This window comes from Cavia porcellus, unplaced genomic scaffold (genome assembly GCF_034190915.1).
Source record: "Cavia porcellus strain 051 isolate PalLab524CR breed Dunkin Hartley unplaced genomic scaffold, mCavPor4.1 scaffold_26, whole genome shotgun sequence".
NCBI lineage: Eukaryota > Metazoa > Chordata > Mammalia > Rodentia > Caviidae > Cavia > Cavia porcellus.
The window spans coordinates 15,360,969-15,467,522 of record NW_026947509.1 but is presented as its reverse complement, the minus strand read 5'-3'; the positions used below and the strand labels follow the sequence as shown (position 1 = coordinate 15,467,522).

General features: G+C 38.4%; 1 protein-coding gene across 1 annotated transcript; it reads right to left on the bottom strand.

Annotated features, from left to right (window-relative positions):
- Positions 1 to 1,915: 1,915 nt before the first annotated feature.
- Catspere (catsper channel auxiliary subunit epsilon) lies at positions 1,916 to 94,829 on the bottom strand. Its single transcript, XM_013157281.2, has 15 exons — positions 94,722 to 94,829; positions 85,962 to 86,454; positions 83,208 to 83,685; positions 70,984 to 71,426; positions 62,756 to 62,814; positions 59,939 to 60,014; positions 54,189 to 54,241; positions 47,229 to 47,279; positions 45,757 to 45,790; positions 45,596 to 45,675; positions 34,003 to 34,102; positions 30,922 to 31,008; positions 23,335 to 23,492; positions 11,146 to 11,199; positions 1,916 to 2,581 (listed from the first exon to the last, which is right to left on the bottom strand). Exons 1-15 carry the CDS (start codon positions 94,793 to 94,795, stop codon positions 2,428 to 2,430), a joined length of 2,394 nt encoding a protein of 797 aa, XP_013012735.2. The 5' UTR covers positions 94,796 to 94,829; the 3' UTR covers positions 1,916 to 2,427.
- Positions 94,830 to 106,554: the final 11,725 nt, after the last annotated feature.

Sequence of the window (106,554 nt, the reverse complement as noted above, 5' to 3'; positions counted from 1 at the left end):
CTTTAAAGAACATTAAAGGAGAGATTGAGAGTAATCTTGGATTGCTGCATGAAGAAGGGCTATGTGATGAGTTTTAAAATTAGATCTGAATAAAGGAAAGCTCTGCAAGTATCAGAAGGACAAATGTTCTGATCAAAGAGAAATGCAAAGAGCTGAGGCATGAAGGATTTTTGGTATTCAAGGAAACAAAAAGACTACTATGACTTGAAATGTACTTTCCAGCTGGACCCTCTCCCCTTGGAGATTTTAGAAATCCTATGACCACATCATACAAGTTTGCATTAGTCATGAATGACAGGGCATACGTCGTCAAGTCTTCACCTATATCCCACTGACATCCAACCAACTGTGAAACGTGAAGGTCCCTAGACTGTCCTGCTCTAGCCATGCCCGGCCATCCAGATGAACCACCCAACCAACCCACAGAACGTGATAAACTCTGTTTTAAATCACAAAGTTTTGTGGTTGTCAAGAACTGTTCCGGAACTAAGTGCTAGAAGGCGGCTTAGATTCTGATAGTGGTGGAGACTAATCAAGTTGGAATTGAAATATTTTGGAGGCAGAGTTGATAGCGCTTGCATTTAGGTTGAATGTTGAATTTGATAGAGGAGATTTAATAATAACTTCTAGATTTTTGATGTGGGCCTCTGGCTGGATAGTGGTGCCATTTAACATTAAACATGGTGGGGAGAGGGAAATCGGGAGGAATGGTTTGATGATTTTATGTTAGAGATGCCTTGTATGCATCCATGACATGTAGACATTTGAATAAACAAACTCTAGTCATAGCTATTAAATAGGCTAAAATAGATATTAATAAAAATAGACTTAAGCTTTGGAACTGGTTGGATGACCTAAGAAAATGTGTAATTAAAAAGAAAAGAGGCCAAGGACAAAGTTCTAGTGTCTTTCACCCTTTAGTGGTCAAAGATGAAAGAGGAATGATAGAGTTAGGAGGGAAATGAGAATATGGTAACACAAAAGTCACAAGACTGTTGGATTCAGTGGTATAGAGATTACCGGTCATCTGATTGAGCAGTCTCGTGGAGGAGTGGTTTTTAAAGAGCTGCTAGGGAGAAGCTGCTAGGGAGAAGGAAATTAAGATGAAGAAATGGAAATAACTTCTAAGTTTGGGGCAACAGCTGGGTAGGGTAGTGTAGTCCAGGGAGAGCATTTTAAAGCTTGGAGATATTTGTGCATAATGGTATGCAGAGAGAGAAATTGATTACATATGGAACAAAGGGGAGATTTTCAAAGTCAAAGGAAGAGGAGGGCTCCAGTGTACAGGCCTTGGGTTTGAGGGATGCTTCATCAATAATGACAGCATAATAGGGACATGCAGGTGCATAGTGATGACACAGAAGGCAAGAGAGACAGAGATAGCAATTCAGGAGCGCTAGAGCGTGGGAAATGGGGGTTTTCTTTTCTAATTTTCTTGAGTATTCCTAATGAATCGTTAGACAAGATAAGAGTGAGAAGTGAGGAAAGTGGTATGAGTTTAAATAGGACTGAGCTATAATAACAGAGATCATCCATTGTTCAATCATTGAACTAGTATTAAATGAGTAATTTTTATGTGTCACTCACTGTGTATCACTAGTTCAACCCTCAAAAATGGACAGGGTATCTGTTCTCAAGAAGCTGACAACCCAGCAAAAGGCAGAATATATATATATATATATATATATATATATATATATATATATATGAAATCAATTTATAATTTAAATCAGACAACAGTAATAGAGCCTACCAGGAAGATTTATTTGAGGTGGTTGTCAGGAGAGAGATTAACTTAGAATTAAAACCTACAGCACCAGATGCCTCATTTTTAATATAACTTTTACATTTCATATACAAATCTTCCGCTAGAAAAACTTCAGAAATCTGCTTCAGACAAGTTATTTAAGTCCACGTACTTTTTATTAGATCCTTTATATGCACAGTAACTATAGCCATATATAATGTTTCATATAAACGGTTTTATACAGAATAGTGTTTGACATCTATATGTTTTCAATTTTTTTTTTTTTGTCTTTTGTTTTTTGAGATGGGGTCTCGCTGTGCAGTTCAGGCTGGCCTTGAGCTCACTTTGTAGCCCTGACTGGTCTTGAACTCACAACGATCCTCCCACCTCAGCCTCCTGAGTGCTGGGATTACAGGCATGAGCCACCACGCCCGGCTTGTTTTCAAGTTTTTTAGGGAGGATTAAAATAACCAAACTTAGTTTATTCTTTAAAATGTTATATGAGCACATAGAATATCTATCTTTAAAATGAACATACAAACACATTAGGGATCAATTTAACAGCAATAATGAAACTGTTTCTATTTGGAAGCAATTTAAGAATGCTTTTGAAATCTTGGATTTGATAATAGTATGAGCTTATAATTAGCATTCATACTCAATATGACATACATATATGCCTAATATTTCTTTTGTTTTCTTTTAATTGTATGATATGGTTTATAAATATTTTTCTTATACAGCTTCATATACTGGAAGTAGCTCAAAACCAGAATGCTGATGAACAGCAGCAGCATGACGAAGACGATAGCAGAGACCAGGTAGCTGCTTGGTCTGAAACAAGAACATCGAAAGTCATCAGCAGTTATTATTCTCACTTTGGTTCTTAATTTCTTTAGCCAAACAATTTTTGAACAACTGGTTACTATATCTTTGGCACCAATCAGAGACTAATAAGGCACGATGTCTATGGTAAGGTCTCTGAGGCTGACCAGGGTGAGAAGGAAGCGTGCTCTGGGAGCTGTGCATCACAGGGGGTGCCATGCCACACAGAGGACACTGAGTGTGGACAGCAGTTAGATAAAAATGTCCGGGACTAGAGGAAGCAGCTAAGGCAGAACAGTGTTGTAGGCAGCTGCAAGGCAATAGAAGCCCAGAGATGTTTAAAAATCTCTCCTGGATGTTCTGGAACTCAAACTAGTTCATCTGACTAGGACACCAGTACCAGCCAGGCAGAGTGATTAGAGATGAGGAGTGATTCGGTGGGCAGAGAAGCTCAGGGTGCTGTTCAGTGGGAGAGCTCCTGCCTAGCATCGGTGAGGCCCTGGGCTGGATCTCCAGCACCGCCACAAACAAGCAAGCATAAGGCTAAGTGGACAGGGGCCAGTCTGCACCAAGCTAGAGCACGGATTTTACCAAAAAACCAGGGCGTTTCAGATATGTAATGTAGGACTGACATTTTGGATGATTCCAGTGGTAATGTAAACAGTCAATAAAAGGAAAGCTTGAATATGAAGGCTGAAAACCCAGCTGTAAGGTACTTGTAAGAATCTAGGTAAATGATGACTAAATCAGTGGCTGAAGAAGTGGAGAGAAATGGATACATCTAAGATATGTTCAGCAGTTAGGTTGGATTGGCTTTGGCGATGGTTGAGATGTGGGATTTGAGAAATAAGGAGGAATGACAGCTGTTACCTAGGTTTTGGAGATAGGTCACTGGGACACCAATATCATCATTTACCACTGATGGAGGAAATTCAGAGGGGAGAATACTCCTCTGCTGCCTTCTTCTCTTCCTCCCCACCCCAGAGATGGGATCTCTGTTGCTCAGACTGGCCTTGAACTCCTGGCTTGGACTTCAGGTATATGGTACCACACCTGGTTTGGAGCAGTATTTGTGCGTGCGTGTGCGTGCGTGTGTGTGTGTGTGTGTGTGTGTGTACAGCACTTAGATGGCACTCTCAGCTGAGTGTCAGACATCCACCTCTTCATTCAGGACTCTACATGGGTGCCTCCCCTGGGAGACAGTTTTATTCCTGGGCCGGCCACTGTGCTGCTGTTGTTTGTTTATTGTCCTAGTATTGGATGTTAATTTCAATTCTCCTTTGGACTCTAATTATTTGTTGAAATACTACAGTTTTTCAAGTCACATTAGCCTGATTTTTCTCTCCTATTGCCACAAACATGATCCAGCTTCAGTGCATGGCTTCCTTCTTTTGAACTTAAATAGCATAACTGTCTAATATCTGTTAAACACAGCACAAGGTGCAAGCAATAAAATGATGAATAAAAACAGGTACATCCTTAAGAAGTTTATATTTCAGTGGGGATATAATAAACAAATGATGATAAAATAAACCTAAACCTGTACATTTCGATAAGAAGGAGAGCTATGCAATGCAACAAAAACATTATAGCAGGATTTAACCTGCTGAATGGGAACAAGAAATGCTTTCATGAGGAAAAGATAATTATTCTAATAGCTGAACAATAAACAGAAGTAAAGTTGGTAAAGTTAAGTATTAAAGAGAAAAACAATCTAGGTAAATAAGTCGCATGTAGAAATATCCTGCTGCGGGACAGAGTATATACCTGACTGGGGACTGAAGAAGGTTGGTGGGTCTGGAGCTGAGGAAGTTGTGGGAGACATGACCCCAGATGAGAAGTAGGTAGATGCTAGATCTAAGGCCTTCTAGGCCACGTTAAGGAATTTTACTTTTATGGAAAGAAACTTACAATTAGGGTATGGAAAATACTACTCTGGCCCTTGGGAGGAGAATGAAGTAGAAAAAAGTAGGCGTGGAAGCAGGGAGTTCAGCTAGAAGTGTAGGGAGTGGCTGAAGCTGGAGATTGATCACACACGTGGGACCAAAGCAAGGCCTGCCCTGAGAACACAGAGAGCCCCAAACAAGTCACCTAAACAAGCTGTTAAAGCTCCAGGAAGGCCAGGGACCCAGGCCAGCCAGGCAAACAAGTTGCTGGGCAGTGAGCTTGAAATTGACATCATCTTCCAGAGTGTATAAATAAAAATGCTACAGTGGTTGAGCGATCCCTTTTCTCCCATCAGGAGAGAGGGCTTCACCTGACCTCAGCTTTCCCCTTTTCTCTATTTTCCCATCCTCTTACTGTCCTTCTCCCCGTGGGAACATCTAGAACTGTGCGGGTCATGGCAAATGGTGGCTGAACAGGGACCAGGATAAGAAGAAATAGTGGGTGAGAGTACATGTTTTGTTGTGTGTGCAGAAAGGGAGAAGTGCTTAGGTAATGGTCAGTATTCATCACCAGAGTGAATTGATATTGACACCATTAGGTATTGTATTTGGGGCAAAAAACAGGTTCACTGGGCCAAAAAATGGGCTCACTAAGGCCAAAGAGAGACTTAGGCTTAAAAGAAGCCAAATGAAGAAATAGAGTTAGAGGAAATCAAAAGACAAGAAACAAAAGGGAAAAAACAGAGTTACATGTTTCAGCTTCAGGGATGGGGAGCATTTTGCCAAAAGTTGCTCTGCTGCACCTGTAGGAATAACACAGCCACTGTCTGTCCCTTCAACAAAACCTTCAACTATCTGTCTAAAGTATAGACATCACTATCATTGGGCCATTAAGTATAGATTCAAACTGATGCGGAACGCCTTCGTGTTCCAGAAAAAGTTCCAGTGGGGCCTGCAACAGCCCTGCCAAAGAGAAGAGTGCTACAGCTTAGACAGCTTCCCTGAGATGGCCTGGCCCTGCTTGACACGACAGGCTCCTCGTGGTTGGAGGTAGTGTGATCCTGATTTGAGGTTTGCTAGTTTTTGTTTATAAAATACTATCACAAAAGACAATTGCAAATAAACAATACAACAGTAACTAATATGTAAGACTTGTAAAAACTCATCATTTGGCTTTCACAAGCTGGTAATAGGCTGGCCCCAGCACATCACTGGTCTCACCATGGCTTTGTAGTAAGTCTTGATAGCTGGTAAATTCTCAAACTCTGTTGTTTTTCAAAATTGTTTACTTCAGGGGTACTTGTTTCAAATTCATGATCAATGTAACTCCACGTTTACTTACATCTTATTTTTGCTTTTTTATGTCAATTTTTAGTTTCCAATACACGTCCATTACATAGCTTGCTAAATTTCTTGAGTTTGTTTGTTTCCAGAAGAAGGAATTACAAATTTACATACTTGGAGGAAATGGGAAAGCAGCTTGGAGCAAGTGGAATAAAATAATCCAGCACAAATCTATCTGGACCTCTGTAGACTTTAAAAGAATTATTTAACAGGTAGAAACTGCTGCTTTTGCTCCTTTGGCCACATCTCACAGCCCCTCCCCACCAGGGGCAGAACCGAAGAGTTCCGCCAGCCTGGAGTTTAGCCCAGACAAAAAAAGATGGAGAAATAATGTTGCTTTTTTCAGATGCAAGGGCAAAATGTTATGTTCTAATGTAATATAATGTTGATAGACATAATGCTGATTCTTCAGTATTGTTAAATGTGTTAAAATGTTCAAGTTGTGAAATGTTAAGAATCAGCATGTCTTTATAGTTGGAAACAATGTGTCTGGGGCTTGGGATTTAGCTCAATGGCATAAGCACCTACCTGGCAAGTGCAAGGTCCTGAGTTTGACTCCCTGTAGAAGAAAATAAAGCAGTGTGTCTGGTTGCCAAGTTGACAGTGGTGGATTGGAATGGTTGATACATTGTGTCAACTTGAAGTTTAGAAGCTGGCTTGAGTGACATGGTGGGCCAGGCCAGGTTCCTCACTTTGTAAACATCCTTATACTGAGCAGGAGGAGGGTACAGAAATGGTGTGCATGCTGTACTCACCCTGGGGGGTAGCCTGCTTATGATGTAGGGAAAAAAGGAGGCTTATACTTCCCCTCCTTCGCTCTTGCTATCTTTGCTGTCTTCCAGTGCCATGAACTGTTGTTACTCCCTCAGACACTGTTAACAGGCTTCTGCTTCCCATCCACCAAAATGCTTCTGCCTTATGCAAACAGTTCCATTTAACCCAAAAGCAGGCTCAACAAATTGTTAACAGTGTTCCTCATACGTGATAAAGGCTAAAAACTGCTAAACTTGCTCTGAATTTAATTACATAAAAAAAGGGGAATTTTACCTACAAAATTTGTACCCACAAAAGACTTCACTTGGCAGTATGTACCATTAAGTTTGTAAATTCTACGAAGGATGGAACTACAGCAGCAGTGAGACAATTCAATCTGGTAAAAGGAGGAAGTGAGGAAGGGCCCTTCAGAGAGATCTTCATCATAGACAATGGAAGGGCCCCAGCCCAGTGCTAATTTGGGCCACGGGTATGCTTGAGTCTTTCCAGAGAATGCTGAATGACCTATATGGGTGCTAGAGTGTGCTGTCCTAATGTATTACCGAGTCAGTCCCAGAGAGAAAGAGATGATGCCACCTCTCAAGAAGCAGATGCTCAGTCCTATGCCAGTGATGCTCTGAAGACTGCTCTACAACTGATAAATAAGGATGAGTCTAGACCAGACCTGGAGCTAAGTGGAGGAAATTGATCCAGAATGCCCAAGAGAAGGTAACCAAAATCAAAAATCAAGGATCTGAATAGGTGATTCGATTTGGCTAAAAATGTATCTGCTTGCACTCTGATTTTGTAAGATGTTTGTAAGTCCACCTGTGTATCTGTCTGTCTGTTGGTTCAGTCTGTTGCTGGGACCTGCTGAGCTAGTGACTGTTCACACATGTAAAAAGCACAAGTGCCTGCACAGGAGTGCCCCAAGGAAACTGGGTACCCGAGAAATGCCCTGAGGGCATGGAGTGCTGGAGGTGAACAGATGTTCCAGCCCTGAGCACATAGCGGCATAAGAAACGAGTTAGTTAAGGGGCATGAAATAGCCCCCAGGAGCTCAGAGAGCTGTTGTGGACACCAACAAGCTGTGTGCTTGTTTGTCCATTTATCCAATAAGGTAACAGCTGTCTTTATTTGAGCTAAACAATTTTTTCTCTTTTCCTTTTGTGTTTTTAGACCATTTGTTCATAATTAACTTTGGGTTATACATTTAAAAAGCATGCTTCCACCTGGGTTGCCAGCTGGTCAAAATGATGCTAAAATTGGTTGTGTAAATGCAACGTATATTGTTGTTTGTCATAATTTGAGAGTCTCTCATTGTTCAAAAATAATGTGTCACATGTTGTGATTGGGTTTTATAAGTCAGAAACAAAACTGTCAAGATATTAAACAAAAATCCCTTAGGGTGGTGGGGAGGTTGTTGGACAGGACTCCAGCTGATGGGGCACTGCCTGAAATAACTTTAACCAACTCTTGTTTGTTAATGGGAGGCCCCAGTGATCCCTATAGCTTTGTGAGAAATATACCAGTCATTGTTACTAAAAGTATATTATAGTGAGATGTTTACATGGGCCATCATCCAAAGGATGCTTTGATACAAAGGTTTTCATAATAGGATGTACACCCCACTAAAGGTCAGCAAGTTAGGTAAAAACTTCTTATGTATTAGATAGGGATGATTGATTAAAAGGGATATTTATGTCAAAATGAAAATTCAAAGCCAGGTGTGGTGGTACACGCCTGTAATGCCAGCACTCAGGAGCCTGAGGCAGGAGGATCCTTGCAAGTTTGAGACCAGCCTGGACTACAAAGTGGGCTCAACATCATCCTTACCTGCATAACAAGATCCTGTCTCACAAAAACAAGAAAGAAAAAAAAAAAAGGAAAAGAAAAAAGAAAATTCAAGTGTGTTACAAAATGTCATCATGATTGTCATACTATGTTTTGATTTCTAATTTTCTGTGGATAATGTGTAACTGTTTGTTACTATACTACATGTATTCAAATGTTAAAATATCCATGGTTATTAAACAATAATGGTTCTGTTTTGTACTCTAAGGTCCTTAATATCTATATAAGACAGTAATATTTGGCTTACTGTTGTTACTGTACTGTACTGTTATAAATCTTTTCTTCTGGATGCTCAACAACTGAAGTTTTGAGACCAAAAACCAAAAAGATAGAGGGGCTAAAGGGATAACCAATATTTTGGCCCCAACTCTTCAAGGTCGGTGAGGATCCAGGACATAAGAGAACCTCTGCTGTGGCATCCCATAACTCAGTGAGTCCCTGATCTTCTGACTCAGGAGATTGTGGGACCACAGAGGGAAGTGATCAAAGGTATGTGGTGTGCCTAAGGAGAGTCACCAAGAGAGAAAAAAATCTCCCAAGCTTTAATAGGAAGCAACTTGGTCAAGCAATGGCTATAACTCATCCAGATGGCTGACACTGATGTAAGTGCTAAAAGGTGCTGTGCATGATTCCAAGGCAATTCCTGAGCAGATTTAACTGACTTCGATAGATAGCAAGAGCTTAAGTATAATTATTATAGGTCTCACTTTAACTTGGTCTGGGGCATCAAAAGAAAGTCACAACCACAAAATGTGTAAAACAATGCTATAGTAATATGTTAGGCACACAAAACTCATATCATTAACACCTTCTTACAGCTACACTGATAGCTGTCTACTGTTATGGATTATACAGGGTTACATATCAGAATTCAGGAACTTAAAATCCTTGGACTGCACTTAAAATGAAAAAGATTCAAGAATGAAAAGACCTTCTACAGAGTTCTTCAGATACAACTCCTCCAACTGACCACCCATCACTTGCAACTACAAAACAAAAAAAAAAGGAGAGATACAGGGAGCAGCTGAAACTGGAGAGTGATCACACACAAGACCAAAGCAAGGCCTGCCCTGAGAACACAGAGAGCCCCAAACAAGCCACCTAAACAAGCTTCTCCAACTCCAAGAAGGCAAGGGGCCCAGGCCAGCCAGGCAAACCAGTTGCTAGACAGCGAGCTTGAAATCGACGTCATCTTCCAGAGTGTATAAATAAAAGTGCTACAGTGGTTGAGGGGTCTTTTTTCTCCCATCAAGAGAGAGGGCTCCACCTGACCTCAGCTTTCATCTCTTGTCTCTGCTTCCCCATCCTGTTACATTCTTCCCCCTGGGAACATGTAGAGCTGCATGGGTCTTGGCATAGGACTCTAAGACAGTGGTAGTTTGGCTAAGAGCAATGGTGATGGAGTTAATGAGAAGTGGACCCATTCAAGGGAGAGTGGACCCGTTCTCTCACAGGACAGGAAATTCAGGAGAGCCGTAGTGGTTGGGTTAGAGGTCATGGGTCTCCAGTCCCTGCTCGCGAAAGGGGCTCTCTTACTGGAAGACACCCACCACCAGCTAACACGCCTGGCTCTGGGATGGCCTGTGGGATGAGCGGAGGCCAATCTTTGGCCTCTAACCTAGTGGACCATTCCCTCTCAGGCACTCTGCATGTGCCCTGGCTGATGGCTCGAGCTACTGATGAGGACCTCCTCACTCAGTCTTTCTCCTCTCCTTCCTCCTCACCTGGGTGGATACCACTGTCTGTACTCGCATTAACCATGCCAACGCAATAAAGAAGAAAAGTTCCTGCAGTACATTAAACATGATTCCTGAAGTAACCTTAGAAACAACTCTTTGCTTATTTCACTTGCAGATTGTTTGTACCATTAATTTTCCATTAGCATAAAAAATCAAGCCATTAGTAATATTTAAAGCGGGTCATGAATAACTTGTCTTCTACTTTATTTTTTGGTTCTGGCATTGAACTCAGAGACACACATACTAAGCATGTGCTCTACCACTGAGCTACACCTCTAGCCCATATTTTCTACTTTCATTTTCATTTAACATTTTACAAAAAAAAAAAAAAAAGCAGAGCAAATAAGAAACACCCCCAAGTATCAGGCCCAGGACAGGGAAGCAAAATCATTTGAGGTCCTAACTATAGTCTTTTTGTCATTGTTAATAGAGACATGAGAAGGATTGATTAGAGGGAGTTATAAGACGCACTCAAGAATGGAGTGCAGGAGCTCAGAGAAATGAGGTGCCCCTATTTTTGGTCTTCAGACCTTTAGTGTGTTCTCCAAGGTAATAAGAAGTGAGTCCAAGGAAAGATCTATACTGTTGTTCCTAGTCAAATCAGAATGATTTCATAGAAAGCAAGAAACAAATCTATATATAGGCTTTCATAAAAGTCACTGAATTTGCAACAAACACTTCATGTGAATTTTATTTTTTATTTTTGGGACTGGGTATCGAACTCATGACCACATGCTTACAAGGCAGGTGCTTTTGCCGCTGAGCTAAATCCCCTTCATGTGAGTTTTAAATCTAGCTTTGTTTTGTTCTGAGGGTTCATTTAAATTCCATGTCGTATAGTAATATTTTATATAACAGGATTTTTACATCGGGAATCTCACAAAGCAACTGTAAAGTCTTTGTTTTTGGAAGACCCTGGGGTGTGTTTCCTGTTTAGCTGCTGTTCATATCTTTTAAAAATTCTCTCATTAATGCCCCATTAGGTATTTCTCATTACCTGGGAATCACTCCAGAGATCTCTATAGCAAATATAGCTGTTAGGTTACAGAAACTGCAAATTAGAAAAAATAATATTAAAGGTTAAAGTAAATATATTTAAAACATCTTCCACATTGCTATGGTAACAATCAGATACAATATAATCTCAGGGTGTCATTTTATTGACAAGAGATAGAATACATGCATTTATTTATTATCATTTATGTATAGAAGATTTTTCTATACATAAATTTTAGGCTCCTGTGAGATACCTTATAGATGAGGGTAACAGTGTAATCACACTGTCCTCACAGTAACTTGTTTTTTTTCTAAATTTTAAAAAAATTTTAGAAGTTTTTTTGTCTTTTTGAGACAGGATTTCACTAGGTAGTTCAGGCTGGCCTTAAACTCGCCCAGGCTGGCCTTGAACTTGCATCAATCCTCCTGCCTCAGTTTCCTGAGTGCTGGGATTATAGGTGTGTATCACCACACCAGGCCTGGCACAATTACTTTAGTTTATTTGTGGTTCCAAAGGCAACAGCAATAGTGATATATAGATATCACTAGTTTATATATATGTATAAAATTATCACTAGTATATATATATATAAAATTGGGAGCAATAATAAGTTTTGACAAAAGTAAAAAGGTTTATGTTTATTGGGCACTAATATTTAGTGAAGATGAACGCTAACTGAGCATTTACGATGTACTGGGCAATATGCCAAATTCTTTTTTTTTTTTTTTTTTGGTACCGGGAATCGAACTCATGACCTTGCACTTGCAAGTCAGGTGCTTGTGTCGCTGAGCTAAATCCCCATCCCCAATATGCCAAATTCTTATGTGCATTACTTTAGTCAATCCTTTAAGATGAGGAAACTGAGGCACGTTAAAGAACTCGCAGAAGTTACCACAGTTATTTGAATAGCAGAGCTGGCATTCAAATTCAGGTTTTTCTTGTCCTAGACACCATGAGGTTCACCTGAAGCACAGTGATTCCTTTGGGGAGTTGAGAGTGCCCAGGGCTCGATACGAGGAATGGTACTATCATGTCTAAAATGACTGAGTCTCTCACAGCTGAGTGTACTGTTTGGAATGAGACAGGAGATGGCAGAGTAGACTCAGTGAGATTTTACTTACCATCATGTGGGAGAAGGCAAAAGAAAATAGTTTACTTCTATGAGTATTTACTATGTACTCAGCAAGTGCTTCATTTATTTTTCAGAGTACTGTAAGATAGGGACTGCCGACCCATTTGACAGGTAAAGAAATAGCCATACAGAGGCCTAGAAATTTGCTTAATTCTGAATTTAACTTTGATCAGAACAAGGAAGGGATGTTATGCACTGGTAAAGGAGATGTAATCATTCTAAATGTATATTCGCCTTAAGGAAAATTCATGTCACAAAAACTGGTAGAATGAAAAGGGGAAGTAGGTAAATCCCTAATTATAGTTGAAGACATCAGCATTCCTTTCTCAGAAATTGTTAGGAAAAGTAGACAGAGGATTGGTACTACACTGAATAAAAATGGAGATGTCAGAAATCCCTTTGTGTATGGTAGAGCTAAAGCCTTAGGGAAGAAAAATGTTGAAGTGGATCCATCAGCTGTGAGTTACTCATCCCCAGTAGGGGAGGGTCCAGAAGATCTTCCGTGTACAAGGGCAGCCGGCACTACATCAGTGTCAGAAACACCAGCATTTAAAAAGAACAAGTGTGTTATGACTCTTTTCTGCCACTGAAAAGGGTTCTTTAATTTCAGTAAAGATGAAGGGATTCTCTATGGCAGACTAAATAATTAGAAACAAAGGAGACATAATTATTCTTAGTGAAAATGGGCCTTTAGTACTTGTGATTGTCAGTTTTTGTTGTCAATTTTATTGGATAGAAAGATCCTAGGAAAGGACTAAAACACATTTCTGGGTGTGTCTGCAAGGGTGTTGTCAGAGATGATTGGCATTTTGGGGCAGCAAACCAATGCTAGAGACCTGCCCTAAATGTGAGCAGCCATCCAACTAGGCGAGTGCCCAGTTAGAGCAAAAGAGGACAGGAGGAAGCCCACCACACATACGCTTTCATTCTCTTTTCTTTATTTCTGCCATGGAGTGAGCCACTTTGCTGTACTGCATGTTCTTTTACCAAGTTTCATCCAAGTTCCAAAACAATAGAGCTAAGTAACCATGGACTGAAACTCCCAAACTCATAAGCCAAAATAAACCCACTCCTCTGTTAAATTGTGCATTGTTATGGTTTATGTCAGGTGTCCCCCTAAAGCCTCAGGGGATCATAGGCAGGACTTTTGGAAGGCCATTGGATTATTGATACATTATAGCCAATTTGCAGTTAGAAGGTGGATCCTGGTTGAAAGGTCACTGTGGGTGTGAAGGTTATACATTCTTTCTGGGCTCTCTTCTTGATTCTGTCTGCTTCCTGCCCACCATGCTGTAAGCTGCCCTCTCTGACATGCCCTTCTGTCATGTCACCCTGTCTTGGAACCAGAAGACTAGGACCTGAAAACTCTGAAAACTGTGAGCGAAAATAAACATCTCCTTTAAGTTGCATGTGTCAGGTACTGTGTTTCAGAGACAAGCAAAATGACTAAGATATGTACATCAGGAATTTTGTCACAGCAATGAAAAGCTGATAGACCCAGTCCTATTCAAAATGAGTAGACATAAATGAATCCTTGAATTTGGGTAGTTTATTTTGGATAAAGACAGATGAGCAGCTCTCTAAGATTTATTTGACTTCTACGAAAAAAGCCAATCAGTGAGAGGCCTCAGATAAGCCGTTATAATAGAGAGTAAATAACTTTACCTAATTCCTGTACCTAAGTCTGATGAGGTAGCTGGAACGGGTTATTTTATGAGAATTCTCGAGAAAGAAAACCATGACAACAACCTGTATATCTTGTCTAAAATCTTTCACCTAGTTTTCCTCTGAGACAAATTTCATGAATTGTGGGTTGCATGATAGAGTTTTGAGAATGAAAGACAAGCTGCTCCTCCTCTGTACTCCCTACCACAGAAAAGGACTATGTTTTTTGTCCTCCTTGTTGCTCAGATGATATACAACACATTTGGATATGCTTCTCCAAATATTCAGAAGGAACTGAAAAGCACCTAGAATGGGACCCAGGGCAAAGAGAGTTTTCCCAGATGGTCCGTATAATGAAAATAGTGATGGGTCTAGGTTCCCACATTCTAAGAGATCTAAAGGTGCTTGAGTTGTTTCTGGAAGATTAGGAGCGGTACGACTGTGGAAGTTGTGACAGAGAATACCAGCAGACTACTGTACAGTTTTGAAGCAAATGCAGGCATTCTCTGCTAGGTAACTGTTCTAACAAACAGCTTATGGTGAGGGGTACGGTAGGAAATGAACAGCTGACTACGTAAGGCCTGATGACTATGAAACCTGGGATGCCAGTTATCAACACCATCTCTATTATCTCTAACACCATCAAGGCAGCAGTGCTCAGCTGAATGCAATCATTGATTTGCAGCTCCACCATTGCCTAGACATGGAGATTTCTTTACGACTTCCCTGATCATAAAAACAAATGTATATAAGATTTACAGATTTCTCTGAATCCAGCTATGGATGGCTGTGGCATTGTATCTCCATTCAGGAACAATAGATAGAAAAATCTTGAACAATAGATAAGAAAAAACTTCCTAGTATAACGTTGAATAGGATATATACATATATATTATATATCCTATTTATATAAATATATATCATATATAAAAATATATATATATATATTTTAAAGTAGGATTTCAATATTTCAGTTCTTCCCAAGAGGAGAGATGACCTGCAGTTTAATCATGTTTAGGGACTAAATGTTTGGCCCTATGGCTAGGACTCAGAATAAGAACTGATGAGAAGAAACTTTAGAAAGAAAGGTATATAAATGAACTTCTTGGAATCACATTAGAGTGTAGGAATATTTGTTTCTCCCATGAATGTTTACTAGAGAGAAGGTTTTCAATTTGTCACCTGACAACTGTATGGGTAGCCTCTTTCCTTAGCTACCCAAATGATGGCTCACTGGGTTCATAAATAATATGGCCTGGCGCCTTCACCAGCCTGGATTTTCCTCACCGAGGCAGGGTACTAGCACTGTGAAAGTGCAACAGCAAACTGACCTCTTTCCTTAGAAATATTAACCTAATAAATCTGATACTGACAGCATTTGTGGATTGGTTTCATTGCTTGTTATTTTTGCTAACTGTTGTTCATAGTTTTTTTTCATGTGTTGCATTCATTGTAATTTTTCCCAAGGAATTCTTTGAGGTTTGCATTTAAAGTACATTTCTCCAAAGGGACATATATTTGTTTCTGCTGAGCATATCAAAGGTACCCAGAAGTGAAGACTAGTTTAAAACATGGTCTGGATTATTATTCTTGACTACTCAGCTTGTCAAGAAACCCAGCCTCAAAACAATTGAGTTTTTAGATTTATAGCTAAAATTCTTAGGAAAAAGTTTTTTTTTTCACCTGAAGACAAGACTCATTCAGGCACATAGCCTCATCTTCTCCTAAGTGCTTTATTCTTCAAAGCTGCAGATTTTTTGATTTAATCTGTCTTATTGTAAGCTTGGTTCACCCCAAGCTTGCGATCCTGCCTCCCGAAGGCACTAAATGGTATCTTCAGATACACTAACTGGAGCTCACGGTTTTTCACTTTTCACAGATATTTAGACTGCAGGGAATTCATTTCCTTTCTCTCCAACTTGGTCATGTGTTTTAAAACATATATGCACTTTAAATTTTGTCCAGTATTGTTGGTATACTGCATAGAAAAAGTTTTCTCTGATAATCAAATCTGTCATAGTGCAGAAAACAGAAGTCTATTCTTACTTTTTTAGTTTCTATCCTGAATTGTGCCCTATAAAACTATGTTTCTTATTTATCAATTTTTTGCCTACTAAAAGATCATTTTGAGGGTCTTTTTTTTGGTACCAGGGATCAAACTCATGACTGTGCACTTACAAGGCAGGTGCTTATGCTGCTGAGCTAAATCCCCAGCTAAAAGATCATTTTTTTTTTATTTAAGGAGAAAAGAAAAAAAAAAGTGAAAGGGTACAAGTTATACAGATTTACAGAAGAAAAAAAATGAACAGTAGGAAATCACTAGTTAATGGATTACATATTGCCATCTTAAAAATAATTGTTCAAGTCACAAAATTAAAGCTTGTAGAGTGGACATTCCAACAATGATACTGCAAACAGTTCTGTTCAATGATCCAATAAAACTCTGTGATATCATTTTCTATCTTATACACTTAAATATACATGCAGTTATATAGTTTAGAGCACTTTCTTTTCCTCTCTAAAGATCATTTTGAATTATAATTTTTCTCTAGGATGTTGCTGACTTAGAACTTTATTCTACTGTATCATTATCTCTTTGAACAAATTCTTTGTAGAACTGTTCTTTTCTGCTCCTGGGCAAAATGTTGGACAGATTTCAGGTTTAGATACGAATGACTGTTCTAAATTTCCAGATAATAAAATAATTTCCAGATAATAAAAGTCTCTGTCTACTTTAGATATCGAAAAGCTTCTTTCTTCCCTAAGCTTGGGCCTGACAGTACAATGCGGAGGTATGATCACTCATTTTCTTTTTTGTGCAGAACTCTACTTTGTCACATTTTCACACTTCGATGCTGTAGTGCTCTCTAAAACTCTCTTACTTTCCTTTCTTTACCTCTTCCTGTTGTCTAATAATCTCTCTTCCCGTTTCACGTCATCTTTTCTCCTCCATCTCTCTCAAGTCCACTTACAAGGGCAAACATGTGATTCTTGTCTTTTTTAGTCTGGCTTATTTTGCTTAACGTGACGATCTCCAGTTCTATCCATTTTTTTGTGTGTCATTTTTTTTGTGTCATTTTTTGTGAATGACATGATTTTGTTCTTTTATTTTAGGCAGAGTAATACTTCATTGTGTATATATACATTTCCTTAATCCAGTCATCCACTGATGGGCACTTAGGCTGATTCTATAACTTGGTGTTGTGAACTGTGCTGTGGGAACCATGGGAATGCTGATATCTTTACAGCATGTTAATTTTAATTCCTTCAGGTATGAGCCAAGGAGTGGTATAGCCAGGTCACATAGTAGTTCCATGTTTAGTTTTTTGAGGAACTTCCATACTGATTTCCATAGTGTCTGAACCAATTTACACTTTTACTAATAGTGTACAGGGTTCCTGACCCCACTACCCCTTACTAGGTTTTTGTTTTGTTTGTTTTATTTTGTATCTTTTTTTTGGTCTTTTTCCTTTTTTATCGGTACCGGGGATTGAACTCACGACTGCCTGCTTGCAAGGCAGGTGCTTATGCCGCTGAGCTAAACCTCCAGCCCCTTTATTTTGTATCTTTGTGGATAGCCATTCTGACTGCGGAATCTCAATGCAGTTTTTTTTTTTTTTTTTTTTTTTTTTTTTTTGGTCTTTTTCTTTTTTATCGGTACCAGGGATCGAACTCACGACTGCCAGCTTGCAAGGCAGGTGCTTATGCCACTGAGCTAAATCCTCAGCCCCCTCAATGTAGTTTTGATTTACATTTCTCTGATGCCTAAAGATGTTGAGGATTTATCAATATAACTATTGGCCTTTTTTTTTAAGTTCTTCTGAAAAGTGTTCATACAGTTTGTTTTCTCACTTATTGAGTGGATTACTTTGCTGATGTTTTTAGGTTGGGTTATTTATATATTTCGGATATTACTTCTGTCAGATAATAGTTGGCACACAGTTTCTCACACTCTGTTGACAGTTTGTTCACTGTATTTTCTTTCACTGTGCATAAGTGTTTTAATTTGATGTAATCTCATTCATCAATTTTTGTTTTTGCTACCTGGGCTATTAATGTCCTGTCCAGGAAACCATTGCCTGTGCCACTATCTTGCAGTGTTTTTCCTGCTTTCTTTTAGGAGTTTCAAGGTTTCAGACCTTACCTTTATGTATTCAACCATTTTGAGCTGATTTTTGTACACAGTGAGAGATAGGGATCTAGTTTCAGTCTTTGGCATGTGGAGATCCAGTTTTCCAAGCACCACTTGTTTAAAAAGCTGTCTTTTCACCAACATGTTTTTGGCATCTTTGTTGAGAATCAGGTGGCTGTGGCTGCATGGGTTTGTATCTGTGTTCTCTATTTTATTCCGTTGGCATATATTTCTGGTTTTATGCCAGTACTGAAAGGTTCTTTTTTTTTTTTTTTTTTTTTTTTTTTTGTCTTTTCCCTTTTTATCGGTACCAAGGATTGAACTCACGACAGCCTGCTTGCAAGGCAGGTGCTTATGCCGCTGAGCTAAATCCCCAGCCCCAAGGTTCTTGGGACTATATTCTCATAGTATATTTTGAAATTGTGTATCACGACACCTTCAGCATTGCTCTTTTTGCTTAGAATTGCTTGGGCTATTTGGGGTCTTTTGTGCTTCTCATGAATTTAGGTTTATTTTTTCTAGTTCCATGAAGGTTATTGGGACTTTGAGGGGGACTGCATTGAATCAGCTGCTTATCTTTGGTAACATGGCCATCTTTACAATATTGATTCTGATGTTACATTTATGGGAGTTCTATTTTCTAGAGTCTTCTTCAATTTCTTTCTTAGTGTCTTACAATTTTATCTGTAGAGGTCTTTCATCTCATTGACTAAGTTTATTCCCGTGTATTTTATTTAATATTTTTAAGCTATTGCAAATGAAATTGCTTTCTTGATTTCTTTCTCAGAAGATTGGTTATTGGTATATAGAAGAGCTATTAATTTTTATACATCAATTTTGTATCCTGTATATAATCATATAATCTTCACAAAGGACTAACTTGATTTCTTCCTTTTCTGTGTGTGTCACACTTATTTTTTTTCTCTTGCTTAATTGCTTTAGCTAAAATTTCAAGGACTATGTTTAACAGGAGTAAACAGACTTGAAGGAAGTGCTTTCATTTTTTCTTATTCAATATGATGTTGGCTGAGTTTGCCATACACAGCCTTTATTGTGTTGAGGCAAGATCTTTCTATATCTGGTTTTGTCAGGGGCTTTCATCATGACTTGACTCTTCCAATCAGGCTCTGCCTCTGATACATGAGATTTGGGGGACACATTTTAAATCTAAATCCTAACAGTTGTGTTTTCTTTTTCATGTGATTCTAGGAATTTTAAAATTTACCTCCTGGTTTCTTAAATGACCCACTGATGGTTCAAAAATGTATTTTTCAATTAGTCAGTGTTTGAATGGTTTTAGTAGTCTTTCTTTAGTTGATTTCTGGTATCATTCTATTAAGATCTGATAAAATGTGGGAAATTATTTCAACCTTTTTTGTTGTTTTTGTAAGGCTTACTTTATGGTCCAAAATATCTCTTTTGGAGATATTTCAAGTTCCATGAGCTGAAAGGAGGACTTTTTCTGCAGTTGTTGGGTGGACTGCTCTATGGATGTGCACTTGATCTATGGTGTAGTTTAACCCTGATAGCTAGGTGAGCTATCTGTTGTCAGGAATGGATTATTAAACTCACCTGCTATCATTGTATTAGGACCTTTGTGTTTCTTTATGTTGAATAGTGCTTGTTTCATGAAATTGGGTACACTGATGTTTGGTGCATATATATTTATAATTATTATATTTTCATAATGAATTTTTCCCTTTAACAATATGAAATGACTTCTTTGAATTTGTATCTTTGAATTTTTTTTTGTCTTTTTCTTTTTTTATCGGTACCGGGGATCGAACTCATGACTGCCTGCTTTCAAGGCAGGCGCTTGAATTTTGTCTTGAAGCATTTTTTATTGGTTATGAATATTGCTACTCCTGCTGGTTTTGTATTCCATTTGCATGAAATATCATTTTCTATCTTCTCACTTTTGGTCTGTATATGACATTGCATAATCAACTCAATTTTCCATTGTGACTTTTAATTATAGAATTAAGGCCATTTATGTTTGGGGTTATTATTGAAAGTAATTTATTAATTCCTATCATTTTAATGTTTTACTAATGTTTGAGTTTTTGCTAATTCTCAATAAGTCTCAATAATTTATTTACTCTTCCTCTTTTAGTGTGTAGGATTCCTTTAGCCATGTTCTGTGATGCTGGCTTGTGCTTTATGCTCATCTTAAAAGATCCTTATTTCTCCTTTATTTCTGAAGGTTAGCTTTGTTAGACATAGCAATTTAGATTGGCAGTTATTTTCTCTCGGGTTTGAAATACATCACTTATGCTCTCCTGGCATTTAGGGTTCCTGCTAAATACTCAATAATAAAACAGACTAAACTAAAAGTTTAAAAGTTAATAAAAGTAAAGATAACACTGTGATTTTAGAGTATGGTAGAAATTGTCTTTGAGGCTTCTGCTCAAACAGTAAGAGTAAATCAGTTGGGGCTGGGGATTTAGCTCAGCGGCATAAGTGCCTGCCTTGCAAGTGTGTGGTCGTGAGTTCGATCCGTGGTACCCATAAAAAAAAAAAAAAAGAAAAAGAAAAAGAGTAAATGAGTTGCATTAAATACTCTGTTTTACTGTGCTTTCCTATTAACTTTCTATTTTCTCTCCTCTTTTTGTATTTGAAGCACTTACTGCTCTGTCCCTTTTCTCATCACTCTTAGTTTCTGAACTGTGATATCTATCTCCCCAGCCTCTTCTCCTTTTGATCAGTTAACTTACGTATGCTCTTGAAATCACTGTGAAAAATACCCACCCCCCCTTTTATTCCCAGCTCTTTCCTTCAATTTCAGGCTCAAATTAGAACTTTTACCTATGTATAGAATATCTTCACATATTTTAACTATGTATAGAATATTTCATTGTTGTCTCAAATTCAAAATCGAAGCTCTTATTTCAATACTTTCTTCAATGCACTAAAAAAGATGTACGAAAAAAGAGAATATCCCTGAGTTTGATTTTATTAGAATATTAACAAAAAGGCTTCCCCAAATAAAAACCCCCCAGCTACCTTCATGATTAAGGAAAATAATGTTAATTTAATCACCTGGTCTGGAACATTTAAGCCACATTAATTTCTCCTTTCCTTGTAGTTAGATAAAGATGAACCCTATATTTCCTGATACACATTAGGTATTTTGCTCACTTTTCCGCCATTCTCACGGCCTTTAGGACTTCCTCTGACCTCCTGCCTTATTTACATCACTCTTCTCATTTCCCTGGGTAGAGTTTGTTTTCCTTCTACACCATTCCTTATGCTGCTCGCAGGTTTATTTCCCTAAAACTATGCTTCCACTCTCATAGTGAAGAAACTGAAGAGGCTGTCAAGAGCATGTGTTGGAATTTACTTAAACACTATGAATTGCCTTAAATTTGTCTCCCTTTTTTGTTCTCTACCTTCCTTACTCAGGGAGCTATCTTCTTTCCCTCATGACTGTGAGCTGAAGACCATATGCTAACATTTAGTTTCATTCTAGTGTGATTTCTCTCACTGGAAGTGTCTGTCCTAGTCAGTCCATTGGCAATGTAAATTCTCCAGGTTGAGCATTCCTAATTTGAAAACCTGAAATCTGGAATGCTTTAAAACTTGGAACATTTTAAGCTCTGTCATGCCGCAAGTGGAATATTTTACAACTGACTTCATGGGATGGGTCAAAGGTAAAGAGACGAATAAATCATTCAGGTAATAAGGGAAATTCAGCATTAAAGTAATCTTTGAAAGAAGGTCAGAGCAAGAGGCAAATGTCTGCAAGGGGAGCGCTGTTTGCCAAGATCACTGTGTTGTGGGGACCCAATAAGATCAAATGGAAGCATGTAAACCTGAGTGGCTTTGGCTTGGGAGACATATTTGTGCAATATGGTGGTGAGATGAAACTCTAGAAATGTGCACAATCTTTTGAGCTGTATGTCATTTTTTTTTCCTTTCTTTCTTTTGTGTGTGTGTGTGTGATTCTGGGGATACCACTTGGGGCACCCACTCTACAACTGAGCTGAATCCCCAGCCATTTTTAGACAGGTCTTATAAAGTTGCTCAGGCTGGCCTTGAACTTGCCACTCTCTTGCCTCTGTTTCCCAAGGATTGTAGCTGGGATGATAGGTGTGTGCCACTTTGCCCAGCTGTCTGTCTTAATGTAAGGAAGTCTTGTTGAAAGAGGGCCAGCTGTGATATTGTGAAATATGTAACAACTTATTTTTTCTCCTTTTTATTTGACATACAACTCATAAAATCATTGTATCTTCAAAATAAGTGACAAGTGTCCTTTGGTAAGTTAATGATTGCTTGATGGCTTAGAGTCCGGAGGCAGTTTCAGTGTGGGGAACAGGTCAACAGAAAAAGCACAGCCAAATCAGACACTAAACCTTGCCCCAATCTTCAAGGAAGAGAGAGGACTGTTGGCTAAATTGATCACCAATGGCCAGGGATTTAGTGAATTATGGCTGTGTAATAAAGTCTCCATAAAATGCAAACCAACTGGGTTTAGAGAGCTCCTGAACACATGGAGGTTCCTGGAGGTAATTCACTCAGAGAGGACGTTGAAGCTGTGTACTTCTTTCCCCAGGCCTTGCCCTGTGAGCTGTTCACCTGCATCTGATGTCATAACCTTTACAGCAGACCAGAAAACAAACACACTCACCAAAACAGACAAAACTGAAAAACAACACAGGAACAGCGGAAGCATGATATAAAATTACCTGAAACTACGTATAGGTGTATGTGAAATATAAATGACTTTTTTTGTGGTTAAACTTGAGTCCTATTGCTAGATAAATCATTATATATATACGCAGTTATTACAAAATCTGAAAAAGGTCTGAAATCTGTAACAATTCTGGTCCCAAGCATTTTGGATAAGGGCTACTCAATCAGCACTAATGTTCCATGTTGTCCAGGAAGTTTTCTTCTATTGCTCAAAATAGCATTAATCTTTCCCATCTCTGAATTAGTGGGTTTGTTAATAAGATGACTATACATGAAAAATATCTCACGTTTTTACTCCGATTTAACTTCAACTTAATTCTAAGCATCTTGGAGAAGTAAATTACGCTTGTCTTATATTGGGTCTGTGAAAGATGGTACACGAAACACAGTAAAGGTCTCAAAATGTAATTTCAAACTGAGCAATGAATGTTTACCATTAAATCTCCCACTCCCATCGAATGTTTGATATAACTGTTACAAAATGAAAAAGCAAATAGATCCATACTGACAATAATAGGATGCTTAGGTAGACTCATATTAAATCCAGAAACAAAACATTTATAATCACCTGTAGTTTGGGTCCAGGATCTTCACCCGAAACACATACATTCCAGAGTGGTGCAAGGGCCAAAATATATGGTTATAATTAGAAATGTTGATAATCTCATATGGTTGATTTAAGTCTCCTGGTTTTCCAATAGCATACGAAAAACAGGGCCTATAGTTCTGAAAAAGAAACAAAGACAAGAACAAAGATCATTTGCTGACTGGCAAATGAAATTATATTTCCATATATTTGTCTTGGAATATTATTTAGAGATTTTCCTTTCTATCATCATCCTATTGCATTTTTAGGGCCTATATTGGGTTAAATTTTTATAAAAAGTGAAGCTTAATGAAAGCAAATGTTGTCTGTTTTTTGGTGCTGATGACTGAATCCAGGAATTACTCAACAAGTGTTGTACCACTCATCTCTAGCCTGTTTGCTTATTTGTTTATTTGTTTTGGTTTGATACAGGGTTTCGCTGCATAGTTCAGGCTGACCTTGAACTCACTATGTAGCCCAGACTGGTTCTGAGCTCATCATCCTCCCGGCCTCAGACTCCCAAGTGCTGCATTACAGGCATGTGCCATCGTATCTAGCTGCTTTATATTTTAAAATAGTTAAAACAGTCAAACGTGGGCTGGGGATTTAGCTCAGTGTAGTAAGCGCCTGCCTGGCAAGGGTGAAGTCCCAAGTTTGATCCCAGGTATCAAAACAAAAAAGTTAACACAGACGATTAAGGGTATGTAAGCATTTAAATTTTTTTTTTTAAATTTTCAGAGACAAGGTTTTGCTTGTAGGGCAGGCTGGCCTTGACATTTACTATGTAGATGGCCTCGAATTCCCAGAAACCCTCCAGCCTCAGCCTCCTGAGCACTGGGATTATAGGAGTGCACAACCATGCCTGGCTGCTCACATATTATTTTCCTAAACCAACAAAACATAAAATCCTCCAGGGATGCTGACTGGGGACAGAAACTATTTAGACACCATTGAGGTAATATATCCTTGAGTTTTTACCTTCCTCTAGAACTTTTATTTACCCTCATTACCTACCACGACTGTGGGATTTCTTGGGTTTTTTGGTCTTTTTGTCTTTTTGAGACAGGGTTTCTCTACGCAGTTCAGGCTTGCCTTGAGCTCACTTTTAGCCCAGGCTGGTCTCAAACTCGCAAGGATCCTCCTGCCTCAGCCTCTCTCAAGTGCTGGGATTACAGGCATGTGCCACCATGCCCAGTAACCACCAGAATCAAACTCAGGGCCTCGATTGCCAGGCAGGCACTGTGCTTCTGAACTATATCCCCTGCCCTACACTATGTGTTTTTGTAAGGTGACTCACTTGCAAATTTTAACAAGCTTATCTTGCTCTTTTAGTTTTCATGAAGTGATTTAAAAAAATAGGTTTGTTTCATCTGTGATTTTAAAAGTAAGGGATAAAAAGGACTCTTTGTGGTTTGTATTTTGAAACCCACCCACAAAAAAAGCACAGTTGTTACAGAAAACCCGTAGCCACCTTGGACATCAGTGTGTTCCAGTCATAGGCCAGTGATTTTAACTCACTGTAATTTATCCAATCAGGTATTCTGTGACAGCAGCACAAAATTCACTCAGAGCATATTATTCTTTTCCCCCTAACTATCCTGAAGCATTTCTCTTTGAAGAATAACTTCCCAGTCAATAGTACCTCAGTCAGCTCTTGCAGAGACTCCCAAGGAGTTTCTCATGACAACTCCATGGTCAAAAATTTTAATCACATTTAGATGGCAAAAACGGTAAGCTTTAGAAAAAAACTTATTATTATTATTATTGAGAGAGGGTCTTATGAGGTAGTTCAGGCTGGTTTTGAAGACACTATGTAGTCCGGACTGACCCTGAATTTGTGGTAACCCTCCTGTCTCAGCCTTCCAAGTGCAGGGATTACAGGCATGTGCTGCCATGCCCTGTTAGTTTGTTGATATTCTGTTTTATTTATTTATGCTTTTGCTAAGATGCTTATTATTGACTGCTGTATCTCCAGTCTGGCACACAGTGGGTAGTATATTGGTCAACACTGAGTTTTAATTTTTAGTGTTAAACTATTTTGATTTTTCAATATTTAAGAGTCTGCTATACTCTGTGTACCTGTGACCTCTTGCTCTGAACCACGTTGAATAAGCTCTGGTCTTTTGGCTGAGCTCTATTCCTCCACTCACAAACTTGCCGAGAGTGCTGTTTGGTATGCTAGGCGATCACACCCTAGTTTCTCTGGAGACCTCTCTATTGACCATACCATTCAGAAGGTTTTCTCTGAAATTTTTGGAAGCTGTTTTATTCAAGCGTGAAGTACAGTTCTCACGATGCCTGTTTTCACTGCACTGGCTGTCACAAATGTGAGGAGACAGACACCTGCCCTACTTCCTGTTATGTCCATTCCAACAACCAATTATTCTTCATTTCTTCAAGGAGGCGAAAGTCTCATCAAAGGCTGTAGCTAATTCCACGTAGGACTTAATGAAATGAGAATTCTGTTAGCACTGCTTCCTGAGAGCAGGGCTTTGGGATATTTCCTCTCTTGTTTTTCTGCTCTACCCAGAGTACATTACCATTATCAATAGAACTCTGATTCCTTTTCGATGACATCAGAGTGAGAGGGTAATTCCACATCCTCACCTTTCATTACAGAAGTGGACAGGCACATGTCCTACTGCAAGACACAGCTGGGATCAGGGTGGGGCAGCTCAAATCTGGGTTCTACCAAATTTCTTTCCCAAGGATTTCAATTATAAGTGAGCAGATGCAACAAGGGGAAGACCGTTTAAGGTACTTCATCACCGTAGCAGTGCTCTCACCAGGTTGAAGGAGAACTGTTTGGAATAATCAAATTAAAAGCTAAAATGCATTTTAGGCAGAAATGCAAGGTAAGTCACTGGGTTAAGGGTAAATGTAGGGTCAGCAAGAGGAAGAAGAAGAGACTGCTTATCATTTTTATTCTGGTAGAGACAAAGGTCAGCCTGATTAAATGGTGGAGAGGGGCCAGCTGACGCTAGGCTGTGTGTGTACCACAGCTGTTTGTCTTGCCTGTGGTTCAATTCCTCATGCTAACGACATTGTGATGTGAAAGGCCAAATGAAGTTAGAAGTAATCAAGGGCAGAGGACACATACGTCCTAGATCCACTTGGGAGAGCTCTGAGTAAAGCATGGTAGATTGTACAGTGAAGGATGAAATCACAAGAGAAGCAACATTGGGTTATATATTGGGCTACACTGTCAGGAAACTTTTGTATGCAACAGACCAGTTACACATCTTCTAGCTTTAGTTACTCATTGTGAAGGATCCAAATGCCTTATGCATGCCCACCCTGTATGGTGGTGATCTCTTCACGAGGAAACACAGAGGAAGCAGGGCGGGGACTCAAGGACTTGGCACATACACAGGGAGATGTAAGCTGTAGAAGACCCAAGAGCATGATGAGAACTCTCTTGCTGAGCTGAGCGGGGCTGTTGCTGTAACTGTGGGTTTCAATACCAGATACAATGGTCCAACAAAGAATTTTTGAAGTGACATTTGCACAGGACAGCGCATCTTCAGTTTGTGAAAAGACTAAGTTTGGGAGTAGGAATAGCAGCCTCAGTGGATATGCATGAGGTTAGCTATTCCAGGGGTTGACTACAACCAAAAAGGGTGCCAATCTGTAGGTCTGCCATGGAAAAGGCGATAATGGTAGGGCAACTGTCTAGACTGGCCTATGTGCAAAATGATTCCAGCCCCATTTAATAGGATTGCACCCAAAGGAGAACTTCTTCCACAAGAATGGCTATGATCCTCATTCCTCACCTACAGCTAAACTCCTGGTGACTTTGTATATAGATGTTTGCACTTTCATCTCTCCCAGATTATGCTGTTCAGGTGGTCAAGTTCTTTCCATAGCGTTTGAATAAGTAACAGATACTTGATTTACTTGATGGTGTTATTTCCTTATTCACTCCACATTTTAATGTTTGCAAATACAATGGCATTATGCATGCAACCTTCTATCTTAACTCTGTGTATTAGGTTTTGGAGGTAATCAGGAATGCATGATGTAATTCCTCTATTTGACTATGTAATCTCTGATTACACAACAATCTCTTGCCTAGTTCTTTTTTATCCTTATTTATATATACTTCAGTACTTACCATCCGACTCATGACTTTTTTAAAAAAAGGTAGATACTGCCTTCACACCAAAAATTATCCTTTTTCCTTCATTGGTAGGTCATTTATTTTGTATGAATCATTCTATAGTTATGTTTATATATATATACGTAAAAATATAGTTATTCTTTAATCATAAGAGCCATCCTGACACTCTTGACTTTGTTCAGGTTAATGAAGTGTTAGCTCACATGTTGGTAAAATACAAACAATTACTGAAAAAATCTACATCTATCGTTTCTCACTTTTGTCTATGTATTTACCACTTGAATCTCTAGGACACTTATAAGCTAATATGCTGGATGTAGATTAATGAAAAACAAGAAGTTTATTTTTTATGTATATTAACTTAAAATAGAGAGCATATTATGGCAGAGGGATCTTTTGGGACAGTACTGGAATATGAAACTCCTTGTCACACCAGGTTAGTTAATATATGGGACCATGAGCTAAACTGAAAAAATACATGATATTTGTTAAATATATGCAGGCACTAGAATACAACAAAGCATTGCTAAAAAGGAGTTATTCGTCTTACATCATTATATGTATTCTTCGGTATATAGACATTTGCGAATCTTTAATATTGTTTGTAGTTTCTGACTTTGTTGTTTCCTAATATGGATGATGGTACCTACTGACTGATACACCACTTTTTGTGTCAGATCTGATATTTCCTAGTATATTATTGGACTCTCCCAATGATTGTCTTTTCTTCTTTCTTTTACATTTGCAAATCATCACTTGATCAAGTCATCTAGTTGTTGAGAAAACAAATCTCCCCTAGTCTTATGAATTGCATTCCACTCTAGCGAGGTCTAGTATTTCCAGCCAGTCCAGAGGTTCCAGTCCCATTCTGTATTATTTATATGTGCCCTGTCACTCGGTACCTGTACTGTGCCATTGGTCTTAATCTCCAACATTAGCTTGGAAGGACCTGTGAAAAAGCCACTTTTGTGTATGAGTCTTCCAAGGTTTTTCTTTCTTGAGAATTTATGGTCCTCAGAGCTATTTCTGAGATCTTTTCTGCAAGCATCATTCATCCTTCTAGAATCAGGGCTACAGAATAATCAGTGCATCTTCAAGAACTGGAAGGCTCTATTTCATTTTATGTCTCAGGAGGAAGACATGGCTCTCTGTGATTATCATCTTAATATACATTGACACCTTCTGTAAGAGCAACCTTACTCAGCAGGACATAACAACCCTTTACAAGAGCCTGCTTTCTATGCTATCCAGATTCAAGGTTGAATTCATCCTTTTTGTGGTGGGCTTTGTTTTTCAGACAGTAGAACAGAACACTTAGGGCCTGGAATGTGCCCTCCAAAACCTTTCTAGATTGTAAACTACTCTTTTAACCGTTGCCCAGCAGTATTAGCATTCCCTGGGAACTTGTTAGAAATGCAGATTTTGGACCCCACCTCAGATCAGCTGAATCAGAAACTGGTGGTGAGGCCAGCAATCCGTTTTAACAAACCCTCCATGTGATTCTGACACATGGTAGAAAGACCTATTGCATTATTTCATATTGTTTGAAGCAAGTTCCATGGTTGTTCATTTCCCAACTGGCTCACTGCTTCCTTGGAACATGCTACCATGTTTTCACAGAATCTAAGAACATATAGGTGACCTTGCAGGACCTGCAGATAGAGATAGTATCATTTGTATCACTCCTCAACTCCAGACTTGTGGATATCCTTCAACAAAATGTCAGGAGAGTAGGTTTGGTTTGAACTGATTCTGGTGCTAGTGTATTTTTAAATCCATTTTTGTTTCAAAGAGGAAAATAAAACTTTAAAACACATCAATCAGAGGCAACGATGGTTCATACATTGCGTATTGTCATCCCCAAATCACTCTCCCAGAGCACAAGACATCTGCCTTCAATTGTCCAAACAATACCAGCACAAATGTTTCCTTTTAATGAACTCAGAGAAATCAGTAGTATAACTATGTTAAGTAATTTTTTTATATACATCATCTACATATGCTGTTTCTTTCAACTTCTCATGCTAATGAGACACTATGATTACAAATGCATGTCTGATTTATCTCACTCAGCATGGTCTCAAATTGCATCCATCTATCTATAAAAGTCTTCAGTTTCTATTCTTTATGGTTGAATAGTACTCCATTTTATAAAAATATCACATCTTTTTTTAAAATCCATTCTCCAGTAGATGAGCATTTAGGCTGTTTCCAGGAGCTAAGTGTTACAAATTGTGCTGCTCTAAACATGGGGTGCACATTTATCAGTGTGGTATGATGTTTTTAATTCTTCTGGGAAGATACTCAGAAGGGGAGTAGCTGGGTAGAATGGGATCTCTAGTTCTAGTTTTTTGAGGAATCTCCACGCTGATTTCCACAGTGGCGGCACCAGTCTGCATTCCCACCAACACTGGAGAAGGGTTCTTTTTTCCCCACTGCCCCACCAGCAACTGTTATTGGTTGATTTCTTAATAATAGTGATTCTTTCTAAAGTAAGATGGAATCTCAGTGTTGTTTTAATTTGCATCTCTCAAATGACCAGTGACATTGAACATTTTTTCACATATTTATTTGCTGTTTGTATTTCTTCATCTGAGACGTGTGTGTTCATCTCAGATGCCCATTTTTGGATTGGGTCTTTAAATCTCGGAGGACTGATTTTTTTTTTTTGAGTTCTTTCTATGTTCTTGATAGCAATCCTTTATCTAAGATAGATCTGGCAAACATTTCTCCCACACTGTGGATTGTCTCTTTATTTTGTTGGTGGTTTCTGTTGCAGTGCAAAAGCTTTTCAATAGGATGATTCTTTGTGATGGCTCCTGTGCAATTGGGGTTTTGTTCATAAAGTCTTTGCCTACATCAGTGTTTTCAAAAATATACCTACTCTGTCTTCTAGCAAGTTTAATGTTCAATTCCTTATGGTTTTTAAACAGTAGAACACTATTCTTCAAGTAGGCGAATAATCTATAGTTATTTAATTAATCTAAAAATTTGTGTTGGTCATCTACAGTGGTTAGATACTGGGGTTATAGAAGTGAAAAAAAAAAAAAAAAAAAGAAGTAAACGAAATTCCCTTTCCTCTTGGCTATGGTGCCCAGGGAAATTCTTGTTGATTCCTTGATTGTTAAGGAAAGCTTGTTCCAGCACCAGGAGAAAATAAATAAAATAAGTGAAGTAAGAGAGATAAGTTGTCTTTTATAAAACTCACTTTCAACATTTGAACAAGTTTATTAGATTATTTAATAATCTGAAAACTCAGGTATTTTGCAGTGAAAACTAAGTTAATAACAAGAATCCACACACAGAAATTAAGATGAAGTATTGTTTGATAATTATCAACATAAAAAATAAGATTAGATTTACCAAAAGATATTTCAGTCCAAGGTGTTCCCATCAAGCTTTTGGCAAGTTCGTGATTCTAGCAGCGTGCTAGGCAAGGCGGCTCTTACCTCCGGCCCCCAGACGTTTTCCAGTGGGAGGTCCTTATGGAGCTGGATCATGGTCTTCCACGTCTGGGCTTCATTTAAACACCCACTCTGTGAAAAGAAGGCACACATACGGCTATGTAGAAGATGTCATACCAGTTTATTTCCAAGCATTAATATATTTTGTGCCACTGAAAATTTTATATTCTTGACACTTGCATCATATAAATAATTCCTGCAATACACAGGAATAATGATCAACTTTTGTACATGGACCATGTATTGAGAGAATGCCTTAAACTCATTAATTCTCAGTTTCACAGGACAAGTGTGTCACCTATAGTCTTTTCACACTCTTACACCTTTTAAAGTTTTTATTGCTTATTCTTTGTGTATTACAAGGATTTCTAACAATGATGCTTAATAAAAATGCTTGTTTCCTAATTTCAGAGGGAAGCCCTACAAATTTTCATCACTTACAATGTTTGCTACGAACTTTTTGTATCTATTTTTTGTTGGGTTGAAAAAGCTTATTTATACTTTTCTAAATTTTACTTAGAAATAATATATACAGATACTAAATTCTTGACCCGAAAACTTCTCATCAATTATTATAATAATACTATGTCTTTTTTTCTTTATTTTGCCAGTATGTTGAATCACTTTTATGATGTCTGTGAATTTGTCTATTTCCAGTTATCTCAGCTTTCCATTTACATGTTTTAAGGCTATGTAATTATAAATTAAAAATTTGCACCCTGATTATAATTGTTATTATAGTCTTGGTGAACTGAACTTTTTGTCCTACAAATATTCTTTTAGTAAATCTGGGGCCAGAGGAAGGAAAAAATGGGAAAGTGGTGAATGACAATGACGGATCCTCTCCAAAACCCAAGATTCAAATGGTAGAAAACAGCAAGTTAGAGAAGAAAGAGAGAGAGAGAGAGAGAGACAGAGAGGATCCCAGAAACAGGACGGATCTAACAGGAAAATTAACATTACAGACAAAGTGAAGAACCAGAACAGAGGGTGGAGACGGGATGAGACCATGTACATTTTTTGCCTGGCTCAAGGCCGCTACTCTGGTGTTCAGAGTTGCCATTACAATGTCTAACCTAGAACAATCCCTGGGAAAGTGAGATCTATGCATTAGCAAGACTATGGCAAAAGGGTTAACCACAGAGTTTAAATGGGATGGGAAAAGAAGGAGAGGAAAATGGGACAGGCAGAGAGGCAGAGATGAGAACATGCAACATAACAAAAGTCTAGGTTATGTGAGAAACAGTAAGGTTGCTAGGGATAGTGGAAATAACAATGCGACAGCTAAAGCATTGAGGGCTGAGGTCAAAGCTGATGTGTTTGAGTTTAAAAGCAGTTTATTAGGAGGAGCTATGTTAGTCAAGCTGGTCTCTGCAGTGCTGCAGTGATAATAAGCAACTCTCAGGTTTACAGGCTAAAAATGTAATTATTGATTATGCATAGGAGGCTCCTTTAAGAAATGAATTAGGAGTCCAGGCTGCTTCTTTCTAGGGGTTGCCTGGGTCATTTCACTGGATCATTTTCCCCCAGCTCTCCTCTGCTCTGTCCTTAACTGTGCTGTAACACACTGATGGGAAGCACCGAGTTAGTGGAATTCCTTCTTAAGTACCTCATCTGGAAATGGCCCATATAACTTCAGCTCGTATTCCAAGCATGAACCCCAGTCACATGGCCCCGTGAAGATGCTGTGTCTGGGAAGTGCCCCCGTGTAGAAGCCTTTCCAGCTGCAGCGCTGTGTGATGGTTCTCTCACTGTTATTACCACCATTCCTAGCATTCGGAACCTCTCTCTAATCCTTTAGCTCTCCCATTGTTATTTTCATTATTCCTAGGGTTCAGAAGCCATCTATAATTATTTTTGGATCATGAGGCAAAATGATCAAGTTCTGACTATAGGATGTCGGCAAGTAAGAGTGAAAAAGATGTCAGTTAGATAGGAGGGTCCTCAAAGAAGTTTCCTTGAAGAGTGGAGAGAGACAGATCCACACTACTATTGATTAGGGAGAACATAAACCCCACATCTCAGTGTTAAACAGGTGTGGTGAGAGGACGGGTACCCTTGGTTTGATGGAACTGTAGGGACAGGTGAGTCCCCTGAGGAAGTTTTGTTTAAGAAGGGCCTTGGGGCATTTAGCCATGAAGGATATTGGAAAGGTCTGAGGAGGGAGAGGGTCATAGGAGTCTGGACCAAAGTAGAAGGAAGCAGTAACTCAGGGATAAGGCTGTGAAGGGAAAGAGGACCAGAGGGTTTACACACTGTCATGGGTGCTGGAAAAGTATAGAGGAACGTGTTCTGGGAGAGATTCATTTGGGTACATAATTGAAAGACAATTAGTTCTTGCAATACCCTGGGAAATGGCAAATGGAACCCAGTCCCTCGGTTGCCATCAAAGTGAGTTGCAATTCTTGCATAATCAATGTTTCTGGGAGAGAAGACCGCCACTTTGGAAAGAGCGCTGGCTTTGCTTGAGCCTAAAATTATTGGGTGACCTCTGATAATGTCTAACGAGGCTCCAGCATGACGGGAGGCTGTCAAGGGCAGACAGGGAGGTGACATGGGGTGATTAGGAGACCTCTTTTCTGTCTGTTGCACAAAACAAAAGGACAGAATAAGAGGGATTCACCTCGGAGCCCTAAATCAGCTGGTAATGGAGGATGGAAGAGAGCTAGGAGAGTGCACAGACACTGAAGAAGCCAAGATCAGAAGGACCAAAGGATGCAAAGAGGTCAGATAGTCTAAAAATCGTCTATTTGGTTTAGCATAAACGCAATATGGCAGACCCATAAATAAATATTAAGTACAGTTTGGAAGCAAAAGAAAATGCTCCTATATAATCGCACCGTCCTACTACAAATATTATTTTTTCTGACCCATTTATGTCTGTTATGTGACAATGCATTAGTTTTTCATAAATGAATTTCAGTGGCCGTGTAACTTAATACAGAGGTAGTATGTGTTTTCTACCTTCCTGGTTCTATTTTCCTTAGATATTTCAGGTATATGTTTAAAATAGAAAACCATGTCTAATTTCACACTAAATTCTACTTAAATTCAAAGACTTCATACCTGCTTCATGCTATTATTGTAACTGTAATCGTTCCTGCCATATATTTCCCACACTATGAAATCTACAGCAACGTCTTCAATATAGCCACTGTCATCAAATCTAAAAGAGATCACACATGAGATTAATAGTTTAGAATAAAATACAAGAGTTAAGAGTTACGGGGTTCAAGTTAGGTGGGGTCAGGTTTGAATTCTGTTTTTATTTGTCACCTTACGGAAATTACTTAAACTTTTTGAGCCTCAGTTTTACCTGTAAAAATAACTCCTGCCCCATGGGCCTGTTTTGGTAGATGAATGGAATAAGACCTAGTCATGAGGTTCAAAACTGAAACCAGAGGTTCTCTTCCTTTTCCTAGGACTGCATATTGATGAAGGGAGTTGAGGGCTCTCCGTCGTGGTTTTCAGTTAGGAGAAAGACGGGAAAATGTGATGAACAGCGGAAGGGCTGGCCAGGATCCCCTGGTGTCATTTAATCAGCAAATTCTCACTGGTTCCCTTTTGACTACTGGAAAGTGAACCGACAGACTACTACGATGAGAACCGAGATGCTGAATATTGCCCAGGAGGACTGGCTGGAAGGCCCGGCTGAATCAAAGGGCCGGCAGCCCGGTGAGCCCAGGGATAGGGTGCAGTCACTCTCACGCATTCAGAGTGGGAGGAGGCCTCCTACCAAAGCAGAGGCCAGCAGAGTCCAGCATGGACGGGACGCCCCCGCCCGGTGCTGGAACCAGGTGCAGCGCTCTACTGAGCCGGAGTATTTCCCCCAGACCCACTGGTTTCCAGATACGTATGGTTCTCCGTGTGTTTTCCTGCTATCATATAAAGACAGGAACTGAGACTACAGCTAAGGTCCAGTTATTGATGCATGCAGACCTCATGACTGACAACAGTCACCTGGCTGCCTTCTCCATCAGTGATGATTTATATTTTGGAATGAAATCTCCCCTTTCCCATTGGGTGGAATTTCATTAGGACTACAGTCTCAAGCACTTGTTTCTAGGCTGGTGACTCTCGCTCCACTTTGATATAATTTCCCTCTTGGTCACTTTGTGTGATTCATAAAACATCAGAGGTCATTGCCCGGTCTCCTCAGTCTCTGTCCAGATCTCTGTTGCACCTGCTTTGCAGGACTCTCACAACTTGCTACCATATAACTGTGGTTATAGGAAGCCGTTACAGTGCCCTTCATGAAAGCTGGGCAGAAAAAACTTTAAAGGTCAGAAAATGATATCTGAGAAGCTATCTTCACTTTCACATTAATTACTCTTGGTAAACTATAAAGAGACAAACTCAGTACCCAGTACGCAGGCATGACTGACTCGGAATTAGAATGCTGGTGCTCGACTTCTCCGGGAGGGAGGAGGATCACAGAGAATTCTGAAGCTCTAATGAGCACATGGGACCTTCTCAACACAGAAAAATGTGCGCACGCGCGCACACAGACACACAGATACAGAGTTTAGAGAATTGGGTCAAGATTAGCAAAGCTCTAATACTAGCATCTTTGGAAAGTGCAGATGTTTGACAGCATATTTTGAAATTAATGAGATTCTTGGATTATTAAGAACTGTTGTCAAGCCATATGTTGTACTTAAAAAAAAAATTGTACTATGTGGGCTGGAATTTTGACTCTGGCACGAGTGGTGATCTACAGTGCCACCTAGGGGCAATAAGGATGCATTGCGTGAACGTGTGACACAAACAGTTGCTTATGTAAGCATTAAATGATTATTTTCAGTAATGTTCACTCGAGTAGAATACTAATTAAGTCTGAGAACTTCAGGAATATCATTAGTTGGCAACCAACTTCCTAACACTCTGAAACTTACCTGCTACTGAGGCTCTGCCTTTAGAATTGAAGAGACCCCTCCTCTGATCTACGGATTCATTAGGCTCGAGCTTTGTAGACAGTGCATTGTGCTAACCATTTCTTTTTCTCCTCGTGTTTGAAAACTTCAACATCTGGGACCTTGCTGAGCGCGGAGGAAGTAACTTCCTGGGGCCGCTGCTTCTACTGATCTTCAAACCTTAATCAAAGTTTGCCTGTCTTGCAAAGTTAATTTATTAGCACCCAAATCTACTTCTGATGAACAGCTGATTGAATGCCCCGATATGAACTGCATTTGGGGATGAAGCAATTGAACTGGACACTAAGCCTCGCTGATCTGACTTCCTCTGTAGTTGGCCTCTCACATTTGGTTATTATCCGAGGAGAATCAGAAGTACGTAGGTGCTACCGAGTAAATTCCTGATAACAAGGCCGCAAAGAAGTTACGGATGCACTCATCTCTCCTGTCTGACCCTCCCACAGGTCCTCTCCTCTGCCCTTGGAGCTCACAGGGATTTCCAGGCTCCCAGCTCCAGCTCGCTTTTTGCACAACAGTTTCCTCCCAGGCTCATTCCTCACTCAGCCCAATCTGACCTCCTCTCTGACCAGCACCCTGCAGCCACTCGTGTGCTGTGCTTCACCTCGGTTCAACAGCTACCCAAACCGTGGACACTGCGCATGACTGCTTCAGGAAGCCGGTCTGCGGGGCTGGCACACACTCGCAGCAGGCTCGCTCAGCCGTGCCTTTTACAGGTCCTTCCCCGGCTGCTTCTCATATTATCCTCGGTGACCTGTGACGTCTTCCTTGCATCCCTCCCCACACTTCCTCCTGTCACCTTGTCGCTGGCTCTCCCTTCCACTTCGTGTAAGTCAGCTGAGGCTATCAGACATGATCTTCCATACCTACCACGTTTCTATTTCCTAACACAAGGAAGAGCCAACTATTAACCCAACTGACTCCATTTTGCTTCTCTCTAATCTGTCCTTTTCTGAAATGTTCTTTTCCTCATTTACCTTAAACTCCAGGTTCATGGTCTGATAGATAAAGATCCTTTAAACCACACGGTGATTGTCTCCAGAGCAGTGGCAATTTCCTTGACACCAATAAGACTGTGGGACCAGTCCCAGGACAATGATCAGCCAGTTCACCCTCTAACTGGGATCACCAGCTACATGAGCCCCCCAGCTCTGGCCTCTGCCCCTCCATCAAGACACCCTAAAGACAGCCCTTAGATGCATCTTCTCACTAAGCCCTACTGAAATTAAATTCCTTTTTGGTTTCACTATCATCTTCTCGGCCTGTTTTTCTGTGGCCCGAGTGGCCAAATCTCACCAAATCTCACCAAATCTCATTGGTGTCTCTAGGAGGCAGTTTCTATTCTGCAACGCCCATAAAAACAACCACTTACTGTATTCATTTTTGCTCCTTTTTCTCAGGTCTTAGAGGGTGAGTTCTTTCCCTTGATACTTAGGCCTTTGACCTTACTTTCTCATAGACCTTGATTGCTTCTATAAGTATTTAATCATGAAATATTCTAAATATGCAAAAAATTGGAAATTATATCTCATTTTCATCCATATTTTCATGTCTTACTTATACATAAATGGATTCATAAATGGACTCATAAATATGTAGTAATGTTTTATGGGTTTGAAAATATACTTACATGATATTAAATCTAAAGTAGTCTTTTTTTTTTTTTTTGAGGAAGAATTCACTGTGTGGTTCAGGCTGGCCTTGAACTTACTACGCAGTAGCAGCTTGAACTCACACAGATCCTCCTGCCTCAGTTTTCCGAGTGCTGGGATTACAGGGCTGTGCCATCATGTCCAGCTTAAACTGTAAGTATTTCTTAAGTGACTTTTTTCTACACTAAATATTGCACTTTGACATACATCTCTAAACTGTTCTAGTCTCTCGAACTGTTTTCCTTTACAGCAGCCTCTCTCTCCTGACCTCTCTTTCTTGCCCAACCAACTTCACCTCACCATTGGCCGTCTGATTCCCATCTCTCACAAACATCCTAGTCCATTCATATTTAACTAATTGAAAGAGTTTTGCCCTAGAATACGTTATAGGATTGGCGGTGGGAGGCAGAATCAGGGGACGTTTACCTTGAAGTCACTTCCTCCTTCACCTATTACACTTCCTTTTTCCTTTCCCAGAGTGTGTGAAGAAAGTTCCAATCAGCTCCTCTCGAGTCATCAGTGCCCACCCTAAGCATCACTCCTGGTCGGAGGTTATATATAAATATATATCCCATACCCCACATTCGGGTCCGAGGAAGCCAGACCCCTGTGGTCAAGGACCCCTTCCACGTCCTTGGAATAAAGGCTACTTTTTACTTTTATAGTTTGCTCTTTTATTGCCCTGAAAACACTAACACTAATCATATTATTTATCCATCCAGTCTTCCATTAATGTTTCCAAATTTTTACTACATGAAAAATCTTTCATGTATGTACAGTGAAAAATTTTACTCTTTGAAGTCATTCACGCTCACCAAAATGCTCTCTCAGATAGTTGTACCAGTTTATACTGTTAGCAGCTCTCTATAGGAATTTCCACTGTTCTGTATCCTTGCCAATATTTACTAGAGAAAGATTTTAGTTTTTTTCCTTTTTCATTCTGATGTGTATTTTAATTTTTCATTTCTTTAATTACCAAAGATTTCATCTTCTGTGAACAGAGTTAGCAGGCCTGGGAATACTGTCCTTTGTACGCTTTGCTGACACGTTTGGTCCTTGGCTGCCGCTGGGGAGTTTGGATGTGGGGAGGGAATAATTTGCGGTGTTGTTTTCATTTCAGTCACCTTTTTTTTTGAGGTATATTTTCATTAAAAGATTAATTTTGCATTGCGGTAAAATATAAATAACATGAACACTTTAGCTATGTGTGCAGCAGTTCAGTGGTGTTAAATACTTTCACATTTTTGTGTTATCATTACTACTCTCCATCTCCAGAACCTTTTTATCTTGCAGAACTGAAACTTTGTGCCCATTAAATACCCGTTTCTCTCGTTCTCCAACTCTGGGAAACGCTATACTTTCTGTCACGCTTGGCCCAAAGGAGACGTCTTTCAGCAAACATGCTGCTCTCAGCAAACAACAGGAATCCGCGAAGGGTCGGAAAGATGATCCCAGGACAGAACATGTCACCTCCCCAGCGTGAAGAGTCTGATGTTATCTACACGCCTGCACAGGCCATTCTACTGTCTCTGGCATTCTGCCCCTGCATTTCTTAGGATGACAACTCCCTCTCTAAGCCCTATAAAACTCCTCATCTACCCTGGCTGAGGGCTGACCCCCTTTTTGATCTCAGCCCTCTCCACACCCAGATGGACTAGACCAGGCTTGCTGCTAACACCAAAGCCCTTTTGAGTGGTTCCTATCTCCTGCCGCAGACCACACTACCCGCCTGCATAGGTGCTAACATATGTAAAACCACACAGTATTTGTCTTGTGACTGGCTCATTTCACTTAGCTTAATGTCCTCCAAGGTCTCCATGGTTAAACATAAGGCAGGATTCTCTGCCTTTTAAATGCCAAATAATATTCCATCACATGTACACAAGATCTTTCTTTACTTACGAGATTATGTTCTGGTCATCCCATCCTAAACTGAAAATATTTAATACACCTAACCCACTGAACATGATAGCATGATCTAATCTACCTCCAGAATATTTATATTAGCCTACAATTGGGTGAAATCATCAAAATAAAGCCTACTTTACAATACAGTGTTGAATATTTCATGTAATTTATTGAATATCGGCATTGAAAAAATAGAATGGTTGTTTATTGCTATTCTAGGAAAAGATCGAAATTCAAAATTTAAAGTATAGTTCCTACCAAATGCTTATGACTTCTACACTGTCATAAAATCAAAAACACTCCCGTGAGTTCCACATGTACACTGCCTGGGTTTCCATAAAAATGCAATTTTAGAATTATTACCATCTTTTAACAAAGGAGTTATTTTAAATATTTCATTACTATTAATATATATTTCTCCGTGGGATTTTATCTTTTAACTTTTTTTTCCTTCCATCTACAGTATTAACAGTATAGTTCACACTCACATCACTGCTACACCAAACCGTAAAATCACAGTGAACCCATAACATTTTCAAGTCCTTTCTAGATTCTTTGAAATTGACTGGTAGATGAGACAAGATCCAAAGATCATACAAAAACCTGATTTTTGTGGGCTGCAGTCTGAGCCTGACAGGTCACACAACACTGGGTCCTTATTCCATGGGCCAGAACCCAGGGCTCTGGTTAGTCATAGGAAGGCTTGGGCACAGTCTAGGTTACGTCCTGGAGGACAAGGACAGAGGGTTGTGCATATCCATATCAAGCCATCCTTTCTCCCCACTCAGTTCTTATTATTACTGATGACTTCACTATAAAAAGTCTTTACTCCACTCCTAGACCACATGATGATTCCAGAACAATGTAACTCTTATCACTTTGTTCCCATCTGATGTGTTAGGTAACACTCCACTTCCGCCCTGTTTTCTCCCCCATCAGAAATATTCATGACTCTTCTTGTTCCTACAATTCACCTTTGGTTACATTTTGCTGCAACCTGTACAAGGAGTGAGGTCCTGAGAGGAGATGATAGGAGATTAAGAAAAACCCATAAACGTGTACCTGGGAAACCTGGACGCGTGGGACCTGACCTCTCTGATAGGGAGGCGGTGACAGTGTCCCAACCTCAGTGTCCAAAGTAATCCTGCAACGTCAAGCATGAATATGAGCCAGGTATGGTGGCGCACTCCATAAACTCAGCTCTCCAGGAGGCTGAGGAATGAGGATTATAGGCTTGAGTCCAGCCTATGCAATTAGCAACTTATCAGGACCTTAATTCAAAATAAAAAATAAAAAGCACTGGGGATGAAGCTCAGTGCAAAGGCTCCAGTTCAATCCCCAGTACTGTAGCAATAATAATGATATAATAATAATAATAACACAACAACAAAAACAACAGTTGTGAGTGATCAGAAAGACTAGTTGGGTGTCCAGAGGGTTTGGTTGTGACTCCTCTTCCTTACTCCTGAATGAACAGTACAACAAATATGTGAGCTTAGTCAGAATATGGGAGCTTACAGTCACTGTCTATTGGCCAAAATGTACTGGCGGATATGATGTACACATGCAGGAAATGAACCTCCCACTATAGTAATACTGTGCTAAAGACAGGAAGAGGCTTCCCAGCACTCAAGTGGTGCTGGCCCTCTGTTGGTGTCTCTCCGGGAGCCAGGAGAAATGCATAAACAAAGGAGCACAGAAACACACGGTATCCTAAAAGCAACCAACTCTAATACAGCTGGAGAAGCAGAGCCAGGAATGCCCTGTTTTATAATGTTCTAATTCACCATTTAATGCTGTAACTCACCACTTAATGCTCTAACTCACCATCTCACATGAGGCAAAATGGACAGAGAGACAGGGGTAGTCCACATAAATGGAACTATCAAATCAGGAGGGTGCGGCAGCATGCCTCAGCAATCAGGAGGCTGAGGCAGGAGGGTTGCTGAGTTTAGGGCCAGCTTGGGCTATATAGGGAGTTCAAGGCCAGCCTGGCATACATAGTGAGATCCTGTCTCAAAAAAAACGGTGTTTATTCTTTGTTAATCATATGCAAAGAGAGGCATTCTGAGCCAAAGAGTAACCCTTCCAAGACAGGGCCCAGGGAAATGTGAGTCCAGAAACAAGATCAAGAGAAACACAAGGACAGCACGGACAATGTGGAATTATAGAATCAAAGAGAATGGGAGTTTTCAAGGAAAAAAGCAATGAAAGTCTCAAATTCAGGTATTTGTAATCAGGCCCTGAAAAGTATCCATTGGATTTGATGTTAGAATGTAATTTGTGATCTTTATAAAGGTAGTTTCTATGCAATGATGAGAAAGAAGCCAGATTGCAGGAGCTGCAAAATGGACCAGAAATGCACAAACAGAAGCAAAATGTAGTTTAGACTTTTTCAACTCTTGGAAAGTAAAGGCAAGAGGGACCTATAATAAAAACACAAAATCATAAGGGTTTTTTTGGGGGGAGGGATGTTTGTTTATTTGTTTGTTACTTAAAGAGGAAAGACTGAGGAACATATTTACAGTTTGAGGAAAATAAAAATAAAGGTTAAAAATGAGTCATGATTTTAGAAATATGGCAGACTGAGCTAACTTGAGTCATCTCCCACCCACAACAGGTACACATGATGCTGGATAAAATATTACAAAGCTATTTTATATACAACTAGGCTTGGAGGAAAGAAGGAACAACCTGGAAGCACTTACTCAAAGTCAAGGGAGAAATCAAAGACACAGCAATGGGCTACAGCCGGCCTACTGTGTAGCGGGAGTGCCGGGCTGGGGTTTTGGGACTTGGAAGTGGAAGCTGGGTTTTAAAGCCGTTGTGGAACCAGAAGGCTCTTTCATCACTCCAGGCAGGCTATATGAGGAATTGCCTAGTTGGAAAAACAGAAATTTAAAAACTCTGCTCCATGCCTAGAGAAACGGCAATGAAAGAAGAAACCTGCATGAATTTTGGGCAAAGCAAATAAACAAGAAACAAAACTACGAAAAAGTGAAATGTCTGTCCCAGACCATTATGGAGATGTGGATCTAAAGGTTAACATACTTAATAAGAATACACGAGAGTACACAGAGAAATGGCTATGTCAAAAGTGATGCAAAGAAATTGTCAAGTGGTCGTGAAACTTTGCGAGCTTGATAGAAAATCAGAAAAATCCAGAAGCATAAGATTTTCACTGGAAAAATCACCACCATGAAAGGATTTTTAAAAATCTAAATAATCTATAAAATGTGTTCAAATGAATAGTAGGAAAATAACATAAATATCATAAAAATGTTATGAAAAGAAAGGAAGGATATTTTTTAAAAGTGGAAATTCTACAGGTAAAAAGTCATTAAGCTAAAAATTTTAGACATGATTACAAGCCAGATTTGATATAGATGAAGTCATAATTAACGAAAAAAAGATAAGTATGTGGAAATCAACCACGACAGGTAAAGATATACAAAAACAATAAAGAAACAGATAACAAATTCCAACATAGGCCTAATAATTTTCTCCAGGAAATGAAGTTAGAAAAAAAATTGGTTGAAAAAAGGGAGATAACATTCAATTCAATAAATATGAAAACTTTCCAGAATTTAGTAAGGGCCTGATGACCTAAATTATCATGTTGAAGATAGATATGAAGTCTCAGCACCACAAATAAAGCCATAAGCATCAAAGAAAATCCCACACACTGTTAAGACAGAATACGTAAGGTGGAATGCTCCTTACATGGGCATAATTCCCACTGCCAAAGAGAGGATAAAATAAACAAAATGCATTTTGCCTGAGCTGAGGGAAACAGGTGTTCATCTTACATGATAAACCTAGACACATTTCATTTAAGAATGAAAGTAAAAGAAATATATATGCAAAAACATACATGCATATGCAAATAAAATTTTACATTTCAAAAATCCTTAAGAATCCTGGAGAATTTTTGTTCCATAAGAAGGAAAATAAACCCTAAAAAAGGTATAAGATGCAGGAACCTATAGCTTTAGGGAAATGAAGAAATTGTAGGGAAATGTTGCAAGGAGATACTGAGTCACTTCTGAGCTGGAGGTCTGCAGTCTCGCTGGGGCCAGAGCAAGGCCACTCCGGCAGTGTCCGGCCTTGGTGCTCCTTCCCGGTAACCGCAGCACAGAGAGCTCTGAGAGTGTTTCGCTTTCAGTGTTCTCAGCAAAACACTGATACCCGGAACATTTGACTCCATCCCACGCTTCCCTTACTCTCTTTCCCCTACCACTCCATGCATCAATTACCAGGCTCTATCTATTATAATCACTAAGTTGTCTCATAAATAATCCTCTTTTTTGTCCTAATTGCTTTTCAGTCATTTCTCCCCTTCTTGAATACAATTTTTCCAACTGGCCTCCCTACTTAGACCTGGTTCCCTGAAATTCATCTTACACATTTCTCCCAGAGAGAACGAGTTGTAAAAGATACTTGTGACTGTGACCCCCTGGTCCACCTGGATCTGGACTTCATCCAGATCGCTAACTGCTTCTTCTGCTGACATGTTGGGACTCACTTTATACCCCTCAAACACCACACTTTAAACCACACATTTTCTTTCTCAAACTCCCATCGCACTTGAAAGATGTAGAATTCACATCAACCTCCCCTCTTTCTCCTTCCTCTCCACGCAGCTGAATGTTCTTTATCCTTAAGACTCAGTGACTCAGCTCAACTGAAGTTTCCTGGGACATTTTCCAGAGCCCATCTCCCTTCGCAGCCAGGTTGGCTTCTATTCTTTGCTTTTGGGTTTCAAAACCAAAACCTCCACCATTCCTTTGTATCCTTTTACTTTCCATATCCGCTGATATACTAATTCAATTCTTCAGGCTCTTGAGCTTTTGTGTGCACAAATTCTGTCATTAATTTCTGAGCTTCCAGGGCCCAAAAGCAGAGTGCTTGGTGGAAAGTAGGTTCTCAGCCATGATGAACTGAACTGAATAGTGTGCTTCTCTGGGAAAGGACATCAGCTTTTTGTTGTTGTTTTATTTAATCCCTAAGAGAGTAAGCATTTTGTAAACAAGCAAACACAACAACAAAAACCAATACACCTAGGTCTCAGCTAGAGGGAGGACTATCCTGAGTGCCCAGGAAAAGCAGCAGTGCGGGCAGATGTCTAGAGGAAGATGGAAACTCAAGACTGTGGGGCACCCCATGGCCAGTGCCGGGCATCCTGGCAGTGGACAGAGTGGGGGGGCATGCGGCAGACACCTGGCAGAGCACATAGGTTCTACCTGCCACAGCCCTGTAGGAACGTTAAACAGGAGCTCCTGACTCAGTACTGCTATACCCGCTCACCCCAAGGGAATCATGTTGTCTTTAGCCGGAGTGGTTGTCAACCATGGCTGGAAGCCTTGACTAAAGTTTTGGTGTTTTAGCCCCAGAAGCTTTATTTCCAGTCGCTTATCCCATGGCTTAGCTGGATGACAGTCCAAACACATGTAAATGCATACTCAGTATAATTTGCTCATGATAGCAAAAACATTTAGAAGCATGGGTTATTTGTTTTATATTTTTCTATATATTAAATTTCATAACAAGCTGTTTAACTTTTATAAAAATAAACCAAGAATAAAACAACAAAGTCAGAGCCTGGGGTAGGGGAGAGCTCAGTGGTAGAATCTGTGCTTAGTGTGGGCTATGCACACAGCACACACATACACACACACTCACACACGTCACAAAGGAAGCAAACAAATACAAAATTACTTAGAAAACAGCCTCCCCTGTAGCAATTTATTCATGTTTTTTATCATGAGATCTCGTTTATAGGAATTAAATCAGGGATAATATCTTTGAACGTGCTTATCAGCAATCCAGTTTCTTTTCAAATAAGCTTTCATTATTACAGGACAAGAACAGTCTTGTCACCTGGGTGAGGTAGTTCCTATCAAGCAGGCTGGGGTTCTGTAGTCTGGGGAGATATTTAAGGAGGATAAAATTAGAGCTGCCCGCACTTCTGAAAAGGCTCCTGGTTCTCTTATCTGTTCATACGCATTCAACATGCAGAGACCATGTTCGCCCAACTTTGCGTAACTATTACCTGCACAGTCTGAGCCCTCAAAAATACTTATTATTAAATGCATGAGTAGTCTTGTTTTTATGCTTTAATCATGAAATTTCTAAAGTGAGTTAGAATTTTAACCAGAACATACTTACAGTTGGAGCAAAGGTTGAAACCTTTCATGGCCATTAAGTCTCAGTGGGCAGCCATATTTTTCCCAGTCATACCTTACTTTCTGGAAAAAGAAAAGCATTTTTTGGTTATTTTATATATATATATATATTTGGGTCACTGACAAAAATTTCAATTTTCTTACCAGGTTTTGAGGTGGTCGATGTCTCAAATATAACCTATAAAAAAGATATCCTTCATTACTTATTTTTTCTTCTTTTCAAACTTAAAAACTAAGACCAAGACTTTGTTTAAGGAGGTATAAGAAATGCCAAATGCATGAATGGGATTATTAACTACTGAGTACTTACTACATTTCAGGCATTTTCCCATATACTTCTACACATATTAAAACATCCTTACAATAACAAAAAGGTACAAATGACTGTCTTCCACCAAGACAATACAGCATCAGTCTCAGAAATCATATGGGATTTTGCAAGGTAGCAAACCTTGCTACACTCCTATGAAAGATGCATGATTATAAAGCCCAAATTCCTTTTCAAATGTAGGGCTATTTTAAAGTAGTTCTTCTCAGACTATTAATAGATGAAAAAACGAAATGTTTAGAATCAGTAACAATAGACGTGTGCTTTAAAATTTCAGTTATTTTCTGATTTAGATTTCTCACTATCATGGAATCCTTTCTCTTTATGAATTCACAGGTTTTCCCTTCAAAACCTCTCTCTCTTTCTCACATATTTCTTATCAGTTCTCCAACTTGACTCACATCACCAGCTTCATATCCCATATGTCTCAACTATGCTCCAAGGAGGGATTCAGGAAATTCAAGAACTTCATGTAGGGCTGGCTGCTATATTGATGTGGAAGATAGTGACCTCATCCTTAAACATTTCTTGTGCACCCCTTCCATTTCACCCACTGACTTCACTAAGCATTGCATCTAGGCAATGCCTTTCTCTATCCTGCCTTACCGTTCAATCTCAGCTCTTTGGGGGACATGCCTGGTGGTTAGACATTGACTTATTTCAACTGAATAGAGTTAGAAAATTCTACAGCTTTTTAAAAGAAACTGATAAATACATCAGAAACTAAATTTCTGTACTTTGGACAACTCACTAAATATTTAACATTTTTTAATATTGATTTTTTTCTCTTACAAAGGTGAAAGTTGGATTTTGCTTAGTTGTATTGTCAATAAATCATATTATTAAAATTTGCATAAAATGAAATACAAAATAGAGCATAAAAGTTTAGTTAGTAGAATAGTTGATGTCAGGACTTTCCTGGCAAATCCAAAAATTGTAACAACGTTAATGTAGAATTAAAGAAAAATGATATAGGAAAAACCATATACTTGTATGTCTTCCTTACACTAAAGGGAACAATATAGAATTTGAGACTAAATAAGGCTTACTTTTAAAATCCAATTTCATTGAAGAAGAAGACAGTGATTAGGTCTTTCTCTTGTATGTTTCAGAGAATGGTAATTATAGGTTCTGTACGTTTTGCTTAATTTTAAAACCAGCCTCACAGTGTTAAGCTGTACATATAGACACCAATAGAAACTCAATGACTAACTACTGATTGTAAATTACTATTAATATTGCTACATTAGTATAAAGCTCAGTGCTTATCTTAAAAAAGATTTCTTACTTGTCAATCTCGTAAAAAAATTCGTGGTGAACACATGCTGTTTTACTAAATCTAGAAAAATAAAACAATGACATTGTAGCATCATTTCTTATATATTTGCACAAACATTTAATCATTTAGTTCATGATTCTCAAACTGGAGAGTGTCACAGAATCATTATTTACTAAATTAGAATCTTTGGGATTATTTTGTAGCCCAAACATTTCTACTGTTGTAAAATCAATTTTACAAATGTTTCTGAAGACACTGGACTTTGAAATGCATTGATATAATTTATAAAAATTCTTTCTTTAATATCTAGGATTTGATTTTCCAAACAGGTTCATCTTAAGAGTATTATTTAATACATGTTGAATAAAAAAACTAAAAACTAGAAACTTGTTTATGTGTCTCTTATATTTTGTTCGCATTTATTAAAAAATTAAAGAAAGCCAAGTGTGGGGGTGCATGTCTGTAGAGAAATTGGAAGTTAACCTTTTGGAGTAATGAAAGAATTTTGGAACTGGGTAGTGATGCTAAGTGTAGAACATCATGCAAGACCTAATTCTAGTGAAGCTGTACATTTAAAAAAAGCTAAATGGCAAATTTTAAATATTAAGCAGATTTTATCACAATCCAAAAGATGTAGGGGTATTCGTGGACTTCAGGGAGAGAGACCTCCCAGAAGGTGATCCCTGTCTGGAAAGTAATGCCATGCATCAGCTGCTGCTGGAGAGGGGACAGCCATACCCAAGCCTCTCTCAGTGAGTGGGCGCCATTCTGGGCTGCAGGTGGGGAGAGATCCAGGTCTTGCCAGGAAGTGATCCTGGCCAGGAAACCATTTCATTTTCATTGTTTTGTTGGGTTGAGTTTTATTCTCTTTTGTTTTGCTTGATTATGTTAAATCTGATGGCAGGAGCAGCTATTTGGAAGATAGTAAAATATATTATGGTAGCCACTTTGGATTTAATATTGGTTTGTTTTGAAGTCCTGTATTGCATTCACTGTTTTGGCTTTAGTGTTTCTATTTTGTTCTGTTCTGTTCAATGTTTACTATGTCCAAAAGTATCTACAACTATTCTGAAGATGACAAAAAGCATTATGGTAACTATTGTTGGTTTCCTAAGGTGTTGAAGTCCTGTATCATTTATACTGGTTTATTTTTGATTGTTTTATATTTTCCTTGGTTTTATCCTTTTTAAAATAAAAAATGTAGGGAGTGGTTAAAGTTGGAGATCGATCACATGTGTGGGGCTAAAGCAAGGCCAGCCTAAAAACACGGAGAGCCCAAAGTGAGCCACACAAACTAGCTACTCCAGCTCCAAGAAGACAAAGGGCCCAGGCCAGCCAGACAAACAAGCTGGAAGGCAGAAGGGTTGAAATTGGCATGGCCCTCCTGAGTGTATGAATACAGGCACTACAGTGACTGAGCAGTTCTTTTCCTCCCAGTAAGAGAGAGGGCTCCACCTGATCCAAACTTTCTGTGTCTTGTCTTTATTTCTTCACCTGCTCACTGTCCTTCACAGTCCTCACCCTGAGAAGTTCAAGAGCTGCATAGGTCATGACAGAATGGTGCCCAAACAGAGACCCGAGGCATGACAAAATTCATCACTTAGCAGGAGAGGACACCTATACTGTGCAGACACAAAGGAGAGAGGTGTATCGATGTCCTCAGTATTGAGCCCATTGGAATCATCAATACTGAGCCTGTATCGGGTGTAAAGCATGGGATGAACAGGCTCTCGAGAACCACAAATGTATATAGAAATGCTTGTTGTATCCTTGATTTCTGTATTCACTTTACTTTTGTGGATTTGCATCAGGGAATGCCTTGATGACTGCATGCCTATTAAGACTGCACAGCTTGCTAAATTTCCTGAGTTTGTTTGTTTCTAGAAGAAGGAATTGTAAATTCACATATTTGGAAAGAGGAGGCAAAGCAGCTTAGAGCAGGGTTAGGGAAGAAGCAAACCAGCACAAATCTATCAGGACTGCTACAGACTTTTAAAGGGTTGTTTAACAGGGGGAAACTACTGTTTCTGCTTGCTCACAACTTCTCGCAGGCCTCAAAGAACTCAGCTAATCCTGGAGTTTGGTCTGGAGAAGGGAGGTGGGAGAAACAGTGTTAGCTGCAAGGGTGAAATACTACAGTTCTAATGTAATATAATGTTGGTAGACTTAATGCTGGTTCTTAAGGATTGTTAAATGTGATATTCAAGTTGCAAAATGATAAAAATAAGCATGTGTTTGTATCTGGAGACTTATTTAAAAAACTAAATGTGTCTGGTTATCAAGTTGACAGTGGTGGATTGGAATAGTTGATACACTGTGTCAACTTGAAGGTTAGAAGCTGGGTTGAGTGACTCCTGGGACACCTGAGGGGCCTCACTTTGTAAACATCCTTATCCTGTGCTGGAGGGGACCATGGAAATGGTGTGCATGTTGCACCCACCCTAGGGGCAGCCAGCTTACAAGGTAGAAACGAAAGGAGGCTTCCACTTCCCCTCCTTTGCTCTTGGTACCTTTGATGTCTTCCACTGCCATGAACTGTTACTCCCTCAAACACTGTTCAACAGGCTTCTGTTTCCCAGCCACCTACCATCAACATGCTTCTGCCTTACACAAATATTTCCATTTAACTCAGGAACAGGCTTGACAAATGTTAAATAATGTTCCTCATGCATAGTACAGGCTAAAAATGGTTAAACTTGCTCAAAATTCAATAACAAAAACAAAAGGGGGTTTTACCTACAAAATTTATACCTTACAATAGACCTCTCTGGGTAATATATACTATTAATTTTTAAAATCCAACTAGGGATGGGACTACATCAGCAGGAAAATAATTCAATCAAGTAAAGGAAAAAGGCTAGGAATGGTCCTTTCGAAAGGTCTTCACAGTAGACAATGGAAGAGACTGAACCCAGTGCTAACTTGGGATTGAGGGTAGGCGTGTGTGTTTCCAGAGAATTCTGAATAGCCTATCTGGGTACCAAAGCATGCTGTCTGGCTGTGTCATGGACCCAGGCCTGGAGGAGTTGGTTCTACCTTTTAAGAAGCTGATGTTCAGTGCTACGACAGTGATGTCTCAGAGACTGCCCTACAGCTGACAGACAAGGACGGGACTGAAACTGACCTGGAGCCAATTGAAGGAATTACTCAGAACATCCAGGAGATGGTAACCAAAAATGGAAATCAAAGGTCTGAGAAGGTGGTAGAGTGCTTGGAGATAACTGAGCTAAAAGTTACATGAAAGAAGGGGACACAAAGTTATCAATATTCTTAAGACAAAACAAAATACAAAAATTATACGTTATAGATAAAAAATTTTACTTCCTCCAAATTCTTCCTATACGACATCTCTGCTAATTGATCTACAAATAATTCTGACTAGTCTATTTATAAGTGCAAACTTCTAAAATTGTAAGTCAATTGTTATAATTAAATTTGGTCAAAAATATATTTGAGTGCACTAAGATGTTTGTCAGTTTGCCTACGTATCTGGTTGTCCAGTCTGTTGTGTTCTTGTTTGTTTGTCCATTTGTCCAATAAGTTAACAGCTGTTTTTTAATCTGAGCTCAACAATTTTTCTCTTTTCTTTTGCATTTTTGGATCATTTGTTCATAGTTTAATTTTGGTTGTATATTTAAAAAGCATGCTTCCACCTAGGTTGCCAGATGGCAAAAATGATATCAAAACTGGGTTTTCATAAGTCATCAAGATTTTGTTAAGATATTAAACAAAAATCCTTTAGAGTGGGGGAGATTGTTGTACAGGACTCTAATTGATGAATAAGAAAACAGTTGCCTGGAATAACTTCAGTCAGTTCTTGTTCATTAATGGGAAGCCCCAGTAATTGCCACAATCTTATGGGTAATACCTCAATAACTGCTATTAAAAATATATTATTGCTGTATATTGGTCATCATCAAAAGAATTCAGTTTTCCAGACAATAAAGTTTTTGATTTAAAGATGTTCTGGTACAGAAGTTTTCATGTGGCCATGACAATAGATCGTTGCTGGTTTTTGTCGTGTATTAAATGTATTCATGCCTGCAGATGTGTGGATCTTTCAAAGAGTGGAATGAGGATTGTTTATAGTAATAGACTTTTCTTTCAGATTTGGATATTTGCCTTTAACAAAACTTATGTGAGGAACATCCCATTTAAGGACAAGTTAAGTTGAATTTTGTTACGTATTACATAGAGATGTTTGATTTTAAAAGTTATACTATGTCAAAATACTATGTTACAAAGTGTTATCATGATTGTCATGCTGAAATATTATGTATGACTTTCGATTTCTAATTTTCTGTGTAAAATATATAACTATTAACATTCTGTAGGGATTCAAATACTAGAATAGCCTTGCTTGTTGGAAAATAATGTTTTTATTTTATGTTCCAAGGTCTTTGATATTTAGATAAAACAGTAATACTGAGTTTACTACCCTCAATGTAATGTTGTTAGCCTTTTCTTCTGGATGTTCAACAACTGAGGTTTGGAGACCGAAAAATTAGAAAGATAGATTTGCTAAGAGGATACCCAATATTTTAGCCTCAGCCCTTTGAAGTCAATGAGGACCCAGGACATAAAAGACTTCTGCTGTGACATCCTATAACTCAGTGGATTCCTGGTCTTCTGATCAAGGAGATTGTGAGACCACAGAGGAAAGTATTCAAAGATATGTAGTGTGCCTAAGGAGAGTCACCAAGAGAGACAAATTCTCCCAAGCTTTCATAGAATACAACTTGGTCAGGCGATGGCCATGACTCTTTGTCCATATGGCTGACACTGACAGATATACCGAGAGATACTGTACATAGTCCCAAGGCAATTCCTGAGGAAACTTAAGTGACCTTAACAGACAGCAAGAGATTGATTGTAATTAATACAGGTCTCACCTTAACTTGGTCTTAAACATCCTGCAGAAAAGTGTAACTACAAGAGGTAAAAACAATACTATGTAATATGCTAGCTATAAAAGAAACTGAAATCACTAACATCTTCTGACAATTTCCAGCAACACTGGTAACTGCCTATTGTTATGGATTAATGGACTATGCAGGGTTAAACTTCAGAATGCAGGGACTGAAAGTCCTTGGACTATAAAATCCTTAGCTTAACCAAGTAAGTTCACTCAAAATGAAAACGTCTGCTACAGAGTCCCCAAACACAACTTCTCCATCTTCAGCAGACTCCCTAATTGCTTGCAACTATAGGGAAAAGGGGGAGATGTAGGGAGCTGCTGAAGCTGGAGACGGATCACACATGGGAGGCTAATGCAAGGCCAACCCAGAAAATACGGAGAGCCCAAAGTGAGTCACATAAACAAGATGCTCCAGCTCCAACAAGGCAAGGGGCCCTGGTCAGCCAGACAAACAGGTTGCTAGGCAGAGGGGCTGACACTGACATCATCCTCCTGAGTGTATAAATAAACATGTCATGGTGATTGAGCAGTTCCTTTCCTCCCTCCCATCAGGAAAGAAGGCTCCACCTGATTTCAGATTTCTGTGTCTTATCTTTATTCTTCACTTTCTTGCAGCTCTACAGGGCTTTCACCCTGGGAAGTTTGAGAGCTGTGTGGGTTGTAGTAAAAAAAAAACAAAACCCTGTTACTTAAGCCAGGCATGGTGGTGTACACTATAATTCCAGATCCTTGGGAAGCACAGGCAGGAGATTGCAAATTTAAGTCCAACCTTGGCAACTTAGCAAAGATTTATCTCAAAGTAAAATAAAAAAGGCTGGGGACATATCTCAGTAGTAGAACACTTGTTTCACTGCTTAGCATGTTGATGGAAATCAGGGGCCTGAGGGGGACTTCTATGCATGATAGAACTAGAAATCGATTTTAGTAACCTGTTGCTTACAGTAGTCATTCTTAAATTTTAATTCACCTACTAATTTCCTGGAAATATTGTTCAAAGAAGATTGTCAGTCTGAATGAGGTGTGAGCTCCTCCATTTCTAAAAAATTCTCAGGGCTTTGCTCCTCAGAGCACCAACACGGAAGCAAGGAGGGAGCAGGTTGCACAACTCAGCCATGTTGTGTTTCCTGGAAAAAGGGATTGTGGGTGCAAAGATAAAAGGAAATTCACATTCAGGAAATGCACTATTTATTTATTGACTTATTGGTACTAGGAATCAAACTCAGGACCTTGTGCCACTTACCTCTAGCCCCTGCCCACGATGGCAATACTTAATTATCAACCCAAGCAAGTGATCACTGTAACTCTACTAATCAGAAAATTAGTAGAATAATGGAAGAGTAGACATGTGTTATGGGGGAGAGCAAGTTATTTCCTAAATGATGACATGTCACTTTTCTGCTCCTGCCATCCCGCTCCTAACCCAAGGAAAGGAATCACAATGGCTGCCTATATGTTGACCTCAGTCAGAGTTTTGTGCTCACATTGATTTTCTGCCACATGCAGGGATGAGAGCTGTAGCCAGCCAAAGACCCAAGCGCCTCACTGAGAACAATAAGCAGGCCAACAAAATTCACACTTTGGAGTTTTTGAAGGTACCACTTCTTGTTCTGTTAGGGTGGCTCTGGCAACTTTCTCATAGAAAATGAGGTGCAGGAAGCTGAGCTTTCCTGGTGTGGGCGCAAGGAATTTTCTAATGAAAATGATGACTGCGTGTGAAGGCAATCAGAGATAATGGTTTCTTTCTCTTGTTTCTCTAAGAATGTGCTGTGGACTGAAGAGCGGAGAGAAGAATTGATGAAATAGAAGCTAGAGGGAAAAAGAATGAAGAGATGCTGAAATCTAGACCAATTCTTTTCATTTTCAGTAGGATTTAAATGTGGTATTTGATTTGGCAATAAGTTCAAACCAACTGAAACTGGACACTGATGTCAATTCAATTTTGGATTTCATCATAGATATATCAGTTATTAGGCTAATATCATCACTAGCAATAACTGTTTAGTGTACCATTTGTTTCACAAGAATAAGAGATCAAATGGAGATATACTTGCCCTTTAACTGCAATAAACTTTTGAGGGTCGCAGCCAACACCAATTTGAAATACCTAAAAATGAAGTAATTTAGTCAGTAAGTTCAGTTCATCTGATCAAATGATCTAAGATATTACTACAACTAACAGAATAATATTTGAAACTTGGAATGTAGAGTATTCCTTATCTGAAATAGTTGGCACCAGAATATTTCAGATTTCTGATTTTATGGGGTTTGAAATATTTGTATGAATGTGAAGTGCCTTAGAGATGGGATTCAAGTCTAACCACAAAATTAATTTGCTTCATACATAATATATAAACACTGCTATATATTTTATAGATATTTCTATAAAATATTTTTAGTGTACCTGCATTTTGACTGTAACTCATTATATAAGGTCACATGGAATTTTCCATTTGTAGTGTTGCATTGGTGTTCAAAATGTTTTGGCATTTGGAGATTTCAGATTTGCAATTTTTGAGGCATGGAGGCCCAAGCTGTAACTTTTTAAATGTAGGATTCTGCTATACTTTTTGCATACTTCAATACAATTTTCCAACAGATTTTTTCAATAGAATTTTTAATTTCCTGGATTTCTGTTTGGTACTTTCCATAGGCTCTAATTCTTTGCTAAGCTGGTTGGTCATGGTTTATATTAATCTATTTAGCTCAGCTAGCTTTTTATTAGTGTCTTCTATAAGTCGACTGATCATTTTATTAACTCCATTATCTGTTCAGTTATATTTTCCTTGAGCTTGCCAAGCACTGTATTGATCTATTTTATTCTCCTTTTTTATCATTTCACATAGTTCAACTGTTTGGGTTTTTTTTTTTCCTTCCAATTGATGAGCTTTGGAGGAGTTGGGAGTTTTTGGAGGTATTTTGTTGCCTTGTCTTCTCATGTTCCGTGTGTGTGTGTGTGTGTGTGTGTGTGTGTGTGTGTGTGCGTGCGTGCGCGCGCGCACATGCGCGCGCCCACATGCTGAGACTTATGGATTGATTTTAGTAGAAAGATTTTGCTGCTAGTATGGAGATCCTTTTAATTAATGTCTATTCTGCACTGATGTACTCTATGTATGGCTAAACATGGGCCTTTGCCTCTATCTCAAGATCCAATCTCCATTGCTTTGGGAGTGAAGGGTATAGTGTAATTGGCCCAGCATCCAGTTCTCCAGAAACAAATTGCAGTTTTGTTGATAACACAAAGAGAAGTCAGATACTGGCTAAAGTAAAAACCAATTAATAGCAATAAATATGCCTTGCCACCTTCTTTTAGCAACAATAATAGAATCAAAGACAAACTGGATATGACAGACTAGAAGAAAATAAAAGCTACCACTGTTACTCTTAACTGTACACTAGAGATATATAGTTGTAATACAAACACAGAAACAAACCAAATATTGACATAAATACCTACTACTGCAACAACTATAGCACCATAAACAATAGAAAAGAATCTAACAATAATAGCATAGAATAAATAAATATCTAAGGATTAATAAAGCTTAGTGGTTATACTAGTAAAGGAGGTGGGGGGAACAGGAGAATAAAACATTTGAAAAATGGAAGACGAGAAAAAAGAGAGAAAAGTGAGACACAAGACCCTATTAAGGAGAAGGAAGAATTAATATAATTAGATAAAATTAACTGAAAAGAATAAGGAAGAAGAAGATAAAAAACCAGTAAAAACAAAGAAAGAAAAAAATAAAGAGCCTCTCTATCCCTATCCACGAAGAAAAAAAAATTAAATGAGGCAAAAAGAATAAACCAGACATGGTGGAATACACACTTGTAACCCCGTGCAGTGGTTTGTGTCTAGATGTACCCCCAGAGTGTCATGCAGTCATAGGGTATTTTTACGAAGTGGCTGAATCTCGAGTAGTTTATTCTCCCACAGCACAGTGCTGGGATAAGGGTGCTGATTAAGGGTGGGTGACTGCTGGATCAGTTCGCTGACTGAATTGGCATCGCCCTAATCTCAGTAGACTGGATAAAATGTAAGGGACAGAAAGCGACTTGTCTCACTCTGCTTGCTCGCTTTTGCTGTCTTCTGGACAAACTTTCTCCTTCTGGGAGGCTCCTCTGCCAAGCAACTCTGCCTTGGGCTGATAATAACAACGGGCTGAAACCTCCACAAACTGTGATCTGAATAAATCCTTACGCCCTTACCTTGGGTGTTAGGTATTTTGTCTTAGCAATGAGAAAAGTAATTAAGACACACAATACTCAGAAGGCTGAGGCAAGGGGATTGCTGTGGATTCAAGGCTAGTTTGGACTGAATCATATTGCGAAACTCTACCTCAAAAAAATGAAAGTTGTTTTTGAAGGAGTGATTAGGATCTGCAGTATTGGAACCCACTAGAGATGGGAGAGGGATAGTGAGTCACTGCTAAGAGCTACTTTGTTACCACACCCACATTTTTGTGTATGAATGCTGAATCTTGCCCTGCCTTTCTCACTGGGCACAGCCAGTCAAAGGTGTCCTCCGTAAGGCTGTAGTCACTTTGGCAGCTCCCAGTTTCTGCGTCCCTCTGTGCACACCAAGACAAGGTTTTCTTCACCCAACTTTAGGGCCTGTGGGTTTGTGAGGTTCCCCCATCCTGCTCCAGAGGCCCCTCTGTCCTTAAACCCCAAGCTGTGGCAACTGTCCAGGCTGGAGCGTATCTCTGCCTGTGTTGGTGGATGATAAAAGCAAAGAGATCCCTGAGCTCTGTGCTGGATGTAGGCCCCACGGTAGGGGTTGAGGCAAACCACTGGACTTGATGACAGCACTTTCAGAACCACCCCATCCTGAGAGCCACAAACACCCATCCTGGCTTCTCACCACAGAGGATAGGGTCTCCATGCCTTTCCTGGCCTGAGCTTAAACTTTTCAATGTGTGTGTGTGTGTGTGTGTGTGTGTGTGTGTGTGTGTGTGTGGTGGTATCTATGTCTAGCCCGTGCCCTATCCCTGACTGTTTCTTGTGCCATTTCCCACTCAATAGTAGGGGCACGTCAGAAACCATGAAGTAGTTGTTATTGCTCTGTACTATAGCCTTAAACAATGAACTCCTTCCCCCAATGAATCCTGATGAAAACCTCTCAAATAGGGTGCTACACTGGGTTTCTTCTCTAATCTAGCCTGCCATGTGGAAGGAGTCGCTTCTAGAGTAAAACCCATGCTATTTATGCAATTTTCAATAGCTGCGGGCTTTCTTGGGGCCAACGCTGCTGGCTTAGTCTGCTGTTTCCTCTGGAGCTCCAGTTTCTCTCTGGAATTACCTTGTCTGCGGAGGCAGGTCTTCCTACAAGGAGCCAGGTGAGCCATTCAGGCTGCCTTGTTCTTTTGTCTGTGTTATTCTCTACTTCTCCAGCCTCTTTACATTTCTAGTTTTCCTGTCTACTTTCTCTAGGTTCCTGGAGATCTATTTCTTTTTTTCTCTTCACCAAGTTGTTGTTTTTCTGGTGTTTTGATTCCAGGTCCCTGAGAAGCTGTATTTTGCTGACAGTCTCTACTCTGTCCCTTTTAGTGGGCCTCTGATTAAAGATATGAGTCCAGTTCCATTCTTGTACATGGAGATAAGCAGTCTCCACAGCGCTGCTTGTTAAAGAGGCTATCTTTTCTCCAGCCTGTGCTTTTGGCCCTTTTGTCAAAGATCATTGGTTGAAGGTGGCTGGGGTTGTTTCTCCGTTTCCAGCTCGGTTCCATTGGTCCACGTATCTGTTTCCTGTGCTAGTTCCATGCTGGTTTTGTCACTGTACCTTTATGATAAAACTTGAAATCCAGGACTGTAATGCCTCCTGCTTTCCTCTTGTTGACCAGCATTACTTTTGCTATTCTGGGCAAGACAAAAATTGCAATGGCTCTCACCTCAGAAATGTTGATAGAATTGTAGTTATCCCTCCCCGGAGAAACTCGTCTTGGAAAGAATCACTAAGGCCTCTGGGACTGGCATATACTTCTATATTTTCTATTCCTGGTGTGTGGTTAAAAAGAGAGACATAGCTTTGCTGGAGTTGCTGGTTCTATTTGCTGCTCTGCTGGAAGTCATATACACCAAGTAACAAGGACAGCAGGCTCCTAGCAGCTTTAACCAGGGCCTAAATTCATACAGCTGATGAAGGCAGTGGGTCATGGTTCTGCATAGGAACAGAGTTAGGACCTGTGTCTCTACTGTTTACCTTAGAGGCTGACGACTCATTTGCTTTGGAGTGTGGGAGTGCAAAGAAAGGACCTGTGGCTAACAGCGTACTCTGTAGCTGTGTACAGATTTTGCTTTTGTTGGCTAATGGGAAGATCTGCCTCTACTAACCACATTTCCCTATTGCCTCAAAGGGCTCTTTGCACATTTCTCTATTTGATTTCAGTGGGCATCTCAGTGCCAATAGGAGTGGGCCCACAGGGGATTAGACTTAAACTGTCCTTGTCTAAGGCGTTCTAAAGAGGAAAGAGGAGAAAAACAGTAACATTATGTAATCACCCTGTGACACGCACCGTTTTGGATATTTTTCATAAATGATCTCCTTTAATACTCTCAATAGTCCCATGAGGTAGATGTTACATTTTTTCTTCTTGTAAATGAGGCAGCGGGCCTGAGAATTGAGGGGTTTTGCCCAAGCAGTGAGTGGTAGAGCTGGGATCTGCACTCAGTTTAGATAAACCCACCCATGTGATGCCTGGGCTGGGCAGCACGGGAACCCTGATAAACCTATGGGTCAGAAGAGGTTGAGGGTAATCATGGTGCCTCAGGAAGGCTTTCACAAATGAATAGGTCAAGCAGCTGAAGGCTGGAAGCACAGACCTGGACTGGGACAGGACTTGCAAAGTCCTGCTGCCTAAGCAGGTGAGGCTGGGTTGGTCATGTGGTCGGCAGAGGTACACAGGGAAGCAGCATGTGCCACCCGTGCTCAAGGGTGGATCACAGCCGAGTCTGTTTAAAGCTCCTTCTAAACCCGTGGCACCGCGCCCTGGTAGGAACAGGTTTCCTGTGCTCGGCTCCTACTTCGCTTTGTATTCCCTACATATAGCACAATGCCTGGTTGAGGGCTCAGCATCTGCTTCCTGCTTCAGTTAGGGCAAGGAGGAGTAAGGAGGAGAGGCATCCCTTCACGCGCTTCACAGACGCAAGATGGGTGGGGTTGCTAAGAGTTTGTGTTTAATTTCATGATACTTAAGAGATCCTGAACACACCATCTACTCCACTTCTTTTCACTTTTGTCTGTACCTTTTCTTGAAATTTCCTTGCATGGCCTGCAACATTCCCTGTATCACTTTCTTTTCACTTTTTGCCTCCTACTGTAAGCTGTGCTCACTTTCCCCTGGACTATTGGGTAACTGTGTGCACCACATTCCTTTAAGCTGACTTGTGTTTGGCTCTAGGGACCTTCGCATCTTTGTAACTCCCATTACCTAGCACACACCAAAATGTAATAGGCATCTTGTACATTTTTAAATGAATAAATGATCGAACCCGTTTGACTGAATAAATATAGGCTAGATAGGGACATGATTGGCAGTTCTTTAACAAACCACACCAAATTTTGTACCAAACTAATTTCAGTTTTCCTTTACACAGTTTGATTTATCTTCAAACTTTCAAAATTTAATGCTTTTTATATTTTTGTATGTGGTTATACATTCTACTTTAGGTGATAAACTTACAGAAAACAGAAATTCTATTTTCTGCTTTCAAAATAAAATAATTCTGTCTTGATGGAGAGATATCACTAGGTAGAGGAAAGGAGCACTGTATTACTCAGTTTGGCACTGCCCATGCCACTTACCTTCTGGGTCACTGGACATACATTCTCATGCTGACTGGGCCGAAGTTGCACAAATACATTACCCATGTTCTTGTATCTAGGAAAAACAATTCACATAGGTTATTCTACAATGACGACAGTGGTACACATGACCATCTGTTTACCAAATGTAAAGTTCCATGTTCATGACATGATTGAAGCCATGAGGAATTGCAGAGGGCTGGCAAGTGGCTCCCATGGTAACAGCTGGCTGCTGGTGTGAAAGCAGTTCTGCACTACTGTCACATTGTGAAGTGTCCCTTTGGGCCATCATGTCATTGGTACAGTGGAAAACAGGAAGAGCATCATTTTAGCACATAAAACCTCCCTCTTCCTAGTTCATTTATCTCCTGGACATTCAAGTTCTACGTGCACACCTTGACCTGCCTGGTCTGGATGGTAGTACAAGGTTGTGGCCAGTGTTCTAACTCCAGCCCCATTGATTTCTTTTCCTGTGCACCACCTCTGGACGTATGAGGAGAAATTATATTTCTGGATTCCACTAAGCTGCATCGTATTTCACTGGAATGCAAAGGGAGGTCAGATGGAGCATCTTTCTTCCCCATTCAGTGCACGTGAATAATTCTGTGTTCAAAATGAGAGGGGCTCAAAACAACAGACGTTTTGAAAGCTTGATTCACTACTTTTTGAAAGAAAAAAAACCCACCCAAAATATTCTAGGCATTCAACAGAAACATAATTTGCAGTAAATACCTAAAAAAACCCAAAATATGCAAAGGAACTCAGATTAGCAGAAGGATAAGGAAAAAAGCCAGCCGGGCGCACGGGACTTGCGCCCCTCGGGCTGCCCTGCAGGGTCGCTTTTTCTTACTCTTCTTAGTCACTCTCGTCCTGCATTAGTTTTCCCTTCTTTTCAGCATTTGGAGTTGTCTCAGTGATTTGCTTACTTGCCATCTCCCACTGCAGCCATGTTCCATGACAGCAGTGTGTCATCTTTCTCATCCATACTCTTTTCTTGTTATTTTGAATTTCCAGAGAGTGCTCTGTACATAGTGGGTACTCAAATGCACTTGGAGCAGTAGCATACTAAACAAAACTAGGTTTATTTCCCTACACAAAAAAGCTGTTTTTCTGAACCATATTGTGAGCTCATAGTGATAATCTTAAAATGCCTTCATATGGAGCTATGCTTTGGAAGTGGTTTCAGTGTGTTCCCACTCCCCGGAGGTTCATGTAATTCAAGGTTTGGTTGATGGGATGGTAACAGTGGAACACTGCTGAGCCTCTAATGGGTGGGCCTTGTGGGAGGCCCTCAGGTCGGGAGGGCGTGAGAGAGGGTTCTCATTAAAGGAGCAAGCCTGGCCCACCCAGATTGCTCTGCTCCTAGCTTCAGACGTAATCTACTTGGTTCTACTCATTCGTCTACTTTTGCTCTCTGCTGTGAGGTGGTGCAGACCTCACCAAGTCTGTGTTCTGCTATCTAGACATTCAAATTCCAAAACTGTGAGCTAAAAACCTCCTCTTCTTCAAAAGTAGCCTGTATCAGGTACTTTGTTGTAGTAATGAAAAGCTGATCAGTACACAGAATTCCAGGTTGGTTGTTTTTCTCCAGAAATAAAGTGCCTTGGGACTACCTTGTCCTACAGTGAAGAGTAGTGTTTTATCTGACTTTACTCATAAAGACTTTCCATGATGCTACATACTATACTTCGGATCTCAACTGTAACCCATAGACTCATATGTTGAAGGACTGGTCCTCATGCAGCAGTGTTTGAATCATGAAGTCTCTGACCTCATCAATGGATTAATCTGTTGATAGGTTATAATTTGATCAGTGATGGAAACTTTGAAATGATTTGAAAGTGATGGAAACTTTGAAGTTGGGACCAAGTTGAAGGAAGTGAGTCCTCAGGAGCATGCTCTTGGGGACTGTACTTTCTCTCTCTCTCTCTCTCTTTCTGTCCACACCCCCTCACCCTATCTCTCTCTCCATCCTGGCTGCGTGAATTGAGCAGCTTTTATTTTTCACACCCTTCAGCTCTGAAGTATTTTCTCACCACAGTCCCTAAAACAATGGAATTAAATGATTGCAGACCAAAACCTTAGAACCAAAGCCAACCATTTCTCCTTTGTGTTCAGCTCAGGGATATTCATCCCAGCAATGGAAAGCTGACTAACTCATTAGAGTTTTTGTTTTTGCTTAAGGGTAGAATGTAGACATTGAGATGGGAAATAATGATAAAAGGTGGGTGAAGACTATTGAGTTAGGAAATAGCCTTGCTTTGTTTTGAGTAGGTATCCCCAAAGGACTATGTGTGTAAAGCTTGGTTCCAAGGATGGTGCTACTGGGAGCCGCGGGACCTTTAGGAGAGGTCTCCAGGTTATGGAGGTGAACTTGCAAAGGGGTTTAGAAAGACCAGTCTCTTTCTTTTTGCTGTTGAGAGATTTACTCTACCATAAACTCCTGCCAAGCTGTGCTTCCTTGCCAGAGTCCCCAAAGCTTCAGGGCCACTCAGTCATGAACTTGAAGCTCCAAAACAAGCAGCCCAAATCAACTTTCTCCTGTTATAAGCCAATGGCCTCAGCTATTTGTTGTAAATGGACAGGTGACTAGTGTAAGCTCTTTGTTTGCATTTTCATTAGGGTGAATGACAGCCTCCAGCTGGATCATTTTCTATTGAACTAAAAGGAGTATTTCACATTTTTGTACAGTTAAATAACTTCACATCAATCTCCATTTTAAATTTGGAAATTTAAAGGGTAATGAAGGCATTAAAAGAAAAATACTAATACATTAATAACCTGAAGAGTATAAGTTCTTTTTAAAATCATACTTACTGAAAGCTGAAGTAGTCCTCTACTCCTGCATAATTGACACGTGAATAAAAAATCATTGACTGAAAAAGAAAATTAAAGTTCATGAAAAGCAGAAAAATTGGGCACAGGGGACCCAACTTTAGTAGTATTTGGATTTCCACATCCAGGTACATAAAAAGACTTCATTAAGATACGTGGTGATATTGTTGTAAATCAAATTTTCCTAGGGCACAATATAAACTTTCAAGACATTTAAATCTTTAAGTAAAAACAATTATATTCTTACCATCATCTCATATTTCTTTTCTATTTCATAAAAATAATTATATCTACGTAAGTTTGAACATTTTTGGTGTTTTCTCCTTTAATACCTTTATTTTGTTATATTTCTCTCTTCTCCCTCCTCATTTGGCTTTGTAATTGTAATATTATTTTTATTTTCAGTTATCTCCTGGGTTTAGGAAATTTTAACTTTATTCCGTTTTCTGTTATCCTTCCCTCTGAACTTTTAAAAATTTCTTGCTAGATTGCAGTTAGCACATTGTAAACTTGAGACTACATTGAATTACTTGTCTGAAATTTTCCGCTGTGGCTGTGAGTAATTTTTAAAAATACTCATCTGTATTTTGCATAAGTCCTTGCTATTTTTTTCCCACTGGGACATGTTTCACTTCAGCGTCCCACCAGGTTGCTGCCTGCTCGAATAAAAGCCATTTATAGAGCATACTGGTAGTAGACACAGAACATTCTAAGCTCTGTGTTTTTAAAGAATATAAATACAATCTTTATGGCCCTATATTTTTGTTTGGTAGTTGTGTGTTATATCCTTTAGAGAGGGTCACTTCAACTTGGTTCAGCCAATCCATTTTTATTAGAATAGATTGTGTGCCTCTAAAAATAGTGGTAAAAATGTATTTATGAGATAAGGTGCTGGATGTAGTGTAACACAAACTATACAATCTGTTTTGGTAAAGTTGAAGGCTGTGGAGTTCATTAAGCTAAAAATAAATGTAGTTACACATTTAGGAAAATATTTATGCCTGTATTTTATGTATATCATCCTTTTCTTTATGCATGATACAAATAGCTTTGTGAGAATGCTGTTGCTTATGATCAGCATCAAAAAGTTTTACATTACCTTTTGTAAAAAAACAGTATTAGTCTCTAAGCTTGATCATTGTTGCCACTTGAAGGTATTCAAATTTGGGCTTGCAATTCAACCTACACATATGTACATTATTTTAGATTATAAACATTAAAAATAGCTACATTATGGAACTAGTTAATGTGCTTTTTTGTTATTTTTGTTTTTTTCAAGACAGGATCTCATTATACAGCCCAGGCTGGCCTTGAATTTGCATTGATCCTCTTTCCTCAACCTCTGGAGTGCTGGGATTACAGGTGTGTGTTTTTAATGTGCTTAAATAAAACAGTCTTCCTAGAATTCTGTATCTAGAAAAATGTTTCTCTAACATGCAGATTAAAAAATGAAGGTGAAATAAAGATATTTAAGATGAACAAATATTTGGTATTTAATCATGTTTCACTGAAAAATATGATAAGGATATACCTAAAGCAGAAGTAAAGAAATACAGGATAGGTGACCCAGATTTTAAAAATAAGATAAAAATATGGTAGTGTAATGGTTGACACATTGTATCAACTTGGGAAGTTTAGAAGTTTAACTATGTAACTCGGCAGGGAGTCAAGGCCCACACTTTGTAAATGTTCTCAGCCTCTGCAGGAGGAGAGCATAGGGGTGGTGGGAGCGCTACAGCTACACCTGCCCTGTTGCCGGGGAGGGCAGCAGTAGCCTGTTTACAATGTAAGGAAACAGAACAGGCTTGTTTTCCTGGCTTTGGCTTCTGCTGCTTTTGCTGTCGTCTTCTGCCACCTTGAACTGTTGCCCCTTGCCATGCCACCCTGTCTTGGAGCCAGCCGATTATGAACTGAAACCTCCACAGACTGAGATAAATAAACCTTTCCTTCCTTATTTTGGATGTTGGGTATTTTGCCTCAACAATGAGAGAAAAGCAACCAAGACAGGTAGGTACACATTGCTGTATAAAAATGTAATAATGTTACCTATAATGTAAAAACAAGATGGAATTCAAATCTATGGCTATAATAACATATGAATTGGAAAAGGAGTAAAATATTTAAATTTAGTCTCGTGAAAGTTAAAAATCCATGTAAGAATATCTAAAGAAATCTGACTGGAAATAGAACATACAACTGCTAAACCAATAGAAGAGAAAAGGAAAGGATAAAAAGAATGTGTAAAGATTGAAAAATTAAAAGGACAAATAAATAGAAGATAGCCCCCAAATATACCATTACTTGCATTAAGTGCAAATAGATTGTATGCTCTGATTAAAGGCAAAAAGAAGGGAACCAAAACATAAAAAACAAAACTATAAAATTCCAATAATTAGTGCATGTAGAAAACATCTAAAACATAAGGCAAAGGAAAGTTTAAAATTAAGATGATAATGCTGGAAAAAGAAAAAGGAAACTGATATAATTATGTTAAATATGTAACAATTATGAAAGTCTGATTGTTTGCTTCCTGATTAATAAGAAGCCAAGGATCTCCCTTCTTATTTCTTATAATCGACACTATCTTGAAGGTTCAAAGTGGTTCAAAACAAGGAAAATAAAAAGACATAGACTGGAAAGGAATATACTACATACTGCTGATGTAAAAGTGGAGGAATTTACCATAAAACTGCTTGAAATAACAAGTTTAGCAAAGATGCATGATATATGTTATATATATAATACACACATCATATGTATCATATAAACAGTATGTATACCACATGTATCACATATAGTATATTATATATCATGTATGTAATATATATCATATACATGTCACATATATCATATACATATTATGCATATCATATATATGATTTATATTATGTGTACCATATAATCACATGTATATTATACAGTTCATCACATATTAATGATATATCATTTATACATCTATATATGTGTCTATTTTATATAATACATATCTTATATTGTCTATAGCATATGTATTCTATATGTAACATATGATATATTTGACACATGTGTATCATATGCATATCATATATATCATACACATCATATATGTCATATATATCACATATATATCATAGAGTGGAACCTCAGTTAACAAACTTAATTCTTTTTTTTTTTGTACCAGGGATCAAACTCATGACTTTACACTTGCCAAGCAGGTACTTGTGCTGCTGAGCTAAACCCCTAGTCCTTTTTTTTTTTTTTTTTGGTACTGGGGAGTGAACTCATGACCTCATGCTTGCCAAGCAGGCACTTATGCCAATGAGCTAAACCCAGCCCAATAAACTTAATTCTTTTCATGAGTATGGTTGCCAACCAAATTGGATGAGCACCAAATCAAATTCAATGGCTACTTTCAGCGTTGACCTAATGGGGAAATTTGATTTGGTTCTCATTCAACTTGGTTTGTGACTAGAATTAGGGAAATAATTAAATTTGTGAACCAAAGTATCACATCATATATCATGTATTACATATATCATATATGAACATGTATATCAATCATATTTCCACATAATAGTGATGAATAATAGGAACACTTCCATTTATAATAGCGTCAAACACTTGAGATGCTTGGGAGTGAAACTGACAAACAACATGCAAATTTGTACACTGAAAAGAATAAATTTGGAAAATGGACACAATCGAATTTCAAAAGTTATTACAAAGCTAGCGTAGTGAAGACACTGCGGTGTTGACATCAAGATGAATATGTACATCAACTGAACTGAATACAGTCCAGCTCCCATCTACAGGATGACTTGTATTTTTATGAACGTGCTGAGGCAATTTCTGGAGGAAAAGGATGATCTTCACAACATATACTTCTGAAAGGGTCGGTTATATATACACAGAAAAATAAGCAAATTTTACTGATTTGGGTTTGATATAAAAGAAAAAAGGCAATAAATTGGATTTTGTAAAGAGCTTTTGCTTTTCAAAAGAAATGCATTATAAGAATGAAAATACATACCATTGTGTTGGTAGACATATTTTCAAAACATATTTAACAACCTATTTATATGTAGACTATATACTTTAAAATGATTGCTGCTTGTTAATAAGAAGACAATCCATTGAAGCTAAACAAAATATTTAAACAGATACTTCACTGAAGATTTAAAGATAGCAAACAAACACTTGAAAAAGCGGTCTCTGTCACTAGTCATCAGATAAACATCAGGGAAATGCTCAATAAAACCACAAGAAGAAGCTGCAGGATGAGAAACCAACATAGCAAAATCAGTAGCATACTAACAATGAACTATCTGAAACTATCTGAAAAAGAATTTTTAAAATCCTATTTCTTATACTATCAAAAATACTTAATTGTAAATTTCATTGAAGAGGTGAACGATCTACATGCATACTAAAAGCAAAAAACACTGATGAAAGAAACTGAAGAAAACATAAATTGGAAAGATATCCCATATTTATGTACTCAAAGAATTAATCTTTTTAAAATGTCCATAGTACTTAAAGTGATCTACAGAGTCAATGTAATCTCTATAACAAATTCTAATATTATTTTTCACTAAAACCACAGCAGATACAGGAAAAGCATTTGTATGAGACCGCAAATATCCCCAATAGCCAAAACAATTCTTGTTGGAGACCACAAATTCACAATGGCTAATTTTACATATTTCCCTATGGGATTAAAGGAAGAATCGGGATGATTGGCACCACCCATCTAAAAGTCCCCATTGACTCTTCTAAGCAGAAGATCGTCTATGCCTTCTTAAGTCATCTTAGGATTATACTCAAGGACAAGATACTTCTAAGCATAAGATTATCTACGCCTTCTGGCATTGAGTCTTGGGTGAATTGTAATCTGTTGTTAGTCCCACCTGTCACTGTAAACACTGAATGAATAGTGGCTGCTTTGGAAGTGGGGGAAGTTGGATCCAGAGACATTGATTTCCCAGCCATTGTTGGAATATGATACTTGTCTCTGTTTTTTATTTTTCTTGCAGCATTCTAGAGACAGAAAATTGGATTCCCAATAAATTACTGAGCAAAAGAACAAAGCCGAAAGCATCACATGCTCTGATTTCAAGTATATAATAAAGCGATTTTGATTAAGACAACATAGTTCTGGAATAAAAATAGATCCATTGATTCATGAAACAGAATAGAAAGCCCATACATTTATAGTCAGTTGTCAAAGGTGCTGTTTAGTATATTTATTTCATATTTTGTTTATTGTATACACAATGGGGAAAGAACAGTCTCTTTAATAAGTGATGTTGGGAAAACTGGATATCAATATACACAAGTATGAAATTATGCTCCTATATAAAAATAAACTCAAAATGAACTGAAACAATAAAATAACTGAAGAAATCACTTCGGTCTGGGCTGTAATTTCTTCAGTGAAATGAAACTATGAGCAATGAAAGCAAAAATAGACAAATAGGACTGCATCAAACTAAAAGCAAAACACTTCTCTAAAGCAAAGAAAACAAGACTAAAGAGACAGCCAATGTATTAGGAGAAAATATTTATAAAGCATACATCTATTAAATGGCTAATACCCAGATATAAAACTAACTCGAACAATTCAAAAGCATGAAAATAAATAAGATGGCTCAAATCGCAGGTGATGTAAAAGGCGACCAGCAAGGAGTGCTTTGACCAGGTAGTGGGAACCAGCTGTTGCGGGATGACATGACAGGGAGCATGTTCTACTAGAAGGGACTCTCGTACTTTAATGACGGGAGTTTTACCTAGTGTAATCACTCTGGAAAAGTGTGTAGCAGTTTCCTTTAGCCTTTTCCCGCTCTATTCTCCAGCAATTGCACTACAGTGTTAGTCAAGATAAATGAAAATACACGTTCCTGAAAAGGCTTGTGAAAGACCATTCACCATATCTTTTTTCATACTGACTCCAAAGAGCAAGGAACTGGATATCCAGCCGAATGGTACATTCATAAAATGAAACATTAGTCAATGCTTAAAGGGAATGAATTACTGATACAGCAAAATGAGTGAATCACAAAACACTGAGTTTGAAAAGTGTTTTGTTGTATAATTCCATTTCCATGGAGTTCTAAAAATGCAGAACTAATCTGTAGTGGAAAAAATTAGAAGAGTTTTTTCTAAGAAATGAGGACAGAGATTGACTGGGAAGGGGTCTGAAGAAACTTTATGGATTGATATTGTGCTCCTTGATAGGCATTTGGGTTACACAGATATTTGTTCAAACAGTGAATGAGAATTTTGTGCATACACATATATTTAACTTGAAAGTGAGGACACACCAAATATTGAGTTGCAATTAGCACAACATCTTGATTTCAGAGATGTTGATATAAAAAAAGTCATGTGCCTTAGAACTGATGAACTATGGTGGCAGTAGTGATAGGATAGTAGTGGATATAGACAGTGGTTACCATAAGTTTTGGTTACTCTTCTCCCTGCTGAGACAAAATACCCAACACCCAAAGTTAAGAAGGAAAGGTTTATTTAGCTCACAGTTTGTAAAGGTTTCAGTCCATAATAGCAGGGTGGCATGGCAGAGGGGCACCACAGAGGACAAAAAACTAGTTCACTGCAGCAAAAACAGTGAGCTATAAGCAACAAGTGACAACAGCAGCCGTATTTCTGTTTCTTGTATTTTATCACTTTAATGCTAACATCATATCATGAATCAACCCCAACATTACATCCTTGAACTCAGCATCACACACCCTAGATCCAGCCATCTTCAAAAAACCACAGCTATGAGTGCATGAGGCTTTGCAGGAACACTAGCTACAAGTCATAATACTACATAGCACATAGTTTTAGAAGTCATATATATATATATGAAATACATTTTTGTTTTGCATTTCTGAGGATCACATCTGGGACCTCTTGCATGCTCAACTACCATTCTATCACTGAGCTACATACCTATTCCCTCATTTAATTCTTATAGGAACTTATTACTACTATCACTCCCAGTTTATAAAGGATAGAACTAAGGCACAAAGAGATTCAAAAACTTGCTTGATGTCATTGGTTACTAAAGAACAGATCCATTATTTTATTAAAATACAAATTTTGATGTTATCACTGGTCACTTCTACACTTTTATGATAAGTACTATTTTTAAGGGTTATATATATATATATATAATATATATATATATATATATTATATATATATATTTAGTTAAACGTGAATTAAATACATTCCTTGAGTCTTGGCACAACATCCAGTATTGTTTTATATATGTTCTTTTACTTTTCTCCACATTTTTCTTTCCACAGGAGACATCCATATCATATTCATTACATTCATTTGACCTATCTTGGGTATCTTTGTGTCCTTATAGTTTTACAATGCATTGGGGGGGGGGTTAGTGTTTTTTATTTTTGGAGAAGGTCTTACTATGCTGCCAAGGCTGATCTCAAGCTCCTGGGCTCAAGTGAACCACATTCCTCAACCTCTTGAGTAGCTGAGGGTACAGGTGTGTGTCAGCGCACCCAGCTTTGGGCTTGTGACTTGTGCGTACTGCTTTGTATTTGTAGTATTTATACATATAATAAAATAGTAGTGCTGGCATCAGAATCTTTGTGTTCCCCAAAATCTGTATGTTTCAACCTAATCACAAATACAATGGTATTAGGAGGGAGGACATTTGGGGACGATTAAGTCATGATTAACTCATGAATGTGATCAGTGCTCTTATAAAAGAGGCCCTGTCATCCGCCTTGCCCCTTGCATCTTGTGTAAACACAGTAAAAAGATTCTGCCTATGAGAAAGCACTTCCTCATCGGACAGAGATGTCACCTGCTAGCAGCTTGATCTTGGACTTGTCAGCCTCCAGAACTATAAGAAGTAGATGTCTGTTGTTACAAGCCAAGCAGCTTGAGCTATCTTGTTATAGTATCCTGGGATGGTGCCTCTTGACTCTCCACTGGGTTGGACTGAGAGACATCAAGCAAATTCTAGGGGTGTCTGAAGGAGTCATAGGTGTGTGAATTTGGGGACTACATGTGGTTTCTGTTACCTTCCTCAGAAATGAATGGCTTATCATATTTTAATTTATTTAGAAACTCACACATTCCTCAATATTTTCCAATTAAACTTAACAATAACTATCTATATATTAAAATATAAATATTGAACATTATACTTTTACATTCATTACAATCAAATGAAGAAATGTAAAATACTAACTCACCAGCGTGTTAGTGCAGTATCCCAAGGCAATTTCATAGTGCGAGGATTCTTTGTATTTTAATATTTGTGGACCATAGACTTTCACAATAATATCTAGACCAGTATTTTCTGGATAGATTATTTCAGCCCAAGCTCTCAGGGTCTCTCCTTTGTCCAGAAAGTAAAAAGAATCTGAAATATTATCATGAAATATCATGTATGGGCACTTTTCTTTCACTTTGAAAGCTACACTTTGCAATTCTAGAAGTAAGGGATATTCCTGTGGTTGTATTGTCCCATTGTCAAAAACATATACAAGATAAACTTGAGCAGATGCACTAACACAAAACGATGATTTGATTGTGGCGCTTGTCCATAAATGGAGCTTTAGTGCATCTTCAGTATTACTCTTGGAATAAAACATTATATTATTTTCCATTTTTGTCACAATATTCCCCTGAGAATCTGGAACAAAAGAAAAAAGTTGTGTTATTCTAAGTATTCATACAACACAGTTTTATTTAAGTGCACTTTTAGTCAAACTACTTTTCTTGACTCTTAGAGAAATCTTCATACTGTATTAGAAAACATATCTGTGGCTTTCCAAATGCATTTTCTTATATTCACTATATCACTTTAATATGTCACATCATTTATACAGAAAAAAGAGCTGGAATTAGTGTACTAAGTAATAAGATGTATGAGGCTGGAAATGATAGTATTGTTAGGAAAAATATTATTATTTGTAGACTGGTATGTGTTCCCCTCAAATTCATATGTGAAGCTCTAATTCTCATTGAGGTAGTGCCCTTAAGGAGGTAATGAAGGATAAATGAGGTTATAACCATGGGGTACTAATCTGATAGGATTAATGTTTTTATAAGGAGAGGAAGAGACCCTTGGGGGTGCTCTGTCTGTCTGTCTGTCCTTCTCTTTCTTTCTACCCTGTCTCCCCAGAGAAGAAAACCCATATGTGGAGGTGACTGTCTGCAGACTAGGAATACATGTCTCACCAGAATCCTATCTCAGACTGATGGAGAGGTGAGAAATAAATTTCTGTCATTCAAACCATCCAGTTTACAGTATTCTGTTGAATGCCCTAGACGCTAACATAACTGGGATAAAGAAATAGGACAGAGGGCAGGTGGGAGTGGTTAAGCACAGCTCCCTTCTGTAGGTTTGGCTATCGTAGGTAATTGTCAACATTCTCCCCTTAATGGAGGAGTATACCTAAGGCAGAATGTGTCATAGACAATAAATAAGTCTTTTCTTTTGATTCCTGCTGAGGCAGGGTCAGTGCCCACTCCAGCCTGAAACAGCCTTAAGAAGATGGGCCTTTGGTCCCTCTGTACCTCTTAAGAATAAGAAATCAAAGTGTTGGGGAGCAGAAATGAGATAGCACAGAAGAAATACACAAGGCAAGGAGGAGACAAGAAAAATCATAATTTATAAGTTTTACTCGCAAGAAGACTGCAGCTTCAGGATACAAAGTTACCCAAGGCTATCCAAATATGTACTGTATTCCCTACGTCACCCATTTTTTAAAAAAACAATAGTCTGGCCCTTGCCTTTCTCCTGGAAACAGATCACCCTTTCACCTGTTAAATGAGCCATTCTTATCTTTCTGCCTATGTTAAACTGAGCTCGTTTTTTACAGATTTATAAATCTCATTGCCAAAAATAATAAATATTCCCAGCTCCAGGCTATCATGAACCTCTCTTTTGAGGTCCTGTCCTCTACTTCCTTTTAGTCTATACTTTAAATTTTACCTACTAAACTTCTTCATGCCTCCTAAATAAAATAAAGCGAGTGTCTTAATCTTTTGGTTCTATTTTCCTGCCTACGAAATGAACAATGGCCGTGGAATACTTTCAGGAGATGATATTCTTGTGTATACAATCTAGGGGTAATACTTTTTTGAATTTTCAAAAGACAGTACTCAGATGACTGGCTGAGACTATTACAGACAGCTAAGTATAAAATTATAGGCAGTCACACAGGGCTAGGCCCTCAAAGGAGACAGTGCAGAAGATAAAAACACATTAAAACTGTGGCTGCAGGTGCATTTGTTGAAGACCAAACCTCCAAATAAAGATGCAATGACTACACTTATACACCTTCTTGAGGGATAAACAATAAACTATAATCAATATTCTAAATAGGCATCGGTTACCTGGTTGGATAATCAGGACTTCCTGACCCATCGCTTCCAAAAAAGGCCCTTTTTCTTTCCTTGTAACCTTATTACGTAACTTTCCCCATTGGCTCATCACTACTTATGCAACTATGCTTCTGATCTTAACTGATTGATCATAGTTTTGTCTCAGGTTGTACTCACTTCATGATTTTGAACCCACCTGATTCAAAACCTCTATAAAACCTCATGCATGCAGTGGAGTCCAGGGCAACTCATTTTCTGAGTCTGCTCCTGTCACTCTCAGAAGCTGTCACCCTCTCAATAAAATTTCCTACTCTTAACCTCTATTATTCCTAGAATTCATTCTTTGATTATAGGGAACATAAACTTGGCATATTGGACGTCTAGCATGTTGGGAGTCACAATGTTTTCCTATATCATTTGGAGATTTTTATATCAAAAAGAGGAAAGTGTATTCATAATCAGGGGCGTGTTGTGCTTATGTATCTGACATTTGGTATAAAATTCTCTCTCTCTCTTTTTTTTTACAAAGAATCAAACCTATGACCTTGTACTTGCCAGGCAGATGCTTTGCCACTAAACTATATCCCTGGCAGTATCTGACATTTGGAACCAGAGTAAATCAGTAAGATTTTCGTGAATTACCACATACATGTCCTAATCAAATTTATCTAATCAGAAGCATATGCAGTAGATCACAAGGTGAAAGAGGAGAAGAAACGTGGGTGGATGACACAATGTGTGTCAACGCTGAATGAGAGAGTAATTGCAAGGTGTATACTCTTGAGTCTTAAAGTTAGCTCAGTTGATATATACTGCTTTTAAATTTTTCATTTTGATATATAATATTTGAAACTTCAAAAAACAAAAGAACACACTATTTTAGAATTAGATAAAATACAGGCTGGAGGCCACACCCCTCCCCACAGTGAGGCAGCAGTGCGGGGGCTGGGAGAGAAAAACAACCCCCATCTCACTCCCATAAGCAACAGGCTGATTTGGAGGAACACAGATAGCAACTCAAGTATAGAAGCAACCTAAAGCTTGTATTGTCTGATTGACTGGACTTTGCATGTGCTATAGTCTTAGCTTGGTGTGCTACCTCAATCCCCCATTCAGATAGGAGCCTCATTTTTGTATGTATGCACTTCCTTGGGTATTGGTTTAGAACTGATTTCTTCTGAACCTGATGTTTTTAGCCCATAAATCTGGATTAGATTCTCCTCCCATAGAGTTATGGCAAAACTTTTAGTGCTTTCAATGATACAAACAACTGCGCCTGCAGGATGCGTGCCATGGGTTCGCCACCAGTATGACCTATAAGCTTCCATAGCTTCTCTTTGCTAGTCACACTGCTGATTAAAAATATTAAGTGATCAAAGATTAAAATTTAGATCGATTTAGAAGATGATGACAATAAAACATGGTATACGTAAAGTTTTCTGGGGCACAGCTTTTACAGGGAAAAACTATAGCCTTATTCTTGTTTATAGCTTTAAATGAAGGCCAAAGAGACTGAAAATAAACGTCTTAATCATTGCACTTAAGAAGCAGGCCACAAGCCACCAAAATTATAAAACGAAAGCAGCAGCGCAGACTCGCTAGTGAAAGAAGTTGAAATTAGGGAGTTAAAGAAAAAAGATTTGATAATAAAATCAGAATTCTTTCCCAAAGGGAGATAAAACAATTTTTTAAAATCCTAAAGTAAACAGTCTCTTGCAAGTCAAATAAACAAGAGGTTGGGGCACAAGCAACACTGTAGATGGGAAAGAAAATGTAATCACAGATACATAGTGTGACCATAAATAACCATGTGCTGTACATTTCAAAACATTAGAAGAAAGAATTTTGAAGGTTTTTGCTGTAACAAAATCAAAAATGCTTGTGGAGTTGAATATCTATCACCTGATTTAAACATTATGCAATGCATAGATGTATCAAAACATCACATAGTATCCCATTACTACATGTGATTTTAATGTTTTAGTGTGCTACTTAAAATATACTAAAGATAAAAAGATTAACTTGAGAAGATGTGAAAGATTTGAATAGCCCAATTAGAGAAGAAAAATAATAAAAAGGTAAAACTTTTTGTTGGGAAGATGATGCACTGCAAAAATGCTGTGAATATTCATTTATTACAGATGTTGATTGAGTGCCTGATATAGCTACAAATGGTCATAAGCACTCAGGAAGAATATATTAGTGGGGAAATAAAGAAAGATCTTTTGCTTATGTCACTCGTATTTCAGCAGGGAAGGCAGTCTGAAGTGACTAAAAATATACTAATAAAACAACATAGAGGTTATAAAGTTAGATCAATGGAATAGAACAATCTAGAAACAGAAGGTGCTATTGTAGTAAAAATACATAATAAAGTTGGCAATTCAGATTAGTGGAAAAAGTTTCTTCATAAAACCATGATTTGAATCAACCCCAGCTTTTAGTGGTTAAAAAAATTAGATTTATAATTCATACTACCATAAATAAAATCCCAAATATAAAAATTAGAACCATGAAAGTAATTTAAATATATGAAGGTTTATGTTAATAATTAGAAAGACCTTTCAAGTATGGAATTACATCAGAAGTCACAAATAAAAATGTTAACAAATCTGACTACATAAAAGTACAAATTCTAGAGGCTGGAAAAGTGCCTGCCTGGAAAGCACGAGATCATGAGTTTGATTTCTGGTACACCCTCCAAAAAATACAAAGTTTATACATTGAAGGTATAGCAAATTACAGAGAAAATATTTGGACTACATGTCAGAGATAGATGATCACTATCATTGTTAATAAAAGGCATGTCATGTATTCTACAGAATTTCTAAACAGTATAGACAATCTGTAGAAGAGTACAGACAATAGACATATAATACCCAATTATAAAAGATATATGTAATAATAATGAATCACAGAATTTTCTTGATTGCAATTGGTAAACACTCAGCAGGTTATGTGAAAGGAGACATTTTCAAATACTTGGAGGAAGGGGAAGCATTATGGCAGACTAGAAGTGGACAAAACTCACAAATGACTAGAAGTGGGCAAAACTCACAAGGCATGTGGCCACATAAGGACATAGGAAGATGCTGGATTGCAACTTCAGCAAGCTAGTGACTAGGCAAAAAGCAGAAATCCCATTATCCAAGAAAGTAAGTGAAGTAATGAAGAAACAGAAGTCTTGCACACCAGCACCGAATGAATGGCCTCTCAGATGGGAAGGAACTAAGGGGAAACCTTATCATATGCTTATGAATTCTGACTTTACTACTGGATGGATATACAGCCTGAGAAAATAGCTGTCCCAAGTGACCAGGGACAGGAACAATAAATTCCCAGCATTTATCTATATAGACTTGGTGCCAAGAAAAGATGATCATAAATAACTCCGTTTGCCACAGTAGGTAGCATGGAAGATAGATAATCCCAAATTGTTTTATGTCCAGGACACAACAGCCTCTTGACTTGAAGGATGCAATGGGTAACTTGCCTCGGAGTCAGCTTGGGCTGAGGAGGATAGTGATTGTGATACAGAACAACTAAAATCGTGAGGAAGAGAGAAATGCCCTAGTGGCTGACGTAGAGGATACTCCAGGATAGGAAAGTCTCAGCATAGTAGATTCATGGTGAGGAGTAGGCAGCTGTGAGCTCATTCAGCCAATCAGAGGGAACACACACACACACACACACACACACACACACACACACACAGAGGCAAAAAGGGAAAAGAAACAAAGAAGTGCAATTTGGATGTTGGGACAGGAAGGTTACAGCTGTGTGAGTCTTTTAGAGGTACAGGGAAGGGAAGTTCCAAGTCTGGGAATATCGCTACAGAGACCAGCAGCAGGCTGGGTACTGACAGCTTTTCCTCCTCACACACCTGGGACCCAACTACCTCAGCCTGCTCAGAGACACTCAGCATAAACACAGTGGTGTAAACACTGGTCAGCCATGCCCTTCAGAGCATGGTCTAGGGGACTCATGGCCCATGGACCCATACTCCAAACCACCCACAAACTACATGAGTCAGAAACGTGGTAGACAACCTGAACTATCTCTATGCCCTCATTCCCAGGTTCAGAAAATACTAAAGATACTTAGTGTGATCTAGTCCCACTACTGGACACTTACCCTTAGCATCTGTAACCATGTAACCATGAAGGGGTGGAGATTAGCCTCCAGACTGCACTATACAACTTCCCCAACTTAGACAGAGGCTGAGGAAAAGAAGTCTAGACTAAAAAACATTTTCATAAATCTTCTTATATCAGGTGGTGTTCAACAGTAGAAGTCCCGAGAAAATAACTGTGTCCATTATAAATACTCCCATAAAGAGTTTTGTGTGTGTGCACGTGTGTGTGTATGCATATGAGTGCTGGTTGCTGCTTTTGCTTCTATAGCTTCTACATTGTTTTGTCATATTTCCCAACATCTAATATTTCATAGAATTTTCTAACTTTTTGTATTAGTTTATCTAATTGTACTCAATACCTGCATATCTTCTCTCATTTTCCATTTGTATTTCTTTTTTTTCATTTTTCTTTCTTTCTCCTTCATATCCTCTCACATCTGTCCTCCATCCACTCTTTTTTTCTGATGAAAACCAATTACTAAAAATACTAGAGATAGTGGTAGAGAGATCTACCCCAACTGAACTGTGAACCTGAATATGAAAGTAAAAATGAGAGAAAACAATGGAACAGGATGCCTCCAAAAATTCATAACCCCCTCAAAACTGATCCTACAGATATTGAAATGGATGAATTTTCAGACAAAGATTTTAAAAACTGATAGTTAAAATGATCAAAGAGATAGAAATATAAAAAAAAGCTCAATGACTTTTTCAATTAAAATTTTTTTGCAGTATTGGTGATTGAGCCCAGGGCCTTCATACTACAGGATATCCTCAGCCCTTTCTTATTTTGAGACAGATGACTAATTGCTCAGATTGTGCTTTAACTTGTAATCCTTCAGCCTCAACCCCCCAGATGCTGGGGTTAGAGACACACACCCCCTCACTCAACTCAGCTGAATGAATGAATTCTCAAAATGACCAATGAACTCAAAGAAGATAAAAATAAGCAATGGAAACAAGGAAAACAATAATGGATAACAGAACATTTACTTTTCTAAACAGAGATTCCAGAAAAGAACAAAACAGAAACCCTGGAAATGCAAATCTTATTTAATCAAAAAACAAAGCAGAACAAAACAAAAACTCAGTTGGAAGTCTCAAAGTAGAGTTGATGAAACAGAAAAATGCATATCAGGGCTTGAAGACAGGTGAATTCAAACAATGATAAAAAGAAAAAGAGTCAAAGAACAGAACAGTTACAGGTCTTGGTCAACACTAAAAGACCAAAAGAATCACTGGCCTTAAGGAGGGTGAAGAATACAGGCCAATGGCATAGGAAAATAAATTATTTAGTGGCATTATATTAGAATATTTCCCAACATCTGGGGAATGGGATAGATATCCAGGTACTAGAGGCACTTAGAATACCAAATAAATATGACCAGAAAATAATCCTGCAAGATATGTCATAATCAGTTGCCAAAGTTCAGAACGAAGAACATTAAAAGTGCCACATCACTTTTTACAGCAAATCCATCAGAATAACAGCAAATTTATCAAATGAAACTTTATAGTCCTGAATGGGTTGGAAAGATGTATTTTAAGCCCTGAAAGAAAATATTTGCCAATTTAGATTAGTAGAAACTGTAAGCCTATCCTTCATATTTAAAGGGGAAATAAGACTTCCAAAATAAGCATAAAGAAATTTATGACTATTAAGTCAGCATTGCAGAAGATACTTAAAGGAATCCTAAATACAGAAGACATACTCATGAGTATACAGGAAAGAATAAATTTCATTAGAAGTATAGAGGTATGAAAATCAGAAATAAGCCAAACAGTAGAAAAACAACAAATGATGGGAATTAGTACATAGCTTTCAGTAATAACACTTCACATAAGTAGTTTTAATTTTTCAATGAAATGGCATAGTCTGACAGATTGGATATGGAAACAAGACCCAACTTATGTTGCCTGCCAGAAACACATTTTACGTGCAAAGATGTACACAGATCAAAATTGAAAGGATGGAAAATAATACTCTAAATAACCAGAGCTCTAAAGAAAACAAGTGTTGCTATACTATACTATATATACTATATATTCAGCAAACAAAGATTTTTAGCTAGGAGAGACAAAGAACCACTACCTATTGACAAAGAGAAAAATTCATCAAGAAGAGAAAACAATTATAAATATATATGCACTGAACATTGGACCCAGTATCATAAAACACACTGCTTGACATAAGTGAACAGATAGACTTCAATACAATCCCTATGGGTAGCTTCAATACTTCATTCTTGCAAAACGAGGTCAATAAGCTCCTCCCAAATCAACAAATAAACATAAACAAACTTTACGAACATCTAGAGTGCTCCTTTCCAACAGCAGCAAAATACACATTCTTTTCAGCAGCTCACAAATCTTTCTCCAAAATAGTCTATATTTTAGGTCAAAAAGTAAATCTTAAGAAAATACAAAAAACTTAAATAATCTCATGCATCCTATCAGATCATAGTGGAGAAACTAGAAATCAACAGCAAAAGAAACCACAGAAACTATACAAACACTTCTGACTGGTCAGTGGCTCATTAAAGAAATAAGGGAGGGGCAATTAAAAAATTCATAGGACCAACAATAATGGAAACAACCCATGAGAATGTGTGGGGAACAATGAAATAATTCTAGGAGGGAAATTGATAGCTATGAGTGCTTACATTAGAAAAGCAGAGTAGCTGGGGATTTAGCTCAGCGGCATAAATGCCTTTCCTAGCAAGCACAAGGTCATGAATTCGATCCCCAGTACAAAAAAAAAGCAGAGTGGTTCTAAATAACATAATGATTCATTGATAGAACCTAGAAAAAAAAAAAAAGAACAAATCAAACCCAGAACCAGTAGAAGGAAAGAAATAATGAAGACTAGAATAGAAGTTAATGAGCCAGGTGTGGTGGTGCACATCTGTAATCCCAGCACTCAGGCTGAGGCAGGAGGATCCCAGCAAGTTTGAGGCCAGCTTAGGCTGAAAAGTAAGTTAAACGCCAGATAGAACTGCGTTGCAAAAACCCTGTCCAAAAACAAAACACTATAAATAAATAAAATAAATACAAATAAAATACAAAGAATCAATGAATCGAGGAGTTGGTTCTTTAAAAGATACACAAAACTGACAAACTCTTAGCCAAACTAATCAAAAGAGAGAAAAGATTCAAATTAACAAAGCTAGAGATGAAAAGGCAAAAGTACAGCTAATGTTCCAATAAACTAATGTTTCAGTGCATTGGAACCTTTAGTAGGATGTCTTATAAGCAGTGTTTAATGGATGCTTTTTCTATTTATTTAAATAGTACTTACTGTGTATTTGACTAGATACTTTGGCTAAAGCAGCAAATATAGCAAAATCACACAGAAGTTGTTTTGTGGTAGGCGATCCAGCTAAAAAATGAGTGCATATGTAACTCGTTAGGTGGTAATGATGTGAACAAAATTAATGTTATGTACACAGCAGGCAATCTGTACTCTGGAGGAAGCTCTGCATATCTGCATTGCATCTGAAGTTTCTGTCCCCTCCAGGGATGAGACTGAAAATAACCAGCATTCCCTCTGCCCTTACCCTGTCAGCTTCCATCAGCTGGGCTGGGAGCACTGGACAACTGCTCTCCCTCGCTGTCCCCCTAGTCACTGTATGGGAACTTGTCCTGGAGTACCACTGTATGGTTTAATTCCCCAGTCATGCCACCACCAGAACCATGTCAACAAGGTGGTGAACCAGAGCATTTCCCAGCTTCCTGTATCCCTTATAAGCATATTGGCACACATGGTTTTCTTATTGAGGCAAATGGGAGTATTTTGTACTACGAACAGGAAGATATGTTTGCACAGTCCTGCATATATAGCTGTGAACAAAGATACAGCCCACTCAGGTTTCTCAAGAAATTGGAAAGAGGTTTAGAAGAGATAAATATCCATGTTAAAGCTGAAAAAAAGAAAAGGTTAGTTCAGAGACAGGAAAGGTCTCTCTGATAAGATGACATTGGACTTCAGCCTAAATTAAGTACAAAAGCCATGTAGCTATGAAGGTGAACAAGATTCTTAGCATAGAGAAGAGTAGATGGATTTTACTGAGTGAGATAGGAAGCCAAATGAGAGTTTTAAGCAGAGGAATAATCTGATTTCACATATATTTTTAAAGGGTGGACTGTAATCTAGTGGGGGATAGAGTTGCAGGGCTGGTAGCAGAGACCATAGAAGACCCTCTATCTTGTGTGGGTTAGAGAGGAGAAAAGGTGTCCAGTTTCAGATACACTTTTATGTACAACCAGCACAGTTCACCAGTGGATTGGCTGCAGGGTGTAAAGGAGGAGGACTCAAGGGTCAGGTCAAAATTTGTGATTTGAAAGAAAAGAAAAAAAATCACTACCTGCTAGATAATGATGGGAAGAGGAAGACAGAGGTAAAAGTAAAAGATCAAGATGCAGCCTTGGATGTGTAAGTTTGAGATGCCCAATGTCATGTAAGGTAAGGTACCAGGGAAGCAGCTGGACATGGGAGCAGAGAGTTCAGGTGCGGGGATCACCATGGCTTCAGAGCAAGGAGTGAAGATAAACAGAGCCCAGGTTTGCAAACACTGAACTCCAAGATGCTTTGTGATTTAGGAATCATGGAAAAGAGACTGAGGAGAAATAGTTACTGGAGTCGGAGAAAGACTGGAAAAGATGTCTCCTCGGAAACAACAGACTGTCTCGGAAATATACAACCAAGAAAAACTACTGTTAATTGAAGGCTTACCACCTGCTAAACATTTTTCTAAGCATCTTGGGTACAATTCCTTAATTAAATTACAAAGGAGTCTTACAATATAGATTAGAAAACAGACTTAGAGAGGTTAAGCAACTTGTTTCAGGACTTGAATATAGTATCATCTAAGTCTATTATATTTCTAAATTTTTTTGTTAGTACGTGTTTGCAGCATATTACTAACATAGCATGTGTTTACATTTCTTGTGTGGAGTTGGTGCACATACACAACACATCGTAATTCCTTTTATCATACTCTTTTCCTCTCCTCTCTCCTTCCTCCCTTTGTCTCTTGATTCTCCTCCCATTTGAAAACGATCTATCTCCCAATTTCCTATTATCTAACTTTTGTTTTGCTCTTTATTTATAATTTCAATATCTCATATGAGAAAGCAATATGATATTTAAGCTTGTTTATCTGATTAATTTCACTTGACAGAATGGTCTTATGGTCTTTTTCCCACAAATAAATCTACTACACTTCTTTAAACGTTGACTATGTCTGTCTAAAAGACATGTTAACGTTCTGGTTCCCAGGAACACTTCAGAGTATGAATTTGTTTGAAAATAGGGTCATCACACACATAGTTGATTAAAATGAAGCCTACTAGAGTAGGGTTGGCTCCTAACCTATCCCAATATGACTGGTGCCCTTATGACAGATGACCAAGTGGGCTCAGAGGCACATAAGAAGAAGGGCATAGGACAAGAGTGAAATGGGGCAGCTGCAAGACAGGGAGAGGCAAGGATTGGCAGCACAAGGAGGAGACAGGGAAGATTTTCCTACAGGTTGCAGAGGAATCATGGCCCCGTCAGCATCTTGATTACTGATTCGTGATTTCCAGAATGGTGAATCAACACATTTTTGTTGTTTTATGCCACCTAGTTTGTGGCACTTTGCTACAAAATCTGTAAGAAACTAATATAATGACACAGGACCTCCCTGCTGACCATGTAAGTGGGAATTGCTTAGTCAGGACCTTCTGACTGACCAAAGTGAAATGGGGAGTGGGCTGGGTGTTTGGTTTGAGTTTGTCATCCTGCTATGTGAGATTACAGTTAATGTTAGATGAATTTAAAATCTATTCACTTTTAGATGATAAAAGTGTATTGTTAGCCATCAAAAGCACTATATTTTGGAGCAGTTAAAATTGCTACACCTTTATAATGAAATTTAGACTAATTTAAGCAGGATCAAGAAAACTCACCTACATAAATGTCATGAATAATGCTGTCATTTGAAATTGCTGACAGATTTCCATGTCCTGCAGATGTTTGTAGAACTCCAGTAGTAGTGAAGTTTTGATAAGAGTAGTGTATCTGATGTTTATCCCATAGTATTAATTCTGGCATTCCTGACAACAGAAAACGTGGAACTAAAAAATTGTCAATGGGGACTTGTAACAGAAAGTCTTGAGGCACCCACTGCATGGAGTCTTCATTATATATCACTATGTAAATCTTTTTGGTGTTAGCACACGTGATGCAGTAATTTAACAGCACGGCCAATTCCAGAGGGTGTCCTGTGTAGTCGATATTGTGGATTGTCAAGGTACCAGCTGGCGGAAGATTTAGAAGTGTTTTCAGTTCTGTAGTAGTTATCAGTCTGACAAATTTATTTTCAGGATATCCAAAGTAAATTTCATTTTTTGTCCAGATTGCAAAGTTGCTGATTTGGCTTAGATTCTGTGAAAAGATATTGAAAACAATGAGTAAAACCTTCAACCACAATGCCTAGTTTAAAACTTTAAAAATATCATCCACTATATAAAGGACCAAAAAGAGATGCACAGAGCTCAGATTTGTCATAAAGCAAGAATCTGAATAGTGACTATAGAGATTAAGACATAAAATATTGGCAAAAATCCTAAACTACAACATATATTGTTTTCCGGTGAATAGGTTCCCAGCAGGGCTCAGTCAGGCCCCAATCTGGGACCCAAGTCTTTGCGTTTCGGGGTTTGTGTGCACACCCAAAATCAAGAGTGTGAGAGAAGTGCATAAAAATGTCAAATTAGGAGGGCCCCTAATGTGGCCCCCAGTTTATAAACAGGTAGAACAAAAGCCAGAAAACACCAATAAGTAAGTAAGGGCCGGAAGTGGTGAATCCTTAGCATCAGGCCTGAGGTTATATTCGGATCCGGAAGAAGCTGGAGATGCAGCCTGTCTCTTAGATAATGTTGTCCTTTTTAAAAAAAATTTAAGGATCTAATTTACCCTCTTGAATACAGCTATACCTTTCCCTCTCAGAATAACCTCTATCCTAGATTCGATGATAGTGACTTTCTGATATTGAGTTTTACCTTGTCTTGTTATTTTGCAGAGTCCCCTAGCTTTTACTATTTCTTGTCTATTTAAATCTGTTAAATGCATTTTATATTCTGTCAATTCTAAAGCCTGACATCTTGCAAGGATGATTCTGGTCTTTGTTATTTCTAATGACTTCTGTGACATCTCTCTCTTTATTGGTTTGGCCATGTTTGAATATGAGCTTGGTTTTGTTATAACATTATTTTGGGACACTCTTCAAAATCTAATTTGAGAGTTTATTCTTCAAAATAAAAACAATTTGTGCCTGCTTTTGCTTGATGTTGGTCTTAATGGCTTTGTCTTCCCATATAAGCACTGTTAATTTGGGTTCCAAAGAAAGTATCAACTGGCTTCTGTTCATATATTCCAAAGAAGGCTTTTTCTTCCCTTCAAAAGTTGAAGCGGACATAGCCTTCGTTGTGTTGGGAACACTTCAAAGATCCTTGCTTCATGCAAAAAGTTCTTATGAGATTCCTTACTTTTCTCAGGCCTGAGACTCTGTCTCCTTGCATCCAAGTTCTGATTATTTGGGTTAGAGATAGGATAGAAGAAATAGTCAGAAAGGAGAATTGTAACTTTGCAATTGTACTTTTAAGTAAAACCACAGCTTCAGGACACAATTAAAGTCTCCCAAGTTTATAATTTCTTTTTCCTTTCCAGAAAACTTAACCCCCACACACAAAAATCCTAAGGGCTTTAAAGCTATAGTAAGTCTCTAAATATGGTTTATGCTTTTCACTTGCAAACTGAGCCTGAAGTTTTCTTCCCACAGACTTCTATCCTAGAGGAAGCAATGCTATTGGTAAAATATCTCTAAACTTCAAATGGTTTGCATTCTAACATAGCCCACCAATGGGGTAAACTCACAGACAGTAGAACTACATATCCTAGGTCACCCCTCTTGAGGCTGCCCTCAACATCACATAAAATACCTAACCCCAGACCATAATGTGCCTCATTTTCCTCTGCAAATGTACTTCTGTCTGCTGAGTAAACCTTGTGATGCCACTGTCTGATATTTCCTAGGATTATTTTCTGTGATGGGAGCCAGTGAACCTACAGCTATACTGTGGGTATGGGGTGAGTGGATGTCTCCATTTCTTCTTTGGAGGGAACTCCACGGACCCCCATATGATGGCAGGACGAGCCTCAAGAGTACCTGACATTGTGGAGTTTACTTGTTCTTCTAACTAGAGCTTAGGCTGCTCTTTCTTCTCCTAGAATTTCTCTTAATTCTCTACTAATCTAACAATGTAGTTTCAAAAATACTCAAAATTTTTGTGCAGTGTTTTAAGTGTTTTGTCTTAAATAGGAGATCTGGAACATTTTGGAGGGTACACAAAGTCTTTGGGGAGATTTTGCTTATATGAAAGTAAAAAAAAAAAAAAAAACCCATGATATGATTGAAACACTCTGCACAGTACTATACCAGGCTAATTTTATTATTTGCTGTTGGAGGTTCATCTTTATTATAAAGAGGACTCTGAGAAGCTGGGTCAGAAAGAGCTTTTTTACATCCTTACATAAAATAACTATGCAAAATGCTTCATAATATAGTCTCTGATATATCGCTAAATACATGGTATGGCAAACACTGCATTTAAATATATACTATATTACATATTACCACATATACATAATCTTTCACTAACCTTACTTATATATTTGATCCAACACCATCTTCTTGATGTAATACCAATAATTTCACCCTCTGGAAGATGTTGCTGTCTTCCCAGTTTGGTCAATTTTTTGTTATCATATAGGTACAGAACACCATTTATTAGAAAATATATATCATCACGCAACAGGAGCACGGCAGACACATTGTGCCTTTCAGAATCGTTCAGGCTGTTTGGAGATATCCTGACTCTGGTCCAAGTGTTGAATGAATCATTTGTTTTAAAGGTCTCCATATCAGCCACCACAACAGCTAACGAAGGAAAGCAAGCATCCCAGGACAACATTAACTGACTTCCAGTTGGTGAAGAGATGGGTACAAACTCAGGAATCTCGGGTAGGAGCCAAACGGGATAAGTCAGCAGAAAAGTAAAATCTGCAATAAAGCAATCTTGAAAAATCACTTGGTTTCCTCTGATATTCTTTATCACATCATCTCTGGTCATTGGAAGAGCAACACGCCAAGTCCTAAGGAGAGAGAGATATAAAAAGAATATAATTCATTCTCTCTCTGTCTCTGTCTCTCTCTCTCCCTTCAATCCATCTTTCAAAGCTTGCTATCTTTTAGAAAAACTTGTTTTTATCGACATAGGTCTGGAAAAAACAAATAAAATAATAACCAAGTGTTCTTTTCCTATATGAACTGAACATACAGAATTCCCCATGATATCATAGGTGAAAGCTGGGAGAAAGTACAGTAATGTGAAAAGACTGGGGATCATCTAATTTACTAATGCCTCTGGGGTCTATTCGGGCCCCAGTGCCCAAAATACATTTCCACTCAGTAGAATGTTCTGCTATTGTGGGGTAATCAGCTTATGGCTCACCAAAACAGATAACACTCAGTTCATGAAGGACAGCTTGGGTTGCACAGTAACTGGGTGGTTCAAGATCAAGCGTTCAGAGTCCCAGTATTCCAAAGTTCACAAGGCTTGTACTATGGCTTACCTATGGGGGCCGCAAAACTCTGTAAACAGTATCCCAATCTGCCACTGTCAGATCTGCTGGATCATGTAGCCTGAGTGGCAAAGCAGCTTACATAGCAGCCCAGGCCTGCAGGAGAACCTTCTTTTGTCCTGGGCCCCACACAAAACTAGCCACTTTTCAGGTCACCTGGTAAATAGCCTGAAGTAACACAACCAGAATCCAAAGAGGCCACTAGGCATTGTGCCTAAACTTGGATGTGAGATGGATCAGATGTGACTTAATCTCCTAGAAGTCCTATCTTAACATGGCCCATACCACTGGCCCCCTGGAAATTTCACTAAGTTAGATGGTCCCTGAATTTTAGGTGGATTTGTTTCACAATCTTTTTTTTTTTTTTTTGTCTTTTTTTTCATTTTTATCAGTACCGGGGATTGAACTCACGACTGCCTGCTTGCAAGGCAGGTACTTATGCCGCTGAGCACCCTTCCTTAAGAAGAGCTTAGACTCACCTTCATCAAAGGACTCTTTGGTCTACAAACTGGAGGAACTTCCAAATGAGGAAGAGCTTGCCTCCAAATATAAAGAGACCCACTGGACACTGTTTCTCTAGTAGGTTGCAAGAAGGATCAGATATAACAACTTAAGTTTCACCTTAGAAAAGATCTCTTGACATATCCCACACACTTGGACATCTGAAAATTTCAGCATGAGATAGATGATCATCTGGCTTAAATTTATTCATTATTTTTTGCAATTTTGTGCTGTTTCTTCTTAGTTTCACTTTTCTGCTTGTTGATTCAGGTCTCTGATTTTCATGTTACAGGCTTTATGTAAATGTGCTGTTTGGATGTCCAGTAACACTTAACAGAAAAGTGGCAGCAAAGTGTGGGCCAGCTTTTTTATTGAAAGATACTTCTTGCTTCTGTGTCCCACTGTGTCTTCTCATCTCAAAATACAAGCATCTCCTGGAATACATCTGTTTTCTTGTATCTTAGTTTGAAGGTCCATGTATATATTACCACTTCTGAGTGCTCCCCCAATTTGCAAATTATTCTCTTCAGTAATGTGGCCTCTTGAGGAAAGTCTTTCATAATTCCCTCTCCTCTAAACTTGAGGTGGGGAACTTTTTCATCACTGGGGAAAAATAGCCATCATCTGTCTATGCTTGACCAGATCCAGTGCAGAAGCAACATGGTGGAAGGGGGTGAGCAGAGAAAAGCTACTCACATCATGGTAAAAGCAGAGGGAGAAGGAAGAAATGGGGGGGGGTGTTGGCAGGAGATACATATTCTTACAGCCCGCACTCCCAGTGACCCACCTCTTCTGACCAGGTTCTATTTCCTAATATCACACTTAGCTTAGCAAATCACCTTCCAAAAGGTCTATACATGTGAATTTTGAGGGTTATTCCTGATATGAGCAATAACGTTCTGCCCCAATCTCCAAAAGACTCATGCACATCTCTTTATGCAAAATGCATTTAGACCACCTCTGAGTCACCAATAATTCTGACACTGCTGAAAAATCTAAGTCCAGAGGCTTCCAGTAAATATGGCAGATAAATAAGAGCAGAATACAGAGGCTCCATGAGACAGACAACTCAGATGCTGAAATAACACAGCATGGGGAGTCCTGGACAGAGGGAGGTAGATCCTCTCAACCCAGGAAGAAACTGAAGCGAAAAGAACCAGTCAAACATGCAGTCCCAGACTACTATTGAGGCAGCTAACATTCTGTGCTCTTGTGTGCCTGAATTCCCGCTGCTTTGACTCACTGGAACCACCGTTGCACTGAAGTGCAGTTGCACTGAAGTCAAAGGTCAGGGAGCCCAACAGAGAATGGGAGCCGGCAATGGACCTGCATTGACCTGTGGTGAGTGCTGGGAATAAAACCCTTCCACAGGAAAGGGGCAACTATGGGACAGCATTTTGGAATTGGGAAGGACTGGCAAGAACAAGGAACAGCAATGACTTCAGTCAGTTGTTTCCTTCCCAGATGAGATTGGTGGGGCATGGTTGGTCTGGGTCACGCCCCTGGCTGAGACCCAATAAGTTGTCCCAAACCAATTCCCTACATGCAGTGCACACTAACACAGTGAAGGCCTCAGCAGGTTGACTGACCCAGAGGGGAGGGGCCACGATACACTGCCCGTTTGTATCTCAATGGCACACAGCAGTGAGCAGGATCACCTAGCCAGCGAGCTTCAGAAGAACCATAACTAACAAGGAAAGGGACTGGGACCTCCTCTATATGCCTGTATGAAAGAAACAAAAAATACGAGAAGAGGAAGCAACAAGAAAAAAATCCCTCAGCCCCCAATCCTGAGAATATTGATCCAGGAGAGGTAAATACAAAAGAGATTGAAGACAGCAAACATGCAGTATCAGATATGGCATCAGTGGACATAAAGAAATATCTTCAGTACCTCATATACGAGTTCAAAAGTGAAATATTTAACCAAGTAAAGCAAGACATAAGTAGATTAATAAAAGACATGCTAAGCACCTCTCAAGAAGACACAGATGGAAGAATGAAGGAGCACAAAAAGAGGAGAGAAACATTTGATGAAGAATATAAAGAAAACATAGAACACATGTAGCAAGTTTAAAGAGATTACCAGGAAATAAAAAAACTCCATTGAAAGCTGGCAAAATGCCTGAAAGAAACTAAGGATAGATTATCCAAACTGGAAGGCAGGTTTGCAATGTGGGATCATGAAAAGAAAAATTTCTTAAAAATAACAAGGAAACAGGCAGTAACAATACAAAGGCTAGAAGATGACAGGAGGATCTATAACTTAAGAATAAAGAATGTGAATGAAGAAGCAGGGGTACAAACAAAGGAACTACAAAGGCTATTCATAGAAATAATTAAGGAAAACTTCCCAAGCATAGGAAAAGGAAATGATATTCAGATGTATGAGGCATACAGAACTCCAGCCACCTACAACTAAAACAGAGCTACACCCAGGCATATAATACTCAAGATCCCAGAAATTCAATATAAAAACAGAATATTAAAAGCCATCAGAGAAAAGAAGATTACTTATAAAGGAAAACCCATCAAAATCACAGCAGATTTCTTGACACAGAACATCAAATCAAGAAGAGCTTGGAGCAAGTATTCCAAGCCCTGAAGGAAAATAAACTCCTGCCCAGATTGATGTAACCTGAAAAACTGACTCTAGAAATTAATGGAGAAACAAGATGCTTACAAGACAAAGAGGAGGGGCTGGGGATTTAGCTCAGCGGCATAAGCGCCTGCCTTGCAAGCAGGCAGTCGTGAGTTCGATCCCTGGTACCGATAAAAATGAAAAAGACAAAAAAAAAAAAAAAAAAAAAAACAAGACAAAGAGGAACTGGGGGAATTCTCAACCACCAATCCAACTCTACAGAGAATACTGAAAGACATTCTAGAGAGAGAGAAGAGTACCAGTATTCCAGTGGCAGAGAGGCCTCAGTGAATGGAGCAGAAAGTAGAATGAAGAAGAAAAGCAGACAACTAATGGCAGAAAAAGAGCACAACAGAAATGAGGCAGAGAAGGTTGGCTATAATCTCTAATATAGATGGCCTTGATACAGTAAAAAAAAAAAAGAGAGAAACACAGGCAGAGTAGATCATGAGGTAGGGTCCACTGAGATGCTCTTTATAGGAAATATAATTAACCTGAAAAAGGATTTATGGACTGAAAATCAAATATGAGAAAACAATGCCCTATGTGACAGGGAACCAGAGAGTAATAGGGGCAACTAGACGAGTATTTATGGATAGGTTAGAAAGACAGGCTTTTTTTTTTATTTAAAGAAAAGGAGACAAAAGAATACATGGAGATAAAAAAACAAGGGTAGAAATAATACAAACTTACAGAAAAACAAATGGTAAGAAATTGTTGGTTGATAAGTTACACATTGTCATCTTAGAAATAGCTGTTCATGTTATAGAATTAAAGTATTTAGAATGACATTCATAAAGTGACACTACAAACCGTTCTGCTCTATGATCGAACAAAAGCTCAGTAATATGGTTATCAGTCCTACACATTTGTTTTACATCTCAAAGAGGGTAAGATTAAACATATCAAAACAGAACAAAGCAGTTAAAAAAACAATTTAAAGAAATACAGATTTAAAGACAGGCTTTAATAGGTAAAGAAATACAACCAGAGATCAAGTCCAGGAGGGAGAAGGTTCGGAACCACTTAGATAAATAGCAGATTGCCCCCCAATCTAAAAACTGAGGGTGTTGGCGAGACCCAAATTGTACAGTGCACCCTGGGGGACTGAAAGGGGAGGAACAGTCTTTTAAAAGACAGCAGAAGATATTGTTAATAGTGTATCAGGATTTAAATCCCACATTACTTGCACTGCTCTGCTTAGATAGATTTTATTCTGTCCCAGTTTGTCTACTTGCACTAGATCTGAGTGCACAGAAAGCTATCCCCAAAATAACCAGATATAGTACAGTAATCATCTTTAATTTCCTTTTAACTTAATCTGGTGCCCTGTATAACTTATACTGTTTTATCATGACTGATCTTAGTTAAATCTGGTTTGTTTGATTGCTGTTTGGTATCTACAGATTTTATTCAGAATTGTTATGATTGATAGTATCAAGTCTGAGAGTATAGGCAACTACACTGAAGATGACAAGATTCACTATGATACCCATTCTGGTTTGTTTAAGTTTTACACTATCTACAAAGTTTCATTTTTATTAATAATGTTATATACTGCTATATTCAGTTATACTATGTCTGATGATATAGACAATTCTATTGAAGATAACAAGAGACAACACAGTAACCATGGTAGAACTCCTTATACAGTGGTTTTATATGTCTTTTTTTGTTTCATGTTTATCGGAATATGTTTTGTTTTGTCTTATTTTGTTTTGCTTCTCCCTCTAATATAAAAGGATAGAAATACATGTTAAGACTCATGCATGCATAGAACCTATAAACAGTTTACAAGAACTGATCTTATAATACATGATGAAATGAACAAATACTTTGAAGAAAAAGAGACAGTACAGTGTCCAATGTTGATCCCATAGTGTCATGATGTGAAATCCAGCAGTACTATTATTCTTTGTTCAGAGTGATTTTAACCTGCTTTGGTTTGCTTAATCTCAACATAAAAGAAGATATGGATAACTGCATGTATGTTTAAGAGTATAGGATTGATAACCATATTACTAAGTTTTTGATGGATAGTTGAACAGAACTGTTTGCGGTCTTGCTATTTGAATTCCCACTTTGTATGTTTCACTTTTGTATCTTGAACAACTATTTATAAGAGGATAATATGTAATCATCAAATAATGATTTCTTACTGTTTATTTTTTCTTTGAAAGTATGTATTATTTCTACCCATTTTCTGTTTTATTTAGTCTTTCTTTAAATAAAATTAAAAAAAGAAAAGTATAAGTCCAAAGTTTCCTCTGAGACTCAAATCAAACTATTAGCTGTAAGCCCCTACACATGTCAAAGAGAAAATTAAACAATTATGAAATACTACAGCACAGGATAAATGTTTCTATTTCAACAGGGTGGAATAGGGGGACAGGAAAAAATCAGATCAAAACAAGACAAAAATCCAGCAAGTCAAACAATAAATTCTGTAGCTCTATGTTTAGTACCTGGGACAAATTTCAGTGAGATATAAGCTACAAAGGATTTGGGAAGCTGCCTTTATGGAAATACTGGTTACAGACTCACGGATATTGTCTTGGGTGGCTCTGCTATCTGTCTTTATCCATAGCTGACATTACACATTCATGGCATTTCCAGTGTCCTGGGGTTTTTATTCCACTTTTGTCTTTACTCTTGTATCAGCTACCCTCTAAGGCCTTCAAGACCTTCTTCTGAAATATGAGTAGACAACACTTGCATTCTGCCTGCCAGTAAAATCAGCACTTCATGGATGATGCTAAGTTCTCTACCAACTCAAGCAGTATCCAAGCCCCCTTGGATCACAGCTGCAGAGGCCACTGACTGCCTGCATGGCTAAGCATCGTAAACCAAATCCTGGGGAACCAGTTCCCTAGGTAGCCCTTCTCAAGCAGAATACCCTGGTCTCCCCCCTCAAATGAAAGCTTTACAGCTTGTACCTTGGAGCCTTTCAAGGGTAGCATATTGAAGATTTCTGAGATGTCTTCAGAGTACTTTTCCTATTATCCTGATGCAACATACTTGTCTTCTTTTCAATGCTAAGATTTTCAGCAACCAAGCTGTCCTGGGACAAAATTTTACAAGTCCCAAATTTACAGGGACTTTCTTTCTGACCACCAGCACAATCCTTAAAAATATTTAGCTATGATTTTTGGTCCTAATTCTCATGGTAGATATAGCCTAAAGTTGCCAGCAGTGCTCAGGCCACAGCCTCAACTTTGGGCTACCTTGATATTTCCTTAGCTAGATTAATTAGTCTACAACTTTTAACCTAAGTCTCTTGCAAATTATCAGGTCATGAGTAAAATGTAGACAAATCATTTACCAAAACATCACACACATGGTCTTGAGTCCAGCTGACAATGTAGTGCTTGTTCCAAACTGAAACCTCCTGAACTTGGCCATTATTGTGTGCATTATATGAGAATTCTGATCTTCTGGGTTCCAACTAGCATCTCCTGTTAAGCATGGCTTACATCATCTAGGCCCTTCCTAGCAGGTATCTCCAAACTTTTACAAACCCATTCCATAAATGGTTCTCAAGGCTGCTAAACCACATGGTCAGATAGTTGAAGCAATGATCCCACATCTCTGGTAGCAAAATCTGTTATGGTTAGTCACTGTCTCATTGTTGTGACAAAATATCTGACACCTACAATTTAAATAAGGCTTATTTTGGCTTACATTTCAAGAGCTTCTCCATTTGCTGCTTTCCCTCATAAAATGCTGTTATGAACCATATCTAGATGCCCCTCAAAGCCTCATGCATTCATAGGTAGGGCTTTTTGGAATAATCATGGATGTATGATACTGGATGGGTCTGCTGATTGGTTTAACATAATTCTGGGTGTGGATGATGGATTTACTGAATAAGGAAGACACCCCTGGATGTGGGTAGCACCAAACAATAGGCTTGTAGCATGAAGAGAATAAAAAAGGAAAGAAGAAGGAAGTTTCACAGCCTCTATCTGCCATGCCATTGAACTGTTTCGTCTTTGCCATGCTCATCTGCCGTGCTGCTCTGCCTTATAACCAGCTGACTGTGGACTAAAACCTCTACAAACTGTGAGCTAAAACAAACCTCTCCTCCTTTAACTCACTGGTGTTGGGTACTCTATTCCAGTAACAAGAAATCAACTAAGACAACTGCAATGTCATTTAAGACAGCAATTGCATCCTTTTTATTTATAAGTACCTTGCCCCAGGTCTACATGCTTAATGGATTTCTTAAGTTTATTTATACTTCATGGTAATTTAATAATTTTAACAGTATTAGACTGTTACTTCTCAGGTAAAATTTTGGTGTGTGTGTGTGTGTGTATGCGTGTGTATTGCAACATTCATTACTAAGGTGCTTCATTGTCATGAACCAGCAGAAAATATTTGGAGATATTGCCAGAATTTGCCACCATACTGAATGAAGCTTTTGGATTGAGATTTTTAGCACAAGTTGTGAAACTATGCTAGAAGTGACTAGCATTTTCTGAGATGATAATTTTTTATATCATAAAAAGTTCCTTGGAAAGTACATAAAAGACATGTCCCATAAAATTCTACTAGAGTTTTATAACCTATTTTAAGATGTTGATTTTTTAATGTTAAAGCTTAATTTTATATGTAAACTTTTAAAATCAAGTACCAGTTTATCAGTCTGTCATCTGGAATATACGTTTTCCTTCTAATTGTTGTATGTATGGTAGGCTTCTGTCCCATAATGGCAAAATGGTTGGTTAGTATTCTGGAGTGCTGTAAAAATAAAATGAAATTTCTTTTGTTATTCTTTTCACAGTCATAAGTATTTTGAAACTAAATCATTAAGACATTATTTACATTTACAGATTTTCCATACTTTCAAGATTGAGACATTTTAAAACTATCTAACCTCCTCTTCATTAGAACTTTATGAATTATATATGTCAGTTTCCAACAGGCCAAAACATCATGTGTAACCAGAATCCTATGTGAACTGTGACCATGAGAAAAAATATACAACCCTAAGCTTTATTCTCAATACCTAATACACTTTATAAGGACAATGCGTTAGAATTCTTTCTATAAAATTCTTGTCTTTAAGAGGACATATTCTTTCAAGGAAGCTTTCATATGAAATCTGGAGGAACTAAGAAAAAGTTCCTTTACAATTCAGATGCAAGAAACTAGTCCTCAGCATCCAGGCCCAGTTCCTTGCAGGCATGAAGCCTGCATATGGGCATGTTTCAAGTTCCAGATGAGGAGTCAGCAATTGCTGAGATCTCATTTGGGGAAATAATTTCCTGGGTATACTCTGCAAATAATGAGAAATGACTAAATTTTCCATTTGCCTAACTGCTTGTTCTCTTGCCTACACTGAATAAAAGCAAGGTGAGCCACCTGTTCAGGACTCTTCTGTCCACTAGAGAGCTAGGAGCCCCTGAACCCTTCTTTCAATCTCAGTGTCTTGTTTTTTAATCTCCATTAATTCCCACTGGTTAGGCTTCCTATCAGTTGGTTTTCTGCATTCAGTTATTCCCTCTCTTTCTTGGGATATCAGAAGAAGTTGGATATAACTGGATTTCTCCTATGAAGGTATATGCTGTGGCTTATATCTAAGTGTTCCCCCAGTGCCTCATGGAATAAGAGGTGAGGCTTTTCAGAGGTGTGTGATACCAGTTCGTGGGTGTGTGATACTGAATTAGCCCACTGATAAGTTGATAGCTGGGTGGAATGTTGGGGCATGAAGCCTGATGGGAAGAGTGGATCACTGTGGGCATGGACTGAAAGGAGATATATGCCCCCTACCTTGATGGCTCCTTCTGCCTGCCATGCCATGAGCTATTTCTTCTCTGCCATGCCTCTGCCATGCTGCCCTTCCTTGGAGCTTGCTGACTATGGAGTAAAACCTCTATAAACTATGAAGCAAAATAAACCTTTCTTCCTTTAAGTTGTGAGTGTTGGGTATTGTGTCTTAGCAATGAGAAAGTAACTAAGTCAGTTTATTTTAAATAAAGGCAGTTGTTTTATGATAGGGAATGTTTTGAATAAAAACTCAGATAGTAAGAGCCAGTCTGAAATTCCTTATCTTCCTTCTGTCTGAGTTTTCCAACACTGCTCTTGTTTAATTCCAGAGAAATATGCATGTCAACCACCTACAAAGAAGACTTTGAGAGTACTGGGATGCACGGTGGAAAGGGTATAGGTTCGGGGGATGCAGGACTAACCTAGAAGGAGAACCTAACCTATTTGGGGGAGTAAGGAATACTGGTTCAGGAAGGCCTCCCTAAGGAATGCATGTCTAACAAAATACAGGTTTGCCTAATTGTTAATAAATTATAGATATCTTAATTTTGTTTCTGAAAACCATATTCACTTTTTAGAGTTTTCAGCACAAATCCCTTTCCTGTTAAGTACCAAAGCACTCCATAGAGTGGAGAGTAAGATAAAAGTAAAATGTAAGAAATAGTGCAATCTTATAGAAAAAAGCTTTTGAAAGAGTTGAGATAATCATGTAAACAAGCTTTAAAGCACACTTCTTCCATTAGGAAGGTAATTCATGGCCATTAAAGATAATTTGCTCCATACAGAAAATACTGAAGAACTGACAGTGATGGCTGATCAAGGGGCAACAGACAGGATGAGTGTCTCTGAGTCTGCACTGAAGACAAGCAGGGGGCTGAGGCAGGGTTGAAAGATCAAGTCTGATATGGGAGGACAAATGCAAAGATAATCCAACTGGTCAGAGGATGAGTGAAGGGAAACTACCACTCCTGGATCATAGTACCCCAAGCCCCACCCTAGACCCAGCCTGCACACCATCTTGGGAAGTGATTGGACTGGGAGAGAGAGCATGCCAGCCATTCAGCCGTGGTCTGGCAGACTGAATAGGCTCACAGCCACACTGTCCTCCCCACTGGGTGCAGCGAAACAAGACATTTCCGACCTAGGAACTGAAGGAAGCGGAAAACAAAATTGGGAAGGATTTAATTGCCGCACACCCATGCCCCCACTTCCAGGACTGGCAGGTGGAGCTCCAGGGCTAGCAGGGGGTTTTCCAGTGCAAACAGTGGGACACCAGGGGAGGAGGAGTTTTCCCCATTAGTACAATATTTCATGCTTATATCTTATACTCTGAGTAACTGCTATGAAGATAACATAGTACCACGATGATGATGACAATAATGAACCACCTATTCCTCTCACATACAACGGGAGTGCTGTATGTGGAACATTCCACACACTAACCTCAACTGTTGGTGGGCTGCCACAGAGCAGCCCCCAGAACTCCCAGCTGAGAATGACCAAAGGAAAGGAGCATCAGTTTTGTAACAGTTACATGAGCAGAAACCGACAGATATTTGCAGTCAGAGAGGCAAGAGTGTGGCACATGGACCAGTGGCTTTTTGTTTGTAAAATAGACAAGGACAACCTGGGGAGGGAAGAGAGACACATCCACAATATCTACCATCCCTAAAGTAATCAGATTCACACGACTTCTGCAGGCAGACATGCTCAGAGCTCTAAACCAGGACACAAGGTAGGAGGGAGCAACAGTTTTCAAGCCTTCAGACATGCAATTGTCTGGCCCACAGGATACTCAAAACTAGACAGTGATGCCAGTAGAAAGGGAGCTGGGTGGAAGCTCCCGGTTAACGCTATACCCACTGTGTGAAGGTTTTTCTCTTATTTGGTTGTCATTTTGGTAATTGTAGTTATTGTAACACTGCTACTTTCTTGGACTTAGGTTTTCATGGTTGATTTTTTCTTTCTGTTCCTTGTTGCTATTTTTTTCTTCTTTTTTTTTTGGGTTCTTCTTGATTGGTATGGATCATTACACTATAAGTTTCAAGGGCTTCCCTCTTTGACCTGTTCCCTCTTTCAGCGTTCCTTCTCTCCTATGTTTCAGCAATCACCTCCTTTATCTTTGCGTTCTTCTATTTCTCATTATTTGGCTTCCTTACATTCCCCTTTCTTTTTTTTTAAGAGAAGAGAAGAAAAATAGTAATAAAATAGAACTTCACACCTGGCTAATGGGAGAGTAACAATAATTAATACATTGTATATTGTTACCTTCATAGTAATTACTCAGAGTATAAGATATAAGCATGAAATATTGTCCAAATAATATTAATATCAATCTTTCTTTTCAATGAAGAGAAACTAGCTGTATAACTACCTTAACTATCTTGGATATATGTATTTTTCCCTTTTTTTCCTTCCTTTTCCTTTCCCCCATCTATTTCTCTTTTCTTTTGAACAATTTCTTATCAATTAACACTATCCATTGTACATTTTGGACCTTATTTACTCATTCAGCTTTTCACACTTGTGAGACAATACTTTGTTTACACATACGGGTCTGATTTATTCCATTTGAACTGCATCCGTTTACCTATAAAAGTCTTAAGCTTATACTTCTTTAGGGATGAGTAGTACTCCATTATAAAAAAAACCCACATCTTTGTTATCCTTGCCTCAACTGATAGGCATTTGGGTTGTTTCCAAGATTTAGCTATTATGAATCATTCTGCCATAAACATGGGTGCACATATATCACTGTGGTGTGATGCTCTTAATTCTTCTGGGAAGATACCCAGAAGGTGCATAGATGGGTGGAATGGGATCTCTAATCTGAGTTTTCAAAGGAATCTCCACACTGATTTCCACAGTGGCTGTACCTTCTACACTCCTATTAACAATGGAGATGCCTTCTGTTCACCATTTATCTAATGGCATAAATGTAACAGGGAACTGTGTAATTAGAGAATAAGAATTGATCAGTGCTATAAATTAAACAGTATCACTTAGGACATGTCAGAGTAGTCCTAAACAAAACTGGTCTTATGAGATCCAAATTACTTATAAACGTATTAATAGGCACCAACAATTTCAACTTTCTTCAGTGTCTACATTTCTACCCATCTGCATTTAAAGACTAAAAATCAAAGGCTGAAACAATATTCCTTGCACCAGGATCCTGAAAGTAAGCAGGGATAGCAATTTCATTCTCAGAAAGTAAACTTCAAGATAAACCTGATTAGAAGAGACAAAGTTAGCTAAGGGAACAATTCAACAAGAAGAGATAATGATTGTTAATAAAATACTGGGGCATCTAATTTCATAAAACAAATACTTCAGGACATAAGATATCAAATAAACATCAACACAGTCATAGTAGAGGACCTCATTACCCTGTTTTTGCAGAGATATATCAACTAAAAAAATTGGACTGGGAGAGAGAGCATGCCAGCCGTTCAGCCGTAACACAGAAATGTTACTGCTGAAATATAGCTTCAAACAAATGGACTTACTGTATATCTACAGTGTGTTTTCCCCTACTACAACAGAAGACACATTCTCAACAGTACATAGAATTTTCACCAAAGTGGGCCCCATACTAGCTCACATAGCCTGATTAAGTAAATAGAAAAGAATTAAAATCATTCTGTGGATCCTATCAGATAACAGTGTACTGAAATTAGAAATCAATTGCAAAAGAAACCACAGACATTTTACTCACAAAAGGATATTAAATAACACACTCCTGAACACTCAGTGGGTCATAGGAGAAATCAAGGAAGAAATTAAATGGTTCCTAGAATCAAATGATGATGTCAATATGACATACCAGAATCTATGGGGAACAGTGAAAGCAGACTAAAGATGGAAATGCATTGCCGTAAATACTTATATTAGAAAAATAGAAAAAAAGAAGAAAAACAGAGCAAACTCAAGTCATCTAATAATGCACCTCAAGAAATTAGAACAAGAATAGTCCAAAGACCTCAATCCACAGATTTACGCAGTCAAAAAATTCTAAGAAGAAAAAAAATTCTAAGAAGAGTATTTTTAGAAATTTAGATGCAGCATAATAAAACTGAAGGAAATGAAAGAGCAAAATTTTAAAAGCAGCCAGAGGAAAAAGATGGATTCCTTTACGGGTTTACCTAACCTGCCACCCAACCTTCTCTTCTCTCATATTTGTTTGTTTTGATGCCTGGGATTTGAACCCAATGCTTTTGTTCTGAGCTACATCCTCAGCCTTTTTTGTTTTTTATTTTGAGACATTTGCCAACTTATCCCAGCATACCTCAAACATTTGATCCTCCTGCCTCAGCTCCTTCAGTGCCAGAATCTATGCTCACTTTTTAATCCAGTGTTTGCTTGGTGGCACATATCATACCTCCCTAGCCTCATAATGTCTTTTCTCCACTGTAGTGCCATGAGTTTCTTTCTGTCAGCATTGTCATGATTGCCACTGAGTCTTGGGCTGCTTGTGGAAATTGGTTCTGTGCTTTATATGTGTATGATTTGGAAGTGCAGGGGAGGTACGTGTCTTACTTTCTCATTGCTGGGACAAAATGTCTGACACTCACAAGTTAAAAGAGAGAAGATTTATTTTAGCTCGCAGTCTATAGAGGTCTCAATTCATACTTGGTTGGCTCCAAAGCAGGGTGGCATGGCAGAAGGGCGTGACAGTGAAATCATTCATGATAAGGCAGGCATAAAGCAGATGGCAGTGGGCCTTCCTTTCCCTTTTTATTCTATTCAGGCTAACAGCCTATTTGCTGGTGCCACCTGCAGCATGGTGGGCCTTCCCATTATTCACACTAACAAATGTGCTAAACCAATCACCGGACTAATTTAGTTATCATGCACCTATAATCCAGGATCACATACCTATGATCCAGCCACTCCCAAAAGCCCACCTATGAGCCCATGAGGCATTGACGGGAGCGTCTAGATATAAGCCACAATAGGAGGTTAACTAGCCAGGGGAAGCTTTAACCACTGAGGACTGGAAGACTTTCTGTTCTCTGTGAAGCCAACTCTGTCATGTATTCTGTGTGTTCGCAGGAAAACTTGAAGACATAGTCTAGATGGCTCCTCGGAAGGGTCAGTGAGATTCGGTTTCCATAGTGTATAGTAGTGATAGCTTTAAAACTAGATTTCCAGGGAGTAAAGGGTATCATACAGTGGAGAGCACTTATCTAAAATGTACAGGGCCCTGGGTTCAATCCCCAGTGCCACAAAACCAGAAAGACAACAATTAGACAAATTAGATTTCCTTTCCTCCCTGCTACATTTTCCCTAGAGATTAATTAAACACATCTAGTGCCAATTGATATGAAAACAAAACAAAACAAAAATTCAGTTTTATGGTGTTTACAAGACACAGGTTGAAAGTGAGTACACAGAAACCTGAAGAGGAAACAGAAAAAATGTAAATACATACAAAAATCTTACTTCACTGTACACAGAGAGAAGGTTAATGCATGAGAGAAGAAAGGATAGAGGTTCGAAGATACAAAGAAATACAAGAACGAGGTAAAGACAAGGGATTATTTAATGGTCAGAGTCAGAGACGGCTAAAGAAGAGAGTGGTTGGAGAGCAATGAGTGGGGGTAGGATTTGGAGTGCAGTGTCTGGTGCAGCCCTTGTGTAAAATAGCAGTGTTTACCTTTTACAATAATTATTGATTGAGCAAAACAGAAGCATCAGAGTAACAATTTCAAAATGCTCCTGTGAAAAAACATTCTCCTTTGGTTTTGACAAACCTCTCGGAGGCACTTGAACACCTAAAACATGAGGAAGGGTACCTAGACAAAGAACAGGGATGGGGAGCGGGTGTGAAGACCGGGTGCATACTGCAGATAGGAAGGGACGTGAGAAAGCAGGGTCTAGCTGCTAGAGGAAGACAGGGAGGGAAGAGTGGTAAAGACAGATGTCAGCGGTTTTGTACACTGTGTTAGAATCCAAGAGTTAACAGTGCTTATAGTGGAGAGCCTTGGAAAGGGTCTAAAAAAATGACATCATTATGGATAATTGTGGAGGTGGTGCTGGGGGGCAACTATTAGGAACACATGCACTAAATAATGTTAAAATGTATTTTCACTTAGAAAAATTGGGAATGAATTATTATCATTCATTTATTTAATTCCCTTTCAAGTTGACTGTCAAACAAAACGGTTGCTTGTCGTTCTGATTTCTCCATGCATGTCTTGTGTCTTTATTAGGAGTCAGGAAAACATGCTATGAAAAAAATCAGACAGATCTTCACTTATTAAGATGAAAACAGTCCCATGAGAAGTTTATAGCTAACTGTTGATTTTGTCACCAGCCACTTAGCTCCATGCATTCAGATTTGCTCAGTCCTGACTAAATCAAAAGAGGCCATTTATTTTGGTTTTTAAAAAAAGGAAGGGAAAGGATTTATTCAAAGCAAGCTCTAAGAAGATGGAGGGGCCTTATTACCCAGAACACTATGTCACCATGTACAGGTGTGCTAGGGTCTTTCACAGCAAGGAACAAACAGGAAGAGGAAATACAATAACAGATGTATTCAGGCTTGTCTCATCGCTCCCTGGAGCACCACTCCTCCCTTTATTTCTGGTTCAGATGGAAATAAAACTGGACTTTGCCAACACCTGCATACTAACTAGGCTGAAAGGAGAGGCGGGGGCTATGCCTGAGGAAGTTTGGAGAAGTCATTTCTAAGAATAAAAATAAAATTCTATCTTTTAAAGTTTCAATTTTGCCGCGACAGTTACAATTTTATAATTTTCATATCTTAATTGTAATGGAAGACAGAACTTACATTTTGAAAGAGGCAAATTTGTGACAAGAGAAAGGACTTTCCTTTAGGAAATCCATACATCTTCAAGTGTTAAAATATGCAAAAGGGATTAGACAGATCTTTAAAGCATGGCTGCAACATCGATGCTCATGAAATACCTTTAAGGCACCTTAATGGGTAATCCTTTCACAGATAAAGAGATTTATAGAAATATGAAGAATGCACAGTAAGAACTCTACAGAAAGGTTTGTAGTTGAGAGATGGAGTACAAATTCAAAATCTGCTACAATGGCTAATTCAAACTCAAATGGATAATGTAAGTGCATTTATGTAGCTCTGGGCAGCTTCAAATCCTGTCAATTAATTACACATTATTCACAGTCCTTAAAATAGAAAGGTAGCCTACTATTTTGTCTATAATAATGATGTTTCTGCCTACTAGTGAAGGTGTCTCTGCCCTCCATAGCAACTCATCAGAATCTGCATATTCCGGATCATATACCCATATGGACACGACCTATAAAAGAAAGTATACAGTATTTGCATTTCTTTACATTTTTGTAAAAATTTTATTTTTAACTGTGGCAAAATGTAAAATGTTTCAATTTATTTTAACAAACTATCAAAAAATAAAAAATAATATTTATAAGTTTTAATAATTAAAATAAACCCAAGACTTATGAAGGGTTAAAAGTATCCATCTAAACTAAAAAAAGTAACTAATGTTAAAATTTCATACAAGTGCTTGAACGTCTTTATGTCCATAAATAGGCACAGTATTTCCCTCCCCAAAGACATGTTTTTTACAAAAAAAATCATCTTATATATGTTATTTGTAACTTATTTTTTGTCACTTGACACAACATGGTCATTTTAATAGGTATTCAACTGTTTTACCTTTTCTTTAATAGATAATTTGTTTGTACAGTTAAAACAAATTATAAAGCAAATTATATTTAATCCCTGCACTGGGGAAGCTGAGGCAGGAGGATTGTTGTGAGTTTGAGACCAGCCTGGGATACGACCTGCATAAGAAACCCTGTCTCAACAAAACAAAACAAAACAAAACAAAAACAAGCCAAAAATCCCAAAAAATAAACAAACAAAAAATTATATGAAAAATACATCAAAAATTGTCTCTCCTACCCTGTACTCTATTATGGTTCCAAAAACCTACCTGTGCTTCACAAATAGTAGTTATAAATTCTAGTTTATATTTCTGTGCAGTATAATCATAAAAGATTATACTCAAATGGTAGCATACTAAATATACACTTTTCTGAACCTTAAATTCTTCACTTACATTTTAGAGATCTTTATTGAGTCTCACTAATTTATGAATTCCAGATTATTCCAATGTATGAAGGAATCCTAATTTATTTAAATAGCACTCATTTCCAAGTCTTACTTTTAAAATAATTCTGCTATGTTTTCTTACTTTATTTATTTATTTATTACTTTTAGATATTCAACCCATTTCAAATTTATTCTGGCATACTATGTGAGGTATGACTCTAACCATTTTTAAAACCATAGGGATAGGGCTACTGTTACTATGGGGGGAGTATATACAAATACATATATATCGCATACATATGCATCATATACATATACATCATATACATATACTATACATCCTATACATATGCACATATAGATGGTAACACTTGTTAAGTGTATTCAAATATTTTTTAATTCCTAGTGATTTTTTTCCTGCTTTTAAAGAGACTGTTCCTTTCTCTCTTTGCCTTTGTTTCTCTGTAGTCTTGCTATGATGACTCTAGTTGTAGACTTCTTTTTATTTACTTTTATTGTGGTTCTTAGGGCCTCTTCATTATGAGTGTAGTATCTTTAGTTTTGGAAAATTTTAGTCATGATCTCATAAATACTGCAATTTTTTAGTTAGCACATGCTTGCAGCACATAATAATTACATTTATTGTGGGGGTAGATATATGTATATCTCACACCTTAACTATTTTTTTATATTATGTTTTGGGTCCTTTTTCTCAATGATCTAATGAGTAATGACAGACTCCTTGATACGGAACAATCAAACTATTCCTGGGATACTGATCAATCATGATATATCATTGTTTTAATGTTTTGGGGATATTTCTTATTACTCTTTTATTAAAAATTTTTGCATTTATACAGAATTAAGAGACACCAAAAATGTTTGGAATCATATCAAATTTTAGATTTTAGTTATATTGGATTTATAAATTGAATGAGAATCTTTCTATAATGTTTAAAGATGGCTTCAGTGAGGCCAAGAATTTTGTCTTATTTATTACTATGTGCTCAGCACACAGGCTAGGACCTGATAGAGATGAGATAATATTACAGCATTATTACTGCCTGATTATTGTAGCTTTCATAGGACTGGGGATGCGGTAAATCTTCTAACACTGTCCCTCCTTAAAGATATTTTGGCTTTTCTAAACCCTCTGCTTTTCCATATAAAATTTCCACCCAGGTGGACACTTTTAATGACAAACTTGTAGGACTTAATCTGAAATTGAGTTGATTCTACGAATGAATTTGAGAAAAAACTGACAATTTAACAGTATTGAATTCCCAATCTTTGAATATGTATGTAGTTCCTTAGTTTTTCTAAAGAAATGTTTTATAATTTTCAGGGGACAGATCAGAGACATTCATTGTTAACATTTCTTAAGGTAGTTAATATTTTGATGCTAAAATTAGTGATATTTTCAAAAGTTATTTTCATGCTTTATCACAAAAAAAGTATATAAAACAGAATTCATTTTTGTATATGGATCTTGTATCTTTATCTGAAACTTGTTTTTAAATTCTAGTAGGGTTTTTTGGTTTGGTTTTGTCAGTCTTAAACTTTTCTACATACATATATCACATGCAAATAAAGATAGCTTTGCTTCTTTTTCTCCAATCTGCATGAATGTTTTTTTATGTTTATTGTTTTATTGCACTGGATAGTTTCCATCATGATGCTAGTTTCACAGGAAAATCCTTGCCTTTTTCTCAATCCTAGGTGAAGATCCTTCAGTCTTCCTCAATTCAGCACAATGTTAACTGCCTGTTATCATAAATGCTTACTATCAAACTGAGGAAGTTGTTTTTAATTCCTAGTTTGCTGAGGGTTGTTTACTTGTTGTTGTTAAAACACAAATGGATATTATGCCTTGTCATGCTTTCTTTTTTTTACATCTAATAATATAATTATATTCCTCTGTAAATTGATGTTACTTTTTTTCATTGCTGAGACAAAATACCCAATATCCAAAATTAAGGAAGCATAGGTTTATTTAGCTCACAGTTTGTGGAGGTTTTAGTCCATTATCAGCTGGCTCTAAAGCAGGGTGGCATGGCACCAGGGCAACACTTCAAGGCAGCAGTCAGCAAAAGCAGGCAGAGTAAAAGAGCAAGCCTCTTTTCCTCCTTTGTATTGTACACAGTCCACTCACTCTCTCCGGGCCAGTGTAACGCTCACAAACTCTCCTTGCGCTCTTCTTGCACAGGATGAGGATATCCACATAGAAGGAACCCTGGCTCCCCATTAAGTCTCTCTGGTAAACTTTTAAAGATCTCAAGTTGCCACAGTGTATCAACCATAACAGACAGTGAATTTTAGAAAAAATTTAGTATTTTAGATAAATAGTTACATTTAATGTATCAAATAACAATGGTGATAGTGAGTATATCTGTCTAGTTCCTGATTTTAATTGAATTAAAAGCATCTATAATTTATGATAATTATTAGCTATTTGGTGGGAAATAAATGTTTTATTGGAAACGAGTTATTCCTTTCTATAATTACTTTATGTAGTATTTTCATTAGGAATGGCTGGTAAGTAGTTGATTGATATGATCCTCTATTTTCTTCTTTATTATTTTGATGTAATGGATTTTTTTCAGTTTTCAGATATCAATGCTTTTAG

What these genes read in the sequence shown, in the direction of transcription:
- Catspere (XM_013157281.2), bottom strand. Translation starts at nt 94,795, where the DNA reads ATGGGACAGAAGCCTACCATACATACAACAATTAGAAGGAAAACGTAT. An exon ending in GATGACAGACTGATAAACTG is followed by an intron (nt 86,455 to 94,721) that starts GTACTTGATTTT and finishes CTCTCTCCTTAG; the next exon opens with GACTTGGCGTGTTGCTCTTC. An exon ending in ATCTCTGGAGTGATTCCCAG is followed by an intron (nt 2,582 to 11,145) that starts GTAATGAGAAAT and finishes TTCTTGTTTCAG; the next exon opens with ACCAAGCAGCTACCTGGTCT.